This window comes from Taudactylus pleione, unplaced genomic scaffold (genome assembly GCF_031769625.1).
Source record: "Taudactylus pleione unplaced genomic scaffold, aTauple2 ptg000562l, whole genome shotgun sequence".
NCBI lineage: Eukaryota > Metazoa > Chordata > Amphibia > Anura > Myobatrachidae > Taudactylus > Taudactylus pleione.
In genome coordinates, this window is record NW_028284964.1 from 2,118,548 (window position 1) to 2,262,726 (window position 144,179).

Sequence of the window (144,179 nt, forward strand, 5' to 3'; positions counted from 1 at the left end):
ATGTGTCCTCACTATAGCTGCCACCTAAACACTAGGGAGGGGGGGGGATTTATCAAATCACGGAGAGAGCTAAAGTACCAACCAATCGGCTTCTAGCTGTCATTTTAAAGGCTGTGCTAGAAAAATGACAGTTAGGAGCTGATGGGTTGCTATGAGCAACTACTCTACTTTATCTCTTTACCAGATGTGATAAGTCTCCCCCAATGGATAATTCCTTCTTGTACCTATTTCCATACAGTAATAGTTGCTAATTTGTGGACTGAAGGGATATTCAGGAGAATTCAACTTATCAGTTCACTAAGGGGGTCATTCAGACCCACTCGCGAGCGGCAGTACGCTCGCAAGTGGGTCGATGTTCCCCACTGCGCATGCGCACGACGTAGGGAGCTCCGTTGTGCGCATGCGCGAGACCCGGGGAGTGACGGCTTTCCATCGCTCCGGGTCTCGCACCAAAGGGGGCGTGCTGTCGATGTTGATTGACAGCACGCCCCCTTAGGTGGGCGTGCCGGGGGCGTGGCGGCCAGACGGAGGCGTTCCCTCCGTCTGGCCGTCAAGACCATCGCGACCATCTTTTTGGCCGCTCACATATGCTGTGGGTGGTCACCCACAGCTATGCGAGCGGCCAGGAGGCCGCTCCATTTTCATGGAGGAGGGCCCTGATTCAGAGCGAGCGCTCTGGCCACAGCGTCCGGCTCTGAATCAGGCACTAAGTGCCAGTGGCATCACTGAATTTGCATGAATATAATTTCAGTCCACAAAATGGCCGCTTCCATGCTACTAGCAGCAGGGGCAGAGTTCCCATAAGAAGTCGATATCTAGAAAGCATGGACTGTCTTATCATAGCCTGGATATAAAATATACAGCCTTTTCTTCTCATTTACTTACCTGTGGATGTCTTCTCGTGTTATATAATATACCGTTCGCATTTTAAAACAATGTGATAAAATATAAAAAGCCTAGGACCCAAGGGAATACAACGAAATTATTTAATATTGAAATCAATTGCTTTTGTTAGCTACTTATAAGAACACTTGACTGTTCCTGTAAGACTTTCCGTTACACACTCAGGGGGAGATGTATCAAACCGTAGAAACCGATAAAGTGGAGGAATTGCCCATAGCAACCACTCAGCTTTTTACTGTCATGTTATAATCTGTGCTAGATCAATAGCCAGAAGCTGTGGGCAACTTCTCCACTTAACCACTCTCTAAAGGTGCATACACACGTAACGATTTTGTAACCAACGATTCTCTGTCAGATTTTCCCATGAAAAAGTGAACGATTTTTTGAAGTGTAATGAACGATTTTTTGAATGATGAACGAATAATGGCCCTGATTCAGAGCCGGACGCTCGGACCAGAGCGCTCGCTCTGAATCAGGGCCCACCTCCATAATATGGAGCGTCCTCCTGGACGCTCGTATATCTGTGGGTCACCACCCACAGCCTATACGAGCGTGCAGGTTGATGGTCGCGATGGTCTTGACCATCGCGACCATCGCCACTGCGAGCCGGAGCCTGCGGTTGAGTTTCTCAACCGCAAGGCCGGGAGTGATTTTGGCTCTATCAGAGCCAAAATCACTCCCACTGACATCACTAGTGATATCAGTGGGGCCGGCTTCTGACGGTAGGCATTCCCTTGGGAACGCCCCCGTCTGGGCAGCATGCCCCCGGCACGCCCACCAAAGGGGGCGTGCTGTCAATCAACATCGACAGCACGCCCCCTTTGATCAGACCCAACGAGCGAAGGAAAGTCCTTCGCTCGTCACGTCTCGCGCATGCGCACGACGGAGCTCCCTCCATCGTGCGCATACGAAGTGCACACCATCGACCCACTTGCGAGCGGACAGCCGCTCGCGAGTGGGTCTGAATCAGGCCCAATGTTCCTTCCCTTAAATGAAAATTGTCATGTTGGACAGTCTGAAATGAACGATAACTACAAACTACAAATGGGAGCGCGCATTTGTGATTATCGTTCATCGTTATAACTCATAAACTGAACGATTTTTTTGAACGATTTAACGATAACGACGTTGTTATCGACAAATCGTTCAAAAAAATCGTTACGTGTGTATGCACCTAAAGGTTTGCGTACATCTCCAACATTTTAAAACCTAGGGATCTTTGTGCTAAGTCTTGGAGAGAGAGATAAAGTGAACGGTGATAAAGTACCAACCAATCAGCTCCTAACTGTAATTTTTCAAAAACAGCCTGTAAAGTGACAGTCAGGAGCTGATTGGTTGGTACTTTACAGGCTGTTTTTGAACAATGACAGTTAGGAGCTGATTGGTTGGTACTTTATCTTTATCCACTTTATCGCTCTCCAAGGCTTAGTACATATACCCTCTAATCCACAAACCGACCTGCTTCTCTTTTCCTAAATTGTTGAGAGCCTCCCACTGATTGAGAACCTCTCACCATGCACTATCAGGATCCTGATGAAATCAAACCTCCCCAAAGAAAGGTCTGAATTGGGAACAGATACTGACAAATCACTATACTCTCACCTCCGGCCCTTTACCATGATGACACTTGGGGCCACTGATGCGATGGTACCAGCACAATAGCAGTTGGTGATGGGATTTTCAATGGTACCGGGGCTGAACTGTGATGACCAGGTCAGAAATTGGGGCTGACAGCTCTCTTGTACAGTTTAGTCGTAAATCTGACCATCATTTGTGGGCAGGGGGAGTTGATTTCATCAGGGACCCCCAGTAGCGCAAAGGAAATTGGATTCATCCCACAATTTAAGTAATCGAGGGGGTTTGGAGATTACTTTTTCAATGAATGGGTCTAGAGGAGAAATTGCTATTTATACTATATATTATTTACCATACAAGATAGCGAGGGTTATGTATCAAGCAGTGAAAAGCGTGGAGAAGTGGACCAATGGAGAAGTTGCCCATAGCAACCAATCAGCTCTGAAGTAGCATTTATCAAGTACAGTCTATAAAATATTAGATAGGAACTGATTGGTTGCTATGGGCAACTTCTCCACTGGTCCACTTCCCCACGCTTTTCACTGCATGATACATAAACCCCTGTATTCCTTACACTTGGTTAAAAAACACAGTTTATCCACAACTCACAGACAACCATGTTTATTTGCCCTTAAATTTTAATTCAGGCCTGTTGGATGGCATTTTCTGTTTTATAGTCCCCGTGTTTCCCAAAACAAATACAGCTTAGTATCAGCCGGACAATTAGCCGATGCTGATAATGAAGACATGACACAGGAAGTGATTGACCTGGAACTGATGGAGTTTTTTTCAAAATATAATGATACAATGCTGCACAAATATGCCGCCTCCCACTCCAGCCAATCAGACTACGTCATTTCTCTAGTATAGTCTTGAAAATGACAGCAAACTTCTGATTGGTTCCTTTGGGTTACCCTATATCTGTGCACAAAGCCCCACGCTATGAAATAAGATCATTTGCCTCTTTGAAACGTTTTTTGTTGTTTTTTAGCCATTCTCACGCCTTTCCCATTGTACTTTTTGTGAGCAAAGGATTGTTGTAGCCCTGTCTAAAGATCTCCCGGCTCATCCCACTTAGTCCTTCTCTTCCGCTTGTCGTATCGTGAGGATGTACACGCTCCGACCATTACTAAACTAGTGTGGGTCATACAGTACATCACAGTATGCTGGGCGCATTGCAGTGCCAGGGGCGCGAGGTGGTAGGAATAAATCAATTAAATCCATTTTTTTATAACTGTAAAATAAATAAATCTGTCAGTTCCGGACTGTATGAATTGGCAGCAGTGTGGGGATGGGAGGGGGTGTGCTTTTTTATAAGTATTATTTAATTTATTATTTAGACTGTTTCCTTTAGGATAAATTATGGTCAATTTAGTATTGAATATAAAGTAACTGACGCTGGGTTTTTAGACTGATGTACATTTTTCACTTGTGTAATGTAAAGTACTATTTAACCTGTTCATATTTACTGAGCTTGTTTGGCTACACTGTCTCTCTCTGTTTTTTGTTATATTTATTTTATTTGGTGTGTATTATATGGTAGCATTGCAGCTCCTCGTAGGTGTGGCCATGGTACAATTCACTAAAGATTATCCATACATTTAAAATGTTTACGTTTTACATAAGCAGAAACTTATACAACTCTGTTTAGTAATTACAACTCAATTAATGTGTTCTATACTGTACATTTAATATTTGTCATTTAGTCATCACTTAAGTAAACTGTATCCGGGACTTGTATCCCCCTGCAGGTAGGATGGCGGAACTGCAATTTTTATACTGGAAACTTTAGAGGCACTTTGGTCAGCTATAACTACGTGCGGTCTGCGTCTTTTTTTTAAGTTATCTGTAAAGTTAAATTGGGCTATGTCTTGTATGCAATTTGCTCGCTGGCCTGCACGCTGTCTTCTCATCAGCGCTCTGCACTCTTCTAGAGCACTGATATAGAGAAATTATATGCGGGGGAGGGGATTTTAAACAAGTTTTTTTTGTTACGTTTCAATTACTGTGATCTATGTAAAATTACAGTCGGCCAGCTCTACCTGCAGACATACTTGGATTTTTTTTTTTAACACAATATTAAGCTCCACTATGGAATTTCATATGTTTTCGTGTATATTATTTAGCTTACAGGTCGTTACGCTACTGTCTTAAACTGTTTAATTTCACGGCCATGAATTTCGATTTGCCTCACAATTTCGTGGCCAATCGGACCCAATCTGCTCTTTGAATTGGTCTCAGGAACTCACCACAATTTGCCTGACCACACTTTAAATGCAGTCATTTGTATAATCTTTAGTGAACTGAAACCTGTTTATTTAGAGTCAGATAAGTTCCCAATACCCAGTGCCATAAGTGCATCCCTACTGTTATGCTTTGCTCGATGTCTTGTTAAATTGGCACGAAAAAGAATCATCTGGGAAAAAAAAACATTCCAAAAAAACATGTTTGTGAATTGATGCGTCCAACACTTTCCATCGCTCCCAGTTAAGCGAGAATCCTTGTCTCAATGCCGTTTAGCGTCTTCTAAAATGTGTACAGTATGTCTTCTTTTCCTGATGGGATTGGGGGCCTGATTCAGAGCTGGACGCTATTTGCAGACGCTCGTTCAGAAAAAGGGGCTGGATATTTAAATTGAGCGCTCGCTCTTTGCGGTCTGTTGACGCCTCTATGTCTGAGTGAGCATCCGAAACATGCGCTTTCTATTTTGTAAAGACGCCCCTTGACCGCTCGCATCGTACGTCATCTCCGCTATTTATTACATTAATCGAGTACATTGAAAGGCGTCTGAACTGCTCGCTATTCTTGTGGTAGCATTTTCCTACCGCAATCATGCGAGCAGTTCAGGCTAAAAGACAACCAAGTGACGTGGTCGATGACACAGCTTTGTTAATTATGCACACCCTTAAAACGCCCGTTTTGACTGTTTGGCACGCCTGCGTTCGGATCTCCACTCCCCGTTCTCAAGCACCTTCCCCTGTTACCACCCACAAACGCCTCATCCTGTCACTCAAATTAGCAGGCACTCGCTATTTTGCGAGAACACGATTTCCGACCGCACTGACTTGTTGGCGCATGCGCATTACAACCCATACGCTTGCGCAGATGTGCGAACATCGCTCGGAGCGAACGAGCGGCCGCATACGAGCGGCTCTGAATCAGGCCCTGGGTGTACATCAGCTTATAAAACAGCCAGGTCAGATATTTTCGATACGAAAAAGCCTCCAAAGTGGAAAGACGAAACCAGTAGAATTTCTTGAATTGTTAACCAAATTAGATTAGTGATTTCAATATTTAAATGTAAATTCTGTTTTCAGAAGGGAAACTTAATTCTAGTATAAAATTGACTGTTTCTACACACAATCTTGTATACTACTTCAAGGAGAAAAGGTTTTTTTTTCTGTTTTTTTTTTATGCACTGTAGAACAGTCCCATATTCATTTTTTTATAGAAATGTTATTCAATGTTGCATTCTTTTGTTTATTGAATAAAGTTTTGATAGAAAACACGTTGTTTGCCTGTTAGTCGTTTTTTTTTTATTAGTGCTTAAATCAACTAAAATGGTTTCAATATATACACATATAAGGGGAAATGTATCAAACCTTGGAGAGAAATACTGTAAAGCGAAGACATTTCTCAAAGTAACCAATCAGCTTCTAACTGTCATTTATCCAGCACAGCCTATGAAACGACAGTTAGAAGCTGATTGGTGGCTCTACGCAATGTCTCCACTTTATCTCTCTCCAAGGATTGATACATCTCCTCTGAAGTAATGCTTGTACATTATTACATAAACACTATGGGGAAAAAAAAAGAATGTATGTACTGTATATCATGTATTTCCGAATCTTAAATTGCCCGTACACGCATCTATATGGCCTCCGATGTCAGTACATATGGAATAAAATAATGGATCATTTTCGGGAATGCCATCTAATGTATCCCCTACGAGCAAAGACTGGCCCTATATGGGAATCGGTATGAATCACCGCCGGACCTAAGCTCGGTGGATGAATTCTGATATCAGAAGGCCAGCAGCTGAAGATCCCGACTAAGGTCCATATTCAATTAGCGCCGAAAATGGCAGTTTTTCTAAAAAAAAAAAAAAAAAAGGCGATATTTTCGGCAAAAAACAGGTGAAAACGCAATTGGCGAAAAAAAACTGGGAGAAAAGTTTTCTCCATCCCAGATCAGGTGAAAAAAAAATGCGAAATCCCTATTTTTGTCTAGACATGTGGGGATTTCTTTCAGAACCCTTTGGACACCCCCTCTCCCCCCCCTAATGATACTTTAGCGGAAAAAAAAAACGTACGTTGCGTACTTTGGTGAAAAACGACCGCTGAAATTTTGGTCAAAATGTTTTTCTTCCCGTTAAAATGTGTTCAACGTATTGGGGCTGGTATTTTGGAGGGCCATAAGAATGCGCCAATTGTTCTAAACATCGCACATGGCTGGCGCAGGCATTTTTTTAGCTGTTATAAAAAAAACCGCCTGCGCCAGCCATGTGCGATGTATAAAACAATTGGTGCATCCTTGTGGCCCTCCGAAATACCAGCCCCAATATGTTAAACGCATTTCTCGTGGAATTAAAATTGTGACCAAAATTTCGTTTTTCGTCAAAATGCGCAACTTACGATTTTTTTTTTTGCTAAAGTATCATTAGTGGGGGGTGTCCAAAGGGTTCTGAAAGAAATCCCCACATTTTTTTTGCCAAAAATAAGGATTTAGCATTTTTTTTTCACCTGCCCTAGGCTGTAGAAAAGTTTTCTCCAGTTTTTAGGCGAAAAACGGACGTTTTTAGCCGTCGTTAGTGAAATCGGCCGATGTCGGCCGATCGATTTTGCCAACGACTGCGAAAATGGCCGATTTTGCCTGTAATTGAATACCCCCCCTGAGTTAAGTATCATCCCTAACCCTCCCCTTTCCCCCCCTAACCCTCCCTTTGGGGTAGCCTAACCCTAACCTTCCCCCTAGTGCCTAACCCCCCCCTAGGGGTTACTAAACATAAACACCCTCCCCGCACCCTAAACCTAACCATCCTGGTGGGTGCCTAAACCTAACCTCCCCCCTGTGGCTAAGCACTCCCGATGCCTGGCTTACCTATGATCGGTATGCCGGGAGTCTGGATTTCGGCGTGGGGCTGATGATAGGCGTCGGTATATAGACGCCTATCATTAGTCACATGCCGGGATTTCACAGTCGGGAAGCCGGCGGTCCGCATTTTGACCGCAGGCTTCCTGACTACATACCCCTATATGTCCTATTTGGTGACCCATATGAGTTACTGTAGATTGGCAGTTGTGTGGTCAGCATGACATTCTCTCATAGATGTCGAGCTGCCTACACAGTTACTTTTGGGTAAACAATTGTATTATGTTGATCATCTAATAAACTGTGTTGTGCCCATTATTATTTTATTTATTTCCAGTTATTTATACAGCGCACACACGTTCCGCAACGATTTAGAGAGAACGTTTCAGTCATTCAAATCAGTCCCTGCACCAGTGGAGCTTACAATCTATATTCCCTACCACATGTACAGTCCACAAACAAACACACACAAACATACACACAAAAACATAATAGTATGTTTTTGGAGTGTAGAAGGAAGGCGAGATGCCCCAGAGGAAACCCAAGCAAGCGCGGTGAGAACATACAAACTCCACACAGATGGACCATGCCCAGGAATTGAACTCAGGACCTCAGTACTGTTATGCATTTATTGACGACCACTTTGCCATCCGTGCTTCCATTGGACGTTTCCATTTGCTTCGAGAAAGCAGTTGTGCTCTGAGCTACAATCAGCCGATAAAGCATGGGCACTCTACAAACACTCCTGAATGGGACATAGGGTCTGGTTCATAGATGGACGGTAATTTCTACACTGCTGCGACTTTGGACGCAGCGGCTGTTCAAAATTGTGCAAAATTCACAGGAAGTGTCTTAAATAAAAAAAAGAGCTCACTGCCAGCTCCTCTGCTCTCCTGCACGCAGCATTGGATCAACTGAGTGACAATTGGACATCTGAGTAACCCTCATGTTTTCCGGGATGTCTGGCAATATCACTTTGCTGGAGCCAGTGAATCTGCGTCCAAAGACGCAGCCGCTGTGTTCGACAGGCACAGAAAATAGGGTATGCAGTTGGGATGCCGATGGTCTAAATGCCGACCATCGGCATCCCGACTGTCTAATCCTGGCAATGGTCTAATGACAGGCATCGAAATCCCGACGCCTGTCATTTTACCTATGCCGGGAGCCCCAAGCCCGACATCCCGAGCAAAGGGAAGCCGGGCGCGGACAGCCGCGGGGGGTGAGGGTTAGCTTAGGGGCTCCCGGGGGGACTTAGGGTCAGGCACCCCCCCCCGGGAGAGTTAGACTAGGGGATGGGGGGGTTAGGATTAGGCACCACCGGGGGGAGGTTAGGGTTTGGTACGCCCCCCAGGAGACAGGTTTAGGCTAGGGGGAGGGAGGGTTAGGCACCCCCGGGGGGGACTTAGGGTTAGGCACCCCCCCGGGGGACTTAGGTTTAGGCAGCGGGGAAGGGGGTGGTTAGGGTTAGGCACTTATAGGGGTGGTTAGGGTTAGGCACTTGGGGGGGAAGTTACAGAAAAGCACCCCTAAGGGAGGGTTAGGGGGGGTTAGGTTAGTTAGTACTTACCTTAGCTGCTGTCGGGATCCTCACTGGCATCGGGATTTGCGTCCAGTGGTATTTCATACCTATCCCGAAAATAGGGCCAACATGCCCCGGTTTTTTGGAATGCTCCCCATCGCCACCCCCAAAAGCAAGCGGCACGTCAATCATGTTGCAGCCTTACAATCCAAACACCACACATTTCCTTAATAGCCCCCACAGGCAGCCAAACATGAGAACAGGGAAAGTATCACATTTGTGCAATAACATCAGGATAAAATCGTGTTTTAACACAGAATAAACATGGAAGCTTACACCAAGTCCCAGCATTCCCTGTCAACCTTGGTGGGCAAGCTGGTACTTGTAGTTCTACAACAGCTGCTGAACCACTGTATGCTTGTTGATCGCTGTATAGGATGTACGTACAGTTATATGTATATTGTACTTCTGATTAAGAAGCAGATTCTTCCTTCTGCACAAAATCCAAGATATTATCAAGATAAGGGTTATCTCGTTCTTCTGCGGCTGACAAGACAGAATCAATTCTCTATTCATTTAAATAATTTGACCTGCTCTGGTGCCTTTGTCTATTTTTGTAGTCCTTTACTGAAAAATAATGAGGTCTAACCCAGCTATGGATGATGGCCAGCGCATAACAATTCTAATCCTCCTGAAAACATTCTACGTTTTCCTGGAAATATATGGATTCATAGATTAATAGTCCAGCACTGAAGAAGGAAAAGAAGATGCTCTGTTAGAAAATAATAACATAGATTAAATAGGTTCGGTTATTAGAGCCAAAACTGGCAAAATACACGAAAAAAATAAATAAAAAAGTAGAACTGATTTAAAAAATGTTTTTTTCATTTATTCAAACACCTGCCTTGTTCAGAGGATAAAACCTTTTTAGTGCTCCTGGTCTTTTATCGCCCTCCTGAGTTGGCGATAACAGAACAGGTACAGCATGACGCCGGAACGAGCGCCATTGCAACACTTGTTAAAGAGGCTTCAACATGCAAAAGATGGAGTCATCACCTCTAATGCCGACTGCTGACAAAACCCCCTCCCAGCAATAGGGCTTTTAGTCCATTCATGAATATGCCCATAAGCCAGTTAGAATGAGAAATCCCAAGTTGGGTCACTGACGGAGCGCCAAATCCACCCTTAAATATAAGGTGATCAGGTTACTAGCATGCAGCACGGCTTCTTCAGATGAAATCGTTTGGCGCACCACGCACACCACCGACTAGACTGGTAATTGGCTGCAGTGGCAATTCCCACACTCCGGTACAGCTGCATCAGGTGTGGTTTGATATGTGACCAGTCATAATGTCGACATAGGAATGTCGACGTGGTCATACGCCATTTACCTTCCTGACATTCATCATGTAGACACTGATTAAATGTCGGCATGCTAAAATGTCAACATATAGTCCCTGCTGGCCCAGCAGTGACTTACCTGCTCATGACGGCTGTAGCGGCTCCATTGCAGCTTCAGGGTCCCGGCGGTCATGGGACTGTCACTTCCGGGTCACTTCCTATCTCTAACCTTACTTCCTGCCCCTAACCCTCCCTCTAGTGTCTAACCCTAACCTCCCCCTACAACCTAACACTAACCTCCCCCTAGTTCCCAACCCTAACCTCCCCCCTGCAGCCTAACCCTACCTCCCCTCCCTACAGCCTAACCCTAACCTCCCCCTAGTGCATATCCCTAACTTCCCCCTAGTGCATATCACTAACTTTCCCTCTGCAGCCTAACCCTAACCTAGTGCATATCCCTTCCACAGCCTAACCCTAACCTCCCCCTAGTTCCTAACCTCCCTCTAGTTTATAACCCTAACCTCCCCCTAGTGCCTAACCCTAACCTCCCCTTGCAGCCTAACCCTAACCGGAATTGGTATTCCCGGCAGCGCCTGGCCGACAACAGCAGGGTTCCCGGCAGTGGAAGCCCGACAGCGCTGGAAATCCTGATCATGGATAGGTAAGTACTAACTAACCTAACCCTCCTTAGTGGTGCCTAACCCTAACCTCCCCCCAAGTGCCTAACCCTAATCCCCACTCTAAGTGCCTAACTCTAACCCCCCCTTCCCCGCTGCCTAAACCTAAGTCCCCCCCGGGGGTGCCTAACCCTAACCCTCCCTCCCCCTAGTCTAACCCTCCCGGGGAGGTGCCTAACCCTAAGTTCCCCCCGGGTGCCCTAAACCTAACCCTCCCCCCTCGCGGCTGTCTGCTCGCGTGCCCGGCATCCCTTCGATCGGGATGCTGGGCGCCGGTCTCCGGCGTCGGGGAAATGTCAGACATCTACATCTAGATGCCCGGCATTTCATCCCCCGCCGGGATATGAGAGTCGGGAAGCAGGCTGCCAGTATTAAGGCAGCCGGGTTCCCGATTGTATACCCCCTAACCTCCCCACCCTGCAAACTAACCCTAACCACCCTAGTGCTTAACCTTCCACCCTTCAGCCTAACCCAACCACCCCCTAGTGCATATCCCTAACCTCCCCCCTGCAGCATAACCCTAACCACCCTGTAGTGCCTAACCCTAACCTCCCCTTAGTGCCTAACATCCCCCTAGTGCATAGCCCTAACCTCCCCCTAGTGCCCAACCCTAACCTCCCCACCCTGCAAACTAACCCTAACCACCCTAGTGCTTAACCTTACACCCTGCAGCCTAACCCAACCACCCCCTAGTGCATATCCCTAACCTCCCCCCTGCAGCATAACCCTAACCACCCCCTAGTGCCTAACCCTAACCTCCCCACCCTGCAGCCTAACCCTAACCTCCCCCTGGTGCCTAAACCTAACCTCTCCATCCTGCATCCTAACCCTAACCTCCCCACCCTGCAGCCTAACTCTAACCACCCCCTAGTGCAGTGATTCCCAACCTCGGTCCTCAAGGCACACTAACAGTCCTGGTTTTAATGATATCCATGTTTAAGCACAGATGGTTAAATCAAAATACCTAAGGTAATAATTAAGTCACCTGTGCTCAACTATGGCTATCCTTAAAACCTGGACTGTTAGTGTGCCTTGAGGACCTTGGTTGGGAACCCCTGCCCTAGTGTGATACCCCTAAAGTATTTTTATGACCAATTCATGAACTTACACTGCATTATATAGTAAAAAAAAAAGCAGATTAATATAAATGCACAGCTTATAAATTAAAAAATATGAGATATGGTAAGAACTTACCTTTGTTAGCTCTATTTCTACGAAGTCCATAGGGTTCCACAGGATACCTTGGGGTATAGGTGTGACGTCAGTCATCGGGCTCCATAGAGTTAAGCTTTCAGCCTCCCAGGATGCACTAGGGTCCCCCTCCTATACCACGCCCCCGAGCCAAGGCACCTCAGTTAGTTACCAAGCCATAGGCCGGAGGAGGAGAAGGAAGAGAGAGAAAGAAGATCTGGATACACACAAGAATCACACTCTCACCAGAGGGAGAAGGGAAAACCGGTGACCAGACCAAAGCCCATCTGCAGCACAGGTGTGACAGGGCGTGATAGGGTTCCTGTGGAACCCTATGGACTTCGTAGAAATAGAGATAACAAAGGTAAGTTCTTACCATATCTCATATTTTCTACTTCAGGGTCCATAGGGTATCCACAGGATACCTTGGGGATGTCCCAAAGCAGTATCCTTTAAGGGTGGGGATGCTCCTGTGCTGAAAGGAGAATCCGCCGCTTGAAGGAAGCATCCTGAGAGGCGAAGGTGTCAAACCTGTAATACCTCACGAAGGTATGGACAGAGGACCACGTAGCAGCCTTGCAGATCTGGACAGCAGAGGCACCACGTCGAGTTGCCCACGAAGGACCCACAGACCTAGTGGAATGAGCCTTCAAAGAAGGAGGAACCGGCAGACCTTCATGAAGATAAGCTTCAGAAATAGCCATACGGATCCAGGCTGCCAAAGTTTGCTTTGAAGCAGGCCAACCCTTTTTACGGAAGCCATAGAGGACAAACAAGGCGTCCGACTTCCTAAACGAAGAAGTGCGGTCAACATAAGTCCTTAAGGCCCGCACAACATCCAAAGTGGCCTCACCCACTGAAAGACCAGGTGAGTTAAAGGCCGGAACAACTATTTCCTCGTTAACATGAAACTGGGAAACAACTTTGGGAAGAAATTCAGGCCGAGTGCGGAGCACTGCCCTGTTCCCATGAAAAATCAAGAAAGGGGGTCTACAAGAGAGAGCCCCTAAATCAGAAACACGTCTGGCCGAAGCTATGGCCGGAAGGAAAACAGTCTTAGCTGTTAGCCATTTAAGATCCACTGAGCCCAGTGGTTCAAACGGCGGTCCCTGGAGAGCCCTCAGGACCACAGCCAAATCCCAAGGCGCCCCAGGTCGAACAAAGGGCAGCTGAATGCGGAGAACACCTTGCATAAAGGTGCGCACATCCGGGATCGTAGCAATCCTACGGTGAAACCAGACAGACAGGGCCGAAACCTGTACCTTCAAAGAAGCAAGGCGAAGCCCATGATCTAGTCCCGCTTGTAGGAAGGCAAGTATCCTAGACAGACAAAACTCCCGCGGTGCATAACCTCTCGCTCGACACCATTGGAAGAACGTTTGCCACACGCGATGGTATATCCTCGCGGACGACGGTTTCCGAGCTCGCAACATGGTATGCACCACAGAGCTGGAAAACCCCCTGGACCTCAACATGGCTGTCTCAACAGCCACGCCGTCAAAGACAGCCGAGCCAGGTCCGGGTGAAGACAAGGACCCTGCAACAGAAGGTCCGGTCGTAGCGGCAACCGCAGAGGACTGTCCACGGACAGACCCTGAAGGTCTGAGAACCAGGGCCGTCTGGGCCACGCGGGAGCTATCAACAGGAGTGTTCCTCCTTCCTGTTTGAATTTCCGGATTACCCGTGGAAGAAGGGAAACCGGAGGAAACAGGTATGCGAACCGGAACGTCCACCGGACGGACAGAGCATCCACCAGAGATGCCTCTTCGTCTCTTGTGCGAGACCCGTACACCGGCAACTTGTTGTTGTGCCGGGAAGCCATGAGGTCGATCTCTGGAAGACCCCACCTGTCCACCAGCAGTTGAAAAACGTCCGGGTGCAGGGACCATTCCCCCGGATGAACGTCCTGGCGACTTAGAAAGTCCGCCTCCCAATTTAGCACTCCCGGGATGAAGACCGCTGATATGGCCGGAAGATTGCGCTCCGCCCACACCAGGATCCGAGACACCTCTACGAGAGCCACCCGACTTCGGGTTCCTCCTTGCCTGTTTATGTAGGCCACGGTGGTAGCGTTGTCAGACTGGACCTGCACCGGGCGACCCTGGAAAACCCGATGTGCCTGCTGGAGAGCATTGAAGACCGCACGGAGTTCCAAGATATTTATTGGAAGCTCCGCTTCTGTCGGCGTCCATCTGCCCTGGAACAAGTGTGGACCCGAAACTGCTCCCCAGCCCCGAAGACTGGCTCCGTTGTCAACAGGACCCAATTTGGAACCCAGAAAGGACGTCCCTTGCTGAGATGGGTCGCCTGCAACCACCAGGCAAGGGACAGGCGAACCTCCGGGGTGAGCACTATCGTCTGGGACTTTAGAGACTGAGGCAGCCCGTTCCACTTGGACAGGATCAGGTGCTTCAGAGGTCTGGAGTGAAACTGGGCATATTCCACCATGTCGAACACCTACACCATGGAGCCCAGTAACCTCATCGCTGAGTGTAGAGACACCCGGCGGCTGTGCAGACAACTGCGCACCCTCGACTGTAAAGCAGAGATCTTTTCCTCCGTCACAAAGATCCTTTGCTGTCCTGAGTCCAATAAGGCTCCGAGGTGCAGAATCCGCCGAGACGGGATTAGAGTGGACTTCTGCCAGTTGATTAACCAGCCGTGCCGTTGCAGCAGCGCAATGGTCAGGTCCAAGTGGCGTAGAAGGAGCTCTGGAGATCCTGCCACTAATAACAGGTCGTCCAAGTACGGCAACATGCGGACTCCCTGCAGCCGCAGAGTAGCCGCCATCACCTTAGTGAACACATGCGGTGCTGTCGCCAGGCCAAAAGGTAACACCCGAAACTGAAAGTGGTCGCTGCGGATTGCAAACCTGAGGAACTGTTGATGGCGCAAAAGAATAGGGACATGCAGATAAGCGTCCTGTATTTCCAATGACACCATGTAGTCCCCAGGTTCCAGAATGATGGACCGTAGGGTCTCCATCCGAAACTTCGGCACCCGCAAAGACTTGTTGAGAGCTTTGAGGTTGAGAATCGGACGATACGACCCATTGGGTTTCTGCACCAAAAAAAAGATTTGAATAGAAACCTTGGCCCCTCTGGGAGAATGGAACAGGCACTATAACTCCAGCCTGGAGCATAGTGTGCAAGACCTTCCGCAGCTCCGTGGCCTTGTTCCAGTCTGATGGCAGACCCGTGGTGAAGAATCGAGCCGGGGGTCTGTGTCGGAAAGAGAGGGCGTACCCGTGGGAGACCACCTCGAGAACCCAAGTGTCTGTCGTGGTGACCGACCAACACCGGGCGAACTGCAGCAGGCGGCCTCCCACTTTGGGATACCCCAACGGGAGGCCTGGACCATCAGGCTGCAGGCTTGTCATCAGGCTTAGGGGCCGGACGTCTGGTACTCCATTCGCTGCCCCCCCCGCAAGGGAATAAGCGGATTTCAGGCAGATCTCCACCTTGCGGTCCGTAGCATCCTTAAGGGAGGACATGGATGGCATCGGTAATGTGGCACTACGGACAAGACGTGTCACATGAGAATCCACCTGTGGAGGGGATTCCCACTTAGCAAAATAATTGTCCACGAACGGATAAGCCACTGCCAGGCGCCTCTGCGGCTGGTATCGCTTGCCAGGCTGTTTCCACGCCTCCTCTAAATGGTCCTTTAACTGACCCGAAAGAGGAAAGACTGTGGCGTCACCCTTCACATCCTTAAAAAAGGCATACTTGGATTTAGCAGCTGGGGGAACTTCGTCCTCAATCACCAAGGCTGTGCGGACTGCCCGAATAAGTCCAGGAATATATACCTTGGACCTAGCATCAGCGTCCTTAGTATGGAGAGGTTCCTGATCGTAAGGATCCAGAATCTCCCCATCATCAGACGTCCCTTCGTCATCCTCATAAGGAGTCGACAGAGACGCCACCGGCCGTTTATGTGGCCGCATCACAGTCTCCCCCTGCAATACATCCGACAAGTGCTGTACAGAATTCGTCAGGGAGTTAACCCACGCCGGCTCCTGAGAAACCGGGAGAGGGGAAATAGGGAGACTGCGGGGTACCACCAATTGTCTTGGGAAACCCTGCATGGGTGACGACACCACTGACTGCTGGGACAAACCCATCTGTGTAAACGCGGGCTGCGGAGCTAACTGGCCCACTAAGGTTGTAAGCACCTGAGCGAAACAAGCCCAGGGCGGCTCCTGTACCGGTGCTGTAACCGTAATAGGCCGCGCCATTGACAAACACTGCCGACAGAGGCCCTCCGCGCTACCCTCTCCCTCCGCTAAAGGTACTTTACACATAGTACACAGTAGCCGGAGAGGAAAATCACTTTCAGACATGATGGTACTAAGTATGTGACCCCCGCTAGCACAGTCACATACAATGCAAAGAAAATCAATTCCTGCACTAACCAGCGCTGATCACTCAACTACGCAGACACAGGGTCTGGTAGGACACAGCGCTGCATACACAGATCTGACCACAGCGGAGGAGAGGTATGCGGGGGGACCCAGACCAAGATGCTTCCTTCCAGGCTTCCAGCAGCGTTCACCATGCGTTCAGGAAGATGGCCGCCGAGGAGCAGAGAGGAGGCTGGCCTGGGGGAGGAGCGCTGCCACAGGGCCAGTCGGCAGAGTGCAGAGAGGGCTGTGTGCAGCGGGGGAGGCGCCGGCTGTGAGACAGGGAAGGCGCGCTCCCCTGGCATGCATTTAACCCCCGGGACGCCGCAGCGCTACCGCTCTGCTGCGGTCCGCTGTCCCAGGGGGGTAGTGGAAGCGCAGGTTCTTACCTGGCTCCACGCTGCAGCCAGTCCCCAGGGAGCCCCCTGCCTGGGGACTCTGGACCATGTAACAGCGAGGACCCACCGCGGGACCCCGCTGCTTACCTTGCTGTCCCCCTTGAATCCAACCATGGTCCGGAACATCTGGGGTCCCCGCTAGCTGTGACCCCAGATGCTCACCAGCATCCCCGGATCGGTACCGGCGTTCTGGTACCGGCGGGGGTGTAGGGAAGACAGCATGGACGTCAGGACTGACTGTCCATGCTGTACATCCAGATGTGCAGCCACAGCTGCATGCAGAAAACTTCAGGGGCTCTTCTAGCCCCCACTCCAACAGGTGCACCCGACTCCGGCCGGGCACCAAACTAAACTGAGGTGCCTTAGCTCGGGGGCGGGGTATAGGAGGGGGACCCTAGTGCATCCTGGGAGGCTGAAAGCTTAACTCTATGGTGCCCCGATGACTGACGTCACACCTATACCCCAAGGTATCCTGTGGATACCCTATGGACCCTGAAGTAGAAAGACTCTGTTTATTTATATATACTTACCCCTCATAGAGGGGGCATTGGAGTAGCATGCCCCTTGGACTGTACAGGCAGGTGGGCGCGGCGGCCAGGAACAAGTTAACCCACCGCTACAGAGGTGGAAAACTTGCCCTATACAGAAAACATTGGCGGCCAGTGGCAATAGAGCGGCACGTGCGGGTGGCGGGAATCGGACCCGCAAGCGACCGCTTCTATAAAGGGAGGACCTGCAGGGGCTGTTAGTGAGTTGGGCTGAGCCAGCGCAGTGGAGCTCCTGTGTAAAAGTGTCCGGTACCTCAGGGACAGTGCCGCGGGCAGAGGGAGGATTCACGGGTGCCGCTGGGGGAGTCCGGAGATAGCAAGGTGGAGCGCAGGGTCTGCGCACTTACTGTGGAGCCTGGAGGACCGTTGGCGGGTGCCGCTGGGGGAGAAGCCGTGGCATCGTGTAGAGCAGGCCTGGCCAACCTGTGGCTCTCCAGCTGTTGTGAAACTACAAGTCCCATCATTCCCTGCTACTGTTTTAGTATTTACTAACAGCAAAATTGTGGCAAGGCATGCTGGGACTTGTAGTTTCTCAACAGCTGTTGAGCCACCGGTTGGCCTGGCCTGGTGTAGAGAGTGCTGGCCGGGACCTATGCAGCCAGGAAGTTGTGAGGACCAGCCGGGTGAAGCAGCATCAGCAGGGGCCGCCCACCAGCCTTCCCCCTCAAAGTGACTGACAGCCGTGGGCTGGCTAGGAGGAGAGGGAGCTGTTCCTGGTACTGGGAGTCTGAGTTGCAGCCTGGGCGGAGCTGCAGAGCTGGAGAGACGGAGGATGTAGAGGAGCTGGACTCCGGTTGAGAGCCAATATACTGGAGGGGTAAGAAAGCAACTGCAATCCCCACAGACAGACACTCAGTGACTCTAGTGCCCATTAAATAGAGGAACACAGTGGCCCATCGTTGCTGACACACTGTAGTAACCCCAGTGTTGAGTTTGGGGTTTACAGACTGAACTCATTATCTTAAAATTAACCCCTGCTATAACCTATTGGAGAACAGGTACAACAGTTATCAGCAGTGCTAGTATACAACTACTTATATGCCAGTACTTGTAATACTTCTGCTAGGATCGGATGTTGCTAAGTAGAGGACATACTGACTGAAATACAACCAGAGAAATCCTAATGCAGGCGCAGGGACTCTAGCCAGGAGAGATGGCGACTGAATAACTATAATTAACTCTGATTGGGCTTAAACAGCTATAGTTTCTTCGTTACCGCAGTGATAGTGTTGCGTCAAACATTGCACCCAGGCAAGTTGTCAATATTACTCCGCAAGAGAAGTCAGAGAGGATTACATTGTGAACATTAATGACAGCGTCAAGTAACTGTTTAAAAAGCATCAGTGCAGGACCTTGCATAAATAGAGAATACTTCATCTCATCCTCCAATGTTACCCTTCAACCCGGGCAACATTTGCAAATACTGAACACTAGTTAGCTAATCCCTTGCATGCAGGGAGGACTAGAGGCTATTGTCTTGTATTTTTCTTGGTGCACCGAGTAACTGCCAGTCATAGGCCCTGATTCAGACCCACTCGCAAGCGGGCGCACGTACGTTAGGTGTACGTACAAAAATATTTAAATTCAATGGCTCGCTCGTATTTTCGTTCGCATCTAAAATTCCTCCCTAAACTCTGACGACCCCTCCTCTAACTAACGAGCGTACGAAATAGCGAGCGTACATCCCCGAAATGGCTTGAAAGGAACGCACGCACAAGTATAAACAGGAAGTGGCCTTGTCAGATGTCGATTACCTGCTCCTTTATTCTGCCTACCTCCATCAATCGTATCATGCCAATCAATGTATCAATTAGCTTAATTGTTTGTTTTTTTTCAACACAATGCAAGAAACTTTACTCTTGTCCGTGTTTGTGTTTACCCGCAGAATACGTACGGATGAAACATTCGCTTTTATTGTTCAAAAAACATGTGAACCACAATTAAACAATTGTTCTATTGCTGTGGATCCCCACATATTTCCCTGGGTTCATTTCTTTATTTAAATTTGCTTACGCATGTCACTGCATCAAGCCTATCATAACTCTCCAGAGATTTCTGGCCCTGTCGAACACATGACTTATACACTAACCAATAAAATTGCTCCTGTTAATTTCCAAAATACATTAGCCAATCAGAAAATTTTTACACACTTTATCAAAAATGATTTTTAAGAAAAACACCATTGCCATCATGAGAGCCTCCGCATTCACCAGGCGCGAGCTGCTGGTGCTTACGGAGGTCATGGATCGCCGGATCACCAGCCAGCCTCCACCCATCACCAACCGGCAGAAGCGCTCCGCGTATGCGGAGGCACGGTCCCGCCTGCGGTCCTTCGGCTCACGCCGCAACATCGGGCAGCTGGAGCGCAGGTGGTCCGACCTGCAACGGCGAACGCCCCGCTTGCTGGCATGCTTTCGCATGCAGATCGAGGAAAGTAAGTGTTATGTATTGTGGTTTTAATGTTTGTGTTTGTGGGGCAAACTGCGTGTGCATGTTTTCCTGTCTGTCCTATTTATTATTTGTACTCATATCTGCGTGTGCATGTTTTCCTGTCTGTCCTATTTATTATTTGTACTCATATCTGCGTGTGCATGTTTTCCTGTCTGTCCTATTTATTATTTGTACTCATATCTGCGTGTGCATGTTTTCCTGTCTGTCCTATTTATTATTTGTACTCATATCTGCGTGTGCATGTTTTCCTGTCTGTCCTATTTATTATTTGTACTCATATCTGCGTGTGCATGTTTTCCCTCTATTTCTGATTTATTCATTCTACTCCTATTTGGCTTATTTTTTGGGTTGTGTTTTTTTTTTAGTTTTGGTCCCCGGATTTGTCCATAAACTAACCGCAATTTCTTTGACATATTTTAGGGGGTCAGCCAAGACTCCGCCGTCACCGTCCGTCCAGACGGCGTTCCCGGCCACTATCCCCAACCCCCAGCCAACACTCCACCCCAAATCTTTCCCCTATTCCCCACTCCTCCCCATCCTTCCCAGACCCTCTCCCGGAAATGTCGTGCCTCCTTCCCCTCCGTCCCACTTCCCCCTCTCCTCCACCCACCCCTCTTCCAATTACCCCCTCCCCGGAGTCCATCATAACTCCTCCCCATTCTTTGGGGAATGACGGATCCTCCGAGGAGGATCATGGAGGCATTTCCGGAGCTCCCGTTTTGGCTCCCGGTATGTTTTTATTTTGTTTTTTTTTAAAGCACAAACTGTTTGTATGTAATCATGTGTCGTGCCTTTCTTCGTGTTTTTGTGGCTTGACTTTTGGTGATTTCGCAGTTTGCCTTTACCTCTTCCTGGTGATTTCAACATACACATATCACACCTGTGGGAATTTGTACATAGGCCTTGTATTTTTGGCAGCACCCCCTTTTTTTTATTTTTTTTCGGTTTAGGAGTGATTTCGTTGTGTTTTTGTTTTTTTAATGTGGATTCCCTATTGTTGTATTAACCCACACACTTTTCTCACCCACAGAGGAACAGAGGCGTCGGCAAGAGGTGGCGGATTTTGTTGGCCAGATGCGCCAACATGTAATTGGCATTCTTGTGGCCCTCGACCGGCTGTCTGGCCTCCTTCGCCAGTAGTTTTTTTATTTTTGTTAACTTTTCAAAATAAATTTTTTCATACAAATATACGTTCTGGCTCATTTTTTAAATCCAAAACCAAGATAGTTTAGCCTGACATAAGTAGACTGTTCCTGCAAGGATTTCCCTTTTTTAAAAGTTAGATTGTGTTTTGTCTTTGTATGTCAAACAGACACAAGAAACACATAACAGTAACAATGTCATTTCCCTTTTTGGGTGTAGTGTCAATTACATATTTCTACATTTTACAGGTTCCTAGTTGGTGCGCAAGCTGCTTAGGCCAATCTTACAAATCCCAAGGTTGGGCCAGGCTTCCTTTTGGTGTGGGTTGGGAAGCTGAAAACATATTTCAGTTTAGCTCAACTGGCGTCAGTACTGGATTACCCCTTAGTCAAATGTAACTTGTGTTAACCTGGTTACACTTGCTGTTAACGTCCCAAAAAAGGAAGACCATTTCACTCTCCAAACATTTATTCACAACATAACAGAGAAAACAAAGTGGTCACTCCCAAAAAAAGAACACAGTGATAAATTCAAATACAACACATACCAAGAAATAATTAAATAAAAACAAAAAATCAAGAACTGGTTGACGACGGACCATGCCAACATGATTCCACAAACATGGCGTTGCGATATGGGTTCCAGAATATATGCCCAAAAGGACCAGATCCAGGTTTGGTAAGGGTAGCAGGAAGTAGTGAGCGTTGGAGTGCCAAAGATTATGTGAACAAACAGAAGATGGTGAGAAAAAAAACACAAAATTAGATGTTCGCAAACAAACACAAACACATTAGGTATAAACACTGTAGTTTTGTTACAACTTACCTAAAAAATCTGGCCACAACATCATTGCGTATGGCCCCCCCACATACTGACCTCCGACCAACCTCGGGGGGGCCATCCTCAGGTAAGGCATCCTCTGGCTGCATTGGGACACCACTCCTTATGGCAATGTTGTGAAATATCCCACACAGGACCACAATTTTAGACACCATATCCGGCACATACATGAGCTCGCCACCAGAGCGGTGGAGGCATCTGAATCGGCCTTTTAAAAGGCCGATACAGCGATCCACCACTTGCCTGGTGGCTGTAAGTGTGGAATTATACGCACTTTGTGGCCCTGGTGTGGGAGCCAAATAAGGAGTGAGCAGCCAGGACATGCAAGGGTATCCACTGTCTCCTGTGAAAAAAAATAGACAACATCAGGAACACTGTGTATCAAGCTTAACATTGTTATGTACTAAAGGTCTCCACTTACCCAGAAGCCACGCATCACCAGCTTGTAGGTTGGTTAATTTCTGCCATATCCCTGATTGCCGGATGACGAAGGAGTCATGAGCACTTCCTGGTAATTTAGCATTTAGGGACAGGATCTGGAGGGAGGCATCACATACCACCATTACATTGAGGGAGTGATAGTGTTTACGGTTTCTAAATATTGCCTCCAGCCGTGCTGGAGGCTGAAGTGGTATGTGAGTACCATCCACAACCCCTATGATGTGTGGGAAGCCAGCTATTTGGTAAAAATTGGCCTTGGCCACACTAAGGGCACCCATATCCAAAGGCATTTTAATAAAATGATGGAGGTGCTTGAAAAGTGCCTCCATCACTGCCCTCAGGATCCGGGAAAAGGAGGATTGGGAGATGCCCGCCACTATTCCCACCGTTGTTTGAAACGATCCTGAGGCACAGAAATGTAACACCGCCATAAATTGCGTCAGTGGTGGTATTGCTGTTGGACTGTCAATTTGCTGCTCAAGATCACTTTCTATTAATGAGAGAGTGTCTATGATGATTTTGGGAGGTAGACGGTAGCGTCTTAAAACCTCATCATCGGGCATTCCAAAAAGGGTGACACGTGTTCGAAATATCTGGGGCCTTGCATGCCTACGATGCCTACGCCTGGGACGAGTTTGAGGTTGGTCGTCTTCCGGGAGCAGGGCCAGAACAATTCGCCCCAGATCTACCTGAAATTCAAAGTTTACAATGTAAGGCTTTTGAGCCACCCCAAAAGTAACATAAAACAACTTAGCTTTATGATACCATCCATAGCTGCTTACATGCCGGGGTATTGTCATGATACGTATAAACTGTAAAAAAGCCAAAAATGAGACATCAAAAATTTAGAGGGTGATTTTATGTTTGTCAAATTGGTGCAAGCCAACACATAAAATAGGTGAAACACACATTTGGCCATCGATGAAAACGACATTGCACACCGTACGTCAAATAGGGGTCAAATGGACCCCAAAAATGGAAAAGGGAAAAGCAAAACTGGTTTACATGATGAATAAGACTCGAAAAATGCGTTAATTATTTCGCAAATGCAAGTCACTACACCAACAGTCAAAAATGCGTTAATTAGTTCGCAAATGCAAGAAAAATAATGGACTTACCAAAATCGAATATATAAGATTTCCCTCAAAAAGGTCTTTGGGTCCGAAAGCCAAAACAAACTAAAATAGATGAAATTAGTGTTAAAAAAAATATATCAAACAAAAAACCAGAAGTAGACACCAATTGGCCACAAATTAGACTGCACAAAACTTACCAAATCAGGAAACGATGGCAAAAAATAAACCAAAAAAATGCGAACGGAAAACCAAAACAACTGTAGCAAACCAAAAAAAATACAAACACCGCCAAATCCTCCAACCGCAAACAACCAAATCCAACCAACTTAACCGCCAACAATCCAACAACGCAACCTCGACTCCACACACACCAAGCCATAAATAGTGTTTATTTTCCCGCACAAATTAAGGATGAATCATAGGGACGCACAATCAATGATGCGGCCGCAAACTAAGGACGCATGTATAAATACGTCACGAAATCACATTTAATTTCTGGTTGATTTCATTCTGGAAGCAGAGACATGGCTTCAGACCAGGGAAACAATGGCCAAAATTCCGGCGGTAAGGCCTTCATGCATTTTGTCTCAATGATTCTTTTAAAACATAATATTGTGCAAGTTGTGAAGTGGCTAAATCTGCATATTTACCCAAATAGGTGAGGAGGATGACATGGAAGAGACTGCTGGCCCCAGTCAACCCGCCAAAGCTGCCAAAAAAAAAGGCAGCCACATTTCACAAGCAAGGAGATGGAGGTTTTGATCCAGAAGTGCGTTGACATCCTGCCCCAGGCAGCCAGGAATATGAGCCAAAGCCAGAAGTGGAGAATGTGGGAGGAGGTCGCCGTTGCTGTCAATAGGGTGGGTGATTATGTCCGTCTAGCCCGGGATGTCAAACGGCGGTAAGTAAACACTTTCCCATCCTATAAACAAACCCCATTGTAAAAAAAAGGATAATGGTTCCAATTTCATTCCACAGATGGGCAGACTTCAAATATCGTCTCAAGCAAAAACTTGCCGACAGGGCTAGGCATGCAAGGGGGACAGGTGGGGGTCCCACCCCTGTGTCATTGGAGTTGACAGACTTAGAAGAGCTGGCACAGGGGTGTGTGCAGGCTGTGGAGGTGTTTGGCGTGTCCAACATGGATACGGACATGCCAGACTTTGCGGCTCCTCATGTTGGCCAAGGTAAGTCTTGTGATGTCACCAACTCTGAAATGCTATTGTGCCAATATGTAGATTCTAATGTGAGTCTTTTCGCATTTTTCCTAACAGAGACAGAGGCGGATGAGTCTGCTCCAGAGGGGAGCCTTGGCCGCAGAATTTCTGCTGGCTCTGCAGGGGAGGAACCAGTACATCCGGCTGAGGACCCTGCAGAAGCCAGTCCAGGGCGTGCCCCCTCGCAGGCAGTGGGCCTCCTCACAGAACTCAATTTTAAATCGGATTTCCATACGGAGATTCTGCAGAGGATGGACGCCAGTCTGATACGGGTGGCTGAGGCCCTGGAGCAAAATGCTGCGGCCAACGTGACCATTGCTCAGGCCCTGGCGGAAAATACCAGGGCCAACATCCGCATCGCCGATGCCCTGGAGCAGCTCGTTCGCCAGCACATGGTGGAGCCGACCTCCCTTCCTGCCGGAACATCCGGATCCTCCACCTCTGGCACAACATCAGCCAATCCTCCAAATGTGCCTAGCCCTGTGCCTAGTCCAGAGGCCACAACATCTGCCTCTGGACAGGCCAGCCCGATGGCATCCCGGACCCGGTCTGGCGCCCACCCTCACCCAGCCAAACGGGCGAGAAAACGGTGACAGCAATGGCGACTTTTCCCACACTCCTTCTGTGCTTGGCTCATATTCCTTTCTGGTCAAAACTTCCCTCTCCTTTCTTGTGAAATGTTTTTAATTTTGGTATTTACGTTTATGTTACCAGTTAGGGCTTTTTTTTTTTTTTTAACAAATATCTTTGCCACAAAAAAAAGGCAACAAAATATTAGGCCAATTTGTTTGTGTTTAAACAATAAATTTAAAACCAAAAACTGACATTGAATTGTGACATTAATGGGTTACATTTAATCCTGGCCCTAAAGGCAAAAACTGACCCTCTTAAAAAAAAAAAAAGGCCTCTTTAAGGAACGTTTAAAAAATCACATAGCGATGCAAATTCCACAGTAAACCAAAAAAAAGGGGAGCTAATTAAAACATGATGACATTATTGTTACAATAGGCCATAACCAACAAATTGTGGCCAAAATAAAACACCAAAAATGTACGCTAATTGATTGTGTAATCATGACATTAGCAGCTCTGATTTCCACCTGCGTACGCTTTTGTGCTATCCCAATAAACTGCTTTCCAAACACATACCAAGCCGGTTTTCAATCCAACACTAATTACTTTACTGACCAGCCGCGATTAATCGCAGCACCATCGTTGAGTCCCGGGACGGAGGAGAAGGCCATCGCCAATGTGGTCGAGTAATCCTGACCCTAAGCTGTGCGAGCATTTTGAAGGGAAAGCGGATGTTCCAGTGACGTATGAGACGGTCCGAACACATTTGACGTTCGCATCTGCTAATGTATGTACGCCCCAAAAACGCCTCGCCACGCCTGCGTTTTTTCATCTCCACCCCCGTCAACACCCAAAAACGCCGTGTTCTGTCAATCACATTTGACATGTCACTTCCTGTACGCTATTTTAGGAACGAGAGAAAAAAAGCTCGCAATCTGCCGTACGCACATGCGCAGTGTAACACCGACGCATGCGCGGTTAGTCAACATCGGAACGCAACGAGCGTACTGTTGTTAACGTGCGGCTCTGAATGAGGGCCATATTTCCTTGATTGAACCATTGCACTTGAGTGTGACGTTATATTCATGCTTGCAGTTAACCCATTGCTTCCACAGGTGGATCAAGTATCCCGAGTTCCAGTTTTAATAGACAAAACACGGATCGAAGTGTATTTTTATTCTCTTAAAAGAGTGTAAATTCTATTGTATGTCATTGTTTTAATGTAAAGTTGTTGTGAAAATTTGCCTTTTACCACATATATTCAATTGAATAAATACTACTTGAGAGAAGACCCTATTGCCTGTATCTAGTACTTACCATCCGGACGAGTTCAAGACTATCCAGGCGATCTAGAGATAGGGAAGGGAACACCCCAACACACCACTCTTAGAACAGTACACCCTAAGTGGGGTGTTACACTAGTGCCTATCCCTATCCTCCCAACCCTACAGCCTAACCATAACCACCCCCTAGTGCCTAACTCTATCCTCCCAACCCTACAGTCTAACCATAACCTCCCCCTAGTGCCTAACCCTAACCCCCCCCAAGGGCGCTGAGGGGGAGTGGGTGCAAAGTACCCGGGCCCCGGCTTGCTGGAGACCGGCAGGATCCTGGGTCCAGCACCACTCCCCCCTCCTCTTACATCGCAGCAGCCCAGCACATGCTGCTGTGTGCTGGGCTGCACTGGGAGACTGCTCGCCTGTGGGGGGAGCCATCAAGCTGATCGCGCCCCCCACTGGTTATGCGCCAGGCTGAGTTGGCTCACTGCACCCCCTCACCTAATTGCGCCTCCCGCGATTAGGCCACGCCCCCTTTTTACTGGGGCTCCGTGCGGCTCTTATGGGCCTGATCCCCCCTAGTGGATATCCCTAACCTCCCCCCTGCAGCATAACCCTAACTACCCCCACCCTACAGCCTAACCTTAACTTCAACCTAGTGCCTAACCCTAATCTCCCCACCCTGCAGCCTCAGTGTAGCCTCCCCCAAGTGCCTAACCCTAACCTCCCCAACCTACAGCCTAACCCTAACCTCCTCCTAGTGCCTAACCCTAACCTCCCACACTACAGCCTAACCCTAACCTCCCCACCCTACAGCCTAACCCTAACCTCTCCAACCTACAGCCTAACCCTAACCTCCCCACCCTACAGCCTAACCCTAGCTTCCCCCTAGTGCCTAACCCTAATCTCCCCACCCTACAGCCTAACCCTAACCACCCCCTAGTGCATATCCCTAACCTTTCCCATGCAGCCTAACCCTAACCTCCCCTTAGTGGCTAACCCTAGCCTCCTCCCTGCAGCATAACTCTAACCACCCCCTAGTGCATATCCCTAACCTCCCCCTGCAGCCTAAACCTCCCAAGTGCCTAACCCTAACCTCCCCACCCTACAGCCTAACCTTAACCCCCCCAGTGAATATCTCTAATCTCCCCCTGCAGCCTAATCCTAAGCCTCACCCTAGTGCCGATATTTCACATGCTGACATTCTGAGAATGGTGAAATGTTTCCTGTTTGACTTCAGAATCAGGGATCATATGATGACAGCCCTGTGAAATCTGGCACTGTCTGGAAATAGGGAACCTCTGCTCACACTTCATTAGAGGTAGTGGTGGAACATTTTCTCTGGTGGCCAAAGGCAATGTCTCCTCCGCCATGCACACCTCATTACTCCCACCCTGTTTCTCTTACCAGCACGTAGTACAGGTGCTGCAGGAAGGGGCAGGGACATACAGGCTCACAAGCTAAGACATTGCTCACCCTATCAGTCTCAAGAAGATTATGGGGTGGATTCCTGAAAAGTTCTATAAAGGATAAGTGAGGAGTTGCCCATAGCAAGCAAAACAGATTCTAGCTATCATCTATCTAGTACTTTCTAGAAAATGGTAGCTACAGGTAGTATCTAATTAGTTGCTATGGACAACATCTCAACTTTTCATATCTGTAAGGGCCAATGTGTTTGTTTTCCAGTGGGGACCAATGTGTTTTATTTTTTTTCTGTGTGGGTTAATATGTTTTTTTTTCTCTTGTGGAGGCCAATGTGTTTGTATTTTTTCCTGTGGGGGTGAATGTGTTTTGTTGTTTTCTGTAGGGGCCAATGTGTTTTTTCTTTTTTTTTCTTGTTGAGGCTAATATGTTTTTTTTTCTCTTGTGGAGGCCAATGTGTTTTATTTTTTTCCTGTGGAGACTAATTTTATTTGCCCTGTCAATGTGTGTCTTTTTTTTCCTGTGGTGGTGAATGTGTTTTATGTATTTTCTTGTGTGGACCAATGTGTTTTATTTTTCTTGTGTAGGATAATGTTTTTTTTTTTCCTGTCGGAGTTCAATGTGTTTATTTTTTTCCTGTGTGGACCAAAGTGTTTTATGTTTTTCTTGTGCATTGTTATTCATCTGCGCATATGTCTGAGTCGCAGTGCGGATTCAGACGCATGCGCCAAGAAGTGTATTAGAAATGTGTTGGGTGTTCCTAGATGGTTACAGGGGGTTGGCTATAGAGACGTGAATTGCTCACATTGGAGGCCAGACTTAGATGGACGATTTCCACCTAGCAAGTTCAAATGGTGCGACCAAAGCTGGCGACTTAAGGCCGGTACACACTTGCCGAGTCCGGAAGCAACGGCGCGAGAGCGGGCACCATGCTGCATTCGCCAGCATGACCCTCATTTACTATGTTGCCCGCCGGACCTGCATGCAGGTCTGATGGGTGATGTCGTTGACGATGTGTGGAAGCGCATCGTCAGTAACATAGAAGATGTGCCAGATATGTCGCTCCAATCCGCCGGCCGCTTAGTGTGTACCCGGCATTAGACACCGACAGTGGGCGTCTCAGCCCTTGCATATTCGGACGCATGGCAGTAGACCAGGGAAGCAGACACTGTATTGTGTCTTTTGCTGCATTGTAGCAGACACAACTGCAGCAAAAGACACAAGGACGGCTGCAACTGCATCCAACTCAGAATCAGGCCCTATGAGAAGGGATCCTGCCACCCTCGACATTCCCCACCTCCTCAACAGAACCCGCCCCCTTTAGGGCTGCTTCCATAAATTTCCCGGGCTGGCTTTTCATCCCAATCCGCCCCTGTGTACATCTATATGTGCGTGGGCAGGTTGAACAATTATAATCAAGCAAACTCTTTTCTGTCCATGTTCAATATATCAAAGTGATCAAGCTTAGTTAATTATTTGAGCTTAGTTAATTATTTGTGAACACAAAGGGTTTGTGACAAAATCTTCTAATTAAAATTCATAGGACTGGTGTGTACCTTTATCTTTTCCAGCCCTGCTACTGGTGCTAAGATATGACAAACGAATGTTTCTTGAATCTGATCATCAGCAATCGCTCACTGCATATTTCCCATACCTCTCTGTGGATTGTATCTGAAAAATAATGGTCTAATAAATATTGTGTCAAGAATGGCTAAGCTGGTCCCGGTATTGCTTTATGACTGTATATTAAATGTTCATAAATAAATATAAAAAGTTAAAAAAATAATAATAATAATTTAGAAAGAACTGCTTGAAAGGTAAAAAGAATATAAATTAAAAAAACATGATTTGATACCTCTGAGCTGCAGAAGATACAGGTTAAAATGTTAACTAGGTTTGAAGTGCATAAGAGATTTTTATGCCCGAATCCCAAATATAACCCTGCTTATTCTCATAACGTTATTTAAATGTAAATGTACATTTTAATGTGTTTGAAATATTTCGCTAGTGGGAATCTATCTACAGTGTCACAGTGTAGCAATATATTCAGATAATGCCTGGACATTTACAACTCAATGATATATTTCATTCTCATGTTTTTTTTTTTACCTGCATCATAATCAATGTATATTTAATGTTTTGGTCTATTTACATAATGTACCATTACTGCAAGGAAAATAAAAAGCATTAGCTACAGTATATCTCAGCTAAGTAGATTAAATTGGAACTGTCATATACCAGCATTGGAGGCAGCTATGTTGTGAGATGAACAATAATACCTTCCATAGTCATGAAGGTTGTAACATGACCAGTGGGACAAGGGAGCTTGGATGTCCAGCAAATGGGCAATTCAACTGGCGCCAATGGTAGTAGAGGTACTTTGTGCCTATTGCCTCAGCAGTTTCACTTGGTTCTAGGAAATTGATAGGCTGCTGTCTGGTGAGTATTGATGTAGCCCACAAATTATCTGCATCTAACATTTGTAGGTTAAGGGTCCTCATTAAATCCAACGAACTATTTAAGAAAAACAGTTGCAGTATCGCCAAGTGACTGCTACCGATAAATAGGCCCCTTTGAACTGGATCTCTTATCCTTTTAATGGAAATAAAATTCATCAAGCACCATGTCCTTATGGATGATGTTAGATTAGACTACCATTGTAATAACTCAAATGAATCAATATTTAAAAAATAAATAAATGGCTAATTAAAATAAAATAATTTAAATAAAATAAAAATAAAATAAAAAAATAAGACAAAAATTCCAAAATGACTCTTCTTCGCCATGTGAGGTTTCTCTGCTACCTGAGCTCACTTTTCAGATAGAATACAGGACTGTTTGCTTAGATTATGGCAAATTAAAGTTCTCTGTGTCAAGTTGACCTTTTACCGTATTGTAATTACAGAACGTGATTGAGAGGAAAAGATGCCAAAAGTCAAGCAATGAAACATCATGATCAAGTTCAGAAGATGCTGCAGTCAAGTTGAGGATCAGCTGGAAGAAGAGAGGACAGCCAGGCACCACAGAGGAAGAAAGAGTTTTACAACTTTTCCAATTATGGTTACTCGGCTAGTGATTGAATCAGGCCCAGCTACCTTAACAACATATTCCTCTGTTTTAGTCAGTGCTAGGATCCTAACCACATTAGCTGAGCACTATGCCTTCTGTCCAGCATTTTTCTTTTGGTCTGTGCCTCATTCAAGCTCTATGCCACCAGTAGCTCACCAGACTCTGTGGTCACCAGCACTCCTAATTCAGGCACTGGGAAAATTTTTTTATCAATCTTTGATTTTTGGTGGTTTTTAAAATGGCAATTTTATTAATGGCAGAATTGAGCACGTTTGTTTGTAAAATACATATTTTCCAACCCATTGCGCCAGGTTATGCCTTTAATAAAATGTATGTTTTAAAAAATGCTGGGAGAATCACAGAAACTCTTCGGTTTTAATAAATTGATTTGATTAAACTGAATTAATTAACCTTATGATAGGGTGGACTGAAAGTAATCTATATTATTATTAGCAGTTATTTATATAGCGCACACATATTCCGTAGTGCTTTATTTGGCCATTCACATCAGTCCCATTCACATCAGTCCCTGCCCCAGTGGAGCTTACAATCTATATTCCATATCACATGCTCACACATATAAACACTAGAGTTAATTATGTTGGGAGCCAATTAACCTACTTGTATATTTTTGGAGTGTGGGAGGAAACCGGAGTACCCGGAGGAAACCCACACAAGCACAGGGAGAATATACAAACTCCTCACAGTTAGGGCCATGGTGGGGATTGAACCCATAACCTCAGTGCTGTGAGGCAGTAATGCTAACCATTACACTGTCTGTGCTGCCCACATTGTATATATAATTTATTAAGAACCATCTTACCAAAGAAGGCATTTCCATTCTCACAGGTATTTTATATTAACCAGCATTATTCTCCTCAGAAACAAAGAATTAAAGGATCAAACTTTACCTCAGGAATTGTGAGGGGCGACATGCGAAATGGTCCTTATAGGCCGCTATTAGTCAGCCATATTCCCAGAGCTGCTTACTATCATAAATACAGCAGGGGATGCAGAACTATAAATTTAACTAGCTCCCAAAACTCTGTTTAATGAATGACCTGATAATTAATTGTCAGTCCAGTAGATGCAGTGCAAGATACTTAATGATTTGCATTTTACCTACTATATCATGCAAGAAACAGATTATGGCACTTGGTCATTATTTTTCCCATATATACAAGGTCGAGACAATTGCAATGACATAGAATAGCAGTCATGGTTCCCCATTAGAACAAAACTGTCATAAATAACTCTACATGATAAATAGGACATATTCTAGAGCACAATGTGAGACTTCCACAGTAGAGAGAACGTACAATGAATCAACAAAAGGGCTTCAGTGCAAGCAAAAAAATTTGCTGCATTGTCCATTTTCACCCACAATGCAGACAAATGTGTCTTTTGCTTGTTATAAATGCCCCATTATTAACTGTAACCTCAAACATTTCCTTGCTTAACTGTGACCAACACATGGCAAGCTACACAAAACTCAAGTTTATGGTAGTGGATAGATGCCAATGCGCGTCCCCGCTCATCATACATCGCATCTTCAGATCTGCCGTGCTGTAGGGCAGATTTGCCAATCTGGGACACGATGCGGTGCCGATCGTGAATACTTTTTACTCATGATGTATCTCACGATTCAACGTACATGGCAGAATTTGATGGACAGGACCCTGTACACGCCCATTTGTCATCTTGTGCAACATCGTGGATAAAAGGAGAAGGACGCACGATTGGGAGCCTGCACACCTGAATTCTGGATTTCAGCACTTTGGTGAGTATTGGTACTGTATTAATGCAACCCCACTGCCCACCAATGTGTGCCACCTACCTACCCACCAATGTGTGCCACCCACCTATAAATGCATGAGCCAGCCACTGCCCGTCGGAATGAGGCGAGCAGTGGCTGGGTCATGCATTAACCTCCCATGCCCTCCAATGTGTGCCACCCACCTACCCACCAATGTGTGCCACCCACCTATAAATGCATGAGCCAGCCACTGCCACCGGAATGAGGCGGGTGGTGGCTGGGTCATGCAGTAACCTCCCATGCCCACCAATGTGTGCCACCCACCTACCCTCTCATTGCCCACCAATGTCACAGGCCACCTAATAAATAACTATAAAATATGGAAACACTCCAAATATATTAAAATGTAAAAAACAAATATATTACAACAAGATAAACAAATACATTACAACAACATAAACAATTCTATTACAACATAAAATATATTTCAACAGCATAATCAAATATATTACCTTTCTTTATGTTGCTGTAATATATTTGTTTATGATGTTGTAATATAACAACATTAAAATCCTGTAAAAAAAAAAACATATTAAAACATTTAACATTAAAAATCACAAAACAATGTACAATTATAGCTAAAAATGTATGTGTCCATATTTTTCTTCTTCCTAGGAATGTTGATGGATAGTAAGCGAGAGTTTGTGACTGGATTCATCGGGACCCTACAGTCCAAAGAATGTCTATGGCGGATAAGCTGTAGACAATACCATAATAAGTCTCACAAATTGTTGTTGGAGTACAATAAAAGTTTATTGCAGATGCAACAGTCAAAACAGTCTGCCTGAAAATCCAGAACTTGTGTACGGTGTACATCAAGGAGAACAAAAATGTGGATGAATCCAAAAGTTCCGGAGCAGGCACCAACGATGTGTATCATCCAACGCTGTGGTACTATCACTTGATAAGCTTCATCAGCGAACAGGAGCCACAATGCCAGTCTGTTGTCCTGATGGCTGAGCGAGAGGGAGAAGAGGAGGTGGCAGAAGTGAGTGGACTATCTGAGGAGATTTTGGTAAATTGCAACACCGTTCATAAACCAAAAACTTCTTTTTTTAATAATCCCAAATGTCCACTGTAGTCACAGTCAGTCACAGACAGTCCTCCTGCCATGGCACCGCACCTGGTCCATTGAAATAGACCATATACTCCTCCCTCACTTCTTTGGAATGTGCGGTTGATGTTGTTTGAATTGGAGGTGCAGACACTGATGTAAACTGGGCATTCTCCTCCAGATGTCCTCTATCCTCTGGTCTAGCTGTGACTGGTCCTCGTTGTGTAGTTTTTCTTCACAGAAAGTTATGCAGCACACAGCACGCCATCGCGACCCAGTCTATCTTGTCCACACATAGGTTTATGGTGGTGTGGAAAATGCGGAACAGGTTGTTGAGTATTCCAAACGCATTTTCCACAATGCGTCGTGCACGGGATCGACGATAGTTGTAGATCCTCATCTGTCTGGTCAGGCCTCTCTGTGCAAATGGCTTTTACACATTTAATGTAAAGCAAAAGCCTCGTCTGCAACGAAAACATAATTTAGGCCGTGCTGTGTCTCGTCCAGTGATGGCAAGTTGAGGGTTTTGTTGGTGAGTCTCTGGTAGAATGCCGTCTGTTTGCAGGACCCACCATCTGAAGCACGGCCATTCTTGCCAACATCCACAAACAAAAATTTGTAGTTGGCAACAATGATGAAGAAGCCTTTATAGTTGTAGTAATATAATCCGGTGTTGGCAGGTGGGTCGATGTATATGTGTTTTCCATCGATGGCTCCTCCGCAGTTAGGGAAATTCCAACATTGTTCATACTGTTCAGCGATGCTCTTCCACTCCTCCACGGTGTTTGGAAACTAAAAAAATTAAAAAAAATGGTTTAAAACATGACTATAATATTTTTTCTCCAATTTTTTTCCTATATAGACTCCCACCCAAGAGTCTGATATGTCCTCCACGCCAGACCTAAGATTGATCAGAGACGGCAAGGTGGAAACCTCTTCCCCAGTGCCAACAACCATTCAACCTGTTGTTGAATGGTCATGTTCCACACCTCCCCAATGGAAAAAAAAACAGGGGGAAAAAGAAGCAGCAGTACACAGAGCAGGAGGACATATTTCTGCAACAAGCGCAACGTATCCTTCAGAAACAGCCGGATGACATTGATGATTTCACAGCACATATCAACAGTAGAATGAATACAATGGATGACCCAACAAAGAAAAATTCCACAGGCTCGTGTATGAGCTATTAATAAGGTCGCTAAATAGTAATTTACATAACTCAACTTACATTACAGACCCACTTATGTATTCACCTGCTGCAACCGCCTATGTGAGCCCCCCCCCAGCCCAGTTGGAGGTTACCCCCACACCCAGTACCCCACCCACAAGCCAGACCATTTATACTGCTCTGCTGGAGGCAGAGGATGATTTGCCCCATTATTCGTAACTGTTAGGTAATTTTTTTTTTTTTGTTGCCTGTACTATCACCAAATTTATCACTTCCAATCTGTGCTGCTGTATGGTATACGGTGGTGATGATGCTGATTGGACAGGGTCACTACACACATGGCGCAAGTACAGATTGATGGAAGCCAGGGACACAATCTGTATTTGTGCCATGTGTGTATTGGCCTGTTCAATCTGGCGTGTAATATACAGCAGCCTACCTATAGGGATTGATAACATTTGGTGATAATGCTGTTTTCTACATTTTATATACATAATGTAAAATTGATATATTAAAAAAAAACCACAAAAAAATGTTATTTAATACTGTGCAGTGTTGTTGGCACAGTTATTATAAAGAGGTCTCCGGGATAATGACGCCCAAGGACTGAGGGGAGATGAGGGTCCCAAATTTCAGGTCTTCCAGTGACCTTCCTGTAGCCAGGTACCTCAGGGTAGCCACCAATCTCTCTTCAGCAGGGATTGCCCTCCGCCACTTTGTGTCCTGCCTCCGGATGTGGGGGGTTCACCATACTCAGCAACTCCTGGAAAGTGGCGTCATCCATGCGCAGGTGGTTGCGGTAGTCGTCCGGGTTGTTCTCCTTGATCTCCATCAGCAGGGACATGTGAGAGCGAGTATCCCTTTGCAGCAGCCACTCCTTGGTCCAGCATGCTCTCCTCCTCCTTCGCTGGGCCCTCTCCTGGATCACCTTGACCCCAGCTTGGGCGACCAACACTTTATACTGATAGGGATGCATCAGCACAGAATTCAGGAACAGGATAGAATGCAGGTAGGTACCACACACTTGCAGGTAGAACACACTTTGTAAAAGGCAAGTCAAATACAAAGCAGAGCACAGTACAGGGTTCAGCAAGTATACACCGAGCCTCACTAGTAGCAGAGCAGAATGTGCACAGGGTTAAAATGGCACCTGCCTTTTATACCCCCTAGCTAGCCCCGTCCATTATTTAAATTTCCCACCAATTCGGAAGAGCCTTGTGTGTTGTTTGGTAAGCTCACGATTTATAGTGCACGATCTCACGATTTGGACTTCCGACATGATTCACGATAGATCGTGGGATCATGAATCAAATTGGAAGATTTTTTTACCTAATCGTGCTCACGACTGCCGGGGAGCTCCCGGGGAGAGTTCAAGGGAAATCGTACATGATGTCGGATCGTGAGCACATCACTGTGTGTGTAGGCACCTTTACTGTCGAACATCATTCCTGACTATACGCGTAGGCATAGAGGTGGAATATAAACCTGTGGCCAGCGAAGGGAGCCATCGTGCCTGAAGTGTGGTAAGTGAAGCAAGCCCGCATGAGGACAAATTGCTTCTTTTGGTGGCCTTTATGGGCATGGGACCACACTTCCGCCATCACTCCATGTCACTTCCAGGTACAAATACTGAAGGGGATCTATACACATATATATATATATATATATATATATATATATATATATGCTCTCATATTTTTGTCCCTACCTTTGTGGCATCATACCACCCTTCAATAAGCTCATACATTTCGCTGGTGTTAAGTGATTATTATTATCAGTTATTTAAAAGGCACCAAAAATTTCCAAAGCACCGTACAGAATATAGATACAAAGCAGTACTATACACATATGTACATAATTACACGTGTAGACATAGCTACAGTGGTCACATATTGGCTGACTTAGTGATCCCAAGGGGAGGAATGAAAAAAAAAACAGAAGGGAGGGCTTACACTCCAAATGTAAAGGTGAAGGAGGAGATACAGTGGGGTTAAGAATATACAAGGGACAGAACAGATTAGACAGTGATCCAATAGGCTAGAGTGAAGAGGTGAGTTTTGAAGGAGCATTTTAAGTTATGTATAGGTTAAAGGAGCGTTTGATAGAGTGAGGGAGAGTGTTCCATAGATTAGGGGCAGCGCGGGAGAAGTCTTGGAGGTGAGAGTGAGGTGGTAAGCAGTGGGGAGGAGGAGAGGCAACGGTAATTGGCTGATGGGAGGGTCCATGAGGGATTATGAAAGATGAGGTTGGAGATGTACGCTGGGGGTGATGTTCCCAAGTTGTTCTATCATGTAAGTATTATAGCCTTTCATTAAGATTGACCAGCAGGCTCTAGAAGGAGGTATTATGAGGTAAAGAAGACAAACAATAAGAACTACTACTGTATGGTATGAGCAGACTTACTATTTCCTTCATAAAAATACAAGGGTCGATTCAGACCCGGACGCTAAGGCGCGATCGCTCGCGTCCAAAAGGGGCCGGGTATGCAAATTCCGCAATCGCACTGTCTGATGTAAGGACACCCTCTATGTCTTACAGAGCGATGGCAGAGTGAATGCACGCCGGTATAAAGACGCCCGCCTTTCTTTCTTAACACACGTCATCTCCAGGAAGTGTGTGATTAATCGGTAACATCGAGAGCCATCGGAGCTGCACGCAGCGCTTGAGGTAGACCCAACCCCATCGCAAGCACCGCGATCACTGCAGGCTGAAATACAACCAAGTGACGTGTACAATGACGCCTCCATGCTAATTATGGACACCCATTAAACGCCGTTTTGATGCCCAGACATGGCTTTGTACGCACCACTACTCCCCTGTTCACAAGCACCTTACCCTGTTACCACCCACAAACGGTGCTGTCACTCAAAGTAGTGTCCAGTCTGTGTAGTACTAAGAGCGCACGATTCCCAGACACAGGGACTGGTTCGCGCATGCGTATTTTGATGCATATGCATGCACAGATGGACGACAATCACCCATAGCGAGCGTTCGCGGTTTAACGTCCGGGTCTGAATTGGGCCCACAGTCTTATTAAAAGAATATTTCTAAGATAATAGAAAGCGATAGCAAATTAATATAGGGTCAGAGTCCCTTTTACCCTTCGGCTGTGGATGATAAGTGGGTTTTGACCGTCATCACTGGAATGTTTTCTTTACACATATGGATGCACAGGTTCTGTTGTGCAGAAGTAACCCGGGTTACCACCGTACTAGTGCACCAATGGTAGCCAGTGTTTACATTATTGTTAGCACTGGTTTGCCCTTATTAACTAGTCAGTGAGTTATTGTGGTAGAGAGATATCCATTGTTACTGCTCTTTAGTTGGGGCGAGTGGACCTGTCTATTGACATTGTTATCTACTTGTGTTATGTACATTCCTTTGATGGAAGACACTGCTATCCACACAAGCGTGTAAGAAGACTTCGGTGCAGGCACTGTGCTTGAGATAGATGAGAAGACACACACATCCTAACACCACTTACAGCTGCTGCATAAAGTCTATTTATAATAGAAAAAGTTCTATACATTGCACAAACATAAATCTTAGTCTCCTGAATAAAAATAACTAGCTTTTTTTAATTGATCAGAACATATCATAGAACCAGAGGTTGCAAAACAAGAAGGAATGAGGTTGCCTAGTGTACGGAGGAAGAAAACGAGGTAACAAACTGTAAAACAGGAAGAAAAGCAAAGAGCAAGTATCTGTTAGAAGGCAAGGTGAAATTGGAAGCCTGTGGTTGGGGGATTATGGGCCATCTAAGAGGCGGCCCCCTACTTTATCTGCAAAGCTGGAGAAGGATTCTGCATGGAGATCAACAGAAACATCACCTACTGTACAGTATGTTCTAAATATTCAGCTTTTCCAGAGGCAAGGGGAAATTGGAGGCTTGTTATGGTGGTATCCTAGGCCCATCAAGGAGATCTTTAGATCAGTGTGATTGTTTGCAAAACATACAGAAGCACTGCACAAAGGGTTAAAAATCACAAAAAAAAATGGAGTCAGGTTCCCCCTATTTTTCAATAAACTGCACTGGGCTAGACCAGCGGGGCAGGTAATGCCACAGGGATTCACACAGTGTGGGGTCCCCCTTTCCAGGGGTCAACTGGCCCTAGATTCTGAGTAAATATACCCTCTAGAGAGGTGGCGGTTTATAGTTAAAAAAAGGGTAAACCCCAAAATTATTCACAATTGGAATGCTGTAAAATCTCTATTGGATGATTTATTTCAAACCCCGGTTCCCCTGAGTCCATGGACGTCCCTGCTAGGACTTCCTGTATCTGGGCTGAACTACTCCTCAAATAAACTTGTACTTCAAATTCTAAAGTCTGCAAGGTGTACTCTGGCCAATTTTGGAAACAACCTTCTGCCCCCACGTTACATTTAGTATATTCCAAGATTTGGTTCATTGCTAGTATGGTAAAAAAACATATTAAATTTAATAAGATTTGAGACCTATGATTTAACTATTCCGTTACTTCTATTCTTGGGTCTCGATACCTTTTGAAACCTTTTCCCTGAATATTATTTTGTAGATATGCTATGGTGGATTAATGTGTTTTGGATGGGTTTTAATATGTTAATGGTTAGTGCCAGGCCTTCCAGTTTCCCATTTACCAAGATATTAAGGTGTTTATATTCCTTTTTTGAAGGTTTATTGTATGTCTACTCAGGTTTGTAGCCCCCCCCTTACCCCGCCATTTTTTTTTCTCTCTCTCTTTTTATTTCTTTTTTCCTTTCATTTCATATTATTATGAAAAATAGGGTGAATACTATAAGTATATATTATTGTAGATATGACTTCAATTTCATTGTTATTCTCTGGATTCCAGTAGCTTGTTGTCTATATTATTGTATTCTCCTTTTTTGAATAAAAAATTATGGTTAAAAAAAAGGGTAAATAAGCAGTTGCCTATCTCTAATTTGCCACATCCAGATAAAATTCCAGGTTGCCCCATACAGGTATCGGTAGGAACAGTAGAGCAAAGACCAGGCTTTTAGTGGGAAGCTGCTCGAACATTCTAGTGAGCTGGATGACATTTGAAATGTCTACAGTGTTTCTGTGGAATCCAAAGGAAATCTGAGGTTCAAACAAAGCAGAATTCGCTTTTCAAATTAAAAAAAAAAATTAAACCACTTAAACAGCATTACCGAATAGAAACAGTAAACTGTGAACGGCAAGCAAACATTTCTAACTACAAAATCAAGTTGGTTGACTATTGTACTGCATAGATGCTAGTGACCATGAAACCGGTCAAATTCAAACAAATTTTTAACTTGTTTGAAATTTTTGAACTGTTGTAGCTGCAAATTATTAGGTTAACGCTGTTCAGAACGACATAAATCTGAAAGACCTGGGATATTTATTGATATACTGATTGTGAGTCAGACTCAGCTCCAGCTTTGGGTGCTACTCATGATTATCAGCAAACTGCGCATGCACCATAAAATGCAGACTTCACATGTACTGCACCCTGTACACGCACCTTGACGTGTGCGTGGCTGGATCTTCCCATTTGTGTACCCAATGTTTCTGGGCAGCTGCCTTGCAGATCCATGGAAAAGATCTGTCTTGTCGGAGTGTCATGGGAGTGTCTTGGGCGTGTAACCAGACGTCCGTGCATGGAATAGAGACGCCTGGTGGATCTTTTGCACCCAGTTTGGGGTAGGTATAAGTGGCGATATTAATGATGACAGATGCAGCTGCTGATGGGAGAACAGTGTGGGGGTGCAGCTATACACATGAAGACAGACAGATAAGTGCATTGCACATGTGGCTGCTTTGCGTCCTGCTCAGAATCAAGCCCATTGTCCCTTCAGTCAGCAGAAATATTATTTGATGTTTGTTTTGTTTATCCAAACATCATATGACATGCCTATATAATTGCACTAATGACTGTAAAAGCTGTAAGCACTGCTTACCCCTTCCCCATTCCTTGCCTTACCCTTTATTTCTTCCATACTTACCGACATTCATATCCCTGCCTTCGAGGAGGAAGCCAGGCTTCTATGGCGTGGCATGAAGGGGGCGTGACATGGAGATGACATAGTATTGAGAGCGGGGCAGGGGGTGTGACGCATGTTTGTGAATAAGGGGGTGGGGCCACAATGATGTGGGTGTGGTTTAAAATTGTTGTGTCACAGAGCAATAATGAAATACTGTACAACACAGGCAGCCTCTTCTGACAAACCAGAGACTATCCTAATGACCTCTATACAATACAGGAGCCCAAACAGTTCATGTTTTCCAGGTCTCCTCACAGAATCACAAGTGAAATAATTAGCTCCGCCTGTGGATCTTTTAAAATGTGTCAGTGAGAAGTGAATATGCCTATGCACCTGCTAGGGGATCTGGAAAATGTGACCTGTATGGGGTCCTGGGGACCGAGTTACAGAACCACTGTCATAGGGCATTCTAGCCCACTCTTCTGGGTGTCTGGGAGCACTATCTGAAATTTGGAGGTTTCCCGGCCGATCCAGGAGAGTAGACAAATACACATACAATACAGAGACATTCTAGTGATCAATATACAATATATATACAAAACAGGGATCATTCTAGTGACAAAATACAATACATAAAGCGCTGAAGTAGTAGTAACCAAATACAAGGACCATTCTAGTGACAGATATACAATACAGAGACCATTCTAGTGACAGATTTACAATACAGAGACCATTATAGTGACCAAGATACAGTATTCGAAGCAATACACATGTAGGAAGGAAGCAATCCACACAATCATTGGTCAATAGACCCGATAATTATAATTTATCGCCGCTATTCCTATTTCCTGGTAACTTTTGCGATCTATAGCCTATTGGCTACATCAGTGATCTCCAACCTGTAGCTCGCGAGCTACCGGTAGCTTGCGGTCTTAATTTTGGTAGCACACCTAGCTGCAGAGTCAACTAGGAGGAAGTGACCTCTGATGTGTGCTCCCCCGTGAAATCTACGCCATGGGGAAGCACATCAGGTGATTGCCACAGCCTCTACGGCAATCACCTGACACGCTTCACCATGGTTCCATCCACGTCGACTATGCTACGGCGGAGCGAGGGACAGCCCTGGTGGAAAAATCACACAGCAGCCCAGCCTATATCTTTTGCTCCTCTACTGGTAATTAACAGTAAAATGTGTCTGTGCTTACATTTTATTTACAAACTACTATAATAATTAAATACATTTTTATTTTCTATGAAACATTTTTCTTTTTTCATTTTCATTAAATTACCTTCAATTGTTCGGTTATTTGCCAGATCTTTTTTTTTTTCTACAATTTTAGTAGCTCTTCAGGAGGTTTCATTTTTCTGAAGAAGCTCACACCTTAATTATCGTTGGAGACCACTGGGCTACATCATCCATTCGGATCCTTGTGCACTACCAAAATTCAACAAAAAGTTTTCTCAAAAAGATTTTTTAAAAAAACAAACCTTTATACAAAATGTAACTTTGTTGGATCATCACAAATTCAACAAAGTGAGAATCACAATAACAACTATACATCAATGTAGCGGCTACACAATAAGATGATGCCTACTGTCACGTTATGAATAAAACAATTCATAGAATATTTTTTTAGGTCACTGTCTTGTTTTTTTTTTTTTTACATCTTGTGTAACAGAAACCTAAAGAGACAACACATGTCAAAAATATCTACATATCCCAACCACAAAATAAGGGAATATAGACTTTCCGTGCTGCCAACCCTCATGGGAAAAGCAGGAACTGCGCGTGCGGCTTCTGAGTGTAATGAAAACGAATATGTTCTTGTGCAAATACTGAACTAGCCAAAGGGCATTGCCCTGCAGGAATGCAGAAACAGTCTAATGCCATGTCATTGTGCAACTGGTGTGTTATTATGTGTAAGAAAAAGATTGAAGTCAAGAATGAAGAATTCAGCAATTGTGCCTTGAAAGTATAGACTAAGCCAGATTCTCTACCAACAATGGCAGTCACTTACAAAGAACATGGCTTAGATGTGCGCTTAACTGGTGCCGTGAGCTTTTGACGCTCCCTATGACATCAACAAAAGAAAGATTAGTAAAACGACACAACCCTCAGATTTAGCATCTCATGTCAGAACTGCTGCTACATCTAGAGTATTATGTTACATACAGACAAAAGATAATTTCTCATTGCTGTGAAATGTATTGAAATTATATTTGTCGAGGTTTACTGCATTAATGATACTAAGCCTCGGAAAGAGATAAAGAGGAGAGAGATCAAGTACCAACCAATCAGCTCCTCACTGTCACGTTACAGGCTGTGTTTGAAAAATAGACCCACTTTATCTCAGTCAAAGGCCTTGTATATAGACCCCTATACCGTATGTGACATTGTACAACCAGTGAGAATGATATACAGCAACTACAGATGTGCATTGATCCCTGTGTTTTGGTTTTGGCTCTAGATCTCCCCTAGTTTTGGATCTGGATTGGTTTTGCCAAAACCTCACCTCCGTGTTTTGTTTTTCGGTTTTGGTTTCTTAAAAAATCATAAAAACAGCTAAAATCACATAAAATTGGCCTTTTTTTGTTTCTACAGTATTATTAACCTCAATAACATTTATTTCCACTCGTTTCCAGTCAATTTGACCACCTCAGAGCTCACAATATTGATTTTTTTCCATCTAGTTTAGGCCCAAAAATTTGCACCAAGATAGCTGGCTGACTGCAGCAGTAGGCGGCACAAACACAAGGCAGTTCAACTTCGCATGGTACATCAGGAAACACTTTTATTATTCAAGAGAGGCCTGAGGGAGTTGGAGTATGTATGTAGTTGAAGGCAGGGAGGGTTGATTAGTAGTAAATGAAATTTTTTTTTTATTCCGAAGAAAATTTATGAAGGGGAGGGGAGGAGACATTTGCAAAAAAAATGTGATACATTCACATCAGTCCTTGCCATAGAAGAATCCTTGAGCATGGCTGCTGCTGGGAGTTGATTTTCTCATCCCAGAAGGGGACCGGGAAGAGTGCTTTCCAAAAACAAATAAACAATTGACTTAAATAATCCTTTGCAAACCTTCTATAAAGGCATTTCCCAATCTGTACAGGGACGTAAAAAAAAATATAGTTAGTGCCTCAAAGTGCCACTTAACCAGCACAGATATGAGGACAAGCATATGATATATGATTTAAGGCACAGTAGCCAACCCTGGTCCTTGAGAGCTACCAACAGTGCATGCTTTCCAGGTCTCCTCAAAGAATCACAACTATAATAATTAACTCCACCTGTGGATCTTTTTAAATGTTTTGCTAAGTAATGAATACACGTGTGCACCAGCTAGGTCATCTGGAATATGTGAGCTCTAGAGGACCAAGGTTGGCTATCCCTGTTTTAAGGCCTTACATTGTGTCTTTCTTGAGAATCCTGCACCTGCTTTTGTGGCTAGGAGTGGATTTTCATCCCACGAAGAGTGCTTCCAAAAAGCAATTGACTTAAATAATCCTTTGCAAACCTTCTGTAAAGGCATTTTCCAACCTGTACAGGGACAATAAAAAATCAGAGTTAGTTAGTGGCCTTCAAACTGCCATTGTTCTCACTGGCCACTTAACCATATCAGATATGTGAACAAGCGGAACAGAGCATTAAATGCAACATTTCAGATTTAAGGTTTAAGTCTTACGTTATGTCTTTCTTGGGAATTCTTTCTTGAGCGCCATGCCTGCTTGCTGGGAGTGGATTTTTTTCATCCCAGAAGGGGACTAGGAAAAGGAAGTGTGCTTTCCAAAAATAGATAAACAATTGCCTTAAATAATCCTTTGCAAACCTTCGGTTCTATAAAGGAATTTCCCAACCTGTACATGGACATTAAAAAAATAAACAAGCGGAACAGAGCATTAAATGCAACATTTCAGTTTATGGTTTAAGTTTTACGTTGTGTCTGGAGATCATTTAGAAAGCAGAAAAAGAGCTCCACCACAAGTGGCAGATGACTAAACTCACACTTAAAGGTTTAATAGAAATAGATACAACACCAGATCATATCTTTATCCTGGAGGATCTGTCTGATTCATACAAAACCAAGATTGTGCAAATTCTGCTAAAAGAGAGACTGACACCACGGCTAAACATAAGAGTCACCTTATGGATGTGAACTGTCTCATTTGCATGGGGAAAACTCAACCCTCAGATGAGATGGATCTCAGCTAGTGGACTACATTGAAATCACCATTAAAAAGTCACAATGGAAGACTACAGTGTGGAGAATCTTTCTTCACAGTCAGGAGAGGCCTCAGAGAACATGAAAAAAGATGCTCTAGGTGCTGAACTTTAAGGGATTTCTCCATCACGTTCTGCAGTGTGGAAAGGTTTCATTCACATGTTTTCTATAGTTCAAAGTTACAGCCTTCAAAGTGTCTGGCTATAACATCCACCTTTGCCAGGAATTACCAAAGATTATCACAAGCAAAGGATTCATCTGTCCGGAATCTGTGGAAATTCATGGATCGTATCTGGCCTGAACGCACTAAGACAATCAGTGATTCTGTGTTCTGTAGCCGACTTTATTCCTACATGAATTACAAACTGAAATACGGAATAGTGAGCACAGACAACATGGAGGCCTTTGTTATTCTGCTGCCTGCATGCCAACCAATACCTCCCAGACTACACCCACTGGGGGGACCAGGTCTTGATTATGACCATCCCCATCTGTTGCTAGACTTTCTTCTTCCAAACCATCCATCCTGGATTTTCTGTCCAAAAAGGGTGAGCAGGGTACAGAAAGAGGAGCTAGATGTCCCCGATGAATTTTTTTTTCATCTATAATAGATGATGTGGAGAGAGAAGAGTTTCAGATGTTGGAACAGGGGCTCCCACCTATTTGGCTTCCCTACAGATGTTTTTGAATAGAACAGTTTTAGAATTTAGGATGTCCACTCTATATAGGTTTGTAAATATTGGCTTTCGTTTTTTAGAGCAAATAACTTTGTAAGCGGTTATAATAACATTCCTGCTATGTTTAAGATTAAAAAAAACTATTTTTTGTATACCAATAACTTAAAAAATAAAAGTTTTCATTGCAATATTCATGTTTGTTTTTTTAAAAAAAGAGATTTTTTTATTACTGATTTTGTTTACAAAATGCAATAAAAATATTTATCAAACTAAAAAAAAATGTTTTTATTTTTTCACTGATGGTGTGGCTAACAAGCACACAGAAAAAAATGTATTGTTTTTTTCACACTGGGGGTGAATCCTGAAAGAAACAGCAACCCCTTGACAGACAGCAGCACAGCTCCCCTGCGCAGCTACGCCGATGACAGTGACAGCCAGCTGTGGCTGACATGCACACCAAAATTTTTATTTTTTATTTTTGGGCCAGCAGCCCCTTGATAGAAAGCAGCACAGCATCCCTGCACACCTACGCCGATGACAAGTGTGGCTAACATGCCACACAAAAAAATGTTTTTATTTTTATTTTTTTTAACACTGGGGTGAACCCCTGAAAAGAGGCAGCAGCCCCTTAACAGACAGCAGCACAGCACCCCTGCACTGATGACACCCCACTGGGGGTGGGTGAAGAGCACCCCTGAAGGACAGAGCACCCCCAGGACAACACAGCACTACAGCCAACCAGCCCCTATGGACAAGACAAGTACAACAGCCAGCCCCTATGGACAGGACAATGACAGCCAGCCAGCCCCTATGGACAGGACAATGACAGCCAGCCAGCCCCTATGGACACGACAACAGCCAGCCAGCCAGCCCCTCTATAGACAACAGCCAGCCCTTATGGACAACAGTAGCCAGCCCCTATGCACAGCGTCAGCGTGCAATTAACAATAACAAGTATTAAGTATTAACAGCACAGCTCCCAGCTCCCTATCTCTTCTCTCTCCAGAGCCGAAATGAAAAATGTTGGCGAATCGCGGAAGCTTTATAGAATCGAAAAGCAGCGAGAATCCGACAGCGGGATGATGATGTTTTGCCTCGTTTTCAGATCCGAGTCAGGCGGGAAACCCAGGCAGTAGTGGCAGAAGTCCCGGAGACAATGGAGTCATTTGCCGCCGGGCGCCTGTCCTGAAGGGGGCACCTGGCTCCATTGTTCCCGGGAGCTGCATGGAGAAGGAGCACTGCTGATCGGCGCTCCACCTCCATTGGCGTAACTACGGAGGGTGCAGGGGGAGCTCCGTCTTCCGGGTCCCACAGTACACTATGCGATAGCAAGCCAAACCACTGCGATTGCAATGCAATCTCAGCACCACATAAGGTCGCCCACTTTACCATGATTCGCACATCCATAATACTTAGCAGAATAGCGAAACCACCGGTACAATCGGACTCATACGCAAACTTGCACAAGATCTGACCTTACTGAGGAATTGCTTACTGCCACGCACGCTATGAGACCTCTCACTACATATGACTACGCAGTGGATAATTTATGCACGCCCCTGAACTGGCGTGCGAACGCACTGGCACGCCTGCATTTCACCAACCAGCTCCCATCACCACACACAAACGACACTTCCTTTCAATCACTCTGCGATAGGTCTGTGTGGCCTCTGCAATCGCTAGAACGCCACAATCGGCTGATTGTGTGCGTATTAGCAACTGTGATCCAAGCAGGATCAGGCCCTACCTATGTACTGTAGGGCTCGATTGTGAACTTCTTGTAAATACCTCAGAATACAGTATAAATTATCCAATAAAACTGAAGTATGTCTAATAGAAGGGCAATCTAGGGATCATTTATCTAAGGTAGCTCTCCATATTTTTCAATATCTCCTTGAATAATATCCCAATATAAAAAAAAAATTTATATGAGAACGAAGATACCGATACAAGTAAAGATGTACTGTAAGAACATCTACATCCGCTTCACCAAATTGCGGACAGGGAATTGATTGAATAAAGTGTCTAAGTTGGAGATACATATAAAATTGTTTATTACTTAGGTCATATTTTGCAGCAAAATCCTGGAAGGAGAGTAATCCATCACCAGGATCAAATATATCTCTAATTGCTACAATACCCTTAGACTTCCAGTCCAAAAATGTTGAATTCTCTAATGCAGGTTGAAAAGATGGATTTTCCATTAGTAGTTATATATCTAGATGAAAGTGGATTTCTATGTAACACTTTATTAATGGCCCAGCATGAAAGATAGGTATCTCAAAATAATACTTTTGACATCATTAAAGCTGGAATAAGCTGCTTTGGCATATGAAGTAGTGCTTCTAAGAGAGTGTGGATAAAATATTGCCTGTTCAATATCTATATTAGTATAAATAGATCTACCTAAAAGCCAATCAATAATATACCGGAAGTGAGTAAAATATCTGGAACTGCCAGCCCCGCTTTAATGATGTAATCTTAGTTTTACCATCGATGATCGGGTTTACTTCCCATACACATAAATTTTGAAATCATCTAATTCCAAGCGGCTATATTAGATTTTGACAATTTTATCAGTAGCATTTGTAAAATATTTGAGGGTAGATGCACTATGCCATGGAGAGTAATAAAGTACCAGCCAATCACCTCCTAACTCTCACCTTACAGGCAGTGGACGGGATGCATCCCACCGCCCGTCACATGCATGTCAGTGCTGGTAATGCCGGTATGCATGACGATTCCCGCAAAGGATCCCTCTGTCGGTAAGAGCGTCCCTTTGCGATGGAGGGACTACCGGGTCTATGACCCAGAAGCCCGTGTGATGTTCTTCTGTGCATGCGCACTGCAGGGGGTGCTGGGAGGGGTCCGATTGGATCCCTCTCTCAGCACTCTCCCAATAGAAGCCCATAGGCTACTATTGGGTAACACTATTAGGAAGATGGCGTTACCCACTGCATTAAAAACCCCGGAGGGCGTCGCATTATGGGGCGTGGTGCATATGAGAAATGCAGTCAATACCGATTGTTGATGAATTGAAGAACTTGACTGATATGAGTCCGATATTGATGAACTTGATCGGTTGGGACTGATGTTGATGAATTGAAGAACTTCATTAATATGAGTCCAATGTTGGAAGCATCGGATGAGACCGATGGTTGGAGGTGGGGATGGTGACTGTAAAAACAAGTATCAGTGGTAAAAACCAGAGTGGTGTACAAGATGGTATAGGAGACATTTTTACCAGGTATAGGAGCTGGATATAATGGACTGGGACCGTACTGATACAGAGTACCTGGGATCTCAGCACTGAGCTGTAACTTCAGCAAGAAGAGACGTTGTACTGGCAACAGAGGGCCTGATTCAGAGCCGCTCGTAAGCGGCCGCTCGTTCGTTCCGAGCGATGTTTGCCCAACTGCGCATGCATACGGATTGTAATACGCATGCGCGAACTAGTCAGTGCGGCCGAAAATAGTTTGTTCGCTAAATAGTGAATGCCTGCTATTTTGAGTGACAGGAGGAGGCGTATGTGGGTGGTAACAGGGGAAGGTGCTTGAAAACGGGGAGTGGAGATCCGAACGCAGGCGTGCTTAAGGGTCAAAACGGGCAATTTATGGGTGTGCATAATTAATACAGCAGCGTCATTGACCACGTCACTGGGTTATTTTATAGTCAGAACTGCAAGATTGTGGTAGGAAAAACCAACCACAAGAATAGCGAGCAGTTCATACGCTGGTCGATGTACTTGATTAATCTAATAAATAGCGGACATGACGTAGGATGCGAGCGGCCAGGGGGCATAGTTATCCAAAAAACGACCGCAAGTTTTGTTCGCTCATTCATTCATAGAGGCGTGAACAGACCGCAAAGAGCGAACGGTTCATTTGAATAGCCACCCCTTTTTTCTGAACGAACGACCGCAAATAGCGTCCGGCTCTGAATGAGGTCCAGAGACCAGTCAGGAAATGGAATTTATAGGGGAGGATCCCCAGGGACTGGATGCTGCGAACAGCTGATTTGGGCGCAGCGCTCTAAGTGGAGGAAGAGCGTCAAGTGAAGTGTCCAATATGGCTGCGCCCATACTGTGGTTTAGGAGTAAACTCTGGTGTGCACCCTGTGTGTCATTGTGATGCTCTGGAAGTTTGTACAGTGCTGCACCACTAGCACCAGATTCAGGTGTGTTCGGAATGCTTCGGTGACCCATTTCCCCGTAGCTAAGGTAGGACACACTGTGACAGAGAGGCAAGCCTGATATTCCCCTTTTGCAGACACAGTGACCAGTCAGAAAGAACGGTACAATGCAATTTTATTATTGCCAATAAATAAAAATTGACACAGAAAATGTTTACCATAAACAGAATAAATAAAATCATTACACTTCATTTACTTTATACCTCCCTGTCCTCTACCTGTGACCCCAGCTGGCAAGTAAGGGTCAACAAAAAGAAACACAATTTATGCAGAAATTTACTTTCACTAAAAAAAAATGAGAAAGAACATGTAACCTGCAGGTCAAGCTTGTATCAGTAGTGCACCAGCAGGTTATAGCAATGAAATACAGTCTGTGCTAATATTCCAACTTTTGCTGAGAAACCATGAGTAAAATATGCAGGCGAAGCTTGTATCAGTAGTGCACCAGCAGGTTATAGCAATGAGATACAGTCTGTGCTAATATTCCAACTTTTGCTGAGAAAACGTGAGGAAAACATGCAGGCCAAGCTTGTATCACAGTGGCGTAACTATAAATTTAGCTCCCCCATGCCAAAAAAGTTTCAGGTGCCCCCTCCCCCCCCAAAGATCAAACACACCCAAAGACGACGTTAAAGGTGTGTGGTAACATGATACAGTAACGTGCCTTACACATTATGACACACTAAGTAATGCCATTTATAACACAGTGTGCCACACCTTACAACACATTATGCCACACAGCAATGCCCCTTACACATGCCACACAATAATGCCACATATAACACATAATGACATACAGTAATGCCCTTATAACAAATTTATGCCATGCTGTAATGCCCCTATTTCACATTATGCCACACTGTAATGCCACATACAACACATTATGCCACACAGTAATGCCACATACAACACATTATGCCACACAGTAATGCCCCTAATAGCACATTGTGCACACAGTAATGCCAAATACACATTATGCCAAACAGTAATGCCCATTACATCCCACCCTGACAGATCTACTTCACCAACCCTCCTCTCTGCTCCTGCCAGTCTGTCACCTCAGGTCAAGACAGGTTGCACAGATTTTATATCTGTGTAGAACCAGATTATTGGGAACATAGTTTATAACCTGTAAACTGCGTGTATCAAGTTAGTGCCCCTTATGCAGTGCCCCCTATACTAGTTCCCCTTATGCAATGCCCCCTGTAGTTGTGCCCATTATGCAGGGCCCACTGTAGTTGTGCTCATTAAAGTAGTGCCCCCTGTAGTTGTGCCCCTTTTAGTAATGTCCCCTCTAGTAGTGCCTCTTTTAGTAGTGCCCCCTGTAGTTGTGCCCCTTCTAGTAGTGCCCTCGGTAGTTGTGCCCCTTCTAGGAGTGTCCTCTGTAGTTGTGCCCCTTTTAGTAGTGCCCCCATAGTTGTGCCCCTTTTAGTAGTGCCCACTGTAGTTGTGGCCTCCCCAAACCTCTCTCTCTCCCCCCCCCTCCCTCACTTATCTGACTTTGCGCACTGTCATCCGGGTTGTCTCTCCCGCTGCCACGCTGACTGGATCTAAATAGATCCAGCAGACGCGGCCGCGCAGGTTCCCCAGGTCGCGGGTGACGTCATGACATCACCCGCGCACTGCATTACTGGGAACGCTGACCTCTGAAGTGATCGGAAGCTTCCTTAGCCTCCGATCATTTCAGAGGCCAGCGCTCACACTTCCAGTGGCGTAACCACTGCCCCCGTCGCCCCCAAGCTACCCGGCACCTCCAAGCCACCGCGGGGGCTGCGGGGGCAGTAGTTACGCCACTGTTGTATCAGTAGTGCACCAGCAGGCTATAGCAATGGGTTACAGTCTGTGCTAATATTCCAACTTTCGCTGAGAAAACGTGAGTAAAACATGCAGGCCAAGCTTGTATCAGTAGTGCACCAGCAGGTTATAGCAATGAGATACAGTCTGTGCTAACATGAGGGCCTTTGCTGAAAAAAATTAAAACAATACAGAAACTATGCTGGGAGTAGTAGTCCTCCGGCCTATTGCAGCTAGTAAACATAGGGCCTGATTCAGAGCCGGACGCTCTGACCAGAGCGCTCGCTCTGAATCAGGGCCCTCCTCCATTAAAATGGAGCGTCCTCCTGGACGCTCGTATAGCTGTGGGTGACCACCCACAGCATATACGAGCGTCCAAAAAGATGGTCGCGATGGTCCTGACCATCGCGACCATCGGACTTGCGAGGGAAAACCTGCGGTAGGGTTTCCCAGCCACAAACCCTGGAGTGATCACTCCCACTGACATCACTAGTGATGTCAGTGGGGCCGGCTTCAGACGGTAGGCGTTCTCATGGGAACGCCTCCGTCTGGCAGGCACGCCCACCAAAGGGGGCGTGCTGTCAATCAACATCGACAGCACGCCCCCTTTGGTGCGAGACCCGGAGAGACAGCTTGGCTGTCGCAGCCCGGGTCTCGCGCATGCGCACGACGGAGCTCCCTCCGTCGTGCGCATGCGCAGTGGGGAACATCGACCCACTTGCGAGCGTACTGCCGCTTGCAAGTGGGTCTGAATGACCCCCATAGTCGTTTGCTAGCATGTGGGCCTTTGCTGGGATAAATGAACACAGTCTATCTATGCCACAAATTATTACCACCAGAATTACCACAGAAAATCTTCACAGACAGACCAGCTCCTTCCCTTGGGATTGGCATTTTATAAGCTCTCCCTTTCTCTCCTCCCTGTCAGTCCGGCTTCTATGAGTGGACAGGGGACCCCCAGCAACAGGCTGTCTACAGGGATCTCTTCCTAGACACCCACGTTACCAATGAGTGGGGCAGGATTTCATACCTCCCAACTTTTTGAGAATCGGAAGGAGGGACAGGGCGCGCGCCCGGAAAATGGGCGTGGCTTCCGAAAATGGGGCGGAGCCAACTGAAAACGGGGCGGAGCCTCGCGGCTTCCACTCGTTTTCGTCACTATAGGGGGTGTGCCCAGCATCTCGGAGATGCTCTCCCTACGCGATGCTCACGGCATCTGTTCACCTTCTGCACACCTGCTGCTCTGCTAGGCAGAGCAGCGGGTGTGCTCTCCCCAACTTCCCCCCACCGCGGGACACTGCGGCCCGCGGCAGGACAGCGGCACAGTCCCAGAAAAACGGGACTGTCCCGCTGGAAGCGGGACAGTTGGGAGGTATGAATATATATATATGTATTTAAAAGGAACAATATATTGAAAATAAAAAAAATTATAGAACATATGAACAGTTCATGTTTATATTAAAAACATGAACATCCTTCATCTATTAATTTTTATTCATTTTCAATACCTTGTCCCTTTTAAATACATGGCTTGACCCTTTACACTATAATTATTACCTGCAATATATCAATCAAAAATCATAAATGCCAGGTGAGTATTATATACACCGCATGGTATGTACACAGCCAGCCCGGGAAAGCAGAGAAAAAAACTCTGCCCTTGCAGTCAGGCAACGGTTGGGGGGCGTGGCCGAGCGTCTTTAGTATTAATAGGTCCCCAGCAGCTCTCTGCAGCTTGCCATCAGTAGTGGGGAGGGTGGGCGTGGCAGGCCGGAACGTCCCTGCGCCATCACGCTGATGACGCAGATGCTGATGACGCAGGTGGGCCGGCCAGCCCTGTCGGAGCTGCCGGATGCAGGGAGAGGTGCGCGCACAGCGCGATAAGCTCACCGCAGTGTGCGCAAACAAGCACAGCAGCGGTGACAGAAATTTCCCTCCAACCTCCCCCGCCCGCGGGACACTACAGCCCGCGGGCGGGACAGAAGGACAGCTCCCAAGAAAAGGGACTGTCCCGCGAAAATCGGGACAGTTGGGAGGTATGGGATTTTTCCGCAAAAATGGGTTACTGACCAAGGAGCATTTTCTTCCTCCCTGCTTGCACATGCTCAGTATGGTCCAGGGGAAGCAGGGTCAGTGAAAGTTCACTATATCTTTCTATGGGATCCATAGTGCTGTATTAACTTAGTACAAAAAAAAACTGACAGGGGTCTGCAGGGTATGTAACAGACCTCAGCAGAGCACAGACAGACCTCAGCAGAGCCGGCCCTAACCAATTTGGTGCCCTAGGCAAGATTTTAGATGGTGCCCCCTAGCATTTAATCCCACCTCCAATCTTAAGGCCCCTACATACTAGACGATTTTGTTAACGATTTTGCCGAGTCCGACGCATCAGAGCAACATGTTGTTAAAATCGTCCAGTGTGTATGCACTATATCATGCATTGCACGTTCCCGTGGGGTCATCAGCCGCATTGCCTGATCTTTTGTACATGCAGTCCAATAAGGCAAAGTGGCCTATGATCCCATGCAGCGATATGCAGCGGGGGCTGGCATATCGTGCACATTGCCCAGTGTGTACGGCCCGCCCAATATGATGGCCCATCGGCAGGGGGGTCATATGTAGCAATGCTGGGTACACACATTGTTTAGTGTATTATCAACTTAAGTATTTTTATGTCGACGCCAGGGATATTATATAAACAGGTAACAAAACTGCTCAATACAGGCAGTGTTAATTTGACACGATTTATTAATATTTTTCAGTATAATGCAGGGTTGCCTACCTTTAATATTCTCTTCCCGGGAGAAGCCCGGGTAAGAGAAGCAGCAGGGGGCCGACAGGGGTGGGGCTTGATGATTCACGTCATTAAGCCCCGCCTCCTCACGGTAAAATTGCCGCAATTGGGCATAATTTACATAGGGGGCGGGGCCAAATGCTGTGATTCATGCAGAATCACAGCTTAAGCCCCGCCCCCTTCACGGAGACCCGCGATTGCCGCGGGTATTCTCCTAATTCTGCCCACCCACTTCACTAGGAAGTGGGCAGAATGCGGGAGAAATGCCTACCCTTCCGGGGGTGCGGGGGGTTACCCGAAAAATCGGGAGCCTCCCGCGAAAACCGGGAGGGTAGGCATGTATGGTATAATGCCCAATAACAATGTCAACCACAGCTCTTGTCTTTACCCGTCCTCAAAGGCAGCATCTATAATATCAAAGACAAACAGAAATAGGGGCCACAGATAATGTAGTATGTTAAAAGCACAATGGGTAACTTAGGATAAATCACACCTACATCAGAAAACTAAATAAGTGGCATATCAGGGGTAAACAAGCCTGTTAGTAGAAATTGCTGTCACTTAGTTTTCAAACCATGAACCAGCTTTTATCCTCTGGACGCACTTTCTACAAACAGGCTTGCTTACCCCTGATATGCCAGTTTTTAACTTTTGTGATGTACGTGATTTATCCTAAATAACCCATTGTGCTTTTAACATACTACACTATCTGCGTCACCTATTTCTCTCTCTCTCTCTCTCTTATCTGACTTTATCTTAACTATGTGATGCAGTCAGGGCTGGCGACAGAAATCGCCCCTCCATCCTACCCGATACAGAACATGATAAGTGGAAGAGGTATAAGTATTGGGGTTTATAGGAATTTCTTTAAGTTGGGGACAGATAACAGTGTTCCAAGGAGTGAGGGTGGGATGTACTAAAGGTAAAAATGCGGTAAATGGGGGTTTTACCACATTCTCCGACTGTACTAAGCACCTGGAATGCGCTGCATTCCGATGCTTCGCCCTGCTAGGTAACGCCACCTTCAGGTGGTATTACCCAATAGAAGCCTATGGGATTATCGGAACGCTCCTGGCTGGGCGTGATCCGATTGGATCCCTCACTTGATTCACAGAAGGACTTCTGGGAGTAAAACCCGGAAGTCCCTCTGCCCAGCAGCATCGCAAAGGACAGCTCTTATCGGGAGAGCTGTCCTTTGCAAAATTCTTGGTACATACCATGGTAAAGAACCGCAGTATGTACCCGAAATCACGGGTCTGCAAAAATGTCTCTTTGTGGTGGTACCAAAATAAAAATGGCATTTAAGCGAATCTCTCTTTCCAATCCTTTGGTCTTGCAGGAAGTGTCAGAGATCTTGGACGAATATTTCTCTCTGAATGAAACAGCTGAGGTTAAAATACCTGTTTTATGGGCAGCTCGTCATCTGAGACTTTCTAATGATACCCAGCTCTAAGCTCAAGAGGATTCATTATTTAACACTTACAATTGCTTCGCTGACAGTGGTTTGATTGAAGGACTTACTCTGCTAGAGGTCAACTTCACAGATCTACTTATGGATAGAACTGATGAGGTGATAGAAAGAACTCAAAGTTTATTTTACAACATATAAATTCCATTAGGTCACCTTTTGGAGCTTTGATTTATCCACAGTCCGAAATCATACAACATTTTCAAACTTTTTTAATACTTGGATTGACGACGGATCCAAAGAAATCGCCCCTCCTGCTATTTTGACCTTGCTGACATCTTGCAGACTCCCTAACCTTAAAAAAGGATCAAAGGACAGAAATGGTTCACAAAGTGTTAGATGAATTATATCAACCCACGTGCACTATAACCAGCTCTTTTTGGCACTTACATCGGAGTAAGAGCTGTCCTTTGTGATAGAGGGTCTTCCGGGTTTATGACCCAGAAGTTCCTCTGGCGTCTCTCTGTGCATGCGTAGAATGATGCGCACACCTTGGAAGTTGCTGGGATGGATCCGACTGGATCCCTCTCAGGGGAAAGGGCGGTGAGAAGCCCATAGGCTAAGCTTCTATTGGGTAACGCCATCTAAAGATGGCATTACCCAACGTTTCCAAGCTCCGGAATGTATTGCATTACGGATTTTAGTACATATGCAAATGCGGCCAAAACTCTTAAAATCCCCGTTTTCAGCGTTTTGACCATAATATAGGTTTTAGTACATCGCACCCATTTCTGCGCAAAATTTTAGATAAACATATTACTTAAACATAAACATATTACTCTACAATCATTCGAACGAGCTCTTAAGACCCACTACTTCATTAAAGCCTTCCAGCTCTCATCCTAACTTGCTGCTACATCTTCCTTCCTCCCCGCATTCCCCATCTGTGTCACTCCTGTTTGTCTGCCCCTGCAGAGAATGTAAGCTCTTTTGAGCAGGGCCCTCTACCCTCTTGTGCTTCTCCCTACTGTATTTTCATTTATCTCTTACTCCCCACTAGAGCAACTAACACTCGGCTGCTTATGTGGGTGTAAAGATCGTTAATATAGCAATGTCTATTATCCTTGTCCGTGTATTGTATTGTATTGTAAGTCACTGGTTACTTATTTGTTTACGTACTTCGTAAGGCGCTGCGGAACACTTGTGGCACCATATAAAAAATTCTAATAATAATAATAATAGTAATACTTACTGATCCCATTATACACTCACATAGGAAACTTCAAAGTGGGTCATGACCAGGCCAGCTGAGAGCCGCGGCGGGAAGCGAGGCCACGCCCCCTTCCCGAAAAAAAAAAAAGATTGGCGCTGTGCACTGGGGAGGGGGGCGCTCTGGGCCCCCTCAGCCCTGCTCAAAGCCAGGGGGGGCGTGATCAGTGTGATCGCCCCCCCACACAGGCATAGGAGACTGCTGTGGCTGCTCCACTGCAGCTCAGCACACGCTGTGTGAGGGCTGCTGTGAAGGAGGGGGAGCGGCGCTGGACCCGGGCCCCCGCCGGGCCCCTCTGGAAGCCCGGGCCCCGGTAATCTGTACCCGCCCCCCCCCCCCTCTCGGCGCCCCTGGTCATGACACAAGAATTAGACGTTTGCTTGCAAAAACAAAAAAACGACTACGTATTGACATGTTATAAAGTAGAAAATATCCCCTAAATGAAATACAATGTACAGTGAATTTATTAGATATTTGGAGATATATGCCTGTGGCCTGCACTTTATATAGTGACAGAATTCTTTGGTGACTTCTTAAGTTCATATATTTCTCAGTAGAGGGACATTCAGAGGCGGTCGCAAGAAGCAAGCGCTCGTTCTAAATGAGGGTGGCCACTTCTATTTTTAAGTGCGGCATCCTGATCGCTAGCTAAGCAGTGGGTTACCACCCACAGCTTAGCGAACCGACCAGGGTGATGGTCGCGATGGTCAAGACCGTCGCGACCATCAGGGCTTGCGACGAGACCCTAAGGTTGGGTCTCGGCAGCCGCAAGCCCCGGGGAGCTTCCTGCTCTGATCGAGCAGGAAGCTCCCCACTGACATCACTGCTGACCACAAAACGGTACAAAAAGGAACGCCTCCGTTTGTCAAACCACCCCCCGCCCCGCCCACAAAACGGGCCGAGCTGTCGATCAACATCGACAGCCGGCCCTTTTGTAGTGAGCTCCGGAGTGTGCACAGGGCCTAACCATTGACCCAGTTGCGAGCGCTCAGCGCTTGCGACCAGGTCTGATGAGACCCATTGCGCCATAAATAGTTTGTGAGGGACAAAAGAAAAGACCCTGCAGTGACATTTGATAGCAGGAAGCCTCATTATTTCCACTCATACACTGAATAATATTGTGAATAACATAAGTGTGATGTAGGTAATAAAGCTTATTATCTTATTTAAAGTATGGTATTGGATACTTAACTCCCCTTATATTGTTATAATTGTAACGTTCTTTTGAGAACATTCTAACATATTAAGGACCTTCCATAAAAGTCTTTAAAGTACTTTTTTTCATAAACCAGACACTTATTAGAGTGGGGAACACTATAATTTACCAGCTGTGCAGTAAAAATATTCACCACAATACCTAGTCATCAATACGAAGTTTAATTTACTGTTTCTACCAGTTAATGGCTCGTTTCATTCCCCTCAATTCTTTATATTGTACTTTGTTCCATTTAAAATGGCAAAAGCTTTTATCATGCAGAATTCAGAGGCCATTAGGAGAGTGACCGATGCTCATTGTAATCAGACGAGGAACTGAGTCAGCTTTGGCGGACTTCAAATATTGCCTAAGCCTTGGCGAGTGTGCGCCTGTGATTATTCTTTTTAATTTATTGCTGATTTAATCTCTCAGAGAAAAATAGTAATTTCAGCTATGCCACTCACTTCACAGGAGGAAAGTTACGTTTTAGACATTTCCTAGAGCAAACATTGGTTTCCATTTATGCACTGTTTGCGTAGAGCCAACTGAATTAAAATGTCAATATATATAAAGTTGCCTTTGTTGCAGAAAAATGGATGACCACCTGGGCGACTAAAAGTACAACCCTGTGTGGTGATTTATAGGCGTTTCTGAGTCGCACTCTGCTGTGACTGTTCTAGTGTATTTTGTCGTAGTCTCGTCTGCGACTATATGCTAATGCTAGTATCAGCCCTTCCGCTGGTGTTTAGCTGTTCACCTGAATGTGCAGGACTGAGACGCCCAAGCAGTATTTCTGCATATACAGCCCTAAGTGTCCAGGCCATTCAACAAGAAGGTAAAGCAGGAGATATTACAGATACTGTATCTCCTGCTTACCTTTCTCTCCCGATATGGCCCGCCGCCTCCATACACTAGTGCGGGGACAGAAATTCATCAAGCTCCGAAAATACAATATTTTCAGAGATTGACTTCTTCAGATGGCGTTTGCTTATGCATTTGTAGCTCACCCGAGTCCCGGGTTGTGAAGAGGGTTCCTTTAGGATCCTTTCACCCCTGTCCGGCTCCTTCCGCCGAACTCTAGTTCATGCAGACACACTAGCATTGCTGAGTTTACGAAAGGAGCAGTGAAGCTAGTCGGGGAGACAGCTGATTTTCGGATCAGCTGTCTCCGCGCCGGAGCAATGATGAATTGCTTTGGCGCTTGTCGTGAGTTAGTATGTTAAAATATGGACCCCTTAGGGATTTATCACACCTTCTTAAGCGGATAAGTGGAGGTATTGTCCATAGTAACTAATCAGCTTCTAGCTGTCATTTATTTAACTAGTACTGTCTAGAGAGACGCAGCTAGAATCTGATTGTTTCAATGGCTAACATCAACACTTGTCCTCTTTAGGAAACCAATGAGTAGATTACATTTGCAAGTCAAAATGTCAGTTACATCCTATGTGAAGGTTCTAAAGGGGAAATGTATCAAATCTTGGAGAGAGAGAAAGCAGAGAGAGACAAAGGGCCTGATTCAGACCGCTCGCTAGATGCGTTCGCACGCAGCCGTCAGCTGCCAAAGTATGCAAATCCCGCGATCGCCTACTATGTCTTGCCGTGCATTCGGGGTGTGTATTTAGACAACCACCGGCCTGTCATAAGACACCCCTTGACTGTGACATAGTTGGGATTCCCAGCTCAAGGCAATCCAGCGTCCCGTGTTCTCCCGCCCGTGGTGGACACCACCACTCCTGCCTGCGGTGGTTACAACTGTACCGCGGATCTCACCAACTCCGGCTCAGGACACAGAGATGGAGGGGAGAGACTGTGATTGTGACTGCAGCCGCCCGCACAGACTTCCGTGCAAGAACGGGAAGATCACGGTCTTACACGGACTTCTTGGGTATTCTTACCAGTCAGCAGAGCCTGATCAACTCTGCGACGCACATCATCAGGAAAACAGTAGGATACAATATACCTTCCGTAATATACCCATTTTTTGGGCTGGAGTTTTTACAAGGAGAGACGGTCACCACATGTGTATGGACATACCCAGAATATTAGAGACACTTGTCCACCAACTCATGAGAAATCATACTGTGGCCAAAGCACAGTTATATAAACAAGCCCCTTTCTTTGGAAGCAAGCATTAGTCTCAAACGTGCACAGGCTTATTAAGAATTTGTTTCAATATTGTGGTGAATAGGTTACCATTGTAACCACAAAGAGCAACAATATTATTCTTATCCTACACCTGAGGTTCTATACAAGAGATACTTTGTTGTATCTTTCTCAATGTGAATATAGGAATTTGGAGCCCCCATCTATACTTGTATTCTGATTATTTTTATTGTATAGTCATTTATTTATGCTGATACTTATTGTTATTAATTCATTTGTTTATGTGTATGTTTTATCAAATTTATACCATTAGGTTAAATCATTTATGTGGATTACATTTCTTATACCTTTAGCAGCGCTCCACACCAGACTAAGGGGTCTATTTACTAAGCAGTGTTAGGAGACAGAGTGAAAAGTGATAAGAAAGTGATAAGGTGCCAGCCAATCAGCTCCCAACTGTCATTTTTCAAACACAGCCTGTGAGATGACAGTTGGGAGCTGATTGGCTGGCACCTTATCACTTTCTTATCACTTTTCACTCTGTCTCCTAACACTGCTTAGTAAATAGACCCCTAGTTCATATATCACTATTTTTAGAGAGTCTGCGTTCGCACCACCACACCCCCGTTTCCATCGACCAACCCGTCACCACCCACAAACAACTCATCCTGTCACTCATTCTAGCGAGGCATCTATGTACAGGGTGCGAACGCTTCCCGATTGCATGGACTAGTTTGCGCAAGCGCACTGCGTCTTGTACACATTGCAAACATCGGCAGGCTACGTGCGAACACAGCCTAGCAAACGGGTCTGAATCAGGCCCAAAATACCAACCAATCAGCCTCTACTTCCTCTTTACAGACTGTGTTCCTCTTTACAGACTGTGTTTGCAAAATGACAGTTAGGAGCTGATTGGTTGGCACTTTATCGCCACATTATCTCTCCAAGGTCTGATACATCTCCCCCTAAACTTCAAATGTGCCAGGTCCTTTTCCCCAATAACATCACAAAATGTAGAGATCTGAGAAAAGTCATCCTTACTCTCTGCGAACAAGAATATTATTTCTCTTTCATTTGATGGGGGATGTACAAGGGCATTTTTGGATGTGTGAGAGCAACAACACCTCATCAGAGGTCTGGATGAGGGCAGAAGCTTCCTACATAGGCTTAATCTTCAGCCTCCTCAAGTTCTGTGATGTTCTGAACACCTCTATCCTTGCACCCGTGTTACTTTCCTGTTATTTATGTCATTATTTTTTTTCCAACTGGACTTATTCTTTCAATAAGTCTGCACTTTTGGGGGTATTTATCAAAGCTTGGAGAGAGATAAAATTGTGAGAGATACAGTACCAACCAATCAACTTCCATTTTATAGGCTGTGTTTGCAAAATGACAGTTAGGAGCTGATTGGTTGGTACTTTATCTCTCTTCGCTAGATCTCTCTCCAAGCTTTGATAAATAACCCCCAATATAGCTCACTTGTTTTTGTAATTATAGTAATTTGTTCTGGCATATTCTAGTTTTTTTTTGGAAAGGACCTATAGGGCGCTCACAGATTAAAATGCTCACACCTGAGACCCGATAAATTTAACCCCTTTTGCCTTGCCCTTGAGCAGATCCCACTGACATAGTAACCATAATTTATCTGGTTACAGTTAGGAGCATCAGTTCTGATCGGCAACGGCTCATAGACAGAAAATTACTGCTATCTTCTTTTTCATCTTTGCTGCCAGTTGCTAAGCAACTGTGGTGATGCTCTCAGTCTTCCAGGTGTTATCATGATCGCAACTGAATTTCTACTTGGGAGGTCCCCAGAGGAGCACTCTGATTGGCCAAGCGGTACTTTAATGACAGGGTGTGAAGAGTCTCTATGCCAATGATAGCGTCTTGCTGTCATGGCCACTGCACACTGCGCCTTTCTGCCCGCAATATTCTTGGTGCACTGTGGCTAATCCTGACCTCAGCTCCATTGCTGGAACTACCCTGTCTGCTCCCTGTCTAGACCTCATCTACCTTAATGGACATATGCTGTCTGCTACCAAATGCTGGCCACATATAGATTACTGGGAATATGCTGTCAGCTACCTATTGTGATCTCTGCAATGTTAATGTAAATCCACTGTCTTCTACCTGTCATTACCTGAGTTATGTTAATGGAAATGTGCTGTTTGCTACCTGTCTCGGCCTCAGCTATGTTACCTGACATATACTCTGCTATCTGTCCTGCCCTTGGCTATGTTACGGGAAATGTTCTGCCTGCTAAGTGTCGTGTCCATAAATGCATTACTGGAAGTATGCTGTTTGCTACCTGTCTCGGCCTCAGTTGTGTTACTGGAATTAAGCGGTTTGCTACCTGTCCTGACCTCTGTCTATGATTGCTACTACTCTTGGAGGAATCCTAGTACCAATGGGCACATCAAGCTCTTGGGGAAAGGTGGCTTACTATAAGTGAAGATCCCCATATGCCTGGTTCTAGGTATTCATCTAGTGCTCAATGGAAGCCCCGACAATTGAAAGTAATATCTGTAGTTGTACAATATAGGAAAATGAGTTTTATTTATTAGAGTTACTACTGTAATCATGCTTTCATTGTTCTTAAAGAAGCCTGCCGTAAATATGAAGCAGCTAAAACTTTGGTGATAGTTTCCTTTTGTTTAGTTGCTAAATGACTGACAAATGATTATGTATATGAACCCATTCCAAGGACAGAAGACTGTGCAGTTTAGTTCTCATATATCTTCTCTTGTAGTGGAGACGCTTGAATTATTAATGAAAATCTGTTTCCTTTAAAACAATCAGTAGAATGTCAGTTGATAATGTAAAAAACAAAAGACACAAACCACATTTTAAACAAGTCATATCAAGGTAAATGGATGATGCTGTGTACGGATGTCACAGTTATTGAACAAGCAAAGTACAAGGCAAACTGCTCTAAATGGTATCATGGCTTAATTGCTTTCGAAAGAATTAGCCTGTTCCACATTAAAGAAATGTTATTCCGTGTATAAAGCCTGTAATGCTATAGGTTTATATGCTCTACAAATTAAAGTAATGCGCTTAGTAATTTCTTAACAGGCTTGTAAAAGATGAGGTTGGCTATTCATAAAGCCAACTGAGTTTTTTAAATGCTAGATTGCCGCTATAAAAGCACACATGAGCCACAATCGTGCAAACAGACAGCTCTATAAATCAGGCTGTGCCATAAAATGAAATTGCTTTGCTACTTGTTATATGTTTAATTAGTGATTAGCATTGCAGCGTTGCGTGCTGTGATCAACAGTTTGACTGGAGTTGTCAGCTTGTGCAACTTTTTCTCTCCGTCTGGTTCAAAGGGAACAAGCAGCCAATAATACCCCTTTCAAACATACGACCTGGGAAATTTCCTGCTCAGACCCAGGAATTTCCCCTGTGTAAAATCCCGGGTATTTGGTGGAGACCCCCCTTTCACACTACTTAGTCTACCTAGGAAATTCCCAGGTAGACCCCTTTCAGACAAGAGCAGGGTTTTTCTGCTTACCTGCCTCTTCTCTGCCGTCTGCTCCTTCTAGCCTATCCCCTCTCTGGCTGATGATGATGTCATCATTCAGCAGCCGGAAGCCGGCCAATCATAATGCATATTTTTATTTATTTTTTTAATTATAATTTTTTTTAAATTTATTTTAATTCCCTGGTGGTCCAGCGGGACGTCCTATAGGACGCTCTGCGCTGTCAACTACATGTAAAAGCTGCTTGGTACTGCCTAGGAGTAGTAAATTCCTGGGTAGCACCACTCAGACAGAAGCAGGGTAATATCCCGGGACTTAAGTCACGGGAAAAACCCTGGTCGATTGCAGGGGCGGAATGTGTTCCCGGGTAGGTACCATTCAGACAGACTTGGCTACCCGGGAACCGGGAATTTGGCTGAGGCAGGCCAAATTCCCGGGATTCTCGAGATGTCTGAAAGGGGTATAAGTCTGGTTGAACACAGAGCATGTTAGGGTGCTCAATGCTTGGGTCCAGCAGCCGATTCCGACCGTGCTCCAGGTATTGAGGTCCAATGATGCCTGTCAACTTTACTAAGTAATTGTAATACATTGCAATTGTAAAAAACAACTAAATATTAATATATTCAGTAAGATTTTGGGGTAAATTTACTAACCATTGTTTTTGAGTCTATTTCAAAAGAGACGTTCAATGACGGGGTATCGACATCATATTGCAGTCTGAAAAACCAGCATTTGCTATACTATTGGTCAGTTTTGACTCGCGGTTGAAATCTGAATTCGTTACATAATGAATTTCAAACCCCTGTACCGTTGCAGATCTGATGGTAAACCCGCCTTGAATCTGAGGGATTCCATCCTTGGACTGACTAGTGTCGGGCTCGTTGCCATTATGGTGGTCCAAGGTCCACAGAGTGTGTCCCCCCCTGCTATTACGTCAGTCTTACAGCTGGTTCAGTCCAGTGCTGGTTTTTAAAGAACAGAGGAAAACCCATGCTGTTTTTCCCCCTATTTTCCAATGCCAGCCCAGGCTCAGAGGTCCGAGGCTAGTTACTGATTTGGGGGGGAACCCCCCACAATTATAATTTTTTTTTTATTTGAACCATTTTTAACTTTTTAAGCTAGTGATCTGTGCAGTTCTTCACTCAAACTCATCTGCCACTGGCAGGACTATTGTTTGAGTGGATTTGACACTATTTTATGGTCGGTTTTTGTTCGGTTATAAAACAAACCAATAATAAATCTGCGGATCCTATTCTTGTCTTTTTAAAAAATACATAGTGGCTTTGATGTTTTAAACTATTCTAAAGTCCAATTTTTCGGACGACAAAAAGGCCAAAAACGCCCCCTTGACCTGTGCATGCCAGGGACAGACATTTTACAGGAATATACAGAAGATAATAATGCAAAGTGTCAAGTTACATCAACAATATGAGGTATATTTACTAAAGTGCGGGTTTTTAGAAGTGATATTGCCCATAGCAATCAATCAGATTCTAACTATTATCTAAGGCGCTAGATAAATGTTAAGTAGAATCTAATAACGTTGCTATAGACAACATCGGGATTTGAATATGAATGACCGCTGGACCTATATCCGGCGATTCAAATCCCAATGCCGGAAGACCTCCTGTGGTTTTTTCCTTTCCCGTGCACTGAACTATGCTAAGTGTAGAATAAAGATGGTTTTTAAATTTGCAAGTTAAGTGATTTTCTTGGCATTTTTGTTAGTTGATATATCTACCGGCACCACTGAAAATCCCGATCGGTAAGTACACTAACTATCCCTTACCCTCTCCCAACCCTAACAGTCTCTTAGGGGTGCCTAAACCTAACCCCCCCGTCCCCGCAGGCTAAACCTAACCCTCCCGGGGGGTTGTCTAACCCTAACCTTCACCAAGGGGTGCCTAACCCCCCCTTCCTTCCCCTAGCCTAACCCTAACCCTCCCGTGGGGGTGCCTAACCCTAAGTCCCCCCCAGGAGCCCCTAACCTACACCTCTCCCCCCGCGCGGCTGTCTGCGCCCGCCACCCGGCTTACCCTTGTTCGGTATGCCGGGCGTCGGGCTAATGATAGGCGTTGGGATTACACAGTCGGAAAGCCGGCAGTCGGCATTTCAACCGTCGGCTTCCTGACTGCATACCACAACATCTCCACTTCTAATAACCCCGCACTTTAGTAAATATACCCCTATAATTTTTTTCTTGGTCCATTTGTATCGTTTACATTTTTCACTAAATTATCCTGATGTCTCTGAATAAAGTTTTATGTAACAGTTAAATACTGGGCCTAGGTTAATTTTGTCATGTGGTCAATAGAGGACCATGGAGCAGGAAGCTGGGCGCTAGGAGAGTGCTAAGGACATCCTGGGACCAAGCAAACCTCAATGTGCCCCACATGTTGGATACAAGTGCCACAGTGGCAGTAACTGTGTTGTCTCTTGGTTTTACCCCCCGGGGAAGCTGCGCCAGCCGCACCATCCTCATGGCCCGGACATTAATATATTACAATCAATTTTACGAAAATGTTTTTCTGTGGCTTTGTATGCATACGTTCTAGATATTTTACACTATGAGCACCAGCGACAGACAGTAAAATTGTTATTGATTCACATTTTAGGTTTTCACTTAATTTTAGATCATTTTGATTAATGAAGCTATTTGCCGTATACTGACTCGCTTCCAATGTTGCATTCCACTCAATAACAACTTAACCATTATTGCATCTTAAGAAATTTGATTGGAAAGCCGTTTTAAATACAGCTAAGGATTCTCCTGGTCAGAAACCCATTATCCAGAAAGTTCTGAAAATCAGAAAGATAAATTGTTGCTACATTTTGGTAATTTATGTACACAGACAAGTAATTCTTTACTGTAATTCTACAGTAACTTTGACGACCTAAACGATTTAATGGGTCATTCACAGATGGACGTATTTGTTTAAGAAATGTACTGTATGAGTAACATGTACTAATAGATGAATTTACTTAGGGCTGCACATAGCTCTGCAGAGACTATTATATGTAGCATAAATGGGGCTAATTACTGAATTATTCTGGCCTGTATAAATTATGGGTTATATGTGGGATGTAGTCAGCATGCCTCCACATGGCATGCTGACGGACTATATCCCGGCACGTCGGAATCCTGGCAACAATCGGGATCCCGACTTCCCGACTCTAGAATACCGACCGCCGGCATGCCAAAGGTAAGTATCAGGGGGTTAGGGGGTGTTAGGTTTAGAGTTAGGCACTAGGGTGGGGTTAGGGACTAAGGGGGGATGGATAGGGTTAGGCACCGGGGAGGGGGAGGTTAGGTTCAGGCACTGGGGGGGGAGGTTACCACGGGGGAGGTTAGGGTTAAGCACCAAAGAGGGAGTGTTAGGGTAAGGAGAGGGTTGGCATATCGACCAACAAGTGTCGGTATGTTAACCCTGTTGGGATCCCGGGCATCAAGATTCTGACCGTTGGGATCCCGACTGTAGGCATTACATACCCAACCTGTTATATGTTACAAAACTTAAATTGAGCAGCACTAATACCAAGAACAACCTGTAGAGGGCATAGCTGGTGAACTATCATGGATAGTCACATCTGCAATCCTTTTCAGAATATTCTATTGTAATGCTGCAGTTCCACTGGTTATTTACTGTACTTCTGCTTAAACAGTGGTCCGAATCTTGATGGACAATTAGTAAGATCCCTACAACAGCTTTGTGAGGTCTTCACCTACTGTATAGCAAGCAAATCCATCTTTCTCATAGAGCACTTTATGCTCACATGTACTTGGGTGACCCCAGCTGTTCAGCTGCAAGAAATATATATTGTCTCTAAATAGAGCAGAGTAAAAAAAGCGGATGGAACATACTGTAGTTGGAGTGAGACAGCTAGATGATGGCACTGATGGAAATATGCTAGAGACTGGATACAGACCGGCAGAATATGTGAGCCAATAGTTATGCAGAGCATTTCTAGTAATAATTCAAGGTCAGACAATGGGCAAGGCAAGATCGAAGAAACAATCCAAGGTCAGGGCAGGCAGCGAGCAGTGCAAGGTCAGATAAACAATCTGAGACCAGGGCAGGAGACAGAAGCAGAATATAAGGACAGTCCACATCACAACACAGGGTAAACACACTGAGAGCCTTAAAAAGCCAATATGAGCGAGTATGGAGGTTCAGCTCTGAATCACATCAAGAACTAAGCAGCAGCACCTGTGCTACTCCCTGAAGCAGAAGTGAAGCCATTGCCTAGCAATGAGCACAGATGCCAGCAGAGCAGCAGCAAAACTGTGTAAATGGTGCCAACAACTGCTGTCTAGCAACAAACCTGATTATTGTGGTGCACCTGTGAAACGTAGCACGCATTATCATTTTGTCAATGACAACAGAAAGAGCAGATGAGTTCTAATCAGCTTTGTGATACACAGTTCATGATGGTTCTTTCTTGACAATGTCCAATGCCTTCTTACCCTCCAGGTCAAAGTGCAGGGCTGTCCCGATGTCATTTGACCCGAGTGGCATAAACAGGTATACATTACATTCGTAATAGCCTGCAGCTCACCAAAATGTAAATACTTGTCTCTTTGTAGTCATGGCATTTCAGTTTGCATATCCTTCAACTTCAGAGGGTCAGTTCTGAATTGCCTTTCAACTACTCTGTGTCCTACAGGGGCAGATTTGACCACTCTCCCCTCTAAGGATATTGACTTAGAACCTCTATACACTCCTGCCTATACCTTCTAATATCCTGCCTATACCTTCTAATATCCTGCCTATAAACCTCTAAGGATGACGCTATTTTGCGTACACAGTCATATAGTAAATAAAGACTCCAGACCTTGAAGCTGTGGTTCCAAAGCACAAAGTGATATTTCAAGTAAAAGTACAGTCAGTTACACGCTATGATCTAAGTACAATTTAGCGCAAAGAATTATACAGACCCAAGTACAGTTATACATACGCAGCGCTCTGGACCAGATGTAGGCATCAGCAAGAAACCCTCGTCAATCAGCATTCAGCAAGAAGACTCAGTCTGGGGCACAACACACACGTTTATACTCTCACAGAAACAGACAACACAATAGAGAGGCTTGTCGCTGATGCCATTGGTTCCCAAGGAGGATGCATCTGTTGCAGAGCATTTAACAGGTTGATTCAAATAGACACAGTCCAGCCTCTAACAACTGGTGGTCTCTGGTTTCCTGCCTCATGCACATCCTAACAGTTGGTCATATAATGTACATTTCGGTGCTTTAAGTCTCTGCGGTCCATAAGTTGAGAATGCATATTGCGATCTTCACACCGATGATACCGGAATCCTGTTGAAAGAGTACAGATCAGTATAATATCAAACATGACTTACTTATCATGTATTAAACCTTAGCTACCAAATAACCTTTATTTCACAGCAAATATAATAAATGAACAAACTTGAATCTTATACTTTAAAGCTTATGAAACCTTTTATGTGAATATGTAATGTGTAAGTATTTGGGGTTTGATATAAAGATGCTAGTTAACGTGGGGCAGATGCGTGCGCATGAAGCTAATAAACAGCGTTTTCATACAGGATCTTATGCATTCGCTAATATGCGACTAGTTAACAGCGCAATTGTGCGTATTAATGTGTGTGTGTGAGAAATGGTGAAAGATGCAATCGCATGATGCTAATAGTAATATTGCCATATGTACTTAAGTGTGAGTTTACTTAAAATGGCGCTTGGGCGGCCATTCGCAAAATGTCGTCTTGCGATCTCATTTTCTAAAATGGCGTCTTGCGGCCAGTCGCAAGATGGTGTCTTTGTGATCTAATTTTAAGCTGATCTTGTCTCAGCCAATTATCCAGCTTCGACACCTCCCCAAATGTAAAATCCACCACCTAAAGTGAGCATTGAGTCCAGGCACTGGCTGCACTGGCAGGGACTCCCCATGGGAAGCACTATCTGCTAAATCACCCAGAGGACGGCAGCCCCAGCTTCTGCGCTGGTCTGCCAGTGTTTGTGTGCATGCATTGTGGAACTGGCAGACGGCGCGACACGGGCAGTCTGGAACTCCAAGCATCCAGACTAGAGCACAGTGGGTGACCTCCCCTCATCAAGAAGGGTAGGAGCCGCCACTGGGTCCTAAATAACCATTTCTGCCATACCGGTGTTATCCCAATTTTCTTAAATAATGGAGAATAGCCATGTTTGAATTGCCATGGGGTTGGAATTGGCTTCAGAAACATTTAATCAATTTGTCAGAAAAGATGAAATACACATTAGAGCACATGATTAGGTGCCAGGTTTCTCTACTGTTGGCTCTAAAGCTATAGCTCCACCGTACCTCTCACGTCACTGGTCTTCCTTCACAAGCAGCAAGAGTTATAACCATTGAGAGTAGATGGCAGTAGCACTACATCAATCATCATCTAAGGGGCCTATCCATTAGGCGATCTGAAAAACTGAATGTCTAGCGTCCAGTCCTTCAGGGCGCCGGGTGCGGTGCCCGCACTGAACGTCATTCAGTGCAGGATCCCGACCTCCTATCTGGGAACATGGGGAACCTGACAAGCGTTGTCAGGTTGACCAGCATGTTCCATAGATAGTCAGGGTCGGCAAGGACCCAGCGTGCACACGCATCGCTGGTCCTTGCCGGCTATCCATTACACAAATTTGTGAACAATGCCACCAAATCCTCCTGGTTTTGGTCGGATCGTTCCAAAAGTTGTGTAATGTATAGGCCCCTTAAATCTCTAACAAATGCAATAATACAAAGATTAGTTCATGGGCTACACATAGTAATAAATAAAGGATGGTGCCGATTTGCTTCCATTCTATGTATACAAAAACGAATAGGAGCATCGCCTTAAAATTTAATCTGTCTTATTTCATACCAGTTTCAAGTTACAGTAGTGCTTAGCTTAATAACAGTACTGACACTTAATACAATCAATTACTTGGTGCAGCTAAGCAGTCTCAACATTCTTTTGAACATTCAATCATTGTTCTATAGAAACAGACAGTGAGAGAATTAAGTTGTATTCAAAATATACAAAATTATATGTGTGTACTGTATAGTAGTATCAGGAAACATAACAATAATTGTATAAACATGCTATATCCACAACACCTGTAGGTGATATCTGTCAGGCTTAATGGTAAGTCATTTCCAAGTTTGGCTAAAGACAGCAATATTCTCCGGGCATGTGTGCATTGCTGGGACCTGGAGAACATCCCATTCATTCATCTCGGAGGAGTAGCTAAAGTATTTTTCATCCAAATAACATGACTGGTCAAAGCCAAATGACAATACGGTGAACTGGCATAGACAAAATAACATTACAGTGAGCTGGTGTAGGCCAATTGAAACTATATTGAATTAGTATAGGCCAAAACATACTGCTAGGTTAATTGTCACCTGCCTGACAAAATGGATCCATAGGCTGTGTGTGAGTGTGGTAGGGAATTTAGAATGCAAGCTCACAGGGGCAGGGAGTGCGGTGAATGCTTTCATTTTCTACATAGAGTACTGGGAAATGTGAATAATACTAGTTCATATCCCTAAACCTTCCTGATTTAGGCAGGACAGTGGCCCTCATTCAGAGCCGTACGCTCTGAGCAGAGAGCACGCTCTGCATGAGGGCCGGGCTCCTTTTTCATGGAGCGTCCTCCTGGACGCTCGTATAGCTGTGGGTCACCACCCACAGGCTATACGAGCGTGCATTTTGATGGCCGCGATGGTCGTGACCATCGCGACCATCGAAATTGCGAGCCGGAGCCTGCGGTTGAGGTTTTCAACCGCAAGCTCCGGAGTGATTTTGGCTCTATCAGAGCCAAAATCACTCCCACTGACATCACTAGTGATGTCAGTGGGCCGGCTTCTGACGGGAGGCGTTCCCATGGGAACGCCCCCGTCAGGGAGGCACGCCCCCGGCACGCCCACCAAAGGGGGCGTGCTGTCAATCAACATTGACAGCACGCCCCCTTTGATCGGACACAACGAGCGAAGGAAAGTCCTTCGCTCGTCGTGTCTGGCGCATGCGCACGACGGAGCTCCCTCCGTCGTGCGCATGCTCAGTGCAGACCATCGACCCACTTGCGAGCGTACAGCCGCTCGCGAGTGGGTCTGAATCAGGCCCAGTGTCAGTTTGCAGGCACTGTCCTGACATTCCACCCGTGGGCTGCAGTGTCCTGTGGGAGTAAAGGGTTCAGAGGGACCATTGTGACCATCGGTAGCGATGGTAGATGGTGCCGGCCAGCTGTGTAAGCATCAACTTACTCAGGCTGGCCATCTTGCGAGGCCAGGAAACTGCATCCGTGGATGCAGCCCCTGGCTTTGCCACTCCCTTCAAATGGGATGTACATGCCCCCATTTCCGGGAACGCCGACTGCCCCGCCCCTTAAATGCCTCTGCCTGTTAGACAGAGGCATAGAAGGGGCTGTGTGCGGTCCCCAGGATCCATTGTGCACATTCGCAGGACAGATCCTGCGCACGGGCAGATTCCCGATAATCGTGAATCTGCGTACAGCACTGCACATACATGCAATGTTGAATCAGCCCCTCTGATTGGCTCTCACTGTCTCAGAGAGCCAAAGAGAGCGCAGCCCTCACCCCTGCCGCAGCAGCAGCAGCAGTTACTCACACAGCACAACAGTTTTTTCTGTGACTTGCTTCATTCCAAGTCTCAGTTTCGGATGCTCTCTTGCTGTTTCAGCACCCTGGCCAGCTCCTATACAGGTAGCTTGGTGAAAGATTTTTGTCTGTGACATTGCTTCACGAAAATCATCACTGCTTTGCTTTTGTCACAGATGAATGGTTCATTCACACAAAACTTTCCTCGACCAATGCTGTATAGATTAGTGAAAATCACATTAAAAACTGTCCAGTGGTTTAAGAGATTTGCCCGAATAAACAGACAGACCCCTAAACTGGGGACTTTATTTTATGTATATAGATTATTAGTGTAATACTAAGTCACTGCAACCTGTTGAGGATGGTTCTGTGGTAATGGAATAAGCAGATAACTATCAGTTTTGCAGCCACCACACAAATCAGGACATGGCTCTACTGGAATGTCTGGCAAAACCACTCTGCCAGGGCCAGAGAAGCTGTGTCCAAGAATGCAGCCACTAGCTTTGGCACACCCAGAAAACGGGACCGATACACCCCTCATTTTCAGGAATGGTCACTGTCGCTGCTCCCAAACGCAAGCCAGAGCCGGATTAAGGGGGGGCAAGTAACCCTGGGCCCCCTTCTCATAAGGGGCCCCCTATGACCTGTAGAAAACTTTGTGGTCAGGTCCAGCACTGTTACTGCTGTGTGTTGAGCAGTACTCTATGCACTGTATGCAGTATGCACTGCGGGGGCTGTGCTGCAGTAAGGAAGCCTCTTCTCTTTGCCTAAATTAAGCCACGCACCCTTTTCCCCACTCTACCCTGTGTTTAGCCTTGCCCTTCCCTAGTCTTCACCCAGTCCTCTTCTCTCCCCAAAGTCCCCTGTCTGTGTAAGGGCAGCCGCAGCCTGTCTCTCCCCTCCTCTGGAGCTCTGCAGTGAGTCACAGTGACAGTCTGCTGAGACCAGGACACCATAATCTTCCTGCTGAGGTAAGCAGGGGCGCCGAGAGGGGGGAGGAGCGGGTACAGATTACCGGGGCCCGGGCTTCCTGAGAGGCCAGGCGGGGGCCCGGGTCCGGCGCCGCTCCCCCTCCCTCACAGCAGCCCAGCACACAGCATGTGTTACCGATTATTTTGCTATGTTGCCAAAATATACGTATGTGAGTAAGGGGAAGTGGGATTCCTTATGTCACTGCTGATATTAGCAACTGCATTGCAGGAAAACGCAGGTCATATGCAGGATTACGCAGTAAGGTCTCTTACACTAAGTGAAACATATCTGTGTTCCACTGTGGCGCTCATACACAGTGACAAGTTGGCACCACATGTGCACAGAAGACCAAGTTGGCACCACATGTGTACAGAAGACCAAACAGCAGCCATCTTGATAAAGGAGAATGTTTCATGTAAGGAACATTCATGGAGGTAGCACTTGCGCACGCCATATTTCAACAGGAATTACCAACACACTAGGTGGCTGTTTCTGAGTTGAGAGCATTAGCAGAGTTTGACTAAGGTGCCGAGTGTGGCAGTGCCCACTCTGTGTTTTTTTTACAATAAAGGAAAAGCGCGTGCCATAGGAGTTCATCGGAAAAGGGGCGTGACCTCAAATGAAAGGGGTGTGTCACAAAAGAAAGGGGCGTGGTCACACAATCGTATTTCCAATTCACATTACACCTCCCTTATTCATGTATGACACACAGCAGTGCCCCTTTTACACAATGCCCTCATTTGTGCCCCTTATACACAATGCCCACAGTAGTGGTGCCCCTTATGCAGTGCCCTCAGTAGTGGTGCCCCTTATGCAGTGCCCCCAGTAGTGGTAGTGGCCCTTATGCAGTGCCCACAGTGATATAGTGCCCCTTATGCAGAGCCCACAGTAGTGATAGTGACCCTTATGCAGTTCCCCCAGGAGTGGTGCCCCCTATGCAATGCCCCCATTAATAATGCCCCTGTAATAGTGTCCCCAATAGTAGTGCCCCTTATGCAGTGCCCCCAGTCAGAGCCGGATTTAGCCCTCATGGGGCCCTAGGCAATATACCAGTTTGTGGCCCCCTTCCCACAAACAATCCAATGCACTATATTTTTGTTCCTGATTACACATACTTGCCGACAATCAGCTCCAACCTTCCGGGAGGGAGCTGATTGTCGGCTAACAGCGGGGGCGGAGCCGGGGGCGGGCCAGTCAGTTGGTGGTACATTGGGGGTGGAGCCGGGGGCGGACCCGCACGATCGCGTCATCGTGGCTCTGCCCCTCTTCACAATGCCGTTATTTTCGGCAGTGTGAAGCAGGGGGCGGGGCCGCGATGATGCGATTCAGCGCAAATTGCGTCACCGGCTCTCCCGCTGCGGGGGTTTCTAATCTTTTCAGGGGGGAGGACAGGAGGGTCGGAGGCTTCCGGGAGGCTTGCCTGCCTTTCCGGGGGGCCGGGAGAGGCACCCGAAAATCGGGAGGCTCCCGGCCAAATCGGGAGGGTAGGCAAGTCTGCCGTTACATTATATGTAAATTTTCCTCCTTATGTTCAAAGCTTTAAACATTACTGAAATCACAAACATGGCGTAATGGTTAGCACTACTGTCTCACTGCTCTTAGGTCATGGGTTCGATTTCCACCCAAAAAATTAACCCTAGTGTGTGCGTATACATGTGTTTAGGGCAGACTAGATGGGCCAAGGAGTTCTTAACTGCTTTCAAATTTTATGTTTAAACATTACACATGAACATAAAAGGAAAATAACACAGAGAACATTCTAGGGGACTTACTGTATATACAATACAGGAACAGCTTTAGTGACCAATGTACAATACATTCTTAATATTTTACATCACTGACACCAAAGTAACTTCGGTCACATTTCTAACCCATTGCTGCTCTATGACTGGCTGATCAGATATTTGCATTAATAAAGTTTGCTGGTGTAATTAATAAGGTGGATACTGTGTAATGTTATCAGTTGATGAATCTACTGTGTAATTTACATACTAACCCCAACATTATTAGTTGCTGAATCTACCATCACACCACCCTCAATGCACCCACAGCAAAGTCGCTGTGTGTTGGGCTGCAAAGGGAGGCTGCTTGCTGCTACGGAGAAACAGTGGTCTCCTCTGCCTGTGGGGGGGGGGGGGAGCGATCATTCTGATCATGCCCCCCCATGATATGCACTGGGCTGAGGGGCAAACAGTGCACCCCTCCCCAGCACGCAGCGCCGCTCAGCGGCGCTGCAACAATGATTTTTTTTTCTTAAGGGGGCATGGCCATGCCTCCAGCGATTAGACCATGCCCCTTCACCTGTGCCCCGTACGGCTCTCGGCAGCCGTGAATAAGATGCTGCTAGGGAACCAGGCGACAAGAAGGGTGTTCACACTATAACTGAACCCCTTCTTGTTTGATCTTTTACCTCATGAACAGGGACATTGCCCACAATAGTATGTCCCTGTTTATGAGGTAAAAGATCAAACATCACCACTGCAAACACGACAGAATCGTGGCCACTATACAATAGACAGGCAATACCAACACTATCACTAACAACACTACCCGCACACACTGCATCACTAACACTAACCTGACACTACCAGCAAACACCGCATCAATAGCACTGACATGACACTGCCAGCACACACACTGCACCACTAGCACTGACCTGACACTGCCAGCACACACTGCATCACTAGCACTGACCTGACACTGCCAGCACACTGCATCACTAGCACTGACCTGACACTGCCAGCACACACTGCATCACTAGCACTGACCTGACACTGCCAGCACACACTGCATCACTAGCACCGACCAGCCACTGCCGGCGCACACTGCATCACTAGCACCGACCTGACACTGTCAGCACACACTGCATCACTAGCACTGACCTGACACTGCCAGCACACACTCCATCACACTAACACTTACCTGACACTGCCGGCGCACACTGCATCACTAGCACCGACCTGACACTGCCAGCGCACACTGCATCACTAGCACTGACCAGACACTGCCGGCGCACACTGCATCACTAGCACTAACCTGACACTGCCGGCACACACTGCATCACTAGCACTGACCTGATACTGCCGGCGCACACTGCATCACTAACACTGACCTGACACTGCCAGCGCACACTGCATCACTAGCACTGACCTGACACTGCCAGCGCACACTGCATCACTAGCACTGACCTGACACTGCCAGCGCACACTGCATCACTAGCACCGACTTGACACTGCCAGCGCACACTGCATCACTAGCACCGACCTGACACTGCCAGCGCACACTGCATCACTAGCACCGACCTGACACTGCCAGCGCACACTGCATCACTAGCACTGACCTGACACTGCCAGCGCACACTGCATCACTAGCACTGACCTGACACTGCCAGCGCACACTGCATCACTAGCACTGACCAGACACTGCCAGCGCACACAGCATCACTAGCTCTGACCTGACACTGCCAGCGCACACTGCATCACTAGCGCTGACCTGACACTGCCGGCGCACACTGCATCACTAGCGCTGACCTGACACTGCCGGCGCACACTGCATCACTAGCGATGACCTGACACTGCCGGCGCACACTGCATCACTAGCGCTGACCTGACACTGCCGGCGCACACTGCATCACCAGCGCTGACCTGACACTGCCGGCGCACACTGCATCACCAGCGCTGACCTGACACTGCCGGCACACACTGCATCACCAGCGCTGACCAGACACTTCCGGCGCACACTGCATCACCAGCGCTGGCCTGACACTTCCGGCGCACACTGCATCACCAGCGCTGGCCTGACACTGCCGGCACACACTGCATCACACACTGCATCACTAGCGCTGACCTGACACTGCCGGCACACACTGCATCACTAACGCTGACCTGACACTGCCGGCACACACTGCATCACTAGCGCTGACCTGACACTGCCGGCACACACTGCATCACTAGCGCTGACCTGACACTGCCGGCACACACTGCATCACTCGCACTGACCTGACACTGCCAGCACACACTGCATCACCAGCACTGACCTGACACTGCCGGCACACACAGCATCACTAGCACTGACCTGACACTGCCGGCACACACTGCATCACTAGCGCTGACCTGACACTGCCGGCACACACTGCATCACTAGTGTTGACCTGACACTGCCAGCACACACTGCATCACTAGCGCTGACCTGACAATGCCGGCACACACTGCATCACTAGCACTTACCTGACGGTTATGACTAGAATGCAGGGGACCTGTGACGTCACATCCACGTGACCGGTGCTGAAACGGGGAGGGGCAAGTATGAGAACGGGGGGCCAAAAGTGTCCCCTCGCGGGCTCGCTACGCTCACCACAAATATTTACTCCCCCTCTATCCCCTAGTGGATGGTAACACAGGAGCGGTCCAGCCTCTTGCAGCGGTCACGTGGTTGATACATGACAGAGGTCCTTTAGCCACATAGGATCTAGCATCAACCCTGACATGACACTGCCAGCACACACTGCATCACTAGCACTGACCTGACACTGCCGGCGCACACTGCATCACTAGCGCTGACCAGACACTGCCGGCGCACACTGCATCACTAGCGCTGACCAGACACTGCCGGCGCACACTGCATCACTAGCGCTGACCAGACACTGCCGGCGCACACTGCATCACTAGCGCTGACCAGACACTGCCGGCGCACACTGCATCACTAGCGCTGACCTGACACTGCCGGTGCACACTGCATCACTAGCGCTGACCTGACACTGCCGGCGCACACTGCATCACTAGCGCAGACCTGACACTGCCGGCGCACACTGCATCACTAGCGCTGACCTGACACTGCCGGCGCACACTGCATCACTAGCGCTGACCTGACACTGCCGGCGCACACTGCATCACTAGCGCTGACCTGACACTGCCGGCGCACACTGCATCATTAGCGCTGACCTGACACTGCCGGCACACACTGCATCACTAGCGCTGACCTGACACTGCCGGCACACACTGCATCACTAACGCTGACATGACACTGCCGGCACACACTGCATCACTAACGCTGACCTGACACTGCCGGCACACACTGCATCACTCGCGCTGACCTGACAGGCACACACTGCATCACTAGCGCTGACCTGACACTGCCAGCGCACACTGCATCACTAACGCTGACCTGACACTGCCAGCGCACACTGCATCACTAGCGCTGACCTGACACCGCCAGCGCACACTGCATCACTAGCACTGACCTGACACCGCCAGCGCACACTGCATCACTAGCACTGACCTGACACCGCCAGCGCACACTGCATCACTAGCACTGACCTGACATTGCCAGCGCACACTGCATCACTAGCACTAACCTGACGCTGCATCACTAGCGCTGACCTGACACTGCCGGCACACGCTGCATCACTAGCGCTGACCTGACACTGCCGGCGCACGCTGCATCACTGGCGCTGACCTGACACTGCCGGCGCACACTGCATCACTAGCGCTGACCTGACACTGCCGGCGCACACTGCATCACTAGCGCTGACCTGACACTGCCGGCGCACACTGCATCACTAGCGCTGACCTGACACTGCCGGCGCACACTGCATCACTAACGCTGACCTGACACTGCCGGCACACACTGCATCACTCGCGCTGACCTGACACTGCCGGCACACACTGCATCACTCGCTCTGACCTGACAGGCACACACAGCATCACTAGCACTGACCTGACACTGCCAGCACACACTGCATCACTAGCGCTGACCTGACACTGCCGGCGCACACTGCATCACTAACGCTGACCTGACACCGCCAGCGCACACTGCATCACTAGCACTGACCTGACACCACCAAAGCACACTGCATCACTAGCACTGACCTGACACTGCCAGCGCACACTGCATCACTAGCACTGACCTGACACCGCCAGCGCACACTGCATCACTAGCACTGACCTGACACCGCCAGCGCACACTGCATCACTAGCACTGACCTGACACTGCCAGCGCACACTGCATCACTAGCACTGACCTGACACTGCCAGCGCACACTGCATCACTAGCACTGACCTGACACTGCCAGCGCACACTGCATCACTAGCACTGACCTGACCCCGCCAGCGCACACTGCATCACTAGCACTGACCTGACACTGCCAGCGCACACTGCATCACTAGCACTGACCTGACATTGCCAGCACACACTGCATCACTAGCACTTACCTGACCTGACACTGCCAGCACACACTGCATCACTGGCACTGACCTGACACTGCCAGCACACACTGCATCACTGGCACTGACCTGACACTGCCAGCACACACTGCATCACTGGCACTGACCTGATACTGCCAGCACACACTGTATCACAAGCACTGACCTGACACTGTCAGCACACACTGCATCACTAGCACTGACCTGACACTGCCAGCACACACTGCATCATACTAACACTTACCTGACACTGCCAGCACACACTGCATCACTAACACTTACCTGACACTGCCGGCACACACTGCATCACTAACACTTACCTGACACTGCCGGCACACACTGCATCACTAGCACTGACCTGACACTGCCGGCACACGCTGCATCACTAGCACTGACCTGACACTGCCGGCACACGCTGCATCACTAGCACTGACCTGACACTGCCGGCACACGCTGCATCACTAGCACTGACCTGACACTGCCGGCACACGCTGCATCACTAGCACTGACCTGACACTGCCGGCACACGCTGCATCACTAGCACTGACCTGACACTGCCGGCACACGCTGCATCACTAGCACTGACCTGACACTGCCGGCACACGCTGCATCACTAGCACTGACCAGACACTGCCGGCACACGCTGCATCACTAGCACTGAGCAGACACTGCCGGCACACTCTGCATCACTAGCACTGACAAGACACTGCCAGCACACACTGCATCACTAGCACTGACCTGACACTGCCGGCGCACACTGCATCACTAGCAATAACCTGACACTGCCAGCACACACTGCATCACTAGCACTGACCTGACACTGCCAGCGCACACTGCATCACCAGCGCTGGCCTGACACTGCCGGCACACACTGCATCACACACTGCATCACTAGCGCTGACCTGACACTGCCGGCACACACTGCATCACTAACGCTGACCTGACACTGCCGGCACACACTGCATCACTAGCGCTGACCTGACACTGCCGGCACACACTGCATCACTCGCACTGACCTGACACTGCCAGCACACACTGCATCACCAGCACTGACCTGACACTGCCGGCACACACAGCATCACTAGCACTGACCTGACACTGCCGGCACACACTGCATCACTAGCGCTGACCTGACACTGCCGGCACACACTGCATCACTAGTGTTGACCTGACACTGCCGGCACACACTGCATCACTAGCGCTGACCTGACAATGCCGGCACACACTGCATCACTAGCACTTACCTGACGGTTATGACTAGAATGCAGGGGACCTGTGACGTCACATCCACGTGACCGGTGCTGAAATGGGGAGGGGCAAGTATGAGAACGGGGGTCCAAAAGTGTCCCCTCGCGGGCTCGCTACGCTCACCACAAATATTTACTCCCCCTCTATCCCCTAGTGGATGGTAACACAGGAGCGGTCCAGCCTCTTGCAGCGGTCACGTGGTTGATACATGACAGAGGTCCTTTAGCCACATAGGATCTAGCATCAACCCTGACCTGACACTGCCAGCACACACTGCATCACTGGCACTGACCTGACACTGCCAGCACACACTGCATCACTAGCACTGACCTGACACTGCCAGCACACACTGTATCACTAGCACTGACCTGACACTGTCAGCACACACTGCATCACACGCACTGACCTGACACTGCCAGCACACACTGCATCACACTAACACTTACCTGACACTGCCAGCACACGCTGCATCACTAACACTTACCTGACACTGCCGGCACACGCTGCATCACTAACACTTACCTGACACTGCCGGCACACGCTGCATCACTAGCACTGACCTGACACTGCCGGCACAGGCTGCATCACTAGCACTGACCTGACACTGCCGGCACACGCTGCATCACTAGCACTGACCTGACACTGCCGGCACACTGCATCACTAGCACTGACCTGAAACTGCCAGCACACACTGCATCACTAGCACTGACCAGACACTGCCAGCACACACTGCATCACTAGCACTGACCAGACACTGCCAGCACACACTGCATCACTAGCACTGACCTGACACTGCCAGCGCACACTGCATCACTAACACTGACCTGACACTGCCAGCGCACACCGCATCACTAGCACTGACCTGACACTGCCAGCGCACACCGCATCACTAGCACTGACCTGACACTGCCAGCGCACACCGCATCACTAGCACCGACCTGACACTGCCAGCACACACCGCATCACTAGCACCGACCTGACACTGCCAGCGCACACCGCATCTCTAGCACCGACCTGACACTGCCAGCGCACACTGCATCACTAGCACCGACCTGACACTGCCAGCGCACACTGCATCACTAGCACCGACCTGACACTGCCAGCGCACACTGCATCACTAGCACCGACCTTAAACTGCCAGCGCACACTGCATCACTAGCACCGACCTTAAACTGCCAGCGCACACTGCATCACTAGCACCGACCTGACACTGCCAGCGCACACTGCATCACTAGCACCGACCTGACACTGCCAGCGCACACTGCATCACTAGCACCGACCTGACACTGCCAGCGCACACTGCATCACTAGCACCGACCTGACACTGCCAGCGCACACTGCATCACTAGCACCGACCTGACACTGCCGGCGCACACTGCATCACTAGCGCCGACCTGACACTGCCGGCGCACACTGCATCACTAGCGCCGACCAGACACTGCCGGCGCACACTGCATCACTAGCGCTGACCTGACACTGCCGGCGCACACTGCATCACTAGCGCTGACCTGACACTGCCGCGCACACTGCATCACTAGCGCTGACCTGACACTGCCGGCGCACACTGCATCACTAGCGCTGACCTGACACTGCCGGCGCACACTGCATCACTAGCGCTGACCTGACACTGCCGGCACACACTGCATCACTAGCGCTGACCTGACACTGCCGGCACACACTGCATCACTAGCGCTGACCTGACACTGCCGGCACACACTGCATCACTAGCGCTGACCTGACAGGCACACACAGCATCACTAGCACTGACCTGACACTGCCGGCACACACTGCAACACTAGCGCTGACCTGACACTGCCGGCGCACACTGCATCACTAACGCTGACCTGACACTGCCAGCGCACACTGCATCACTAGCGCTGACCTGACACCGCCAGCGCACACTGCATCACTAGCACTGACCTGACACCACCAGAGCACACTGCATCACTAGTACTGACCTGACACCGCCAGCGCACACTGCATCACTAGCACTGACCTGACATTGCAAGCGCACACTGCATCACTAGCACTGACCTGAAACCGCCAGCGCACACTGCATCACTAGCACTGACCTGACACCGCCAGCGCACACTGCATCACTAGCACTGACCTGACACTGCCAGCGCACACTGCATCACTAGCACTGACCTGACACTGCCAGCGCACACTGCATCACTAGCACTGACCTTACACCACCAGCGCACACTGCATCACTAGCACTGACCTTACACCGCCAGCGCACACTGCATCACTAGCACTGACCTGACCCCGCCAGCGCACACTGCATCACTAGCACTGACCTGACACTGCCGGCACACGCTGCATCACTAGCACTGACCTGACACTGCCGGCACACGCTGCATCACTAGCACTGACCTGACACTGCCGGCACACGCTGCATCACTAGCACTGACCTGACACTGCCGGCACACGCTGCATCACTAGCACTGACCAGACACTGCCGGCACACGCTGCATCACTAGCACTGACCTGACACTGCCGGCACACACTGCATCACTAGCACTGACCAGACACTGCCAGCACACACTGCATCACTAGCACTGACCTGACACTGCCGGCGCACACTGCATCACTAGCAAAAACCTGACACTGCCAGCACACACTGCATCACTAGCACTGACCTGACACTGCCAGCGCACACTGCATCACCAGTGCTGGCCTGACACTGCCGGCACACACTGCATCACACACTGCATCACTAGCACTGACCTGACACTGCCGGCACACACTGCATCACTAACGCTGACCTGACACTGCCGGCACACACTGCATCACTAGCGCTGACCTGACACTGCCGGCACACACTGCATCACTAGCGCTGACCTGACACTGCCGGCACACACTGCATCACTCGCACTGACCTGACACTGCCAGCACACACTGCATCACCAGCACTGACCTGACACTGCCGGCACACACAGCATCACTAGCACTGACCTGACACTGCCGGCACACACTGCCGGCACACACTGCATCACTAGCGCTGACCTGACACTGCCGGCACACACTGCATCACTAGTGTTGACCTGACACTGCCGGCACACACTGCATCACTAGCGCTGACCTGACAATGCCGGCACACACTGCATCACTAGCACTTACCTGACGGTTATGACTAGAATGCAGGGGACCTGTGACGTCACATCCACGTGACCGGTGCTGAAACGGGGAGGGGCAAGTATGAGAACGGGGGGCCAACAGTGTCCCCTCGCGGGCTCGCTACGCTCACCACAAATATTTACTCCCCCTCTATCCCCTAGTGGATGGTAACACAGGAGCGGTCCAGCCTCTTGCAGCGGTCACGTGGTTGGTACATGACAGAGGTCCTTTAGCCACATAGGATCTAGCATCAACCCTGACCTGACACTGCCAGCACACACTGCATCACTGGCACAGACCTGACACTGCCAGCACACACTGCATCACTAGCACTGACCTGACACTGCCAGCACACACTGCATCACTAGCACTGACCTGACACTGTCAGCACACACTGCATCACACGCACTGACCTGACACTGCCAGCACACACTGCATCACACTAACACTTACCTGACACTGCCAGCACACACTGCATCACTAACACTTACCTGACACTGCCGGCACACGCTGCATCACTAGCACTGCCCTGACACTGCCGGCACACGCTGCATCACTAGCACTGACCTGACACTGCCGGCACACTGCATCACTAGCACTGACCTGAAACTGCCAGCACACACTGCATCACTAGCACTGACCAGACACTGCCAGCACACACTGCATCACTAGCATTGACCTGACACTGCCAGCGCACACTGCATCACTAACACTGACCTGACACTGCCAGCGCACACTGCATCACTAGCACTGACCTGACACTGCCAGCGCACACTGCATCACTAGCGCCGACCTGACACTGCCAGCGCACACTGCATCACTAGCACTGACCTGACCCCGCCAGCGCACACTGCATCACTAACACTGACCTGACACTGCCAGCGCACACTGCATCACTAGCACTGACCTGACTCTGCCAGCGCACACTGCATCACTAACACTGACCTGACACTGCCAGCGCACACTGCATCACTAGCACTGACCTGACACTGCCAGCGCACACTGCATCACTAGCACTGACCTGACACTGCCAGCGCACACTGCATCACTAGCACTGACCTGACACTGCCAGCGCACACTGCATCACTAACACTGACCTGACACTGCCAGCACACACTGCATCACTAGCACTGACCTGACACTGCCAGCACACACTGCATCACTAACACTGACCTGACACTACCAGCACACACTGCATCACTAGCACTGACCTGACACTGCCAGCACACACTGCATCACTAGCACCGACCTGACACTGCCGGCGCACACTGCATCACTAGCACCGACCTGACACTGCCGGCGCACACTGCATCACTAGCACTGACCCGACACTGCCGGCGCACACTGCATCACTAGCGCTGACCCGACACTGCCAGCGCACACTGCATTCATAGCACTGACCTGACTCTGCCAGCGCACACTGCATCACTAGCACCGACCTGACACTGCCGGCGCACACTGCATCACTAGCACCGACCTGACACTGCCGGCGCACACTGCATCACTAGCGCTGACCTGACACTGCCGGCGCACACTGCATCACTAGCGCTGACCAGACACTGCCAGCGCACACTGCATCACTAGCGCTGACCTGACACTACCGGCGCACACTGCATCACTAGCGCTGACCTGACACTGCCGGTGCACACTGCATCACTAGCGCTGACCTGACACTGCCGGCGCACACTGAATCACTAGCGCTGACCTGACACTGCCGGCGCACACTGCATCACTAGCGCTGACCTGACACTGCCGGCGCACACTGCATCACTAGCGCTGACCTGACACTGCCGGCACACACTGCATCACTAGCGCTGACCAGACACTGCCGGCACACACTGCATCACTAGCGCTGACCTGACAGGCACACACAGCATCACTAGCACTGACCTGACACTGCCGGCACACACTGCATCACTAACGCTGACCTGACACTGCCGGCGCACACTGCATCACTAATGCTGACCTGACACCGCCGGCGCACACTGCATCACGAGCGCTGACCTGACACCGCCGGCGCACACTGCATCACTAGCGCTGACCTGACCCCGCCAGCGCACACTGCATCACTAGCACTGACCTGACACTGCCAGCGCACACTGCATCACTAGCACTGACCTGACACTGCCAGCGCACACTGCATCACTAGCACTGACCTGACCCCGCCAGCGCACACTGCATCACTAGCACTGACCTGACACTGCCAGCGCACACTGCATCACTAGCACTGACCTGACCCCGCCAGCACACACTGCATCACTAGCACTGACCTGACACTGCCAGCGCACACTGCATCACTAGCACTGACCTGACATTGCCAGCGCACACTGCATCACTAGCACTGACCTGACACTGCCAGCGCACACTGCATCACTAGCACTGACCTGACGCCGCCAGCGCACACTGCATCACTAGCACTGACCTGACCCTGCCAGCGCACACTGCATCACTAGCACTGACCTGACACCGCCAGCGCACACTGCATCACTAGCACCGACCTGACACCGCCAGCGCACACTGCATCACTAGCACCGACCTGACACTGCCAGCGCACACTGCATCACTAGCACTGACCTGACACTGCCAGCGCACACTGCATCACTAACACTGACCTGACACTGCCAGCGCACACTGCATCACTAGCACTGACCTGACTTTGCCAGCGCACACTGCATCACTAACACTGACCTGACACTGCCAGCGCACACTGCATCACTAGCACTGACCTGACACTGCCAGCGCACACTGCATCACTAGCACTGACCTGACACTGCCAGCGCACACTGCATCACTAGCACTGACCTGACACTGCCAGCGCACACTGCATCACTAACACTGACCTGACACTGCCAGCGCACACTGCATCACTAGCACTGACCTGACACTGCCAGCACACACTGCATCACTAACACTGACCTGACACTACCAGCACACACTGCATCACTAGCACTGACCTGACACTGCCAGCACACACTGCATCACTAGCACTGACCTGACACTGCCAGCACACACTGCATCACTAGCACTGACCTGACACTGCCAGCACACACTGCATCACTAGCACTGACCTGACTCTGCCAGCACACACTGCATCACTAACACTGACCTGACACTGCCAGCACACACTGCATCACTAGCACTGACCTGACTCTGCCAGCACACACTGCATCACTAGCACTGACCTGACCCCACCAGCGCACACTGCATCACTAGCACTGACCTGACACTGCCAGCACACACTGCATCACTAGCACTGACCTGACACTGCCAGCATATCACTCACTCAGCAGAGCCTTTCTAACTCATCACTTGGTAGCTTGTACAGTAACCCTCCTCCCCTCTGTACAAAACTCAAGTTACTCACCTGTCTCACTGTGGCAGAGCAGAAAAACGTAATTTGTGACTTCAAAGGGCAGGGACACAGTAAGTAACGGCACCCTCGCAGCTTGTAGTATTAGAGCTGCCCAAGAGTCACTCAGGAGTAGGCTCCTTTCAGCAGCTCCCCCTGCTGGCGCCTGGAGGCAAATGCTTCTCAGTGAGAAGTAAAGACGCCAACAATGTCTTCCTGTCTCCACATCGGGACCTAGATGTGGACTGCGGCTGCTTCCCAGGGCCGGGGTCCCCGACCACGGGCCCCTTGTGTCCCGCCAGGCCCTAGGCGGGCACCTAGGTTACATAGTGGTAAATCCGGCCCTGCCCCCAGTAGTGGTAGTTCCCCTGCAGTGCCTAGAGTGGTAGTGCCCCTTATGCAGTGCCCACAGTAGTAGTAGTGCCCATTATGCAGTGCCCCCAGTAGTGGCAGTGCCCCTTATGCAGTGCCCACAGTGGTATTGACCCTTATGCAGAGCCCACAGTAGTGATGCTCCTTATGCAGAGCCCCCCCTTATTCAGTGCCCCCAGTAGTGGTAGTGCCCCTTATGCAGTGCCGCAGGAGTGGTGCCACTTACGCAATGTCCCTTATGCAATGCCCCCATTAGTAATCCTCCTGTAATAGTGCCCCCAGTAGTGTTGCCCCCAATAGTAGTGTCCCCAATAGTGCCCCGAGAAGTAGTGCCCCCTGAGTAATACCCCCAGTAGTAGTGCCTCCTGAGTAGTGCCCGCAATAGTGAAGCTGCTTACGCAAAAAAAAGAAAATGTAATACTTAAAAATATGGAGCCTCCCTGCAGCGCCGGGGTTAGGTGGGCCAGAGGAGGCGGAACTGGTTCCGTCTCCAAATAGAAGTGACGGAATGCAGTGCTGCTCTGTTCCGGCCCACTCTAACCGCTGGAGTGTGGTAAGTGCGCAGCAGGTGTGTATATGGAGGTGAATCCACACAGCAGATTGGCTTAACCAGGGAGTCGGTTTATTAACCAAGTACAGACAGGTAGAGCATTACACAGGGTTAATTAGTAGGTACAGGCTGCAGAGATATTGCTAGTTGCAGCCTGGAGTGTATGGGGTATGCTGGGCTTTATAGTGCGGCTGGTGCAGTATGCACTAGGAGTGCTTGTAGCATACCGTAGTGCCAGCGGAGTGCTGGCTATGCTAAGTGTTAAGGGAATCGTTATATTCCCTTTAATTCCTTTATACTGTTCCTTGCTTTATAAATCATTCACCACTATGTAAGTCCTATCACTACATGAAATAACATAAAACACCCACAGAGTTCTCTGTATAATATTAGTTTAACAAAGTAGGATTACACCATACATACATAACCATGTTACAATTAACTACAAAACAATATATATTCAATTACACACATAAATACAGTTTACATACAGTGTGTGTGTGTGTGTGTGTGCATGTATGTGTGTATGTATATATATTCCATAGACAAAAAACCTTACAGGGAATAAGGACAGAACTATTGGAGATAATGGAGGCGCCTGCCGTCGGGTGCCAGCACTAAAGGGGCACCTCCTCCATTGCCCATAATATATTCACCGGGCTTAAGGCTATTTTACATTAGTGTTTTTGTGCATATGTAATAGATAGATATGCACAATATATATTTTCCCTTTTTTTTAGGGGGGGGCACCAAATTAAAACTTGCCTCCGGGCGTCCTGGATGAACTCCCGCCTCTGTGGGGGAAGGAGACAGAGCACACAGCAGTGTGGATGGGGCAGACAGAATGGCGTGTAAAGGGGAAGATTAGGCAGTACAGATGGGGGTGAGCCAAAGTGATGCAGATTGGGGGAAAATGGCGCACATGGGGGGGAGACAGAGTGGCACAGTTTGGGGGAACAGAGCGACATGAATAGGGGGTACAGAGTGGCATGGATGCGAGAAGACAGAGCAGCGCAGATGGGTAAAGACAGATTGGTGTGGATGAGGAATACAGACTAGCACAATGGGAGAACACACAACAGAAGGGATTGGGGAAGACAGACTGGTATGGGTGGGGAAAGACAGAGTGGCACTGTTGGGAGGGACAGAGTGGTGCAGATGGAGGAATAAAGAGTGGCAGAGATAAGGAGATGACAGAGTGATGTGGTGCAGATGGAAGGAACAACAGTGGCATGGATGCAGGAAGACAGGGTGGTGCACATGGGGAAAGACAAATTGGTGTGGATGAGGAATACAGACTAGCACAATGGAAGAACACACAACAGAAGGGATTGGGGAAGACAGAGTGGTATGGGTGGGAGGGGAATGACAGAGTGGCACGGTTGGGAAAGACAGAGTGGTACAGATGGAGGAATAAAGAGTGGCAGAGATAAGGAGAAGACAGAGTGATGTGGTGCAGATGGAAGGAAACACAGTGGCACGGATGCAGGAAGACAGGGTGGTGGTGCACATGGGGAAAGACATATTGGTGTGGATGAGGGCATGCAGACTAGCACAGTTGGGATAACACACAGCTGTAAGGATTGGGGAAGTTATAGCAGCATGGAGGCACAGATAGTGTACATGTATAGACAGAGTATGATAGTTTTAGCAATTAGGGAGCTGAATGTGTATAATGAATGAGATGGATGTATGGAGCGAGAAGGATGTTGGAGATCAGTGGGATTGTTGTGGTGAATGAATGGGAAGATTGTGGGCACTGAGTGGGATGTGTGTGCCACATAATTGCCCAGACCTCAGTTGCATAGACTGCATGTGTGTATTCCAGGGGTTCCCAAACTTTTTTGAATCACGTTGCCCTAGAGTACCAGCAAAATGTTCACGGCACCCCTAAGACAAAAATTTGTTGTTGAGAAATTGGGAAAAAATATAGTAAAGTAAATTGTGCTTACCTGTCATACTTAGGTTCACTTATGTGGTGGTGGACAGGTTAGCACTTCTGTTTGTCCACTTATTTACATTATATTGACCATAAATAAATTGACTTGGTGCTGGGCCACCAACCTAAGGCACCCCTGCAAGTGTCCCGAGGCACCCCAGGGTGCCACGGTGCACAGTTTGGGAACCACTGTTTTTTTCCAATCAGCACACAATTCTGTGAATTAGCAGCTCCACCGTTTTGTGAGTGACAGCAATCTCACTCTGGGCTCTATTTATTAACATTATTTTTACTAAAATAAAGTGAAAAAGGGTGTTTTCACACCCTTTTCACATTATTTTAGTTTCACCTGTAGTTACTACAGGGCAATTGGAGTAGAATTAGTAAAATTCTACTCCAACCCCTAGGTATCACTTATTTTTAGTAAAGCAGATCGCATTTCCCATAATTGTAATGGGAAATGTGATCCGACCACAGTTACTAAAAATAAATTGTAAAACAATACCGGGGGAAGCCATGTGATAATAACGCCACCTGGAGGTGGCGTTATCCAGGGTCTCCCCCGGTTACCGGGCTCCCACTCTGCTCTAACGGGGAGAGCAGAGCCGGGAGCCGGCCCCAGTGATCAGCTGTGTGGTCTAAACAGACCGAAAGCTGATTGCTGTAAAAAAAAAAAAAAAATTGAAACATTTTTTTTTTGCTTACCTGAATCCAGGGACCGGTGATCGGGCCTCCGGTGATGGCTCCTCTCCGGTCAGCTGGTCTCCCACAGTGCACTGCTGCCCGGTCATCAGGTGATCGGGCCCCAGTGCAGTATGGGAGATCACCTGATTGGGAAGCCCAGAGAAGATCACCGGAAGCCAGGAGGATGCAGGTAAGCGTAATGAAGGGGGGGGGGTCGCGGGGGGGGGGAGGGGGGGTCACGGGGGTCCGCGATCGCTGGGGGCGGGGCTTAGCATCGGTGGGGGTAGCAGCGACGGTGGGTCGGCGCATGCACGGGCTCTTAGTCGCGGTATTTTTTCCGAAAATACCGCGACTAGAGTGCGGATGGGATCCGCAGGGACAGAGCTTTATCGCAAGCTCTGTCTCTGCAAGGGATTTATAGTAAATCCCTGTGATATTGCCTGAATTCGCAATGCGAATTCACTCGGTAATATTACACTACAATCCGCATTCAATATGCGGATTGTAGTAAATAGAGCCCTCTGTGAGAGTGCTGAATCTGCAGTTAACCACACGGTGTCATGGCATACCATATCTGTATTACGCAAGGAACACGTCCATTAAGGCGTCAGCCTTACTGATCATAATTTCATTGCTTTTTGAAGTTTGAGTGGTAGAAATACAATGGGTTTTGTGAAATTTCAGTTCATGTCTAAGAAGCCTTAATGGGACATGTGAAACTGTAAGGTTTTTTGTCTATGGAATTTCATTGTTTTTTTTAAATGTATTATCTATCAGGGTTTGGAGGAGCAAACTGGGCCACCTGCAGGGAGAAGGGTAACAAAATGGTACACTAGCATAGGTGGTAGAGGGGCCGGCACACAGGAGGTGGTTGGGGACGTGAAGAGTGAGAGACCACTGAAGGGGTGGGCTGTAGGCATGCAGGGTAGCAGCAGCATCGGAGCAGTGCACAGGGGCATCAGAGAGCTCACCGGTACTGGGCATGCACCTGAGAAAATAAAATCAATAAATCACAGATGCATCAGTGAGATCCATCTATGTTAAAAATTGAATGTGTAATAAAAAAATAAAGGTACCCCCCCTAAAGCACAAACAGCCCTGTGCTTTTCACGGCCAGTCCTGGTTGTGAAAATACAGGACCCACGTATCTAGCACAACCAGTACCAGGCTAGTCAGAACCAGCCCTGATTGCCAAAATATGGGGGACAAACAATGTAGGAATCCCCCGTACTTTGCGCAACTTGAACTGTGCTCTGATCCGGTCCTGGAAATACCGGGGGAACAAATGAGTAGGTTCCCCCTGTATTATCCAGAAGCAGCACCTGACTTTTTCTAATGCAGTGCTAATGCCACAGCCAGTAGAGCCCTTTCACCGGGCCCCCTAGCCGAAGAATTAACCCTGACTGCTAGTCAGCCCAGGCCAGGGGTCCATGGGGAGCTGGGGACTCCCCCAATAAAGGAGTCCCCCTCTCTTGGGAACCCCAAGCCTAGGCTGATAGCCTGGGGCTATCCCCAGCACCCGTGTATGGTGGATGCTGGGTTGATTATGTGAAGTGACCCACCCCATCCCCCTAAAGCACAACCAGCCCTTAGCTTTTCACGGCCAGTCCTGGTTGTGCTTAAATACAGGGGACAAACTACATAGGGGACCCCTGTACTTACACACCCAGCACTGATCTAGTCAGAACCAGACAGGGTTGCCAAAATACGGGGGACAAATGATATAGGGGTCCCCTGTACTTTACGCAACCAGAACTGGGCTCTGATCCGGTCCTGGTTCTGGAAATACAGAGAGAAAAAATGGGTAGGGCCCCCCTGTATTATCCAGAACCAGCACCGGACTTTTTCTAGCGAGGGGCTAATGCCACAGCCAGGGGAGCCCTTTCACCAGGCCCCCCAGCCAAAGCATTAACCCTGACCGCTAGTCAGCCCAGACCGGGGATTCCAGGGGAGCTGGGGACCCCCCAATAAAGGGGTTCCCCTCTCCAGGGCACCCTGGGCAGTGGGTGCTGGGTTGATTGTGTAAAGTGTGGTGTGTAAAGATATATTTGTCTTTGCAGGTGAACCACAGGTCCCAGCAAGCCTACTCTGCATGCTGGTACTTGGAGAACCACAAGTACCAGCAAGCAGGGCATTACAGGCCCGCTGACACCTGTAGTCCACCTGTGAAGAAAATATTAAAATAAAACACAATACCCTTCATATTTTAATAGTTTATTTTACTGCATATTCACCTGGGGGACAGTGGCCTTTAAGCTTTTTTGCATGGCCGCCACCACCCCAGGGCTACTGGCTTCTTCACTTGGGGGCGGCCGTCACACACTAATATACACACATACAGTCCCACACTAATATACACACATAGTCCCACACTAATATACACACATACAGTCCCACACTAATATACACATACAGTCCCACACTAATAGACACACATACAGTCACACACTAATATACACACATACAGTCACACACTAATATACACACATACAGTCACACACTAATATTCACACATACAGTCACACTTTAATACAGAGTCACACACTTATACACACATACAGTCACACACTAATATACACACATACATATACATACAGTCACACAATAATGCACAGTCACACACTAATATACACATACAGTCACACACAGTGATCGAAGTGGGAATTTTGAAGTGGGGGTATGGAGGATAACTGTGTGCGTCAAAGGCGTGTCCAAAAAATGGGAGTGGCCATGTGTCATGAGGGGCGTGGGAATGTATCACAAGGGGGCTCCCTCGTGATTCATTGTCACACCCCTCATGTTGTGTGGAGTGTGGTTAAATATTGTCTCTACAAAAGGTAAAAAGAGATGAGGTTTATTTTAGAAATAGTGACATCAGCAAGTCATTAATTCAGATAAAGAAAACAGGAGCTCTGCCGAGTTGCTGCTGGTGTCTACGTGTGTGAGGGGTGCTGCCGGTGTCCCCGTGTGTGGGGGGTGCTGCCGGTGTCCCCGTGTGTGGGGGGTGCTGCCGGTGTCCCCGTGTGTGGGGGGTGCTGCCGGTGTGAAAGTAATATAGTGACACATGGGTGAGACAAGGTGACTGTAATACAGAGACACATGGGGGAGACAAGGTGACAGTAATATAGTGACACATGGGGGAGACAAGGTGACAGTAATATAGTGACACATGGGGGAGACAAGGTGACAGTAACACAGAGACACATGGGGGAGACAAGGTGACAGTAACACAGAGACACATGGGGGAGACAAGGTGACAGTAATACAGAGACACATGGGGGAGACAAGGTGACAGTAATATAGTGACACATGGGGGAGACAAGGTAACAGTAATATAGTGACACAAGGGGGAGACAAGGTGACAGTAACACAGAAACACATGGGGGAGACAAGGTGACAGTAATACAGAGACACATGGGGGAGACAAGGTGACAGTAATACAGAGACACATGGGGGAGACAAGGTGACAGTAATATAGTGACACATGGGGGAGACAAGGTGACAGTAATATAGTGACACATGGGGGAGACAAGCTGACAGTAATACAGAGACACATGGGGGAGACAAGGTGACAGTAATACAGAGACACATTGGAAATGGGGTGGGCTCCGCCGCAACGCAAACGGAGGTGTTGAAAATGACACCGTTGCCCTTGTACAAGTGGCATTGTTAAAAGCAAAACATTTGCCTTTATTCTTAGACTGAGCTGAAAGATGGCCCGGGCCTGGCAACCGACAAACAATATGAGCGTCAACTGGAAGACGCTGAGGCTGTGCAACTTCTAGCCAAACCTCCACATCGTTACCTCCAAACTCAATAACGGGCCACCCATCCTGCTTCCGACTAAATTCTTCGGCGTAGGTCCACCATGCAAACCCCCGGGACTGCGCTGCATGCTATTAAATAAGGTGCAGGTACTTGATAACTCCTCCTCGGGAGCATTTAAATGTTAACAAATTGCATGATGCAAATATGCAGAAACCTGCAATCCAATTACTAAAAGGACCTGAAAGCGTCCAGGCCAACTCCACCCTTACTCTCGGCCGCCTCAAAGTCCCCTTTTGCTTTGTCCGTGAACACAAAAATGTCCACATACACCCCTTCAGTAATCTTGCATTTACAGCATGGACGCAAGCCGCGCAAGACTGCCGTTTTATCACAGCAGACCCCTAGTGACCGTTTAGAACGTTTGCGAGAGACATCGCTTGAGCGCAAGCGCTTGGGTGACTTCTCACATCAGTCGGCATCGCGTCTAGCATATTTAGCAGCCCACTTGTGCGCACTGGCACAGCAGCTGGCGATTGACAAGAGCGATGAAGAGGAACAACAGCTGCTACTGTCATCATCATCTACACCAGCAGACCCACCTGATGTACTCATCTGTACGCCACACAAGGAATCGTCCGAAGTCGCTTCCTCGTCCACAGCTGCCTCCTCATGACTGTCGCTGGCATCGCCGTCTGAAAAAGAAGGTAAAACAGCAGCTGGCGCCGTAGCCGCCGATGCATTCAAAGGTGCAGCAGATTGTGTCGCTGAATTGGCCGGGGAAGGGGCCGCTCCTGAGGTACTTTGCGCTACTAAGGACCCCAATGCGCGCACTGCTGCCAAAAATTGTTCGGGCATGGTTGCTGGTAACTGCGAGGTAGGAACTGCGGGGGGCGCACCAGCTGAAGACCTGGGATCAGGTATTTGTGAGATAGCAAATAAAGTGGCCATGGATGACACAATGTTCATAACCCCTGCAGCATCCCCAGAGCCTGTGGGCATAGTAACGGCATTTAAGCTGGGAGGCCCCACACTGTAACCAGCCCTCTGTGAACCTACACCCTGAGAAGCCCCCAAAGCCTGTCTTATTCAGAACAGAACTGCTGGCAGAGCCCACCTGCAGCAAGCTCTGATGCTGATCATCAAAATGGCAGCTAAGCCCCGCCCCCCAAGTGGACTCAGGGAGCTGAGCAGAGCCGCCATTTGTAATTAGGGCCTGTGCGCCTCTGCGCCTCATTTTGCCCTTTGGGCACGAGCCGGGGCTCGAGACCGGACTGGATCAAGACCATCGGGCTTGCGACGAGACCCTTGTGGTAGGGTCTCGTGGCCGCAAGCCCCAGAGAGCTTTCGGCTGAAATAGAGCCGAAAGCTCTCCCACTGACATCACTTGTGATGTCAGTGGGGCCGCCCATAAACGGTAGGCTGTCTCATGGGGACGCCTCCGTCTGGGCAGCCACCCCCCCGGCCCACCCACCAAAGGGGACGTGCTGTCACTCAACATCGACAGCACGTCCCCTTTGGTGCGAGACCCGGAGCGACGGAGTGCCTGTCGCTAACTGGGTCTCGCGCATGCGCACGACGGAGCCGTCTCTGTCGTGCGCATGCGCTCTGGGCCCTCTATTCCCAAGTCTGAATCTGGCCCTCTGTCCGTGTGCTTAACTCTGATTTGGCGCATGCGCAGTTGGCGATTTCTTTCTTTGGCGCATACACAGTATGCTGAGCTGATAGCCGCAAGATCTGTCTGCATTGCCACTTAGGTTAGAGTATTATAATTATAATATTTACTATAGGTCGATTTTAATCGTTTTTGATCTATTTAAAATTGATAAATCATTGATGTGTTCCTGGGACTAAATGACACATTTACAAACTGATGTTTGATTGTATTTGGTTATTGTTTTTTAAATATTAGTAAATGGGTGATTTGGCCACAGAAACAGAACATCGATGTTTATTCATTTTGATCAATTTTAGATTGATCAAAATCAATTAAAATAGACAATTAGTAAAATACTGTATACCCCTGAGAATCAGCCCCTGTATGTATGAGACATAAATAACACCAATAATCCCTTACAATGTGTCTGTCACTGGTTTGTAAAATTAACATTTCACAATTAATAGATCTCCTTCGGTACTATGGATATAAGTCTTTGGTGCCTCTGTAGCCTTGCATTATTTATCCTCATTGGGACAAGAGAAACTGCAGTATAACAATACAGTGTACGTTCCTGCTGCAGGACAGTGTCAGCCTGAATGAGTAATAAGTCTCCATATTTAGAAATGTCTCTAGATAACACAGTTGCTGCTGATTTTGATAACTGTCCTCAGACTACTGATGAGATAACTGCAGAGCTTGAATATAACTCATTACATATATTCTTGCTTTAAAGGGGTGCTTTCAGATACCGGGGCTGATTCTACATTTGAGGCAAAGCGAAAAAATCAAGTAACTTTGTACCTTGGAAAAAACATTTTGCACTGCAGGTGGGGAGATTTTAAAGGTGCAGAGAGATAGAGGGTCTCATTCAGACACGGTCGCAAGTGCTGAGCGCTCGCAACCGGGACGATGTTTGCCCACTGGGCATGCGCACATCGGAGCCGGCTCCGACGTGCACATGCGCAAGACCCGGCCAGCGACGGGCGCTCCGTAGCTACGGGTCTTGCACCAAAGGGGGCGAGCTGTCGATGTTGAATGACAGCTCGCCCCGCTTCGGAGGCGGGCAGGGGGGGTGGCCGGCTAAACGGAGGCGTTCCCGACGGAACGCTTGCCGCATGGGGGCGGCCCCACTGACATCAGCAATGATGTCAGTGGGGAGCTTCCTGCTCGATCAGACCAGGGAGCTCCCTGGGGCTTGCGCTTGCCGAGACCCAACCTTAGGGTCTCGTCGCAAGCCCCGATGGTCGCGATGGTCTTGACCATCGCGACCATCACCCTGGTCGGTCGCTAAGCTGTGGGTATTAACCCACAGCTTAGCTAGCGACCAGGAGCCCGCACTTCAAGATGCAAGCGGCCGCCCTCATTCAGAGCGACCGCTTGCATCTTAAGACTGACCCTGAATGAGGGCCAGAGAGTGAAGCGTCCAAATTGATAGCTAAAGTACATTGCAGTGTAAAAAAAAAACCTGTCCGGCTTGTGGGCTACATGCAAAAGCACACCGTATTTACCCTGCATAAAAGAATAAATGTATTTGCACCCCTTACTTTGCAAGATGGTTTGTCCAGGGGCAAATTTACTTGTTCTTTTTGTATCGCTTCAGCCACATTTTGATTTTTCCAAGTGGAGTGCTGCTTAGGAGGCTTTTAGGGGCCTCACATGAAATGGGTATGTTGTCAAATTCAATTTATCTATAACATCAGGGAAAGGGAAATATTGACCTTGGGTCTGATTCACTACAGATCGCTATTCTGCCTATTATTAATTAGATACCTGTACTGCTACCTTCGGGCCTGATTCAGAGCCGGTCGCTATTTGCGGTCGTTCGTTCAACAAAAAGGGGTGGCTATTCAAATGAACCGTTCGCTCTTTGCGGTCTGTTGACGCCTCTGAATGAGCGAACAAAACTTGCGGTTGTAATTTTGAAAAAGACGCCCCCTGGCCGCTTGCATCCTACGTCATGTCCGCTATTTATTAGATTAATCGAGTACATCGAACAGCGTATGAACTGCTCGCTATTCTTGTGGTTGGTGTTTGTTACCACAAATTTGCGAGCAGTTCTGGCTATAAAATAACCCAGTGACGTGGTCAATGACGCTCCAGTATTAATTATGCACACCCTTAAAATGCCCGTTTTGACCTTTAAGCACGCCTGCGTTCTGATTTCCACTCCCCGTTTTCAAGCACCTTCCCCCGTTACCACCCACATACGCCTCCTCCTGTCACTCATATTAGCAGGCATTCGCTATTTAGCGAACAAACGATTTTTGGCCGCACTGATTGGTTCGCGCATGCGTATAACGATCCGTACGCATGCGCAGTTGGGCAAACATCGCTCGGAGCGAATGAGCGGCCGCTTACGAGTGACTCTGAATCAGGCCCTTCATGCATCACCAGCTGGTGCTCTGTGTGTTCTGCTCAAGCTCCGCTCCATCCAAATTATCAAGTATATCACTGAGTACAGCTGTACATCATGTTCTACTACACCGCAATAAACTTGACACCTGGTACAAATATTTGGCTGTGTAGTGTATCTGGTGTTGCTATTATACTCTGTATTCTACAGCCAATAGCCCACACTTCTCAACAATTTCTATTCCGTTTGAGGTTGATTCACAAACCTTTTTTTTATTTATTCAACTGAGAAGTAAGTACAAAAAGTTGTCCGTAACGCAAATTAGTTTAAAAACAAACATTCTTCTTGTCTTATGCAAAAAAAACAAAAAAACATTTTGTTCAAACACTGGGCCTGATTCAGAGCCGCTCGTAAGCGGCCGCTGGTTCGCTCTGAGCGATGTTCGCACATCTGCGCTTGCGTATGGGTTGTAATGCGCATGCGCCAACCAGTCAGTGCGGTCGGAAATCGTGTGCTCGCAAAATAGCGAATGCCTGCTAATTTGAGTGACAGGATGAGGCGTTTGTGGGTGGTAACAGGGGAAGGTGCTTGAAAACGGGGAGTGGAGATCCGAACGCAGGCCAAACCGTCAAAACGGGCGTTTTAAGGGTGTGCATAATTAACAAAGCAGCATCGTCGACCACGTCACTTGGTTGTCTTTTAGCCTGAACTGCTCGCATGATTGCGGTAGGAAAATCCAACCACAAGCACTGCGAGCAGTTCATACGCCTTTCGATGTACTCGATTAAACAAATAAATAGCGGAGATGACGTAGGATGCGAGCGGCCAGGGGGCGTTTTTTTAAAAATAGCGAGCGCATATTTCGTTCGCTCGTTCAGACATAGAGGCGTCAACAGACCGCAAAGAGCGAGCGCTTAATTTAAATAGCCAGCCCCTTTTTCTGAACGAGCATCCGCAAATAGCGTCCGACTCTGAATCAGGCCCACTGTACTGTATAAAATTCGGACTGTATGTAGGACCAGATACAGGGGTCTATTTACTAAGCAATGTTAGGAGACAAAGTGAAATGAGATAAGTGCCAGCCAATCAGCTCCCAACTGCCATGTCACACGCTGTGTTTGAAAAATGACAGATGGGAGCTGATTGAAAGGAGATAAGGTACCAGCCAATCAGCACCCAACTGTCATTTTTCAAACACAGCGTGTGACATGGCAGTTGGGAGCTGATTGGCATCGCAGTGCACGTGCGCAAACCGGCCAGTGCGTTTGACTTTGCTTACGCAGGGAGTCCGCAGACCCAGGGACAAGTGATTGACAGGAAGTGCCGTTTGTGGGTGGTGAGGGGGGAGTGATCGGGCAAACGCAGGCGTGCCTGTGTGTTTCAGGGCCGTGTATAATTAAGCCCTTGCGGCGGAGGACGCAGACTGAAGTCTAGTTGCACACAGGAAGTCTCGCTAGGTCTGCAGGAGGGTCAGGTTAACCACTATTGTGCGTATGGTTCCGATGGTTCTCGATATTACCGATGTTTCCGCTGTCTTGCCAGGTATAGGGGATGCAAGTACAGGGAAGTGGGTTGTATTATGTAGTGCTTATTCTGCTGCGGTTGCCATGCGTATGCATTCAGTAGCATATTCTCGCAGCGGCCGGGTGCGTGCGTCTGCATCCGTGCGTTCCTTGCTGACTCAGGACCAGTATCAGCAGACTTTCACTCTTATTTATACTAGTCACAAATCAAGTCATTAATCATGATGAGAGTCGTTCCCTGCAGGAGGACAGGACATATTGGGTGTAAGACTCCAGGGCTGATCCTAGTGCTGCCGCTGCCACCAAGGCTTGCCTTCCTATTTGGTCTTATGCCAAAGAGACAGCTTTTGGCTGAAACAAGAGTTCTCCCATTTATATCCTGAAAATGAGAACGGTGTAATTTGCAAGTTGCCAATTTCATGCCGAAAATGTCAGTTTTATTCATAATCAAAAATTTACTTTAATTACCAATTAGTCTGTATGTAATAGGGCTTTCTCTGAAAGGAAACTGGAAAAAGCAGTATCTTAATAAATTGGAAGGAGTTCAGTTTTTCAATACCATTTTCTATATAGAATTGTAAGCGGTTATAACTTTAAGTATCCTAATTTCACTTGTCTTTCTCCAATCTGTACATCAGTTGATATATTGTGTGATGAAAAATTCCATTTTGACTTCTCAGGGTTTAATCAGTGGCGGCACTGTGGTCAGTGATACTAAGTTCAGCAAGTAAACTCCCTGTGCCCCAAAACAGGGTGTGGCCTCACTGCATACTTGCCTACCTTGTCATTTCTCTTTCCGGGAGAAGCCCGTGTAAGAGAATCAGGAGGGTGGCGACAGGGGCGTGGCATGAGGATTTACATACTGACGTGATTAATGTAGAATCATGTAATTAAGCCCCGCCCCCTACACGGAAACCTGTGTTCGGCGCGGACATTCTCCCTCATTCTGCCCACTTCACTAGGGAGCCTCCCACGAAAACCGGGAGGGTAGGCATGTATGCCTCACTGGCAGGGGGCAAGGCCTTGCAGTGCCCCCCCCCTACCTTCCTTGTCTCATCACTCTGGAGGCCTGCCCTGCACTCCTGGAGATGCCGGGTTGACGGGGGGCGTGTCCTGACCGGCAGACTGGGTGGACGTGCTTCACCTCGGCTCCTGCACAATACCCATATTTGGGGCATTTTCCCCACCCTCAACCCCTGCACAGGGGTTCACTATTGTTAGCCCACCCTGCCGGCACCTGCCTGTGAGCGCCGAGGGGCTCCGATGACCTGCTGCAAGGCGCGGCCTACCCATAGCAAGAAGCCGGGGCCTCAATTAGTGGCTCTGACCGGGCCCACATCTAGCGGATACCGCTGGGCCGCCGCTACCACTGCTGCCCTCTCCTCGCCGAGAGATATCGGCGCTGCTACCTCCCGCCTCCGGATGCCCTTGGGGAGCCAGAGGGGTGCCACTGAAGAGACAAGCGGCAGAGCTCTAGTCCGGTAAATACACCCGGCCGCCATCTTTGATTAGGCCCCCGACACGGTGCCTCCGCTCCTCCTATACCCACTGGGCTTCCCCGTGCCTCCGGAGCCTTACCTGACTTTTCTGCTGACTGTGGCTGTGTCCTGGACGGCCGGCGGGGACCCGACCTCTCATCCTGCGGTGTGCTGGAGACACCCGCTCTGCATCTTGCGGTGCTGTGGGGATCAGATGAGCAATTCTGGAGCCCCTGTGCCTGGACCAGCGCTGCTACAGCCCTCCTGGGACCGGGTGGTGAGGTTCCCACTCTCCTTCTCCCTTGTCATCCTGTTTGCCTGTTTGGAGGGGGTGGGGTGCTGCCATAGCTCATTTCTCACTTGCCTCAGTATACTGCTACATGTGCACGGATCTGACTCCCCCCTGTGGTAACCTGTTGTAATTACACTCATGTGAAAGTGACACCAAACTCCTGGTTTGATCCATGCTGAAATGACACCTTCGACAATACTCAAGTTTACATCTTTCAACTCAAATCTCCTCATGTAGACCTTTTTTGGGATGTGTCCATGTGTGTGGCCTTAATAACCTCTGCGTAACATAAATACACATCTGATCCTGAGCTTGCATCCTTTATGAAAAAATTTCTCATTTCCTCTTCGATGACCCCTACTGGCTCTACTCAAGCCCCCCGAGATGATACCCCTGGTGGAAACTCCTCTGACTCAGACTGCTCTACCACTCGCTCCGCCACCTACGGCAAACGCAAATCATCAACCAACTCTAAAACATCTAAGATGAAACCTGCTGATATTGCTGCTATCTTGGGCCCTCTGCTCGATGAAAAACTTGCAGGAATCAAAGAAGCTATTGAGTCTACTTTATCTCAACTAACCCAACATTCTACTCGTTTAGACGAAATGGAGCAGAGGGTATCAACATTAGAAGACGACCTGAGCACTGCCCAACAAACCATCGAATCTCAACATAAGGACATCGCTACCCTCACCGACAAACTGGATGACCTAGAGAACCGTAGCAGGCGCAACAACCTGCGGGTCATAGGCATCCCAGAATCAATGAAGGGTCACGAATTACTAGATCTCCTTTCTAACTGGATTCCGGAACAACTAGCCATGGACTTAAAGGGGGTGCCGCTGGCCATTGAGAGGGCACACAGAATTGGTCCAGATCGCAAAAACACCTCCGATCGCCCGCGTCCTGTTATAATGAAAATCTTAAATTACGCAGAGAAAACCAAGCTCTTGGATCACTACCGCAAAACAGCCAGTTTATCATACAAAGGGAAACGTCTTCTCATGTTTCAGGACTTTTCTGTTCACGTCACTAACAAACGCAAAGACTTTGCCCCGATATGCAAGCATCTATTTGACACTAAAGTCAAATTTTCTCTGCTATACCCGGCCAGATTGCGGGTATTTGAGGGAGGAAAACCACTCTCCTTCGAAGATCCAAATGCAGCAAGAGCTCATTTTTTGCGCCCTGATACTTCACTGATCTGCATTTGAGTTTTCTTACATTCCACTTTGCTTGTCTAACTTATGAATATAGGCCACACTGTGGATATATTGATTAACCATATATGCACACGAAATACCATTTTTTATTTTCATTACACAATTTTTTTATGTTTATTGTTTTGTTGAATGTTGATATGTTTTGTGCTTGTCTGTGCCTGGGGTTTGGATCTTCCAGGGGCTCTCCCTTCCTCTCGTGCTGGGACAGGAGGGGACCCCTTTGTGTCCTTGAATCTTTTTTTTTGCCGATTCCAGCTGTGGGGGTAGTTTAACATAGCAAACCTTACCCCACCTCAATCATCTGTAGAGAGTGATGCTCCACTTCTTCCATTTAATATAATATCATGGAATGTTGAAGGGCTTAATAGTCCCATCAAACGAAAAAAGGTGACTACACACCTTGGCCGTATGTCTCCAAATATAACTTTTCTCCAGGAAACCCACTGGACCGATGATCCCAGAAATTCTCTGAGTGCCGTATGGATCGGAGATTGTATCTCCGCTCCGTACTGCAACAAAACCAGAGGGGTGGCCATTTTACTCCATAAAAATCTACAGTACTCCATCTGCAGGAAATACTTAGATCCCGATGGGAGATATATATTATTAGATATTAAGATTGATGATGTGGTCTATACCCTACTTAATATATATGCTCCAAATACGTCTAATCAAATTTTTTTTGCAGCACTTTTGCAGAAGGTTCTTTCCTGGGGCAGCCAGAATCTTATATTGGGGGGTGACCTGAATACAGTTGTCGATCCATCCTTGGACAGATCTGGGGTGAGTGCACAGGTCCTTGACCACTCCCATTCTCTTCTTTCCTCCTTTTGTACACAACTAGATTTACTGGACCCGTGGTGTGTACTTCACCCACTCCAGAGAGACTACTCCTTTTATTCTCACCCACATTCCACCCACTCTCGTATTGACTATTTATATCCAAACACCTGTTTCATAAAGTCACTAATACATCCATTAAGAACATTATCATATCAGATCATGCCCTGATAGTTATGGCTATTCAATTAACCCTGCCCCGACACTTCTCCAAATGCTGGCGTTTTCCTGCATACCTTAATAAATCCCAAGACTTTTTTCTATTTCTTAAACACACATGGCTGACCTATGTTAACGACAATTCACCACACATGGCGGACACGCCGCTATTCTGGGGGGCTTCCAAAGCCGTCCTTAGGGGACATATCATCTCATATATCCATTCCAAACGCAAACACTTCACCACCTGTCTGCAAGAGCTAAGCTCTTCACTCACAGCAGCTTATCAGACCTATAAACGGTCTGATAATCCTATACACGGGGAAGCATATCTCTCTGCTAGACAGATATACGACACCTTTCTCACTGAACAAGCCCAAACTAAACATGACTATCAGAGAAATAAGTTCCATAGATGGGGAAATAAATCAGGGAAGTTATTGGCCAATCTTATTAAAGGCCTACACACTAAGACTTGGGTGAACACCATAAAAAACTCTAATACCATCCTTACCACTCCGACCGATATCTGCTTTGAGTTTGCAAATTTTTACAAATCACTATACACCAGGGGTCCAGATGATATTAGCGAGGGACACTCCTTCTTGAGGGAGGCCCATCTTCCTGAATTATCTCAGGAAGAGAGAGAGTCCCTGGACGATCCCATCACAGAAAAAGAGGTGATTGACACTATTAAATCTCTCCCAAATAACAAAAGCCCTGGCCCCGATGGCTTTGGAGCAGAGTTTTATAAGATGCTTCGAGAGGAACTAACCCCAACGTTGACAAAACTCTATAATCACATTCTCACTACTAAAGAGACTCCTCTTAGATTCAATGAAGCTACAATTGTTGTGTTAGCGAAACCTGGCAAAGACCCAACTCTGGTGGGCTCCTATCGCCCCATTTCCCTGTTGAATCAGGATTTTAAAATCCTTACTAAGTTGATGGCAAATCGCCTACAGACATATCTACCCCAACTAATTTCCCCTGCGCAGCTTGGTTTTGTTAAGAATAGGCAATCGGTACAAGGCATACGAGCCGCTATTGCCGCAATAACATATACTCATATGCACAAAGCTATGGATAACATACTCGTTAATTTAGATGCAGAAAAAGCATTCGATAAAATAGCATGGTCCCATCTTGATGGAGTATTGCACCATCAATGCTTTGGTGTAGCCTTCTGTAATTTAATAAAAATCCTCTACGATACACCCACTGCCCAAATAGTGGTAAATAACATGACCTCCTTCATTTCAACTTGAGAGGGGCACTAGACAGGGGTGCCCTCTCTCGCCCCTTCTCTATAACCTGGCCTTGGAACCCTTTATTCGGTATATTATACAGTTGCCTGGATTTGCTGGCATTAAAATTGGCAAACGAGAGATACATGTTACAGCATTTGCAGACGACCTCCTCATATTTACGTCCAACCCCAGACAATCCATCCCCCTTTTATTTTGGGCCATAAATCGGTTCTCCTCATTTGCAGGCTTTTCCATCAATTTTTAAAAATCAGAAGCTTTGTCCATATTTAGACAGGTGGAGAGGGGATGGAGTAATACATTTCCTTTTCAGTGGGCAAACAACCACCTTACTTATTTAGGGGTGGCACTTCCATCTCATCTAGCCCATTTATATACCCTAAATATGGATCCAATTATTCGCAAAATAAAAACCGAACTCAGCCTGTGGCAAAATCTATCTATTAACTTGTTAGGACGATGTAATTTATTTCAAATGGCTTGTTTCCCAAAACTGCTATATATCCTGCAGAGGACTCCTCTTATACTTGCAAAATCAGATCTATCTTTACTCAACGCCACTGTCTCAAAATTTATCTGGAATAATAAAAGGCCTAGAATTAGCCAAAAGAAACTGTCTCAAACCGTACCAAGGGGGGGAGTAAACTTACCGAATATTAGACAGTATAATTTAGCCTGTCTTCTACGCTTCGCTATAGATTGGATCACTGAAAACAATATATACACAGATGTTGAGTTGGAGTCTCAGTTATGCGCTCCTCTATCTCTTAGTTATTTGCTACATATGCGGATGTCGAGATTGCAGTCACTTAATTTTAATAACCCTCTCCTCATATCTACCATCCAGGCATGGCAATCCTCTAGAAAACGACTCAAACTCCAACAATTCCACTCCCTAGCACTACCGTTTATTGGCAATCTAGACTTTCAGAAAGGTGAGATATCATTGCCCTTTTCTGCCTGGCGCTCTTCTGGAATCTTAAATTTACGAACACTCTTAAACGACTCACACCCCCCCCTCACCTTCAATGAAGCCATGGAAAAATATGGACTTAGACCCCAACACGAATTCTATTATTACCAAGCTATCCATTATCTACGTTCTATCCTTCCCCAATTGGATGAACAGGATTATGTAAACCCCCTAGACTCTCTCACGTACACCACTACATATTCCATCTCAACAATATATACACGTATACGCACAGAAATAGATCCAGAACCGAACTTTTGGAATTAGGTAAATGGTCCTCCCAGATTCCCTCTATGTCCCCAAATCTAATTTTGGAGACTTTTCAAACTAACTTAAAGCTCATTCCTGCCAGCTCCTACCAAGAGATGGCATATAAACTACTACATAGGGCATATTTGTCACCCAAAAAACGCCATTTGATGGGTATATCGGACGAGTCGAGATGCACCAAATGCTCAACTACAGATGCAGATATCATGCATTGCCTCTGGGAATGCCGACACATAAGGAAGTTTTGGAGTTACAACATTATGGGTCTGAGGTGCTAGGCATCTCTTTTAAATGTACTGCGTCATGGGCTCTATTTGGCTATCTAGCTGACCAACCCGAGATTCCCAAATCTGATAAAAAACTTATAGTAATTCTATCCGCAGTGGGTCGGAAGGCCATACTACAACAATGGATTCATAACACACCGCCAACTGTTTGTATGGCCACTTCTAGACTACTCTTTTTGTTTAATATGGATTGGCTGGAGGCATCTTTAGATAAGGAAACTCTAACCCCTGCGCTTTTTCAATGCTGGGGCAAATATATTCAAACATTACCCTCTTCAACTAAACTGGCAATACAACGGTGCTTTCAATTCACTTCGTGGTACTCTTACCGGTTATTAGATAACCAAACTCCTATCACCACTTAAATTGTTTGTTCCTCTATATCACAGCCGGGCATCTGTATTCTCTCCCTCTCTCTCTCTATATCTGTCATATTACTTTTTTTTTTTCTCTCTCTCTTTCTCTTTTTATCCCATGGATGGATCGACGACCTTGGGTGTAGATGAGCACAGGTTAAGGTTGAAATTGTTACATTTACATTTTTATTTTTTTATTTATTTTTTATTTCAATATTATCCAATAGAGATAATTATAAATTTCTAAATCTCTATATTATAGTAACGATTAGTTAAATATATAAAAGTTTAGAAAATATTGGTATATTTATATTAGGGATGTGCAGGCTCGGATAGGTTCGAGTTTGCACGTGGAGTTCGGATTTTTCCCTCCAAAAAAACGGAACTCAGAACGAGGCAAAACGTCATCTTACATGGACGAACATCATCATTCCTGGATAAAAGACCAGGAATGATGATGTTCGTCCATGTAAGATGACGTTTTGCCTCGTTCTGAGTTCCGTTTTTTTGGAGGGAAAAATCCGAACTCCACGTGCAAACTCGAACCTATCCGAGCCTGCACATCCCTAATTTATATACACTGATTGTGAAAGACCTCTAGATTATATGTTCCTTCTTTTTGAACTCACTCTATATTGACAAGCTGTATTTGTTATGAGGTCTGCAATGCCTTACTTCCTTTTTGTGTATTTTCATTTTAATATACCTTAATAAAAATATGTTGGAAAAGAAACCTCATTTACTACCTACTACTAATGCAAGAATCCACTCAGCTAATCCAAGAGTCCGTCCACTGATTTATCGCCAGCTGCTGGAACCGTCATCATTAGTATCCCCACGTGAACCTGCCTCATGTAAAGTGCAAGAGATAAGTCAGATACAGCCTTACCCTTCCCGTATGCAAGGTTCAGACTCACACAAAGAAATATATTTACTAAAGTGCGGGTTTATAGAAGTGGAGATGTTGCCCATAGCAACCAACCAGATTCTACAGTAGCTATTATCTTCTAGAAGGTGCTAGATAAATGATACATATAATCTGATTGGTTGCTATGGGCAACATCTCCACTTCTATAAACCTGCACTTTAGTAAATATACCCCAAAGCTTTAGATACCTGCCTACGACACTCCCATGAAGTTCCCACAAGACAGGGAGGATCCGTGCATCTACAGTGTTACAGTCTAGAAAGATAGATTCGGCCAAGTTCCACCCAGCTCAGTACACAAAAATGCGCAAATTTGCGTCTGCAAATGCACTGTATACAAAAACGCACCGTTTGTGCCCGTCTACAGTAATCCATCCGACTCTATGTGTCCATTTTGACTGTTTTTGTATGTATATAAACTAGCATGCATATTCCTTAATTATATGTAATAGCACCTTATGTATTAATTAAATGATTTTGGGCAGGATGCATCACATTCGTGCATCCCTCCACCCTTTCTCATGCCTACCGGTGTTAGTTACACCGGTATGCATGAAGAACACCGCAAAGGACCGTTCTCCTGGTAAGAGCTGTCCTTTGCGAATGAGGGACTTCTGGGATGATGACCCAGAAGCCCCTCTGGCGCCCTAGTGCACAGAAGGACGCTCGCACCGAGGGGGGTTCTGGGAGGGAACCAATAGCATCTTTTTTGCAGCACTCTCCCGGTAGAAGCCCATAGGCATCTATAGGGTAACGCCATCTGAAAATGGTGTTACCCACCGCATCCAAGCCCCAGAATGCATTGCATTCCAAGGCTTGGTGCATATGAGAAATGCGGTCACACCTGCATTTTTGGGTTTTGACCGCGTTTCTCCCTTTGCTGCATCCCACCCTTTATATTGTTCCGGAGTCTTGATTTTTACTATTTTGTACAATTCATTTGCCCTCTATTATATTGTAGCTCACACTTTTTTGTTTGCAGAATTCTCATTTCCATCGCAATTATATATAACAACCCTATGTGTACAATTAGGCTGCTCTTTCTGTATTTCAATGTCCACAACTGCACTGATGTTTTTGTTTGTACCAATATAACATATAGCAGCCGGTTATGTTATAATGAGGCTGCTTCATTACAATAGCCTTTTGGCTGTAGACACCAATTGAATTAAGTTTAATGTTTCACTATTTTGTAGCTATTATTTTTAATAGACTTGATTATACCATGATTATATGCATCAGCCCTTTATTTATTAATTATGCAGCCAAATAACTTAAGGGCTGATGCATTTGATTCGTCCAACTTGCATAAGTACTAAAAGTCACTTCTGAGATGTAGAAAATTGCAAGTAAGAAACGATCTTCATTATTTTACATAATAAATATCCAAACCTTGAAATGCATCAAGCTACGGTTTGCAAACCAACAGTAAATACAGTGAGACATCCTTATTTGACTTGTTATGGAGGTGGTTGTGGCTTCATAAGCCCCCCTGCCCACTTTTTATTCATCCCTGTGGCCATATCCAGGCATTCAGTCACTTCGGTGTTTGGTACATATATCCTCCCCTGCTGCTTCTGTGCCCTCCCAGCCAGTCAAAAATGCTTCAGCCCCGGAGGAGAGAAAAATATTAAGATCACTGAAGGCAGACTTAACCTAACAAAGGGCCTGATTCAGAGCCGGACGCAATTAGCGCTCGCTCGTCCAGAAAATAGGGGTGGCTATTCAAATGAACCGTTCGCTCTTTGCGGTCTGTTCACGCCTCTAGGTCTGAACGAGCGAACAAAACTTGCGGTCGTTTTTTGAAAAAATACGCCCCCTGGCCGCTCGCATCCTACGTCATGTCCGCTATTTAGTAGATTAATCGAGTACATCGACCAGGGTATGAACTGCTCGCTATTCTTGTGGTTGGTTTTTGCTACCACAATTTTGCGAGCAGTTCTGGCTATAAAATAACCCAGTGACGTGGTCATTGACGCTGCTGTTTTAATTATGCACACCTTAAAATGCCCGTTTTGACCTTTAAGCACGCCTGCGTTCGGATCTCCACTCCCCGTTTTCAAGCACCTTCCCCCGTTACCACCCACATACGCCTCCTCCTGTCACTCAAATTATCAGGCATTCGCTATTTTGCGAGCACATGAATTTCGACCGCACTGACTGGTTCGCGCATGCGTATAACGATCCGTATGCATGCGCAGTTGAGCAAACATCGCTTGGAGCGAACGAGCGGCCGCTTACGAGCGGCTCTGAATCAGGCCCAAAGTGTGTACAGAAAACACTTGCAAATTGCTGGATGTACTAAATTGCATGAACTACAAGTAACCATATTTTCTTAAATATTGTGCAGCAGTCACTAAAGTACTCTATGTTTTGTACAGTAGTTAACATTGACATTTTCTGTTTTGTATGTTTTATACGTAGGTTGCTAAGATGCTCTTTGTTTTGTATGGAGATCACTAAGATGATATCTGTATTGCATGGTGCTCTCTTGAATGCTGTCTATATTGGATGGTGGTCTCTGGAATGCTCTCTGTATTGTATGATGGTTTCTTGAATGATCTCTGTATTGTATGACAGCATCTGGAATGCTATCTGTATTTATGGTAGCCTCTAGAATTCTCTCTGTATAGTATGGTGGTTTCTGCAATTAGCTCTGTATTTTATGATGGTCTCTGGAATGCTCTCTGTATGTTGTAGCAGTCTCTGGAATACTCTCTGTATTGTATGGTAGCCTCTGGAATGTTATTTGTATTGCATTGCAGTGTTTGGAATGCTATCTGTATTGTATGTCTATGTCAGTCTCTGGAATTCTCTCTGTATTGTATCTTGGCCTCTGGAATGCTCTCTTATGCCCAATAGACATCTCTATTGTGTCCGATAGACAGCTCTTGTGCCTGATAGATGGATCTCTTATGCCTGATAGATGGATCTTTTATGCCTGACAGATGGATCTCTTATGCCTGATAGAGGGCTGTTTTGTGCCCAATAGAGGGCTGCCTTGTGCACTCACTTCAGACAATGGGCATTGCCACATTAGCCCCCCCGTCCTGCACTTACAGCTAGTAACAAATTATAACTATACCATGTCTGATAGCCAGGGGCGTCTTGAGAGGAGGGGTCCCGTGTGCACTCCTCATTTGGGGGCCCCTCCTCTTTCCCCAGTGGCCGGCAGCTGACTGACGCGGCTGGCCCACCACCGGAGCCTTATTAGACTCCGGGCACTAGAGTGTGCCCGGGGTCTACTGCGCATGCGCAGAACACCGGAAAATGGCCGCAGTGGCCATTTTTCTGGCATTCTCCGAATGCGCAATAGACTCCGGGCACACTCTAATGCCCGGAGTCTACTGTGCATGCACAGAAAACCGGAAAAATGGGCGCGGCGGCCATTTTCCGGTGTTCTGGGCAGCGTAGACACCCGACGTGGGACCACGGACAGGCAAGTCTAAAATAATATGGGTGCAGTGTGTGCGGTGCCCATGTGCCCCACACACTGCACCCATTATAGATACGCCACTGCTGATAGCGACTTATTTAAAAATATTATTTCTGTGTATAAAATGTTAATATAGCAAAACAAATGAAATATGAATTGTAATAATTATCTTACTTGTAACCTATATTCTGTCTCACAATCCAATTCAATGCTAACCAAAGACTATGGACCTCATTCAGAGTCGGTCGAAGCGGCCGCATGGTCGTACGCCCCCGATGTTCGCTATACTGCACATGCATAAAGTTCGCAATGCGCGTGCGCAAAGTAGCCGCTATGATCAGAAATTTCTCTCTCCTTAAACACAGCCAGGTCGGTAGTTTGAGTTACAGATTGAGGCGTTTGTGGGTGGTAACAGGGGAAGGTGCTTGAAAACGGGGGAGTGGAGATCCGAACACAGGCGTGCCTAATTATGCGAACGCCGTTTTATGGGAGTGCATACGGTTTATGGGAGTGCATAATGAACAAAGTAGCGTCATGGCACATGTGACATGAGAGGTTTTTACACTGACATGATCGTAGAGCTTAGGAGAGGGTATGGTCAACCTTAAGCTCTATGACCCGTTCCGATGGTTCCCGATGGTCTCGATTAATCCTTATATGCCCAGAGATGACGTGCAATGCGTACGAGAAGGGGGCGTATTTTTTTTAACTCCGGCCGCTTCCTTCCCTTGGTCGGCCAGCTACCAATCCGAACTTAGGGACTCAACTTGCAAGGGAATCATTTGCATATCCGGCCCCTTTTCCCGTACGACCGTGCGGCCGCTTCGACCGACTCTGAATGAGGTCCTATATCTTTTTTGGAGGGGTAATAGTTTTTTGGCAATACAGTTTTTTTTTTTCTTTTACTTTAATAGAATGTTTTTGGATGTGACTCATCTTATGCTTATGTTTATAGAGATTGATATCCAGGACAGACATTTTATCTAATGACAAACTTAAACCGATTTAAGAACAAGTCACTCGGTGACCATAGAACACAATACAATAAAATTCAAACTGAACAAAACCAAACAATTTCTTTTGACTCTAGTTTTTATCAAAGTAACTTCCCTAGAATAAACTCTGACATTTTACAAATGAAATATTGTTACGGTTGCACTCTGCAAACATCAGTGTTCTCTCTACAGAACCAAAACTTAATTATTCATTTCTACTTGAGTGCTTTCATTCAGTCACTCTTATGCTTCCATAATTAGGCCAAGCCCCAAACAGCTCGGAACATCATCTACATTCAATTAACTTCAAGGACCATACATTTAAACACACCGATCTATTCTTGTAGGTAAAATGACTGAAAGCTCAAATTCTTTGAGTCCTGAAGCCCAAGTGAAATTTCACCTTTTCTAGACTGAATCCTCTCTCCGGTTTGGCTTCACCATTTTCTACAAATGATTTTTTTTACTAGAGCAGTCGTGGCCCCTTCTCCCTGCAAAATCTTAATTTTACTCAGTCATAGTAATTGGATATTAAATTCATTAGTCATGCTACCAGTTTTTAATCAAGTGAGGCTCAACGTAGCCTTAAGTCAGCATCTGTGTTCACATATGTGGCCTGTGCCTCTCCATACATGGATGCCAATAAATGTGCTGATGCTGGGTTTTACTTTCTGTTCCTTTAAGTGCACCCTTCAAAGACACAAAGGGCCAGATTCTGAGTTACACGCAATGCAGAGGTTGACAGAGTTGTGCGATTTTTTTAGGTCTGCACCTGCCATGGAATTCCAGCCCTGGGCTGACCAAATTGGGGTTGGTTAATGTTATAGCAGGGAGACCACACACTGGGCCTGATTCAGAGTTGCTCGTAAGCGGCCGCTCGTTCGCTCCGAGCGATGTTCGCACATCTGCACATGCGTATGGGTTGAAATGCGCATGCGCCAACCAGTCAGTGCGGTCGGAAATCGTGTGCTCGCAAAATAGCGAATGCCTGCTAATTTGAGTGACAGGATGAGGCGTTTGTGGGTGGTAACAGGGGAAGGTGCTTGAAAACGAGGAGTGGAGATCCGAACGCTGGCGTGCCAAACGGTCAAAACGGGCGTTTTAAGGTTGTGCATAATTAACAAAGCAGCGTCATCGACCACGTCACTTGGTTGTCTTTTAGCATTAACTGCTCGCATGATTGCGGTAGGAAAATGCTACCACAAGACTAGCGAGCAGTTCATATGCCTTTCGATGTACTCGATTAATCTAATAAATAGCGGAGATGACGTATGATGCGAGCGGCCAAGGGGCGTCTTTACAAAATAGCGAGCGCATGTTTCGTTCGCTTGCTCAGACATAGAGGCGTCAACAGACCGCAAAGAGCGAGCACTCAATTTAAATAGCCAGCCCCTTTTTCTGAACGAGCGTCCGCAAATAGCGTCTGGCTCTGAATCAGGCCCACTGTCTTTCTGCTATGGCATTATCCCCCAGCTGGTGCTGGTTATTGGAAAATAGGGGTAACCCCCATGCTGTTTTCTCCAATATTTTCCTGTACCAGCCCAGACTGAGTGGGCTGGAGCTGGTTACTAATTTATTTATTTTTTTTCGGGGGGGGCACTCATTTTTACATTTTAACCATTTTTTACATTTTAACCTAACAAAGCCTGCAAAGATCATGCAAAGCTTCACCTCTGCAGCAGACTGATGACAGGTTTACCATATGCTGCAGTATAGGGGTTTGAAATTAGACAGGTAATTATGTTGGATTTCAAATGACAGTCAAAACCTATCCATGTTTTATTTAGACTGCAATCCGACATCTCTGCCAATCGTTGACCACCAGTTTTGAAATAGACTCAAAACCAATGGTTAGTCGATTTACCTCCAAGTATCAGTCATCTACGTGTCTTTGGGTGTAAGGCATATGCTCATATCCCTAAGAAAAAAGTGGCAAGCTGGATTCTAAGTCCACCTCATGTATCATACTAGGATACTGTCAACAAAGCAAAGGATACAAATTTTTTTACATTTCCAACAAAAACTCAAAGTTGAGAGATGTAGTGTTTCACGAGACCACTTCAAGTAAAGACGAGCAGGATATTGTAACATTACAGAAACTTGTGATGCTAGATATACCAGCATGCTGGAAACGTGTCAGACACTGTGATCAACAACAGAGCAGGAGCTCTATGAGAAGCAACAAAAGAAACCCTCTTAATAGGTACAAACTGTCTGCTGTGAACTTCTACACCTCCTAGAATCAAAGTCAAGCAGCAACTGGGAAGAGTAGAAATCATCCATAGATAAAGAGCTTACAGCTTTAAATTGCGATGACATAAAGACCATTGTGGACAGGCCGAGTAACGTCAATATTTCAGATGTATTCAAGTCCGCATTTTTTGTGGAAAAGCATTCAGTACATGTGACATCAGACCTTTGGTTAATATATGTGTGTCGCAACTCTCAGACGGACTGTGGATGCGGCCCGTAATTAGGGAATTGGCTAGACCTATGCCTGAGGCGCAGAGTCTAATGTTCCGGCGGTAAACACCAGGGACCCTTGCAAGAAGGTATGGACTTGGCTGCGTTCCTACACACAGGTCGCGGCCCTCAGGTTAGGTTTCCCCTATACAGGTACTGGTGAACACTGGATGAGGTGCAGAAGAATAAACGTAGTCGACAGGCCGGGTCAAAACCAACAGACGAGACGGTACCAGGGAGCAGACGTAAACAGGTCACAAGGAGTAGCCAGGGTCAGAACCAGATATCAGGAGCAGTACAAGGGGTTAGACGAATTCGAAGTCACAAACAAGCCAAAGTCAAGATCAGGATAACAGGTAAGTACTTTGGAATGGTGGAGTATGGTATGGAGCCTATACTCTGGCACCTGTCTGGTGCCAGAGACTTCCATAAATAGAGTAAGTTCAAATTCTCGCGCCAAACGTGACATCACGTTTGGCGCGCCTGTCACTTTAAAAACCCCTGCAGTTCGGCGCGCGTGCTCCTAGGAGAGCCGCGGCCACCCGCACTTCCAGCCAGCGTGAGGGGGACCCAGAGTGGACATCACAGCAGCAGGCGCTGGGAACTCCCTGCCCGCTGCTTGCCGCCGATGGAGATTCCAGTGCTGCCGGACCAGGTAAGTGGTAGCCGGTGTCCGGCGCACTGTGACAATGTGCAAGGTTTCCCTCACTAGTCACATCACTCTAACTAAAGTACTATTGTATCTACCAGCTCTCTAATGAAAGGGTGTCTTATGGCAATATGCTTAGATCAATATGCATAATGTTTAGTACTAGAAGACAAGTCAATTGCACCTCAAAAGATCTGTAACTAGACTGTTTGGTGCCCTGGGCCAGAAAGAACATTGTGTACCCCCCTTCCTATTTTTCAAATAGGGATATAAGACATGCAACTGGAAAAGTGGAGTGGCTTCATGGGGAAGGGGCATGACAAATCTGATTTGTCCCGTACGATGATGAAGGGGTAACGATCCCATTGTACCACTGTTATCCAAGTGTCACTGCCAAATACAAGGTGAATCCAATTGCTGCAGTGATAATACACAATAATTATGCAATATAACTCACCAGCTCTAGAGGTAGGAGCAGTAGGATTTGTCCACCAGAACAGCTGTGCACAAGCCTAGACCCGGCAGCATAGATTACTGACTAAAGGTACAGAAAGTGTGCTACTTGTAGTGTATATGCAGCAAATATCAGCCACGGGGAGATCCGTTTATGTACCCTTCACCGGCAGCTGAACTCACTGGCAAAGGTGTGCTGGTAACACCTGGGTTGGGAATAGGTGACTGTGCTCAGGGCTGCTATCCAAAATTATGGAGCAGATAGCTCCATGTGTAAGGTATCTGACTGCAATGTGAGAGGTGATAGGTTTGAGTCCCAGGTAGGACAGTATTTTGAAATGTGTGTGTTAAATAAAAGAGCAGGTGACAAAGGTGCTTGAGGAGGTGGCCAGATGGAGGGGAGAGGAGGAGATAGGGGTGGCCAGGAGATTCTGGGAATAAAAAAAAAAAGGAAGCTACAAGTGAGAATGATTATAAACAGAAAATTAGCAGGCTCGAGCAGGACCTCCTGCCTTGCAGTGCCCTGTACCGTGGCACATGTCGCACCACCCTTATTACGGCCCTGAACCTCAATCACATGCAAGGATGACATTGCCATTTAAATACCTCTTTGGCTGTTTGGGGGAGAGCCATATACTCCGGCAGTGCATAAGACAATGGTTGGCTGATTCCTTCTGGACCAGCTGACTGTTGCGCCTGCCAAAGCAGATAGGTATCCAGTGTAGGAACATTTGTCATCTTCAGCCAATCCCCAATTTGCATCACAGACTGCTTGTAAGTCTAAAATTCCAGTTTTTACAAATTTTAGCCATAAGGAACTTTTATCGTTTAAGTATCTGTGGATGCATTTAATGGCTGTCCAGTGTTCTCTTCGAGGATTGATTGCAAATTGGCTTACATGGCTGACAGCATGAGTGATGCCTGGTCATTTGCCAATGCTTGCATACATTAAAGTTCCAATGACACTGGTAGGAAACTTTCCCCATTTTCTCTATTTCTGCCTCTTTTGTTGGACAAATAGCCTTTGATATTTTCACGCTTTTGTCAATCGTGTGTTGGTTGATTTTGCATCTGTCATTCCAAGCTTATTGAGCATTACCCTATTGTAACCTTGTTGGTCTATAGTAACAGTACCAGCACTTAGATTTTGTATGCTCTTTAGAACCAGCAATTTGTGCACTGGCCCAAGGTCTTTGAGTCCGAACTTGTCACTTAGCATCAACTTGACATTGACTGTTTGGCTTTCTTGACCTGCACTCGATAGATCAACTACATATACAAGTATGACGAAAAAGCTTTTCTCTCTCCATTTGTAATACTTAAAATACATTCTTTTCCCTCTGGGAATGTATCAACATTGTAATGCTCTGGTGGTTCCATGTAAATGTCTTCCACTAACTCACTGCCCAGGAAAGCTGGTCTAGTTGGTATAGTAGCAAATCATACACTGTAGATATAGCAATGACCATATGTAACTTACTGTACCTTGCCGTAGTCAATGCCAGATTTTTTAATGCAACACTTGGCAACAAGTTGGGCAAGCAAGACTTCTGTCGGTGTTGAGGTTCTTGCAGAGGACCCATTTGTAGACTATATAATGGAGACTATATGCATGCTACAAGTCACCACCGCTATATACACTATACCATCCAGCATTAACCCCATATGCTCCTGGCTCACCTGGGGATTTTGTATCCGGTACCTGCTGCATACTATTTAACCATATGTTCCCTTGCACCTGTTTTCTGCCGGTTAATAAACCAATCCCTGGTTACGTTATCTACTGTGTGGAGTCAGAGCCATAACTAGAGATGTGTGACTGGTGCAGTCTTCTAGATGCTCCGTTCACTGTCGTGCTTCTGTGTACTGGCTTACCTCGCCCTCTATGTGTTGCGGCACTGTGTGGACTATGGCACACCACAGACATCTATTACCAGGATATGATCTACACACTTTGATTATGGTGTCCAGCAATTGTTTTCTGACCGCTCCCTCCTATTGGCAAGACACTTATAGAGATTGGAATCCCAACTGCAGCACCATTCTAAGCCGGCAGGTCCTGCAGCCTGAGCACGCCGCATGAGGACCGGGAACCAGCGCAGCTAAATTTATGACAGCCGCCGATACAATGCACTGAAGTCCGGATGCAGGGCCTGATTCATTATGGATGGCTACTGCGATGGCAGCAGTGATTACGCACACAGAACCGCTGCCAAAAGATGCTAATGAATGCTATCGCTGTGCTGCCGCAAAGTCAGCATAGAGACGCCCACTACCACTAACTCACATTCGTAATACCTTGTAGTCCTGCGTATACATTGAGAATATCAAGTAACATCGGCCCCTCACGCACAGTTACGACAGGCCTAACCTTACTCAGAAATTGCTAACCTAGTCGCGCGCAGTGAATACACAAGCTGCGTATGCCGTTGCAGTGGCTAATTTATGCACGCCCATGCAGCGGCGTTCAAACGGACAGGCATGCCTGCGTTTCTCCGACCACTCCCCCGTCACCACCTCCAAACGCTCACAGCCTGTCACTCACTCTGCGATGGATTCCTATCTGTGTAGGTGATCACAGTGCTAACTGGCTCACGCGCAGTGCGGTGCATACGCAGTATGCACCACTGACGCACGATCTGCGTACGCTGTTGCAGTTGCCATCCGTGATGAATCAGGTTTTCAGTGCAGTGCACAGCGCAAGAACAAAGCACCCAGCTGGTTTCCCATTGTTGGACATTTCAGCTCTGAAAAATGCGGAGCAGGTAACCGAATACTTTTTCATCACTGACAAAACGGGGAGGATCCAGGGCCTCATTTATTAACGAGTTTTACCACCAAAACGAGTGATACATTTCACTGCGTATGATAAATGGTGCTCCAGCCAATCAGCTCCCACCTGTCAACTGTTAGAAAAATGACAGTTGGGAGCTGATTGGCTGGAGCACCATTTATCATACACAGTGACATTTATCACTCGTTTTGGTGATAAAACTCGTTAATAAATGAGGGCCCTAGTCATCGCTTTAACCCCTTTAGAGCTCGCTAAAGGGGTTATGCCACCTTTCTGCATTTAATAAACAGCGGTAATCTAAAGGTGCCCACACACATAGCGTCATTTTACACGATTTGGCCGATTTCGATGAATCGTGACGACGAATTGGGTAAAAAAAAGTACAAATCGTGAGTTTATACTCACGAGCACGATGCCGATGCGCGTCCCCGCTTGTCGTACATCGCATCTTCTGATCTGCCGTGCTGTAGGGCAGATTAGCAAATCTGGGATACAATGCATTGGCTGCAAGATAGATCTTTAGTCAGATTGGACATTTTTAACTCCAAATCGTGATCACGACGGCAAGGGAGCTCCCGTGAAAGTTCATGAGGAAATTGGCCATAAAATCGTATCTTGAGGACATCGGTATGTGTGTGGGCACCTTTAGATTACCGCTGTTTTCAAAGCATCGCTCTTGTCATCTTTTTGATGGCGAGCGCAATGCAGTCCCGATTGCCGGCAATAGAGACCCGGCGGTGCCTTTCCGGCTTCAGCAAAGCCTTCAAGGCACTGTCGGGTCCCCGTGTCATGCACATGCAAAGACGGACTGTCACGCATGCGCATAACACTGGAGCCCCGTTGCCAGCAGCCCAGCGGAGGGCATCGCCGAGGACTTTGCGAGACCTCACCGAAGAGGTAAGTATTAATAAATAGTAGTGGCATTTTCGTTTGTATCACAGTGATATTAAACGAAAATTGTCGCTTGTATTTAGCTTGTTAGTAAATGGAGCCCTCTATCTTCCATCAGACAATACTTCTTTACTTTGCCTCAAAACATGCAATTTACGCTGTGACACAACTTCTAACATCTATGCTACAAATCAATGTAGTATATATTTTAGCAGCATTGTTACTATGGAATATTAGGTGCATCTAATTTAGTAACATGAATGAATTTGACCGTTAACAATAAACTAGAGATTTTTACATTTCATTTTTTTTTCCTATTAGTATATGATTGCTGTGTATTACCAGCGCAGTTCTCTTTTACTTTGGTTCTATTGTAGGGTTTGCCCTTTACCACAGAAGATACATGATTATCATAGTGATCTTACGATTCGGTATGACATACCGCCGGACCTAAGCCCGGCGGATGAAATACCGATGCCGGAAGTCAGGCAGCTGAAGATCCCGACGGCGCCTGGTAAGTATCCTAACCCTCCCCTCTCCCCCCCTAACCCTCCCTTAGGGGTGCCTAATCCCGCGTGTAGTGGATACGCGGCATAACAAACCAGTGAGCATGAGGTCACTTTTACCCACTCTGGGCCTGATTCGTAGAAGGACGGTAAAGCAATCGCAACTGCGATTCCGCACGGTACACAGCTGCGAAAATATGCTAATGGTTCCAATGCTTACCCGAGCATAAGGGACACCCACTGTTACTTTCTCATATTTGTCCAATGTTGGTCTCCTATGTAACCATCTGTAACATCTACGCACATTGGCTGGTCACGCAGTCTGTAAGTCAGGTCTGACCAGCCGCAATATAACACATACTGGGGGAGATGTATGAAGCCCTGAAGCGGTATCAGCGCACGGTATGTGCGCTGATACCGCTTCTCCCCGATGTATGATCGGGGGTCTGGGCGGTAAGACTATGTGCCCCTGTCATTATCGGCGCTGCTATCTACAAGATAGCAGCGCCCATGGCAGGGCTATGTACGAACGGTCATAACGCATGACTGTTCGGCAGGCTGTAGCTGTCATTATCGACAGCTACAGCCTGGCGCTAGCCTATCCCCACAGCAGGGACAGCGTTGTCCCTGCGGCGGCTGCCGGCTCCAGGCTCCATGCGGGGATCTCGCGATACTTGCGAGAACCCGCGCATGCTCAGTGGAGCCGGCCGGGACAGAGACACAGCGCATCAGCACTAGGCTGATGCGCTGCTGTCTCTAACGGGTAGCGCCGGAGGGGGGAGTTAACGCTCCCCCTCTCCGGCCAATGAGATGTTCATACATCTCATCGGTAGTGCTTCCTGCTTCGCCTCGGTAAAGAGGCGAAGCGGGAACCGTTATAGCGGCATGGTAAGTGCCGCTATAATACATCTACCCCACTGTATAAAGACACCCCTACCTCTGCAAATCCTTTGTTTGCTGCTGTGGAGGACTACTGTACCTCTCTAGATAATCTTATTCCCATTTTTTTATGATGTGCTTTACAGTACTTTGGAGAATATTACATCTATCAAATAAATCCTTACCCTGATTCATGCTTTTCCATAGCCTTTTCGTGGAATTGCTTTTAATTTTCTTTGATCTTCATGATAAAGCTCTAGCTTGTAAATTCTCCAACCAGCTAAGGGGCCTGTCAGAGACAGGTGTATTTATTTTGAAATCAATGTAATCACTCTAATTGTACACAGGTGGACTCCAATCAATTAATTATGTGAGAACTAATTGCACCATGGTTTATTTTTAGGTGCATCACAAGGTGAATATTTATGTAATCAATTATTTGTTTATTATTAACTGTAATTCAGTTAGAAGAGGTGATAAAGTTGATTATTTGTATTTGATATATAAGAAGAATGGGTTGAAAAATGCAATGTCCAACTGTGCCAAACTGACTGAGGCGAATCAGAACAGACTCACAGGTGTACATTTGCTACTGGTAGGGGTGATTTCAGGCGTATGTAAGGAAGGGGGTTAAATACTTATGGTTTAATTATTGTCTATTTTATCTGTAATTGATGAATAAGTTGCTAATACCCCTTTTACACCAGAGCTAAAAATTGGGTTATTGCAGGGATATCCCGGGTAGCTCCTTGTTGTAAAAGGGGAAAGGGTTGGATTGCTGGGTCGAGTGACCCGGCAATCCAACCCAGGTAACTTGCAGGGTTTAACACGGGAATGACCCGTGAAACCTTGCAGTGTAAATGGCGCGATCTGGGTCGCGATGACCTGGAGCTGCCGCATGCCGGCTGATTGGCCGGCTTCAGAGGTGCTTGGAGATGATGTCATCTCCAAGTGTCCACTTCTACGCTAGATGAGCCAGGTCACTGCAGACCCGGCTCCGGTGTAAACGGCACCAACTTGGGAATATCCTGGATCAGCGCCGGTTAAATTCCGGGTCTGATCCGGTTTGGAACCCTGTTCCTACCTCTGGGTCAGACCCGCAATTTAGGTATAAAAGCGGTATTAGTGATATGAATATTTGCAGAAATATTTTTGGATACCATGATATAAGAAAATGTGTAAATGCAAAGTAGGTGAATACCCCTTATAACCACTATAATCATTCTTACTGTCTCTCTGTCCCTTTCTCTGGGGACGATTTATCATATCCCGCTATAACTGTGGTGTGAATATGATAATAATGAAAATTTTCATGTGAGTTTAGTATCATTCTCTTGCTGAGACACAAGCTCTAATAAGAGCCTATCCCAGGGAAGAGCTGAGGTTTGGTGTTGACGGGCGTATTGCTCATGTGTGGCTGTCGGCCTGCGTCATCTGGGGCGGGAGTGCTCTGAAAGACCTGGAGATAGAGTAGCCCATAGTTATCGGCTGACGCAGAGCTGTAACAGGGCTCATTTGTTCTCTGTGCAGGCCCCGCCGCCATGAGCGTGCAACATCATGATGTCACGCGCATGATGTTATTACATCGCGCAGAGGAGGGGCGTGACCAGCAGCTCCGTTAAGTGCAGCTCTGACCGGGCATCCTTAGGATGCCCGATCGGCTACATATACTGTTGCAGAGTGGCATTTCAGGGATGCTGTTAGACAGGATCAAGGGCCATGGGGCATCAACGGTGCCGCCTACAGGGGCTCTGCACTCTGTGCGCCGGCTACGGTCGCCCATAGCTAGTTACGGCCCTGGGCTAACGCCATCTAGCATTCCGGAGCTTGGTGAATCCGACAGCATAGAAATTTCTACTTCTTAAATTCTGGGAATCCTTAATATTTTGGGAGTACCCCTCAAAAACATTCTTTAATAAATTTATTTTTCTTTCTTTCTTTCTTTCTTTCTTTCTCTGTTTCGCTGTCTATTTCTCTATGTTTTTCTCTCTATGGGGGCAATTTAATTGTTTTTTTGTGCGTCCAAAAGCAATGAGCGCCCAACGGAGCTATTGAATTATTGTTTTTGCGGACGTGAGTTCTGCGGACGCCCAATATTTATCCCGGTTGTTGAGCCCAAATGCACTGGTTTTAAAATCAATCTAAACTATTGGACGCTCTGCCGAAATGGCAGTTTTTGCGCCCAAACGACCAACTTTTCGCACATTTCTGTTTGCCACCTCAGGAGGGCGCGAGTAAAAATCTGGGTACCCGTGTCCAATCGGAGCAACAATTGAATAGCTGCATTGGGGTCTGTTACTAACAAGTGATCCAAACACAATTGACTTCCCCCCCAGTCTAACATTATTGGTGTTTGTACCACTTTCCATTTTTAATACAGTATATCACTGTATTTATATGAAATGCCATACTGGGACAGACAAAAGGCCATGTTTCTCTCAGACCTCCAACACTGCAGCGCATTTTGCGGCTACCTTGATCCTGCTCTATGCATGCACGGGGAGGCGGGTACACTGTTGCCGTTTTTCACATTTGCAAAAGACAGCAAAGATAGCCAACTGAAGGAGTGTTTTCTCCTTGCTGGGACAGGTCCAGTGTTTGGGTGCTGCTGCTGGGGTGTTGGCAGTGAATGTGTCTGATCACGATTCTATTGAGCAATGTACAGGTATTTTACAAACAAATCAGCACCAGTGTCTGTTATAGAAATAGACATTTTACTCGGCACCCAGAAGGAAGAGAGTCATGTTAATTATACAGTGAACTTAGGTTAGACTACACTATGATAGATCACACCACATCTCGGTCTGACTCTCGGCTGAGAGTGTGACAGGTACACAGGTAGCTATTAACACAGGGGTCAGGCTTGTCACATAAAGTAATATAATTTCATGGAGTAGCGGTCACCTAACCCCAGCCTAGCTCTAAGTCACAGTCAGGATACAATTATTTTATCTCCTATTTTTAATACGCTCTCATAAGAGTTATATAGACTAAGTAAATGCAGAAATAATTATTGACAATTAGCTTTAAAGAGTAGACAACCTTCAGATAATCTTAACTTCTTCATTGTCCCATGCAACAATGGTTTAATCTACAGTATACAGTCCTTTCCTTTCTTGCTTTTGAAGACGGAGGGCACCCATGTGTGCAGGACGGACTTTAAACCCTTTGACTATAGGACAGTGGTACATCATAGCTGCATAGATAGTAGAGGGTTATAGAGATGGCTACTGAGTGTCTCAACAGGCCCAGCTCTAGGCACGTTCCACCTGAGCGGCTGTGCAACCCCGCCATCCACAGTGGGCAGGCAGATTTCCCACTGCCATTTTCCCTCTGGCCATTTTAACTTAAGTGCGTTGTTCGTTCGTTGCTGTCTGAATCCCTGCTGGCCTGCGCCTGCCCAGGCTGCCCCGCCTTGCTTTCTGGCACACCCACTATACTGCCAGCCAGCGCAGGGCGGGACTGGGCGTGGCCTCTTAAGAGACAGCATGTGATGTCACACGCCGCGGCTGTCCCTGCCCGCGTACAGTGAGTCTGATCCACCTGAAGCATGCATGGTGCGTAAGGGGTGATCAGACAGTGTCAGAAACAGTGGTGGTGAGAGGCGCCTGCAGAGCAGCTGTAAGGTGTGTAGTGAGCAGCTCAGCTAGTCAGCAGGTGCTGAGTCTGAGGGGGGAGGGGGGCTATCTGAGGAACACTGTCTGTGATTGACTGCAGTGGGCATTTGCTGAGTCTGAGCATAGGGGTGCTGAAGGGTGGATGAGGAGCACTGTGTGTGAGTGCAGTGAGCACGTGGAGTGTGTGTGATGGTGTGTAAGGTGAAATATAGATTTGACCCAACCAGGCCACATCTATAGTTCAGATTAATGCCCATTAAACCCGGGTTATTGCAGAGTCAAACCTGGTCAGGCCTCAGTAGAAACGGCTCCCAAAAAAATAACCCCGGATGCAAGCAGGGTTGGACACAGGTAGGACCCGGGTTAAGGTGCAGTGTAAACGGGTAACCCGTGTCGGACGACCTGGGGTCCCGTTTACAGCATGGGGATAACCGAATTTTGCAGCGCTTTGAGATGATGCCGTTTCCTAAGCGTCGGCAGAAGAGTTCCACTGTACATGGGTGTAAATGCGGCTGACCCGGCAATAACCCTAGTCGAAGTGCAGTGGAAACAGGGTGTGAAGCCGAGTCTGACCCAGGTTGGTCACGTGTTCAAAATCCTGGGTGGAACCCAGGACTTTAGTGTAAATGGGGTAAAAAATATGCTCCATAATCGACAATTGAATTTAGAGGACTTAGGGCTCGATTTACTACAATCCGCATTAATATGTAGATTTTAGTGTGATATTACCGACTGAATTCGCATTGCGAATTCAGGCAATATCACAGGGAATTATTAAAAATCCCTTGCAGGGACAGAGCTTGCGATAAAGCTCTGGGCCTGATTCAGACGCTCGCAACCGGGTCGATGTTTGCTCACTGGGCATGCGCACGATGGAGCATGCCCGAGACCCGACTAGCTCCGGGTGCTCCGTCGCTCCGGGTCTCGCACCAAAGCTGTCGATGGTGAGTGATAGCTCACCCCGTTTGGTGGGCGGGTCGGGGGGGGTGGCTGGCCAAATGGAGGCGTTCCCAACGGAACGCTTGCTGTTTGGGGGCGGCCCCACTGACATCATAAATGATGTCAGTGGGAGAGCTTCCGGCTCTGTTAGAGCCGAAAGATCTCTGGGGCTTGCGGCCACGAGACCCTACCACAAGGGTCTCGTCTCAAGCCCGATGGTTGCGATGGTCTTGAACATCGGGACAATCAACCTGGCCGCTCTGCTATAGCTGTGGGTGGTCACCCACAGCTATGCGAGCGGCCAGGAGGCCCCTCCAAAAAAAACAACAAACCCTGATTCAGAGCGAGCGCTCTTTCAGAGCGTCTGTCTCTGAATCAGGCCCCCTGTCCCTGCGAATGCCCTCCGTGGCCTTATCACAGTACTTTTCAGAAAAAATACAGTGACGAGCTGCCATGTATGCACCGACCGCCCTCCGCTCCCCCCCCACGATCGCACCCTTCCTTAGTTTTTCTTACCTTTGGTGATCGGAGCTCCGGTGATGTCCTCCGTGGCTCCGATCAGCTGGTCTCCCATCCTGCATTGGGACCCGGACAGCTGACCGGGTCACAGTGCAGGATGGGAGACCAGCTGACTGGAGCCACGGAGAACATCACCAGAGCACCGATCACCGGCCCTGGACTAAGGTAAGTTTTTTTCTTACTTTTTGTTTTTTTTTATAGCAGTAATCGGGGCCGGGGTGTGTGTGCACTGATCAGGTCAGATCAGCAGTGAGGGGGCGGAGCTGTCAGAGACTCGGAGTAGCGCTGCTACTGCTGAGTCTCGGTTCGGTGGGTGTGCACTGACTCGGGAGAGTCAGTGCAGTAGGATGATCAGAAGTGCGGAGCTGCTACTGCCGGGGCTCAGCTCGGGGTGTGTGCACTGACTCAATAGGGTCAGTGTAGAAGTATGATCTGCACTCCTGGGCTGCGAGGGGCGGAGCTGTCAGCGACTCAGAGTTGCCATCTCAGCTCTGCAGTGCAGTCTGCAGACACTGTCTCGAGATACTCCACTGAGTTCAGCCATGTGACTCAATTCAGTACTGTGATTCACCCTGCGCATCACTAGAGGGTTAATCTCTTTCAATGTGTAGCCAATGGTAGATTTATTAAGGCGTGTTGTGAGAGAAGCTATAGTTTTCTTAGGACAGCTGCAGATATAAGACTACCTCTTTTCAGCTTTTTCCTACTGTGAGGAGAGCTGCTACTGTTGCTGCAGGTAGGTTATATATTAGTGTTACTGGGGCCTATTCATCAATACTAAAATAACGGTTTTAAGGACATATTCCTTAATTACAGGGCCGGCTCCAGGGGTCGGAGCACCCTGTGCCCGCTCTTCAGACTGTGCCCACACATTGCGCGTGGCGAATATGGGAGTGTGACCTAATTACCATAGGTCATGCCCCCTATGTGATGTTTTTTGGTGGCATGCCTGCCTGGTATGCCTCCAAATAACGTCAGGCTGGGGGGAGCCTCACTGGCTGGGCTTCGCCCAGCCCTTTTCCCGTCACTGAATGAATGCCGCCTGCATGCGCGCAGCATCCATTCAGACTCCAGGGTTCGCCACTGCCGCACAGCTGTGGCGGTGGGGGTCCATCAACCTCTCCATTTGACCACTTCGGCCCATGGGTGGAACAGCAGACAGTACTTTCCCGCTGAAATTGGGATGTTGGGAAGAGGTGCACCCTCTATGGGTGGCTCTCCTGTTCGACTGCACTGGTCGAAACACCCCTAGAGCCGACCCTGCTTAATTATCGTTACTTTAGTGTTCATTAACACACTTAACGCAGGAGTTATCATTGATATCTCCTGGTTAAGTCCATCTGCGTTAATTTCCACACTCCCCATACTTTACTATGGGGATGTAGAAATTAGGCTATTCATCAAATTTCCGAAAATTTGGTATTTTGGGAATTTGATGGTGTTACTATATACTATAAAGCAAGGAAAAGCGTGGAGAAGTGAACCAGTGGAGAAGTTGCCCATAGCAACCAATCAGCTCCTACCTATTATTTCATAGACTGTACTTGATAAATGCTACTTCAAAGCTCATTGGTTGCTATGGGCAACTTCTCCATTGGTTCATTTCTCCACACTTTCCACTCTTTTCTAAATAGACCACTTAGTGTTCGTCTCTTTATTCCAAGTTGGCGCAAAAAATACTCAACTGATTTTCATGAAATAATTGTCAAGTTCAAGCTGAGCAATAATAAAAATAAAATGTATTGACATCATCAGAGATATAGGTGAGTCTCCATGTGCGCGGCTGGTAAGTGGTGGGGGGAGAGGCGCTTTGGGCCCGTGTTCACTTGAATAGGATAGGTTACATAGCAATTTGTGCACAGGACACACAGCGACATTGGTGTGAGTGGTGGGTGAATAGGAGAGGTTACATAGCAATTTGTGCACAGGACACACAGCGACATTGGTGTGAGTGGTGGGTGAATAGGATAAGGCTACATAGCAGTCTGTGCACAGGGCACACAGTGACATTGGTGTGAGTGGTGGGTGAATAGGATAGGTTACATAGCAGTCTGTGCACAGGGCACACAGTGACATAGGTGTGAGTGGTGGGAGAATAGGAGAGGTTACATAGCAGTCTGTGCACAGGGCACACAGTGACATTGATGTGAGTGGTGGGTGAAAAGGAGAGATTACATAGCAATCTGTGCACAGAGCACACAGTGACATTGGTGTGAGTGGTGGGTGAATAGGATAGGTTACATAGCAGTCTCTGCACAGGGCACACAGTGACAATGGTGTGAGTGGTGGGTGAATAGGATAGGTTACATAGCAGTCTGTGCACAGGGCACACAGTGACATTGGTGTGAGTGGTGGGTGAATAGGAGAGGCTACATAGCAGTCTGTGCACAGGGCACACAGTGACATTGGTGTGAGAGGTGGGTGAATAGGATAGGCTACATAGCAGTCTGTGCACAGGGCACACAGTGATATTGGTGTGAGTGGTGGGTGAATAGGAGAGGTTACATAGCAGTCTGTGCACAGAGCACACAGTGACAATAGTGTGAGTGGTGGGTGAATAGGATAGGCTACATAGCAGTCTGTGCACAGGGCACGCAGTGACATTGGTGTGAGTGGTGGGTGAATAGGATAGGCTACATAGCAGTCTGTGCACAGGGCACGCAGTGACATTGGTGTGAGTGGTGGGTGAATAGGAGAGGTTACATAGCAGTCTGTGCGCAGGGCACACAGTGACATTGGTGTGAGTGGTGGGTGAATAGGAGAGGTTACATAGCAGTCTGTGCACAGGGCACACAGTGACATTGGTGTGAGTGGTGGGTGAATAGGGTAAGGCTACATAGCAGTGTGTGCACAGGGCACACAGTGACATTGGTGTGGGAGGTGGGTGAATAGGATAAGGCTACATAGCAGTCTGTGCGCAGGGCACACAGTGACATTGGTGTGAGTGGTGGGTGAATAGGAGAGGTTACATAGCAGTCTGTGCACAGGGCACACAGTGACATTGGTGTGAGTGGTGGGTGAATAGGGTAAGGCTACATAGCAGTGTGTGCACAGGGCACACAGTGACATTGGTGTGGGAGGTGGGTGAATAGGATAAGGCTACATAGCAGTCTGTGCACAGGGCACACAGTGACATTGGTGTGAGTGGTGGGTGAATAGGATAGGTTACATAGCAGTCTGTGCACAGGGCACACAGTGACATTGCTGTGAGTGGTGGGTGAATAGGATAGGCTACATAGCAGTCTGTGCACAGGGTGTGGGAGGTCCGGGGCCGCGCGCCCCCCCTCCCACGAAGGTGCCGGTAAGGACCGGACTCCGCGTCGCCGGACGCGCCCACGTGTTGTGGCGCGTCATCACCCGGCGACGCGGCGCGGCCATGACGCCGGCAAGGACTGGACCCCGCATTGCCGGACGCGCCCACGTGATGGGGCGCGTCATCACCCGGCGGTGCGGCGGGCCAATGAGGGCCTGCCGCGTCATCCAGCCCAGGAGCCCGCGCGGCGGGGTATTTAAAATCCCCGCCTGCGGGCAGGAGGAGGAGAGCGGAGGAGTCATCGGAGCAGGCGGATCGTCGCTGGAGGGAGTCCCGAACGCGAGTTGGCAGTTCAGGTAAGCCCTCAGTGAGGCCCTTGTATCTTGGTATTAGACCACTGTACCATTGTGTTATTGTGAACCCACTGTACCACCACTGTGCGGCGCTAGGCCGAGACCACTGTACCCCTGTGTTAGGTTGGTGTGTACCCACTGTACCACCACCGTGCGGCGCTAGGCCGAGACCACCGTACCATTGTGTTAGGTTGTTGTGTACCCACTGTACCACCACCGTGCGGCGCTAGGCCGAGACCACTGTACCATTGTGTTAGGTTGTTGTGTACCCACTGTACCACCACCGTGCGGCGCTAGGCCGAGACCACTGTACCATTGTGTTAGGTTGTTGTGTACCCACTGTACCCCCACCGTGCGGCACTAGGCCGAGACCACTGTACCATTGTGTTAGGTTATTGTGTACCCACTGTACCACCACCGTGCGGCGCTAGGCCGAGACCACTGTACCATTGTGTTAGGTTGTTGTGTACCCACTGTACCCCCACCATGCGGCGCTAGGCCGAGACCACTGTACCATTGTGTTAGGTTGTTGTGAACCCACTGTACCACCACCGTGCGGCGCTAGGCCGAGACCACTGTACCTGCGCTAGGTTACCGCATATCCACTGCACCATCACCGTGCGGTGTTAGGCTGCAGGTATTGTTCTAGTGCGCCGCCAGGCAGCCGTGCTCTCTTATAGGAGCAGAGACCAGGACTACTCGCCCAGCAAAGAGACAAGGGGCATACCCGGTGAGCGCATTCTGTGTTTGTGTGTCGAATCATTGTTTGTGTGTCGTCCCCTCTTCCTTTTCCCCTTTTCGGGCGTTTCCGTTCGGGTTGCACCCATGTGCCTGGCATGCGGGTGCAAACCAGTCTGAGGCCACAAGTGCCAATGATGACCATCCTCTAGTCCCCGCACCCCTGTCCGTCAGTCCTTCCTGTGGCACCAAGTTCCTGCCCATAGATTTAGCGTGTCCGACCTATCTTACAGGTTAGACCGTCCCCGGCTGTGTCAAACCGGAAAGACCCAGGACCGTCGGTGGGAGAAACCAAGGTGTCCTGAAGGTGAGAGCCACGGAGTGAGAGAGGTAAGTGCCCCACCACACCTGCACGGCAGCAGGCGCACACAGCAGTCCACCCCTTGCCCCTCTTACATTTGGCGTAGCCGGCAGGATCCCTTGACGCCAGCCGGGGGACCCCCACGAAGATGACGGACCCTACCACCGCCTCTACCTCCGCGGGACCACCATCCGAGACGACAGACCCGACTTTTGACCGGCGGGTCACCCCGGCCATCGGAGCCGCTGTACAACTCATCCAGAAGTACGATGGACAGAACATGGAACTGGACGACTGGATGGACCAGGTGGAGTCGGTGATCCGTCTGTATCACCTCCCCGCGCCGGTACAGGTAGACTTGGTTCTGCAGGTCATCCTGGGGGAAGCAAAAAAATCTGTCATCAACCGCCCTCTCGGGCAGAGGAAGGACCTCCAGGGGGTGTTCAAAATCTTGAAGGCCACTTACGGAGACCGGTCCACACCGACCAACCTCCTGAAACGGCTGTTCGCTCGGATCCAGCGCGAGGACGAGTCGATCTCCCAATTTGCCAACGCCCTCCAAAGTTGCGCAGATCGGATACGGGCTCTGCAGGATGCAGACTGGTTGGCCGGAAACCCAGACTTGGTCTTACGAGACCTATTCGTGGCAGGTCTGAAGAGTAGGCCCCTACGCCACCATTTCCAAGTCAAGATCGAAGGCATTGGCCAAGGATCAGGACGAGGAGTTTGGCTTCTGCTCTGTGTCCCTCCAACCGACACACCCAGACTCCCGCACCCCCAACCCACCCCTAAACCCACTGGAGAATTGCGTCAAGGAGTTGACCAATGCGCTCCTGCTGGTCCAGCAGGAAGTATCCCAGCTAAAGCAGCTGAGGCCCCACGTCGGAAGCCTCACGAGCAAGACCCGCCCCGGCGCTGGGAGTCAGCAGGAATGCGCCGACGGGACACCAGGGGCCCAGTCTGCTGGGAGTGCGATCGACCTGGCCATTTCGCCCGCGAATTTCCTGAAGTACGACCCAGTCGAGACACACGCCATAGACCTTTAAACTAGCGTCCCTCGTGGTTGCGGGCCAAACCGCGAGGAGGGGAGATGACCAGGTGGACATTACCCACTCGTCGGATCTCATTGGAGAGTGCCCCACAGTAATAGCCCAGCTGGCGGGAAAGAGCCAGCGCTGTCTTCTGGATACCGGCTCCCAAGTGTCAACCATGTCCCAGCGATGCTTCCAGGAGAACTACGCCCACCTGCAGCGGACCAACGTGGGAGATTGGGTAACCCTCATGGCCGCAAACAACCTGCCAATTCCCATCCTGGGTGTGGTTTGGGTCGAGGTGGAGCTGTACGCCCAGTCCCTGGGGAAGAAAGGCATCATGGTTGTCGCAGGGGAGGACTTGAAGCATGGGCCTGTCATCTTGGGGATGAATATACTCCGCTGCTTGGACCAAGCCCTAGTCCTGGAGAAGGGCCCCCGGTACTGGAGACACCTAGGGGTGCAGAAGCCCGTACAGCAGGCCCTGCAATGGGTGATGCGGCTGTGCGAGGGACCATCTCCAGCCGCTGACACAGGCCCCCTGGGACGGGTCAAGACAGGCCATAACCAACGGGTGAGGATTCCCGCCAGGCAAGAGGTGGTCATGGATCTGCCCGTGCGGGCGCAACGGCCCCTGGAGGGTAGGGAAGTCATGATAGAACCCTGCTGGTTTGGCCAAACCGACACTGGATTGATCGTGGCTCGGGCTTTGGCAGTAGTCAAGCATGGGGTGGTGCCCATCCGGATCTGTAACCTGGGGGACGCCCCAGCCCAGGTTCCCCCCAGGACCATCTTGGCACAGGTAGAGGCTGTGCCTGAGGGTGGTGTCAAGTCAGGACAAAACGTCCTCCTAGAGCCCGATGTGCGGAAACCATGGACGCTGGCCGTGAGGGTGGAGGAGCGGGTAGAGCCCACCGAAGGCTGGAACGGGTGAATAATACTCGAACAGATGGACGTGTCCTTAGATGAACTCGGCCCCGCCAAGGTCAAGAAGCTCGAACGGCTTCTGTGGAGGAGACAACAGGCGTTCTCCCGCAGCGAGGAAGACTTTGGTTACACCCGGGCATTAGAACACGAGATCAACACCGGGGACCAGCCCCCCATCCGGGAGCGATACCGACCCATTCCGCCAAAATTGTACCAGGAAGTGAAGGCCATGATCCGCCAGATGCTGGATAACCACGTCATCAAAGAGAGCAAAAGCCCGTGGGCGGCGCCGATTGTCCTAGTTAAGAAGAAAGATGGGGCCCTACACTTCTGTGTGGACTATCGGAAGCTGAACAACTGTACTGTGCGAGACGCATACCCTCTCCCCCACATCGAAGAATCATTGGCAGCCCTGGGGAAGTCACGATTCTTCTCCAATGCGCCAGCTACCTTCCAACGACTCATGGAACGTTGCCTAGGGGATCTAAACTTCGACTCGATTTTGATCTATCTGGATGACATCATCGTGTTCGCCCCAACGCTGGACGAGCATTTCCGCAGGCTGGATCAAGTACTACAGCGTTTGGAGCAATACGGGCTCAAACTGAAGCCAAGGAAGTGCCACCTCCTCCAACCCAGCCTTGAGTACTTGGGACACGTAGTATCCCAAGACGGGGTGAAACCTACACCCGACAAAATCACCGCAATTCAGGGATGGAAAACACCCACCACCGTGACGGAGGTACGAGCCTTTCTTGGACTAGTCAGCTATTACCGTCGGTTCATTCGGGGTTTCGCTAAAATAGCTGGACCTCTGCATGAGCTGCTGAGAGGTGTGGCAACGGATGCATGAAAGAGGACTGTGGCGTGGGGCCAAGCCCAAGACGACTCCTTCAACCAGCTGAAAGACGCCCTCACCCAAGCCTCGGTACTCGCCTACGCTGACTTCGACAAGCCCTTCCTGGTCTACACCGACGGCAGTCACAAAGGGCTGGGGGCAGTCCTTTCCCAGATCCAGGGGGGGCAGGAACGGGTGATTGCCTATGGGAGCCGGAGTCTGCGGGACTCTGAGAGGAACCCCGAAAACTACAGCTCCTTCAAACTCGAGCTGTTAGCAATGGTGTGTGCCATGACGGAGAAGTTTGCCGAGTACTTAACTGCGACGGAGTTCGAGGTCATCACAGACAACAACCCTCTGGTGCACCTGGACACTGCCAAGTTGGGGGCCCTGGAGCAGCGTTGGGTTGCCCGGTTGGCGAAATTTTTCCCCAAGATCAAGTATCGTCCGGGGAAATACAACACCAACGCCGACGCCCTGTCCCGTTTTCCCGTGGAGGCACCCAAGGGCCCCTCCGACGAGGACCAGGAAGGCTTAGAAATCCCTGATCTTGCCAAGGTTAGACCACCACCCAGACCCCTGGAAGCCACCAGTTGCGGCCTCCAGCTGCAGAGGACCACCCTCGAGTGGGCCGTACAGCGGAAACAAGACCCAGACCTGAGGGCCATCCACAGCTGGAAGGAACAGGGACATTGGCCCTCCGCCCGCGAGAGGGGCCGACTCGGCGGGGTGGACCAGAGGATGCTTCACCAATGGGATCGGCTGACTGTCCACGACGGGGTGTTGTGCCGACGCACCTACCTGGAACAAGAACTCCGCGAAGTCAGGCAGGTCGGGCTCCCGGAAAGGCTTGGCCCGAGGCTTGGTAGAGGAGGCCCACGAGGAAGGGGCCCACCTCGGGGTGGCCAAGACGCTCCAGTGGATACGCTGTCAGTACTTCTTTCCAGGACTACAAGAGTTGGTAGAGGCCGTGTGTCAGGCGTGCCCGACGTGCTGCGTCACCAAGCCCACCGAACAGAGAGCCCTGGTGCAGACCATCCAGACCAGGCGAGCCTTGGAGCTGTTGATGGTGGACTACGTGCTAATAGGGGAGTCGACGAGCGGGCACCAGTACGCCCTAGTGATGACGGACCACTTCACTAAGTTCACTGCGGTGGCGCCTACCCGTGACCAGACAGCGGAAACAGCCGCCAAGGCCATCGTGGAACACTTCATCCGAAGATATGGCTGCCCCGAGCGCATCCACTCAGACCAAGGAGCATGTTTCCAGGGCCGCGTGATGGAACGACTTTGTCAGACCTACGGCATGCAAAAATCCCGGACCACGCCCTACCATCCCCAGGGGAATGGGGCCTGCGAACGATTCAATCGGACCCTGTTACAAATGCTGAGAACCTTGGAAGCCGAAAAGAGACGCCGTTGGCCAGCATTCGTCCAAGAACTGGTGTGGGTATACAACAACCGCGTGCACCGGACCACGGGCTCGTCGCCCTACTTCCTACTGTTCGGTAGAGCAGGGAGGGAACTGCAGGACCTCGACCTCTCTCTACCCCAGGGGGAAGACGAGTGGACCCATGGTGGGTGGGTCGAGGAGCAAAGGCGACGGCTGAGGACTGCAGGGGAGGTGGCGGAGCGCAACATCGGGACCACCAGGCACCCCCAGCCTGGAGGGGCCGTGGGGGAGCCCATCCCAGTTGGACAAAGAGTTTTTGTCCATGAGAGGCGCCCAAAGAACAAGCTAAGCCCGCGATGGGAGGTGTTGCCCTACATCGTACAGCGACAAGTTTTGCCCAACAACCCAGTATATGAGGTGCGTGCCGAGGATGACAGCGGTCACACTCGCACCCTGCACCGAGACATGTTGCGACCCTGGGAGTCGGGAGACCCGTCGGAGGCACAGGAGCCGTGCTGCAGCATGAAGCCGGTGGACAGAGCAGGGAGCCCCCAAACGCCCTGGCAGGACCGGGGACCCCGGGGTTCACCCCATTCTCGTCGTCACCGAGGAGTCGGCTGGGACCGAACTACCCCTACCAGCAACACGGGCATCAGGAACACCACCGCCCGGACCCCAAGACAGCCCACCACTGGCCGAACCAGCCGCCCTGTCCCTCGAGGCTCCAGTCCGGAGATCCGCGAGGTCGACCTTGGGAGTGCCACCACCACGGTTCCCAGACCCTGACTTTGAGTGGTCGTGCCACCCGGTCTTTGTGGGGACCACAAAAGGAAAAGAAGGGGAGAGTGTGGGAGGTCCGGGGCCGCGCGCCCCCCATCCCACGAAGGCGCTGGTAAGGACCGGACCCCGCGTCGCTGGACGCGCCCACGTGTTGTGGCACGTCATCACAAGGTGACGCGGCGCGGCCATGACGCCGGCAAGGACCGGACCCCGCATTGCCGGACGCGCCCACGTGTTGGGGCGCGTCATCACCCGGCGGCGCGGCGGGCCAATGAGGGCCCGCCGCGTCATCATGCCCAGGAGCCCGCGCGGCGGGGTATTTAAAATCCCCGCCTGCGGGCAGGAGGAGGAGAGAGGAGGAGTCGTCGGAGCAGGCGGATCGTCGCTGGAGGGAGTCCCGAACGCGAGTTGGCAGTTCAGGTAAGCCCTTGTATCTTGGTATTAGACCACTGTACCCTTGTGTTATTGTGAACCCACTGTACCACCACTGTGCGGCGCTAGGCCGAGACCACGTACCCCTGTGTTAGGTTGGTGTGTACCCACTGTACCACCACCGTGCGGCGCTAGGCCGAGACCACTGTACCATTGTGTTAGGTTGTTGTGTACCCACTGTACCCCCACCGTGCGGCGCTAGGCCGAGACCACTGTACCATTGTGTTAGGTTGTTGTGTACCCACTGTACCACCACCGTGCGGCGCTAGGCCGAGACCACTGTACCATTGTGTTAGGTTGTTGTGTACCCACTGTACTCCCACCGTGCGGCGCTAGGCCGAAACCACTGTACCATTGTGTTAGGTTGTTGTGTACCCACTGTACCACCACCGTGCGGCGCTAGGCCGAGACCACTGTACCATTGTGTTAGGTTGTTGTGTACCCACTGTACCCCCACCATGCGGCGCTAGGCCGAGACCACTGTACCATTGTGTTAGGTTGTTGTGTACCCACTGTACCACCACCGTGCGGCGCTAGGCCGAGACCACTGTACCATTGTGTTAGGTTGTTGTGTACCCACTGTACCCCCACCGTGCGGCGCTAGGCCGAGACCACTGTACCATTGTGTTAGGTTGTTGTGTACCCACTGTGCCACCACCGTGCGGCGCTAGGCCGAGACCACTGTACCATTGTGTTAGGTTGTTGTGTACCCACTGTACCCCCACCGTGCGGCGCTAGGCCGAGACCACTGTACCATTGTGTTAGGTTGTTGTGTACCCACTGTACCCCCACCGTGCAGCGCTAGGCCGAGACCACTGTACCATTGTGTTAGGTTGTTGTGAACCCACTGTACCACCACCGTGCGGCGCTAGGCCGAGACCACTGAACCTGCGCTAGGTTACCGCATATCCACTGCACCATCACCGTGCGGTGTTAGGCTGCAGGTATTGTTCTAGTGCGGCGCCAGGCAGCCGCGCTCTCTTATAGGAGCAGAGACCAGGACTACTCGCCCAGCAAAGAGACAAGGGGCATACCCGGTGAGCGCATTCTGTGTTTGTGTGTCGAATCATTGTTTGTGTGTTGTCCCCTCTTCCTTTTCCCCTTTTCGGGCGTTTCCGTTCGGGTTGCATCCATGTGCCTGGCATGCGGGTGCAAACCAGTCTGAGGCCACAAGTGCCAATGATGACCATCCTCTAGTCCCCGCACCCCTGTCCGTCAGTCCTTCCTGTGTCCGACCTATCTTACAGGTTAGACCGTCCCCGGCTGTGTCAAACCGGAAAGACCCAGGACTGTCGGTGGGAGAAACCAAGGTGTCCTGAAGGTGAGAGCCACGGAGTGAGAGAGGTAAGTGCCCCGCCGCACCTGCACGGCAGCAGGCGCACACAGCAGTCCACCCCTTGCCCTTCTTACATTTGACACACAGTGACATTGGTGTGAGTGGTGGGTAAATAGGATAAGGCTACATAGCCAGGGCCGGATTAACAATGGGGCGGGTGGAGCTGCAGCTCCAGGTCCTCCCATGAAAATAGGCCCACACCACCAAGGAGGATCCGCTGGAGACAGGAACAATTTTTTTTTCCTGTCGGAACAAGCGGCCGGCCGACGTCCTGCCCTTCCACACCACCCGGGAAATCCTAGTCCTGGCTGCCTTACTAAAATGTATAGAGCGGCGCAGTAGAAGGCTCTGCTTCACAATCCCTGCCTGCGCCGCGTAGTGTGCCTCAGCTCCTCCTCTCCTCTTTGCCATGTGATGTCACGCTGCGTGACGTCACATAAGCGCCGCCGCGACGGGTCTCATGGATGTGTGCTGCCATTGACACAATGGTGGAATAAGGAGGAGACGCACCGCACCTGACACCAACAGCACCTGACCTTCCTGTCAGTGCAGTGCCAGTGGGGAGAAGACCCTTGGGAGCCGAAGGTGTAAGCTTGGAAGAGGAGCCGAGGCAGAGGAACAGACAAGAGAGAAGGTAAGTGAACTATGGGGGAGGGGAGTGCAGAGAGGGGGGAGGGGAGGAAGCAGATGGGTGCAGAGATGGGGGAGGAACACCATAATGGAGACAGAGAGGGGTTCATACTAATGGATACAGAGGGAGGTAGGACATAATGCAGACAGATAGGGGGACATAATGATAAACACAGAAGGGGGCATAGTAATGGATACTGGGAGGCACATGAAAATGATTACGGGGGTGGCACATACTAATAGACAGGTAAGGCATTATAAAGAACATAGAGGGGGAACATAATTATGGACATGAGGGGGGTGGTACATAGTAATGGACACAGAGAGGGAAAGGACATAATAATGCACACAGATGGGGACATAATAGATACAGGGGGGCATAATAATGGACACAGGGGACACACACATAATAACGGATACAGAGGAGGTGAAGCACATATTAATGGACACTGGGGGGGCATAATAAAGAACACAGGAGGGAACATAATAATGAACACAGAGGGGGGTTGGGGCATACTAATGGCCACAGAGGGGGAAGGACATAATAATGCACACAGATGGGAGGCATAATAACGGACACAGGGGGATGGCACATACTAATGTACACAGAGGGGGGAATAATAAATAACAGAGGGGACATAATAATGGACACAGGGGGGCATAATAATGGACACAGAGGAGGATGGCACATACTAATGAACATAGAGGGGGAATAATAAGTAATATACGGGTGGACATAATAATGGACACAGGGAGGCATAATAATGGACACGGGGTGATGGCACATACTAATGGACACAGAAGGGGGAATAACACAGAGGGGGAACATAATGGATATAGGGGGAGGGCATAATAATAGACACAGAGGGGGTATGGCACATGCAAATGGACACAGATTGGGGGCATAATAATGGACATAGGTAGCACAACACGGGACATACAGATGAGGGGGTAGCACAACACAGGACATACAGATGAGGGGTTAGCACAACACAGGACATACAGATGAGGGGGTAGCACAACACAGGACATACAGATGAGGGGGTAGCACAACACAGGACATACAGATGAGGAGGTAGCACAACACAGGACATACAGATGAGGGGGTAGCACAACACAGGACATACAGATGAGGGGGTAGCACAACACAGGACATACAGATGTGGGGGTAGCACAACACAGGACATACAGATGAGGGGGTAGCACAATACAGGACATACAGATGAGGGGGTAGCACAACACAGAACATACAGATGAGGGGGTAGCACAACACAGGACATACAGATGAGGGGGTAGCACAACACAGAACATACAGATGTGGGGGTAGCACAACACAGAACATACAGATGAGGGGGTAGCACAACACAGAACATACAGATGAGGGGGTAGCACAACACAGGACATACCGATGAAGGGGTAGCACAACACAGGACATACAGATGAGGGGGTAGCACAACACAGAACATACAGATGAGGGGGTAGCACAACACAGGACATACAGAGGAGGGGGTAGCACAACACAGGACATACAGAGGAGGGGGTAGCACAACACAGAACATACAGATGAGGGGGTAGCACAACACAGAACATACAGATGAGGGGGTAGCACAACACAGAACATACAGATGAGGGGGTAGCACAACACAGGACATACAGATGAGGGGGTAGCACAACACAGGACATACAGATGAGGGGGTAGCACAACACAGAACATACAGATGAGGGGGTAGCACAACACAGGACATACAGATGAGGGTTTAGCACAACACAGGACATACAGATGAGTGGGTAGCACAACACAGGACATACAGGTGAGGGGGTAGCACAACACAGGACATACAGGTGAGGGGGTAGCACAACACAGGACATACAGATGAGGGGGTAGCACAACACAGAACATACAGATGAAGGGGTAGCACATCACAGGACATACAGATGAGGGGGTAGCACAACACAGGACAAATAGAGGAGGGGGTAGCACAATACAGGACATATAGAGGAGGAGGTAGCACAACACAGAACATACAGATGAGGGGGTAGCACAACACAGAACATACAGATGAGGGGGTAGCACAACACAGAACATACAGATGAGGGGGTAGCACAACACTGGACATACAGATGAGGGGGTAGCACAACACAGAACATACAGATGAGGGGGTAGCACAACACAGAACATACAGATGTGGGGGTAGCACAACACAGAACATACAGATGAGGGGGTAGCACAACACAGAACATACAGATGAGGGGGTAGCACAACACAGGACATACAGATGAGGGTTTAGCACAACACAGGACATACAGATGAGTGGATAGCACAACACAGGACATACAGGTGAGGGGGTAGCACAACACAGGACATACAGGTGAGGGGGTAGCACAACACAGGACATACAGATGAGGGGGTAGCACAACACAGAACATACAGATGAGGGGGTAGCACAACACAGGACATACAGATGAGGGGGTAGCACAACACAGGACAAATAGAGGAGGGGGTAGCACAATACAGGACATACAGATGAGGGGGTAGCACAACACAGGACAAATAGAGGAGGGGGTAGCACAATACAGGACATATAGAGGAGGGGGTAGCACAACACAGAACATACAGATGAGGGGGTAGCACAACACAGGACATACAGGTGAGGGGGTAGCACAACACAGGACATACAGATGAGGGGGTAGCATAACACAGGACATACAGATGAGGGGGTAGCACAACACAGAACATACAGATGTGGGGGTAGCACAACACAGAACATACAGATGAGGGGGTAGCACAACACAGAACATACAGATGAGGGGGTAGCACAACACTGGACATACAGATGAGGGGGTAGCACAACACAGGACATACAGATGAGGGGGTAGCACAACACAGGACATACAGATGAGGGGGTAGCACAACACAGAACATACAGATGAGGGGGTAGCACAACACAGGACATACAGATGAGGGGGTAGCACAACACAGAACATACAGATGAGGGGGTAGCACAACACAGGACATACAGATGAGGGTTTAGCACAACACAGGACATACAGATGAGTGGGTAGCACAACACAGGACATACAGGTGAGGGGGTAGCACAACACAGGACATACAGGTGAGGGGGTAGCACAACACAGGACATACAGATGAGGGGGTAGCACAACACAGAACATACAGATGAGGGGGTAGCACAACACAGGACATACAGATGAGGGGGTAGCACAACACAGGACAAATAGAGGAGGGGGTAGCACAACACAGGACATATAGAGGAGGGGGTAGCACAACACAGAACATGCAGATGAGGGGGTAGCACAACACAGGACATACAGGTGAGGGGGTAGCACAACACAGGACATACAGATGAGGGGGTAGCACAACACTGAACATACAGATGAGGGGGTAGGACAACACAGAACATACAGATGAGGGGGTAGCACAACACAGAACATACAGATGAGGGGGTAGCATAACACAGAACATACAGATGAGGGGGTAGCACCACACAGGACATACAGATGTGAGGGTAGCACAACACAGGACATACAGATGAGGGGGTAGCACAACACAGGACATACAGATGAGGGGGTAGCACAACACAGAACATACAGATGAGGGGGTAGCACAACACAGAACATACAGATGAGGGGGTAGCACAACACAGGACATACAGATGAGGGGGTAGCACAACACAGAACATACAGATGAGGGGGTAGCACAACACAGGACATACAGATGAGGGGGTAGCACAACACAGAACATACAGATGAGGGGGTAGCACAACACAGGACATACAGATGAGGGGGTAGCACAACACAGAACATACAGATGAGGGGGTAGCACAACACAGGACATACAGATGAGGGGGTAGCACAACACAGAACATACAGATGAGGGGGTAGCACAACACAGGACATACAGATGAGGGGGTAGCACAACACAGGACATACAGATGAGGGGGTAGCACAACACAGGACATACAGATGAGGGTTTAGCACAACACAGGACATACAGATGAGTGGGTAGCACAACACAGGACATACAGGTGAGGGGGTAGCACAACACAGGACATACAGGTGAGGGGGTAGCACAACACAGGACATACAGATGAGGGGGTAGCACAACACAGAACATACAGATGAGGGGGTAGCACAACACAGGACATACAGATGAGGGGGTAGCACAACACAGGACAAATAGAGGAGGGGGTAGCACAATACAGGACATATAGAGGAGGGGGTAGCACAACACAGAACATACAGATGAGGGGGTAGCACAACACAGGACATACAGGTGAGGGGGTAGCACAACACAGGACATACAGATGAGGGGGTAGCACAACACTGAACATACAGATGAGGGGGTAGGACAACACAGAACATACAGATGAGGGGGAGCACAACACAGAACATACAGATGAGGGGGTAGCATAACACAGAACATACAGATGAGGGGGTAGCACAACACAGGACATACAGATGTGGGGGTAGCACAACACAGGACATACAGATGAGGGGGTAGCACAACACAGGACATACAGATGAGGGGGTAGCACAACACAGAACATACAGATGAGGGGGTAGCACAACACAGAACATACAGATGAGGGGGTAGCACAACACAGGACATACAGATGAGGGGGTAGCACAACACAGAACATACAGATGAGGGGTTAGCACAACACAGGACATACAGATGAGGGGGTAGCACAACACAGAACATACAGATGAGGGGGTAGGACAACACAGAACATACAGATGAGGGGGAGCACAACACAGAACATACAGATGAGGGGGTAGCATAACACAGAACATACAGATGAGGGGGTAGCACAACACAGGACATACAGATGTGGGGGTAGCACAACACAGGACATACAGATGAGGGGGTAGCACAACACAGGACATACAGATGAGGGGGTAGCACAACACAGAACATACAGATGAGGGGTTAGCACAACACAGGACATACAGATGAGGGGGTAGCACAACACAGAACATACAGATGAGGGGGTAGCACAACACAGGACATACAGATGAGGGGGTAGCACAACACAGAACATACAGATGAGGGGGTAGCACAACACAGGACATACAGATGAGGGGGTAGCACAACACAGGACATACAGATGAGGGGGTAGCACAACACAGGACATACAGATGAGGGGGTAGCACAACACAGGACATACAGGTAAGGTGGGAAGCTTAGTGCAACACATACAGGTATGGGAGGTGGGGGCAAATAATACAGAACATAAAGACCTAGAGGGGTACAAGCAGACATATCAAAGGACAGAGGACAACACAAAGAAAAAAGTTAAGGATGGAAAGAATA